The 136,969-nt window shown below is 40.5% G+C and overlaps 1 long non-coding RNA gene across 2 annotated transcripts; it reads right to left on the reverse strand.

Moving 5' to 3' along the window:
• Positions 1-54,606: 54,606 nt before the first annotated feature.
• Positions 54,607-119,609, reverse strand: LOC116653631. 2 transcript variants are annotated; one of them, XR_004307831.1, is made up of 3 exons: positions 119,406-119,609; positions 82,324-82,448; positions 54,607-55,333 (listed from the first exon to the last, which is right to left on the reverse strand). It is a non-coding gene; the product is annotated as an uncharacterized LOC116653631 (long non-coding RNA). The 2 variants fall into 2 exon arrangements; XR_004307830.1 differs by lacking the exon at positions 54,607-55,333 and adding an exon at positions 79,968-80,073 and having other exon boundaries at positions 119,406-119,607.
• Positions 119,610-136,969: the final 17,360 nt, after the last annotated feature.

The raw sequence follows: 136,969 nt of genomic DNA on the forward strand, positions 1-136,969 counted from the left end.
AGCCAACCATAGCAGGTCTGTGCTTACAAGAGGCAGTCCATGTTTCAGGATGTCCTGGGATGACCCTCCAAGCCCAGTTCTACCTTGTGAAAGAAAGTGAAATCCTTATGTGAGGCCCAGGAACCATTTAAGCTGCTCATGCTCAACAGCTAGGCTTGCTCTGGAGTTGCTGAGCAGCACTGGGAGGAAGCTTCTCAGTCACATCTTGGGCAAGGCCATACTCCAGAGATCAGTTTCTTCTGCCTGGATGATGAACACAGATCTTACTTCCTCCCTGTGCTCCAAGAAAGCGAAAGGAAAAGAAGACTGGCCACAGGCAAAGCTTTCGCCAGAGCTGTCCCCTGTTCAGGGCTGTGCCCCTGCCACACCACTCAGTGAGCAGGCAGAAACTGGTTGCACTCCGTGGACAACCCTGTGCCTTTGCTGACACAAACAGGACCAAACTTGAATAAAACGCAGCCAAAATCAGGTCGGTCTTAACTTAAATCTAAACTTCCTTTTAAGAATAAACTCAATGTTGTGCAGCTGCTCAAAACCCTTGAAAAGCTCACCCTTCTTGCTTTCATTTCCCGCTTGCTTACTGTGCTTGCCTGCCGTCTTCAAGAAAACACACTCCCTATTTAGTCTACTGCTTGCAGTTCAGGATCAAGGACTATATTTTCCTTCCACCTATTTATATATTTACAGTTTTTCTCTGTTGTTCCTGCTCTCTAGGAAGCTGGGAACATTTTTAATGGAGCTCTCAGCCCCAAAAAATATAGCCAGATAGCAGAGGGATGCTAACATGCTTTGAAATTTGGACTACCGATACATACTTAACAAGGGTTTCTGTGCTTCTTAGTTTTCTGTCATGATGAATTTAATATTCCTTTGATAGCATGACTGAATAGATAGCCGTATCCATTCCTGATTCCAACACTGGCTGTTAGGGTAAAGAGAGAAGAGGTGGAAGAGGCTGTGCAGACACAAGCAACATGGAGTAAAAAAGCACATCAAGCAACACCAGACCAGTGTACCTACTGAAATGCTGCAGAGGTCTAAAGCCTCTTTGCCAGCCTCACTTCTCTACTGATCTGTCTAGTGTTTTAAGATATACTCTTCTCGTGAGCTCCATGAGTAACATTAGCAACCTTTGCAGAAGACTGCAAAGTAAGAATCTAAGCCATCACTGCAGTCATCATAATAAAAGAAGAATTAACACGTGGTCCAGGAGGAGCCATTACACAGGATTCAGTGGCTATATATGAAAATGCCAAAGCTCTGTTTTCCCCTTCCTTCAACCTGTAAAAGCAGGCGTGAGTAATATTGTGGAAGGCTGCTAGCTTACTTCAGATATCATCTTGAGTGCTGCAAGATCCCAGTGATGCACCCCAAGCAAAGCATAATGTAATATGTATGTACTATACACATGCACAGTATCTAATTACAGTAGCACTTCTCATTAATGCCTTCAGACTCCATAGGTTATTTTCCTTAGAATACTGCTTACCAGTTCCCTTCACTGCTGTCCTCTGCTTCTGACAAGAGCTGAGAAAAGCTCCTGCTGCATGCAGAATGCTAATAGTTGCTTGAGTTATCAATCAAAACAGATGCAGACAAAAGTAATCAACATCATCAGAACATCTCTATGATGCAGCAAGGAGGTATTTCAAGCTCTGCTCAAATGAACTAGCGAGGAGTGAGCTACTGCCTAAGAATTACACTAATGTGATGTGACATTTGCTTAAAGCCAAGTCCCTCCGTTAATGAGTTTCAGAGTTCCCACAGCAAAGTCATAGCTACTGTTCAAGGATCAGAAAACCTGTGGATGGCAGGTCAGAATAATAGAAAGACTAAAGCAATAACAGTAAAATTGCAGGGAAAAGGAAATCAGGATGGGTGAAGTGTAACTCGCATTCAGAAGAATCCATAGAGAATGCATCTCTGCAGATGTAGCTGACTCAGTTGCTTATCTGGACCAGCACTTCACTTCAAGCATCTCATCTGTCCCTATGCTTCACAGCTTCGCTTGATCAGGAAGCACTCTGTGTCCTGCACTGTCTTGTTTCTGTATGCTGAAAGGGAAGACTGATATTCTCCAACATTAGTCAATTAACGAAGCCATCCTCTAAGGGGAGCCATCTAGAGAGTCTCGCATCAATCTTGACGCTGCAGATATCTTCAGGAGTCACATCTCTGACACACTGTGCAAGATTAAAACACAGTTTATTATCCCTTGTCTACCTAAACAATGTGTTTTGTTGTCTCAGATTAAAGCACTTGTCTTTTGTCAGGGGCGTGGTTCTGGTCTCATCATATGGTAACCTCCCTGCCTTGTCCCAGAACCTGTTACATTCGTGTTTATGAATTTAAAGTAAATAAATTCAGATTCCTGTTGGTAGCAGCTTGTTCTGTTCAGCAGAAGTGGTTGTCAAAACCACAGGCAGCTCCCAGGCTGACTGTTAAAAACCTCAGCAGTTGGTGAGCCCGTCTGCTGCCCAGCTCAAGCAGCCGCTCTATCTACGGCTCAGCCTCCCCTGTGACAGGGCTGAAGGAAGGACGAGCAGAAATAATGCTTGTTGAGCTCAATCCTCCTGTATCCATCACCAAGCCCCTTGCCCTGTCTTAGCATCAGCTCTCACACGTTTGACAGCTTTTTTCTAGTCAAACATGGAAATTGTTTTTTAAAGCCATTTTAAGGATTTAAACCCCTCAGCTACAAGGAAACTTATATGACTAACAAAAGGATTGTTATACATTTGGGTACTGTGGCTCTGGGGAGCTTAAATATTCAGCTAGACATTAAAGTACCTGAAATCCCCTTCCCTTTCATCATTGTTCATAATAGTTTCTAATAAGCATGTAATTGTAATTTCATTTCCTATTTCAAACTGGATTCTTTCAGTATGTAAGTAACATCATGGACATCAGTGGGGTTTCTGATGCGGTACGCATCTCTTCAGCGAGGCTATACTATTTAATAGAATGGCTTGGGTTGGAACGGACCTTAAGGATCACCAGGTTCCAACATCCCTGCCACAGGGAGGGTTTCCTCCTGCTAGATCAACTACTAGATCAGGTTGCCAGGGCCCCAACCAGCTTGGCCTTGAATATCTGCAGGGATGGGGAGTCCACAACCTCTCTGGGCAGCCTGTGCCAGCACCTCACCATCCTCTCAGTGAAAAACTTCCCCTTGACATCTAATCTAAATCTTTCTCCTTTTAGTTTGAAACCATTCCTCAACCTATCACTACCTACTAGTATTAGAAGCTGGCATTGCCTGTGACAGGGGGGTTGGAGCTTCATGATCCTTGAGGCCCTTTCCAACTCAAGCCACCAATGGAAAACAAACAAACAAAACACAAAACAAAACAAAGAACAACAACAACAAAAAAAAAAAAAAAGAAAAACAAGAAAAAAAAAGTAAAAAAACAGTACAGAAAACAGACATAGAATTTAGATACAAATGAAGAGAGGAAAAACCCACTGGCCCCACCCATCCTACTTTTGTCCTGACTTGTAGGAACAAATACCAAAAAGAGAATGCTCCTCCGGGCAGGAGATTTGGAGCCTAGCAACTGGATCTATGGTGATGTGAAAGACAGGTAAAAACAGGTCTGGATCCGGATGACAAATGTATTATATTTGAAAATAAAGCTTTTGTAAAATATATGATGTTTCTGCGTCCCACTCTGCTTACAGTGGCTCTAAACTGTAAAGAATTTCCACACGTAGAGATATCTTTACTTTTGCACTCATTTACTGGATGCAAACAGCACGCAATATGTGTAGACCGCAATAAGCTTGTCTGTCTATAGATCTCCCCAGCACAACTAAGCTAGAGCAAATGCAGATGACAAACCAACACAAGGCTTAAAGAAGCACCTTAATGTGAGGTTACAGAGTCCACGCTCTGCCTACTGGAAGGGCTCCAGCAGCCATGCTCCCCACCAGGTGCTACAGACTTGGCTGACTTGCAGGAACATGACAGATGACTTTATTTTGCCAGGGAATGCCAAGGAAACATCTTTATAGGCCCCGAGGCACGTTAAGCACTAGGACATGCCTCCAGCCAAGCAGGCGCAAGTCCTTCCAATTATACACCTCTCCATTTAGTCTTCTCTTCCCCCATGATAAAAGAACAACTGGGAAATGCCCTATCACTTCAAAGGAATAGTTGCTCTTTATTCCAGGTGCATTAATGATTAATTCATTAATTAGCTATTCACACAGTACTTTGAAGACATAAAGCTATAAGAGCTGAAGGAGGTTTGCAATTATAAGCTTTAATATAGAGGCAACACCAGTTGCAGCCTGTTTAGCACTTGCCAAATGCTTCTGCCTTAGCTTGGTGCTAAAGGGATATGTGCATTGTCCCTTATTTGTCCAGTCAGTTTGGAAGGGTACACTCACACTACAGCACGTTATTGAGTAAATAACCATCATTAAGGCAATCTGACACAACAGGGTCCAAAAGGATCCATGTTTGTGTTCTGCTGCATCCTGCTGCACAGGAAAGGCCTGAGGAAGGTTTACCTGAACATTTCCCTGACCGCTAAACTGAATGACGTGGCCTCTGACACATGGCACCTTCAGTGCCTTGATGATGAGGTCACCAACAGCACTTGTGGGAAGTGGGGCGCAATGGCCCTTTTCTGAGCAATGTTAACTGAGCAAACCCAAAGGAGTAAACACCCCAGCGAAAACTGCCCCTTATTACACCATGATCCACCTTTATGGGCAAAGCAGATTTTGGTTTTGCATAGTTCAGAATGAAATGCTAAAGAAGCCGCATTCTGAGTCTCAGTTACTCAGGCTCTACTTTAGACACATGTATGCATTTTTCAGCTCCACAACCAAGAATTTTTAAAAGTCAAAATAGGCATGACCTTTTAAAATGATTTTAAATCTCATCTATTAATCTACTTAAGCTGTAATCTCAGGTCTTGACTATCAAGCACAATCTTCAGACAAAGTGCTATTGACAGATCTCATTCAGCAGATGGCTTAAAAAAATAACTTGCATTAGGTTCCAGGAGTTCCAAAATTACTTGGGCAATTTCCGGAACCAACAGAAAAAGAGACAGAATTTGTCAGACAAATAATTTGCTGTGAATCATTCCCCTTCTTCTGCCAGAAATACGGTGCCAAATCACATGCAAGTTGTGGAAAGCCCACGCGCTGCTCGCGTTATGCTCTGATATGCAACACTGTCCATCTGACAGCTTTCCTGGGCACCAAATAAATTTAGAAATGCAGAAGAGAAAAAAGCAAAGTTACGGGAGGTGACTTCCGACAAACAAAAAAAGAGAACAGGGAAAAGCAGCTCTCCAGTGTGTGTGCCTGTTTGTAAAAGACTGTCTATGTTACTTCAATATTAGTAATACCAAAGGAGATCATAAAAACTGCTTCCCTGTTATATTTTAAATGTGGGAAGGAAGAATCCTTGATATTTTTGTTTCACACTTTTATCCCAGTTTACTCTCACAGTTACAGTGAGGAATTAAATTCTGTATATGTAAAACATATGTAGCTAAAAACATCTCAGGGTAAGGAGGCATTATTTATTGCCAGTATCAGGCAGGCTGTGTATGCGAGCCAATGGAAGCACAAAAAAAACCTCTGTAAGTAAGCAAAATCACATGTGCTGTGCTTGCTTTGTGGTTTCTGTTATTGGAATCACCAAGTTGGGCGTTGGTGTCAATCCACTGTCCCCAAGATACCGATTTTTTCCTGCTGCACATAAAAACACAACTCTAAGAGCCCTGTGGTCTTTGAAGTCAGATGCAGTTAAGCAAACTGTGCTGTGATCCTGACTGCTGATGTAGGTACCGGTATGTCTAAAAAAGGCTGCTCATTCAGCACGTATCTCTCATCCATGGCAAAAGGAACGCTGAGACCTTCTGCCCCCGCCAAGAGCACCCCGCATTCATTTTCTCCTTCCTTACAGCTGCTGCTCCTCCTCCCCAGCAGATGGCTGTTAGGAGGCTATATTTTCCTGGCTGCTACTTCTTTTTGCTACTTTGCTGTAGCTCAGTATTTATGTAAGTGGTAGACAAAAACAACAGGACCAAAACTTGCTCTCATGTCAGGGGACATTTGTGTAGGGTATCCTGGAAGCAGACATCTATAGCAGCTTCTTGACCCGGCACTCTGCTGTCAGACCATCACAGTGCATAACCCTACTGATTGTGACAAGAAAATTATGCTGAATTTTCACAGGCGCTCTGAAAGCCTGAGAGCTGAAGCTGGCCCCACCACCTTCTCCCTCAACGTGCCTCCCTTCTCCTCCTGCCCCTTAAAAAGAAAAAATGGAAATGGCTCCTTGTTGCAGAATGGCGGGAGAAAAGCAGACGACCACACCTGTCATTGACATATGATCAGCTATTCTCGTTTATTCCTTGGCTGTGTGTACCTTTATAATACGGATAATTAGCTCATACATATTGCAAAAGTGGAGCTCATCATTGGTTCCCAACTACATACCATCCCCAAGTATCTTAACAGCTTGTTGTTATCAACTGAAAGCTACTCCCTTGCTGAGTTCCCAGAACTATGGCTAGTTTCTCACCATCCCAGGGCATCCTGTTGTTCTTGCTGTCCTTGCAGGTGTTATGGCTGCTTGCTTAGCTGCACCGTGTTTACGACCCTTCTCAGCTAACTAGCTGTAAAAAACACTCTCTACAGCTCCTGTCAAAGTAAAGAGGCTCCTTAGAGAGCACAGAGCCCTCTCCTAACCACGGGAAAGCTTACATGCCAGCACTAGACAATATGCCACCTGCCCAAAAGATCAGGAATTACCCTTTTTTTCCTGTCTTAAAAATCCCCACATGCTGAAATTTAAGAAGATGCACATTCATCCTGTTTTCCTTCATATACATAATTGCCCAACTAAGGAAAGCAGACCAAGTAGAATGTGGCATGTTTATTGAAGTGTTCAAAAGCACAATCTGCACGCTTGGTTCCTGTAGATCCTTGTGGCTTTACCTTCCAAGGAAGGAATCCTTTCCCATTTACCCCAACTCAGTGTAAGTCCTCAAGTCACACAAAATGTGCTGCAGTGACTGGCATTCATGGAGAGTTATATCACTATTAACATTCACAGCCCAGCCTAAGACTAAATGGTAAACGTGGTATAGTTATTAAAACAGTATAGGAACTACGAAACATCATTAAACTAGAACAAGCATTACATTCCCTATTTTTCTGCTTTTTGTCATAAGATGTTACTTTCCTTCAAAGCCGAAAAGTTTGGTAGTTCTTTGAAGTCCTAACAGTCATTATTCTTAAAAAGCATTCTTTGCCCTTTTCTAATTACTATTTATTCATGCAAAGTCAATTAAAAAAGCCCACAGATTGCACTACCAGCATTTCTAACTTCTCTGGACAGTACAGGAAAATGGTTTGCATATCGTGTCATTCTGCTTTATTATTTGCCTGTCATCCATTGTTCAGAAATTAAGGTCTGTTAAGCACAACAATTCAGAACAGCAACAACTGTGGTTATCAGTCTTTCTGTCCTTATCACCCCACCAAAGCATTTGCAAGTTTGCTTCCCATTTTAATATGAACCATCAACTTTTATCCAACACGACATAAAACAGATCACCGACCAAAGGGGTCTGGGACTCAGGATGCCAAGAAATATCACATACAAAGTATAAAAGCTTTCAAGACACAAGGCTTGATAAGAACATCTATTATTCAGACAGACACGCACTGGGTATCCACAGGTATAGAAAGCCTCAAATGAACTCAAACGCTCCCAGAGCACCAGTCAGTAAATACAGAAAACATGACTGGAGGGAAGAGCTGGACAATTTCTTCCACCAAAACAAACATGAAGATTTACTCTAAGAAGCTTTTAAGGCACAGGAGACAAACAAGGGCTACCTCTCTGTTCAGATACAGTTAAGTGAATTGTTTTTACCAGTGGAGATGGGGAAAGCAGAACTTTCACAGCACATACACAACTGAGCTCTTCCAGAGGGGTTTTGAGGTGAGCCTGGGGCCTTGCTGCTGGTGGCTTCAGCCCCTCAAGCATCCTGAACCCTTTTGTAGGGTTCCTCTGGCCTCCTCATTTCAGGACAGGTGGGCACCTGCCATTAGAACAAAGCTCATTTAGGACACAGCTCAATTCCTCTTCCAACCAGTGCTGTTCTGGGGGCATGGGCACCTGCTGACTCTCCACAGCGCTGGCATGCCAGGCATCACTGATAAGCTCTCTCCTCCCATAGAGCAGCACAGCATGCCTATAGTCCACAGCCTGCAGCAACAAGCTGTGCTCACAGATCAGGCTCTGCACCCTGATTTTATTACCCTTTCAATGCTGTTGTTTTACTGGAGAATAATGGGGGAATTTCCTCCAGCCTGTGTGGTATTTAGGGCTTATGTGTGCTGGCAACATCAGCTGCTAGCTGAGGCTGCCTAATTTTGTGCTGCATAATGATCTTACAGCAGAAGAATGGGATCCACTCAGAATTCCTTGTAGTGCTCTTACAAATTTCATTTGCTTGTAAATTTAGGCAAGCAATGGACGCACTGGATGCCAAAGTGTTCCATGCCTCTGCCGGGCTGCTCTACAGTAAACAGCAGAGGTGCCCATTTCTGCCTGCCCAGGCTCGGTTAAAGAGAGAGAAATCAAATCTGCTCCTGCCATTATGTCTCCCAGCTCTCTGCCCAGCCATTAAACAAATGTGACTTTTACCCACAGAATAGATGCAAACCACAGGTGTAGAAGTTTCTAAAAAACAGCTTTGCAGCCATCCCTTGAATAGCCTCTCTTGCTTGTGAGCATGGCAGAGTAAATAAGCCAGCTGTTCCGATGATGATTTTTAGTTCCTTACAAAATGCATTTTGCTGGGCTGGCAAAATCCACTTGTGACTTGTCTCTGAGGTGCTTCTCCTTTCCTTCATGGTTTGTCTGTCTCTGATTGATTCCCCTTGGTCTGCAGGGTGTATATTCACACAAAAAGGAGGGGGCAATCAGTATAATACCCTTAATCAGAACTGCAAGGATGCTCAAATCTCCCTGCCACTTGTATCTGTGTTTTCACCACCACCCCTGACAACAGCAGCCCAGGAGCTGGGAGGAAATGGAAAGAGGCAGGAGGAGGCGGAAGCCACAAGTTTCCTCCTACCCCCTTTAATACCATTTTGTTTCCAACCTCATTCTTGTCCACAGATCTACAGCCCTCATGCTCATACACAGGAAGAATCTCAGTTTAACAGGGGTTCTTAGAAACCTCAGCCTGTCGATGTTACCTTGGAAAAGAGGCTAACCCACACACCTCTCCACAACATCTTTCCTAAGGTTTTCAGACTCTGACCCAGTCCTAGACATGCCTGGAAAGCTCACAATCTCAGACTCAGTTTAAAGCCTGGCTGTCCTACCCAAACAATGATCCATTCTACCAGTGCCAATACCAAGCGAGGCTTGAGTGACACAATTGTTTATCCAATAGAAGATGGGCTATGTAATTAACTTCAGACAATGCAACCTTACAAATTTACATCTGCTGTTGAAATGGCATTCATCTGAGCTGTTTTTTGAACTGGTTGTCCTACAGGAGAAAAGCTCTGCATTTCCCTACTTTGAGATATCCATTTGCTCAGCTTCAATATTTTATGCTCCCTATGGCTTTGTTATTCATGCAACATTTAATGGACGTGCACACAGTATTGTGGATCACAGCATATCAGATATTTCTGCATAAATAGCATAAATCATGATCACATGGAAGATCTCCAAAAGCAGTTTTATGATGCCATCGGTATTCCTTTCTATTCTCAGTCCTTTTGCGGTTATGATCACAGAGAAAGATCACTTTCTCTGGACAGCTGAAACAGGATTTGTTCAGTATCTTCTGTTGGGACCACTCTGGGTGGAAAGACAGGAATTTACTTAAATTATTTATTTACTACATTGTCAGCCTGGGGGCAACCAGAGTGGGATGAACCACACTGCTTCTTGGGACTGAAGGGATGAAATCCTTTCTTACAGCAGAGTTTAGATTTCTATAAGGAACTTTTTACTCTCAACACTTCATGGAGGGAAAATACAAAGCAACATTAATTCTCCCTCCTGCTTTATCTACGGGCAGACTCAAACTGCAAAGCAGAGCACAAAAAAAAAAAAAAAAAGATCATCAGAACCCTCAGATTTACTATAGATTGTGGTGGCAGACAGAAAGGAAGAAGTAAAAAAAAATCTCGTTTTGACCCCCTGACACTGATTGCTGGAATACCCTCCCCCAAAAGGGAAAACTAGCCTAGTTGACTCAGATTTTATGCACTGCAGGGACATAAAGAGTATACTCAATGAGAATATATACATTGTACTTGGCCACAGTATTTTCTGCTGTACATGACAGTATACTAATGTACTCTTGTAACAGTGAATGCTAAACATGAGGATTTTGTCACCCAAAGCAACTGCAGTAGCTAGTAACACAGCACAAGTATGAACATTGGTGCAGATCGTAACTGTGAAAAGCAATTTGCAATCTTCATCAAGGAATGAAGCACAGAAGAGCTAACTAGGGTAATTACTGGGATGTCGCAGTAACCTTCCTCTGATCTGCTCACCAAACTTTCCCAGACAGGTTTTCTATTAGAGCGCTGCCTCAGCAGGCAGTCCAGCACAGTGCTCAGCTCCTGCTCAGTCTGGTGAGCTCTGATCCTGGTTTTCTCCATGGAAAGATCTACCTAAGGATCTTTCCAGAATGACTAGGTGCATAACTCCCAGGAGCTTCCCGCTGTCCTGCTGCCCAGTGCTTTGAGCAGGCTCACGGAGAGAACAGGGCATGTGGAAGGAATCAACATGACAATGCTTACTATAACAGAGACATTCAATGGTCTTGCTACAGGGATCCCAGCACCATGTGTGTTAGGGACTGGCAACAGGAAAGACAAAAGCATCTTGAGAGAGCTCAGGAGTTCATCAACAGAGAGAGGGATAGCTATCCTAATGCGGAAGCATAAAATCCTTAGAGTTGGAAGGGACCTCTGAGGGCCATCTAGTCCAGCTCCCTGGCAATGCAGAGACACCATAGACAGGTTGGGTTGTCCAAGGCCTTATCCAGCCTTATCTTGAGGGTTTCCAGAGATGGGGCATCAAACACATCTCAAGGCAACCTATTTCAGTGTCTCACCACCCTCATAGTAGAAGATTTTTTCCTTGTATCTAAGCTAAATCAACCCTGTTTGAGCTTGAAGCTTTTTCCCCTTGTTCTATTGTCTCACTCCAATTTGTAGGAGGGAGGCAAGGTTCTTTGATATGTGTATACCCGGCGTGAGATTAAGAAGCAATGGTTCAAATGTTGGTCCAACCAGTTTATTAAAGTCTTAGCCGTTTTTAGGGAGACGGGGAAGGGAAGGTAGGCAATAGGGAAAGTAGGAAATATAAGCAAGGAGTCTTTGCAGAGAGCAAAAGAGATAGTCACCACCGTGGGTCCAGCGAGGTACACAGTAGGTCCGATGATCTCAGGAACTCGTCTGATCACCACAGGGGATGGGAGACAGCCAGGGAGCTCTGCAGCAAGCCGGTCCTGGGGGTTCTTCCGACGAGGTTTTCCCCTCAGGGAATTCTCCGTCAAAGGTGTCTTTGGGAGTTTGTCTCCAAAGTCCCCAGTTTAGCGAGGGCCTTTTATCCCCCATTTCGGTGGGGGTTCTTCTTCTTTTAAGTTTGACTCAGCATTTTCAGGAACGTATCTCGAGCAAACACTGAACTTCCAAACAAGCAGGTAAACACACTTTGTAATAGGCTTTAAAACCAGCTTTTGTGACATTCCTGGCCCACAGATAAGCCAGCAAGGAGGGGGGGGGGGGGGGGCTCTGTTGCCAGACACAAGCATTATCGCCTTCTGCAGTGGTCAGCTCCTTCGAGCAGCACCCCTGAAGAAGACTGTTCATCCTGCTTCTGCTTATCTTTGCAATCATAAGCAGAGGTACTGTGGCACAACAACACCCACCATTCACCCTCCTAGATAGTTAGCAGTCGCCAGTCAGAGTCTTATCATCAGAAAAGCCTCACGAAGCAAGCTTTGAGACAATAAAAGAAAAACAGTTTAGTCCTTTACATCTATCACCATAGACCATGCTAGAGAGTCTGCCCATTTCTATCCCTTCAGATACTGAAAGTCCACTATGAGGTCACCTCACAGCCTTCTTAGGGAAACCACGTCCTCTGACAAGCACCCACAAAAATACACCCATGAGATTATGGCAATCTGAAAAATATTAGCGATGATGCTATTCAATGCTAAAATGAAGCTTTGGCCTCTGAAGTCAAACCATAGCCATGTAACTGGGGAAACTGATGTCCCTTTCTCCCTGCAGTAAAAAATGATGTAATTAATTCAAGTGCTAATTAAAAATTAAATAATTGATAATATTATTACTAAGGAACTATTTATAGCAATGTCAAGGGGCCCAGAAAAATCTGTCAGTAATTAACTGTGATGTAGCCGTAAGCAATTTTTCTACATGCACATCTGAAACAAACAATGCCTGTTCCAAATGAAGAAACAGCACAGGAAGGAGAACACGACTGTGTTAAACAAGGAATAGGGCAACACTGCCTGCAGTTGTTCATTAGAACAACTGAGAGCAGATGAGAAATGAAGACAGCACTTGGCACCATGCAAAGCAGTGGAACAGACGAGAACTCCAGCGAGATAACAAAGAACATATTTTTTTTTAGCATCACAAATGAAATGGAAATATTAGCCGTGAATTTGAAATGAATCATAGAATGGTTTAGGTTGGAAGGAAGAAGAGACTTGAAAATTCAACTAGTTCTAATCCCCTCCCATGGGCAGGATGCCCAGGGCTCAATCCAGCCTGGCCTTGAACGCTGCCAGTGATGGGGAGCCCACAGCTTCTCTGGGCAGCCTGTCCCAGTGCCTTGCCACCCTCTGAGTGAAAATCTTCCCATGACATCTCATGTAAATCTCTCCTCTTTCAGTTTATTCTTTCACTAGCAGACCACATATGCAGCTCGTCTTCTTCCTCTTTATAAGCTACTTTTAACTACTGGAAGGCTGCAAATGAGGTCTCTCCACCAAATAAGCCCATCTCCCTCAGCCTTTCTTTGTAGGAGAGGTGCTCCAGTACTTGATCATACTTGTGGCCCTCCTCCAGACCTGCTCCAAGAAGTCCCTGTCTTTCCTGTGCTGGGGCTCCCAGACATGGATGCAGTGCTCCAGATGGGGCCTTAGAAGTGCAGAGCAGAGGGGGACAATCACCTCCCTTTCACTGCTGGCTGCTCCTCTTCTGATACAGCCAAGGACACTGTTGGCCTTCTGGGCTGCAAGCACACACTGTGGGCTCACATCCATCTTTTTGTCCACCAGGACTCCCAAGTCTTTCGCTTCTGGGCTGCGCTCAATCAGTTTTTCTCACTGATCTTCACGTACCTGGGATTGCTATGATCCAAGTCTAACACCTTGCATTTGGCCTTGATGAACCTCACTACATTCAGGTGGGCCCACTTCTCAAGCTTGTCCCAGCCCTGGGCATAAAAGCACCCTTATTCGTCACTGAAGGTTTTACCATAAGAATAATCATGAGGTGCTGGTAACCAGCCTTACTGCTTGTTTCTAAGGCAGGGGTTAACAACGTAGTCATCTGGAGGAAGAGTGTCACAGCAATGGCCTAAAGGAGATAATCAGCAGGATGGGGGTTGCTATGTCTCACAATGAGAAGCTTCACAGCAGAAGCCAAAGCAGAGAAATTCAATTAAGCCCATTGCCAGAGCGTCCAGAACCAAAGAATGCTCACTGACACCTGAAGTCCCATGCACCCCTGAGCACCTCCTCCTGTTCAAGATGGTGGGAAGCTGACTCACAAAAAAAGGCAGCAAAATAGGTACTGTTGCTTATTTCCCCTGCTCTGTCTCCAGCAGATTTTCTCCTGTTTTCTAAAATCAGAAGTCTGGTGGTTAGACCTTTTTTCCCGTCTGCACAGCTCCCTTTCTGTTATTCATGAGTGATTAAAGGAGAAATCAAAGATATTTGGAGAGGGGAGAGGTACAAGAAAATCTGTTATTGGTGATCATCATGCACAAATTACAGGAGAACTTAAAGCAGTGCTGCTCAAACTCAGGCTCCTGTCGCTATTAAAAAGAATTACTATTTAATGAGCTTCTATTTTCCTTAATGGTGTGAGATTAAGGCTGCTTGCCACCAGGTGAATACTAATAGATGATCTGTAAGCAAATGAGGCTCTCATTCTCCTGATTTTAATATATGATAGAATAAAACATGCTTTCTAATTCTCCACTTTGCTAAGCAGAAGCTTCACCGTAGAATCCTTGCTTCAGCAATGGAAAGCATTTGGGTTTACTTTGTATCCTTTAAGGTGTTATTCAAAGAAAAGAATTTTATGATAAACCAACAAGTACATAAATAAATATAAACACGAAGGTGAAATAATTAACTACACAGATAGCTCCCTTCAGTTTAAATATTCCACTGCAGTGTGCGAACTGAGGGCAAACAGAGAAATGATCCCAACTCATAGCAAATGCTGGGCTGGCAGGTGAGGTTTGATGGCGCGGCCACAGTTGCTGTGAGATGCTGTGAGAAAAGCTGGCAGGGAGATTCACAGCACATTAACTGCACCATGGGAGCTGCCTCTGCACTGCCTCCTCCTTAGCTAAGCGTGCAGCTTATTTCCCAGTGAGAGCGGAGCTTCCAATTTCTCATGTCTAGAGGATCAGCACACTGAAAGAAGTAAATCACTTGTTCCTTACGCAGTGTTCCTTCCAAGGCCTGCTGAGGGCAGGAGTCATTAACATATTGTGTGCAACTAATGTGGACTGTATTACTCTAGATTGCTCTGAAGAAGGAACTGTATCTAAGCACCGACTGAGCACAGTGTATCTCTGAAAGATGCACATGAATAAATGGGTAGGAAAGATGGAGCCGGGATGCAGAGAGGAGTCTTGCATAATCAAGAAATGGATCAGGTGGAACACCTTTTCAACGGCAGTTTGGAGAACAAATATAGCAGTGTTGCAGTAGTCAAAGACACAGAGAGAGTGAGCAAGAACTCAGGAAAAGAAAAGTGTATTAGTTGTTAGTGTGCAGAAAGTAGGCCATTACTTAATGACATTATAGAAGAAATATCTGCAGTTCTTAAAAATATACAATAAAAATAACGTATAATGATGGTTTAAAAGAGAGGCAGAGCATCAGTGCTTTTCCACAGTAAAATAATGTAGTAAGAATGGCTTGAAAGGAGAAGATTCAGAATCCTCTGTTAGCCAACAAAAGCTTGAGCTGAAGGATAAGGTACCTACAAGGGATGGTATATTTCAGTTTGGACAGAATGAATCATACATATCACAGTCATCTGGACACACGATGTAACTGGATTTATGTTTGTAAAGAGAGAAAAGAGTGAATCAAAACCAGAACCAGCTTAAGTCTCTGCAAACTGTTTGGTAGGTCTAGCAACATTTTTGCATTGTGCAAAATTCAAAGCAAAACTGCATCATCTCTTACCTATCCTGAGGTAAAATGACATTTTAGAGGGATGAATTTGTACAACCACAGCTAAATTAATAGGAATAACAGCATGTAATTATAACTTCCCTTTAACCCACCCCTTCTCCAGAGTTGTATTATTTATGTTATTGCATTATTCCAAAGTGAAAAACTAATAGTAAATTGCAGTCAGTTAAAATGCTCAGAAGCTTCTTTCAAACACACAGGTTCCAGAAACAATTACATTTTGCTTTAAAAGCAAGCACACTCCGATCTCTACTTATTATTGGTGCTCAGAGCACAGTGATCATTGGTAATTCATCATTGCTGCTGTCCCAGGTAGGTGCCTGGCAAATTGCTCTGGGCATTTTCTGTTGCAATTATGGACAGATTGCTCAAAGGTGGAGCCCAGCAAGTGGAATAGCATCATGGTATGATTTGTGCTTATGTATAAAAAAATGTAAACAGGTTTAACCCTCCCATATCTAATGATGTGTCAGGTCCTTAAACCATGCAGTACTTATCATCAAGTAGTCACACTTTTCCTTTCATAGTAATGCTGAAAGGAACCATAAAGGTGGGACCAGTTAATAATGACAATTATTGTCACTGTTAACTGCACTACACCAGCTGGTAACTTTCAGCCTTTTGCTTACAATCATCATTATTCATGTTTAATCCTACTCCATACCAATCCTTTAGCCTAGCTGACTGCTAACCTACATTTGCTACCCAATGGAAGTGGTGTGGTGTTGCAGAACGGCGGGAGAAAAGCAGATGACCACTCCTATCATTGACATATGATCAGCTAATCTCGTTTATTCCTTGTCTGCGTGTACATTTATAATACGGATAATTAGCTCATACATATTTCAAAAGTGGAGTTCATCATTGGTTCCCAACTACATACCATCCCCAAGTATCTTTGCAACTTGTTATCATCCTGAAAGTTACTCCCTTGCTGAGTTCACAAAACCATAGCTAGTTTCTCACCATCCCAGGGCATCCTGTTGTTCTTGATGTCCTTGCAGGTGATATGGCTGCTTGTTTAGCTGCACTGTGTTTACGACCCTTCTCAGCTAACCAGCTGTAAATAACACTCTCTACAGTGTGGGAATAGAGATGTTTGGTTTTTCTTGGTAAGACTGTGAGCTTAAAGCCCCCAAAATATCTCAAGTAGAGTTCAGCAGATCTTTCTTCTAACAGATTATATATAGGTAGTCATGAGTTCCAACAGAGCACAGGGACATGGATTCAGCTGGTTTGTTTAGACATGAGCCACAGTCATATATATATTTTCCATGTCCTTCAACACTGTCCTGGGGCCATTACGCCATTGAGAAGAATCAACATACTGTGGCACAAAGGCACAAGAAAAAAAAAAAAACAGTACTAAGTTAATGAGCAAGTAGAATGCATTGAGACCACAGCCTTGTTTTTTCCCTCAGAAAGTAAACCAAGAGGCTTTAAGCACAAAAGTAAGTGTGGCATTTAGATTCTAAAAACCTTTCTCCCTCTCCCCTGCAGTTTTGCATTTGTCTGAAGCTCCAGAGTTTGCCCTTCCAATTTTGTTCTGTTTCACAGTCCTTCAGAATTTCTGTAAGCAAAACTTTGCAGCACCATTCAGAGCTTCCCTTAATTTTCAGAGCTGATCAGGAGGGAAGCTGGCCCTGCAGGCATTAACTGGCAATTTGGCTTAAAATGCCTCATCTGAAGAAATTACTCCATGGATGAATGGTTACCTTGCAGGAAGAGAAAAATGCACTGAAGGACCATTGTGCTGGCATATGTTTATGACCTGCAATAAAAAAGCCCCAGAAATAATTGCTGAGCACTGCAAAAAAAAACCCTATGTTGCCAAAAAAGCAAGATGAACATCAGATATATCCCTGGTTTAGCTCCAGAGTGGGACTAGCCCAGAGTCTTTCCTCCTTCAACACTGAAATGAGTATGAAATCCTACGCAAAGAAGAGCTGGTGGGAATTAATGACAGTTACCTTCATTGGGGTTGTCAGATCTGTCCTTTCAGGGCTTAACAGGTTGAGGGAAAGGCCCATAATGTCATTACCAGCTCTGCATCTTGCCTGAGCTCTGCTCCCCAGAACTAGCTTCCCAGCAGGACTGTAGCTCAGCAACTAGTTTCACAGAGCAAAACACTGGTATGCCACAGGTACATAGGTTTGTCCTAACCCTGCTGCTACAAGTGTCTGCTGAGGAAGTTCTGCAACCTTTCTAACAAACACCTCTCAGAACATGAACTTCTGCTCATATTCCTCTTCTGCTCTCAGACTAAAAAAGAAACCACCAAAACCCACCACGCCCTGTTTCTACAGCCAATCTATCTTAAGCTTCCATTTCCTGTGCCTGCTGGAAAGGCATCTGCCAGCTCATTTTGAAGTACCAGTCAGGTGCAGAAAACTGAAATATGATCCCAGGTTTCCCCGGCACGATTAATTCTTAGCAAACCTTCTTGATTAGCTTATTTTTGTCATGTAATTAAGAACTTCAGCAAATACGCTCAGGCTATAAATGTCATCTATTTTATAAATCTTTTTTTTTTTTTAAACTGCCAAGTAACACTGAAGAGAAGCCATAGGAGTGGGTGGATGCTGGGGAGATATTGGAAAGGAAGAAGACTGACAGCTTCTGAACGGGGAGGGAAGGGAGTGGAGTGCTACAAGCAGGGAGCTGAGCAAGAGGAGGAAAGGAGAACCAGGAAAGAAAAACTGCAGAGCAGGAAAGGGTTACAGTGCAGAGAACTAGGTGGGAGAGTAAAGACATGACACAGAAAAGGAGTAAATAAGATGATGGAGTCTGGAGCACCTCTCCTTTGAAGACAGGCTGAGGGATCTGGGCTTGTTTACATTGGAGAAGAGAAGGCTCTGGTGAGACCTCACTGCAGCCTTCCAGTACTTGAGGGGAGCTTATAAGCAGGAAGGAACAGACTTTTTACATGGTCTGACAGCAACAGGACAAGGAGGAATGGCTTTAAACTAAAAGATTTAGGTTAGATGTTAGGCAGAAATTCTTTACTGAGAAGGTGGTGAGGTGCTGGAAAAGGCTGCTTGGAGTTCTTGTGGATGCTCCATCCCTGAAAGTATTCAGGGCCAAGATGGATGAGGCCCTGGGCAACTTGACCTGGTGGCTGGCAATCCTGCCCATGGCAGAGGGATTGGAACTAGGAGATCGTTAAGGTCTACTTAAGCAGTTCTGTGATTCTGTATGTTACTGGTAGTTCCACATATACTGAGCCACTGACGTATGAGGGGATGTTTCAAGCTCTGCAGGCTTACGTTAGGCACACCTGTACCTTCCATAACCATATAAAGCCATTTCTCATCTTCTCACCCCCCAAAAACTTCCCTACTCCATGTGATGCTGCTGTGGACTGCAGCTTTGCAGCACTCAAAGAAGCCTCAGTCTTAGTGCTTCTAAATGCTGCTCGGAGACAAATTATAATAAGTAGGAGAGAAAGAGAATACAGAGATCCCAGTCCCAGGGCCTTTTTCCATCCATGTACATCATTTATCTTTTTAAATAATACATTAAACCATTGAATATGGATTTAAGAAGGAGAAATGCTCTGGCTCTTTTTGGAGCAGTTTACACAATTGCCATTTTTTCTCTGACCATTTCATGGCTCTGTTTATGGCTCTTTTTACCACCTATTAAATTCAAACTTTTTAAATAAAACACTTGAGTTGCAGAGAAAGGCTTTTCATCTCCTTAATGAATACAAATGTCTCTAATCCACTTTAAGAAACTTAAAATGGAGCCTATAAACGTACTGTGGGTTTTTGATGATGTTTGTCTCCTCTATCAGTCAGGCCATGCTGCAGCGTTCCTCCACCTCATGCTTTACACCCTTCTTACTGGATAAGGATTGCTTACAGTAGGCAAGGGTTTGCAGCCCTTGTCACCTCCCTCCTGCCTCTCGGCCTACTGCAAAGCTGGATGCCAGCACATCATTTGAGGTCCATGGTTCCTAGGGCTGACTCTGACACAACCCCCCCAAGCACGCTGCCGCTTTGCCCTGCAGCGGTGCATAAGTACAGCATGTCTGCAAGAAAGCAGTTTTCATGCGACATAAGGAAAGCCAGAACAACACTTGGGTCAGTCAAACAGGAGAGATCTGTCAGCAAAACCTGAGCTAAGAGCAATAGAGAAAGAAGTTACACTTTTGCCAGAGCCCGTGAGCTGTGTGAGGGCAGTGAGATACTTGGAAACGTGGTTTTAGTCTTAACATGCATTTCATCAACCTGCCAGAGAAATCGGAGCTTTTCGTCTCATCCTTTGATTTACGACCCTCTACAGAACCAATGTGTAAATCTAGTTTCAGCTGCCTGGGAGACAAAGTCACACAATGGAGAAATGTTATATGGCCTAAGAAAGGTAGTGCATCATGAAAGCTTACATACCTAATGCCTTGCTGATTATTTGAGTACAATTTACAAATGTTCAGTAACACTAGGCCAAAGTTTACTGATTGATCCTGTCCACACGAATTCCATCCTGCTTCTTGGGAGCATGTTCACTGTGTTAGCCCTGCCTTAACACCCAGGCCACCAAGAGAGAGCAATGAGCCTTCTCTCCTTCTTGTCCTTGCTCCTTAAAGAGCCCAGGTGTCACTATCCACAAGTACCCTTTTCACATTTGCTGGCAACAACTTCCTCCTGCAGAAAATAGGACGTCTGACAGCACTTATTCTATCTGCATGTCATTCTATTACTTTCACTTCCTCCTTGCTGGTTGTGAGCTAGCTACAGCTTCTGAAGCTTGGGGTTGACCTCTGCTAAATGCTTTAAGATCTTAAAGATGATTTCTACTTGGTCTAGGAAAAAAGAAAGTACATAATCTGCACATTGGTGGTAGTTGTCTTTGCACAGCAAAATCGCAGAGCATTTCAGCTTCTTCTGTATTGGTTTCCAGCGCGCGCTAAGTGCAGTGAGAAACATCAGAAAGGAAAAAAACAATACTGACAGACCACATGGAGCCTTTCCGGGGCATTTTAGTTCAAGTCTGTGGCCAACCTGGACAGGTAAACTACGGAGAAATGCATTTGCAGCAAGACTCCCTGTTCATTATAAGACAAGAATAATGTTTCCCCATTTCTTATCACAGCTGGGAGCTGTCAGACAACGACCAGATCGGTGCACTAACAAAATAACTTCCAAATTTTAACATTAGAATTTTTCATTAAACCAACTAACAAGCAACAACAACAACAACAACAACAACAAAAACAAAGCTAAAAAACCACTCACCACCTACAAAGCAAAACCAAAAGCTATTTCATATCAATTCAGTTGGCAAATATTTCAGCAAGGTTAGTGGTGTTCTTTTGTTATAACATTTTCCTACTCTCTGTGGCTGCCAGCCCAGTGTCTTTCAGTAGCATGAAATCCTTTTGCAAGATAAGATTTTACGTGGTACCTAACTACCTCACAGCAATGGATGCACTGCAGAAAAAGATAAAGAAAAATCAGAAAACTTAATACATGAGTGATCAGGAAAAAAAAAAAAAAAAAAAAAAAAAAAAAAAAAAAAAAAAAAAAAAAACAACCCAGCATACTGCACAACATGAGTTTTTTCCTCCAGAGCAAAACGAATTTTAGAGAAGAGGTAAAGTACCACAGAAGGGCAGCATTCCCAGGAGGTTAAAAAGAACTGAAGCATGTAAAGGAAACTGTAAATGAGCTCACAGACGCATCTGTAGTAGAAAGGTGAAATTCAGCCTTTAGTCCCATGCTGAGAAAATCCCAGCCTATAGACCTCTCCTGCTCTGCCCCAGAATCCAGAGGGACAAGGCACAAGCAGGGCCGATGAATAAGACAAGGAGAGGGGAAGCACTGTATACAAAAATAAGACTTGCTTTGTGCCTTAAGAGACTCTGTATTCATTGGAGCAGCACAATCACAATCACATCTCATGACAGCAGAAGCAATAAAAGAGAAAAGATTTTGTCAGAGAGCGAAATCGGAGGTCTCTCCATCACCACTGGCCCAGTGAGAAAAATCAGATCTCTCAAATCACAATGAAATTAAACTCAGTTAAAGAAAGACCCTTGGCACTGGCACTGGTTGTGTTCTGGAAGTTATCATCAAAGAATTACCAGATTTTCAGGTACACTTTTGCTTTTTGAGGGGGAACTCTGCTATTTGCATGCCCTTCAGTTTACCTATAGCATTTACTGAGCAATTACAACAGTTAATATGATCTACTATGATGTTGTTTCAGAGCTCCAATTGCTTCTGGAGCTGGCAAAGGATTTTCCTGCTGCCTCACGCACCACTGCCACTACCCTCCTCGTGAGCAGTTACCTAGCAGAGCAATATTCCCCAGTGACACAGCGGACCCTCTCCCTGACTGCTGGCTTATGCAAGTGTTTTAAAGCTGGCTGATTGTAAATCTGGGAATGGGGAGAGAACTCCTCACCTAATAATCACCTTTGCATGTATTTTCTTCTTCAGCAGCGTGGGCACTGCTGTGCTGATAATTCCTAGCTGGCATCAATCCTGGGCTTTCAGGACACATCAGCTTCTCCTGTGCACAGGCACTGAGGCGATGACTTAAACATGTTAAATATTAAGAAGTAGCAGAGACTTCTAGAATACCATCAGCATTTTCTTAGGGGCCTAGGAGATGAGGAACTACTATCTCACCGTTAGAAAACTTTCAAAACCAAACAAATCTTCCTTAATTAAAAGGAATCCACCAAGTTATTTTCTTACAAAGCAGGGTATTGTCAATGGCCTGTCTCTACGACTCCAAACATTATAACACAGACCTCAACAAGGTCTGCTATTCCTGGTGTTGCTCATCACTCAATGAGGACTCTTACATGCTACAAGGATACAATAGATGTTTAATTGGGCTGTTTTCTAAGTCCTCTGGATATGCTGACCAGAGAGCTTGATAACTTGCAGTGAACACTTCTATTAAATGGTCCATTTGAATAACCCTCAGTAACACTTACACGCACCTTTAAAAGTACAGTGCAAAAGAAAGGTGTAACAGCTACAGCAAAACAGAAGTTGGGAAGGGTCTGTCAAAACTGATCATGTCAAAACAGAAATGATAAACTTCAAACTACTACCCTCGTTTCTGTTTATCCCACAGACTCAGAGTTTGAACTGAACCCAGAATTGCCTCCTTTGTGGCTGCTGAGTACAAATTTGCTTTGGTATGTGAGGTGCAGCAGAACTAATGTTGAGAAAAAAAACTGATCCAAGCCCCACAAATACAAACAGATGAGAAAAGCAGTAGGAGGGAATTTCTGTAGATGTTCAGAGAGGAATTACAAGTAAGAACAATTCAATAATTGCCATGGAATCTCCTGACAGTACATGGAACCAAAAGCACCAAGTAACCTCCTCAAAGTGGTGGCAGCTTACCTGCTATCCCCAGTACCACACAGCAGGAACTGCGTTACATCTATTCAGTGCTGAAAGCACAGAACTATCTCCCACAAGTTCCTGCTAAGGAGGATACTAAGCCGCCAGCCGTATTTTGGCACATTTTTTCATGAAAAAGGAATGAAAAGCTTTGCTTTATGGAGAGGATATTTTATCAGGATCGGGTTTGGATTTCCTAGGAAGGAAGAGAAAACTAGTTTTGCTAAGTAGCTCCACATGAGCCACTTGTGATGGTGATATCCACACCAAGACCACAATCTACTGTCAAAGAGAATATGATGCCTTTTGTTTCTTCTCTATTCCCCAAATAGAGTTAATTTTCAGTGCTGGCAGTGATATGAGTAAGGCCAAGAAATTGACATTTTATACCTTATTTATCATAGTTACACCAAAGCAAGAAAATATCCAAACACGGTTGAAGAAAGTTAAGAACTTTGGGAACAAGATTTAAAACTTCTACCTTTATACCTTCTACCAATGTTTGCTACATTAATTTTATCTTTTCAGAGTGGAATTTACCAAAATCAAATATTCCTAAACTAATTGAGAACTCATTACCTACAGGCAATGCGTTTATTCCTATTAGAACTAAAACAAGGAAAATAGCAAACAAAGCTTTCAATTTCTTGGAGATAGAACCACATATTGGGAGACAGTAAGCGCAGCAGTAATGACACAAATTATTGTAATTTGAGTACCTGGCTGTAATTTTCATTTTATTCCATCCTGACAGATATTAGCTTGAATTTGATTACACTTTGTGTGTGCTAAAGTGGAACTGAAAGAGCCTAAATATACAACTCCCTGAAGGAAGCACACGGCAGTGAGGATAGGGAGCAGTTTATCGTGTCTGGGAGTGTCTGTCAGCAAGGCGCACACCAGAAAAGTAACAAATGAGTCAGGGATTTTCTCTGTTCCTGACTGCACCACTAACTTCCTATGTGACTTTTTAGAAGTCATTTACAATACATGTTTTGGCTAAGAATTTTGGCACACTTGAAGTGTGCACATTTGAAGGTCCGCAAAGTTTGGACATCACTGAAAATTATTTTGTCATTACTAGAAATGACACCTAATGTAGGAGATGCAGGCAGTGATTACAAGGAAAGAAAAAGATGTCAAGTACGGCACATCTTTGTCATTACAGAGCAGTCTTTTTTGGGAATGGGGCACAGTCACTCATTTTAACTTCCAGCTTGTGAAAGAACAGTAATATTTTTTTCACATCAGATCCAGTGCTGGGAAAAAAAATAAATAAATAAATAAAAAATGGGTACGGCCAAAACTCAGAGTCTGCCTGCAGCTCTGACCTGGCATAGCAGCCCTTACTGGCCCCAAGCAGCCAGAGGCTGTGCGAGCATAAAACTGCCTTTGCAATTAGGCAGGCATTTTAGAATTGCAGAATTTTTATGTGACTACCTAGAAAATATCAAGCAGTATCTTCTACATAAATAATTCTAAACGGCTCAGTTGCCTTTTATTGTTAGAAACTTCTGTTAACTCCAGCTGAAACCTTCCTCCTGCTACAAATACCTTGTGCTTTATTACTATTGAAAAAGCTGTAAAACTGCATATCGACCACCTGAGAATCAGAAAATGTGGCCTGTATAATTCTGGCCTAAACAACCAAACACAACGAATACTCAATATGCCACTCTTGATGCTTCTCTTGACCAGGGGGCACATCTCTTTGGTGACAGCTGACCTGGCTTTGAGTATCCTGGTGAGGAGGATACCCCAGACATCACAATTATGCAGTTCAACACTAGAAAAAGAGTATCTGCAACCCCTGCATGAAATGAGGCATTTAAGGAGGAGATATAATAGAAGGTGAACAAGGGAAAAAGGAAGTGAAAATAAAAATGCATGAGAGAAACAGCCGTTTCTCCTTTCCAGTGACACAGTCTCTGCTCTTAAACCACACTGCCCCACTTTTAGGCTTTGGTTCAGTTGTGCTCTCATCTTTATTGCCTGCTGCTATTCCTTTGTGTGGGGAAGTGCTGTGCGGCACCCAGTAAGAAGTGGTGCAGTGCACCTGTATATGGAGGTAAAAAAGCAGCAATTCAAGTTTTGAGTTTAGCCACAGCTGTGTTTAGTTTAGAAGAAGGTGAGCAGAATCTGGATTTGTGATTTCAGTCTGCGGGCTTGGTTTTAGACTGCACGCAGCATCCTTGCCTGCATAGAGTACTCCAGGCTTTTATTTGCAGTGCTGAGCTGCATGCTGCTAGGCGTTTAGGGTGAGCACACCTCTGTGCTAGGCAACACGATTCCCCTGCTCAAGGCAATCTGTAATCAGCTCTTCCTCTTACAGAATGAAAAAATACTCTATAAATGCAAATGATGTTACAGCGCGTCTTTCACTTAGTCTGGTAACATGGGAAAGCACATTTTCTTACAATACATTTCATCTATGGAAAAAGCTCTATCTAAGCATCTTTTACCTTGCTGCTGACACATATTAGCATCTAAAGCAGAAAACCCCTCCATTATTAATTTTTAAATAATGAAAACACTATTTTTCCTCAAATCTGTCATCTACTATAGAACTTAATCATTTTCGGTCCCAGTATGGCAGTGCCTGATGCAGCGAAACAAGGTTTGGAAAGGATCTGTCACCCAGGGAAAAATTGTTTCCTTTTCATTGGGACCCACAGCATAGGAAAAAAATTTAAAAAAATTACAACAGCATATGTCCTTCAATGCATTTTATTGAAAGCTAAATGCTAGAAATGAACATAAACCAAATCCTGGAAAGTTTTCAGCTTCCCATTAAAGTTCTGCCTTGGAAGAATTGCTAGGGCAGGCTGCTGGATACGGGTAGAGCAGGCACACTGCTAGGAGGGACACATCTTTTATGCTTTGCCTGTTCACAGAGTGGTTGCTAGCTATTTATCTGTGGATAAAATTCAAGCATCCATGTAGATACAGATTGTTTTGCAGGAAGTTCCCTGTCACGTTCATGCATACTCTTACAAACCTGAAAACTAACCACACATTCTCAGTATTGGAGAAGGGAAGAGGGAACCTCTGAGACCGCAGGGAACATCTGCAATTCCACTGCCTGTCATCACAGTGCAACTTTGAGGGGAGCACAGAGAACATAACTACCACTGCCCATTGTGCCAGAGGCCAAAAGAATAACCACAGATAGCCCATCTCATTTCACTCAGGTCACCTTTCTCAGTCCATGAAATGGGGGTGATATTTCCCATATTTACCTCAGACCAAGTTCTTGAGGTGGACATACAAACTCTCTGGTTCTATCCTGGAATATTCTTGTGTGCTGAACACATGGCCATACAATCTTCCATACAATGCAGGTTAGAAGCAATGGTATAAGCACAGGTTTTTTGTAACAGTTAAAACTACTGAGAATCTGAATTTCTGTTGTTTGATTCCCTGTTTGTGACTCATTACTAATCTTGCTGCTTGGAAATATAGGAGTTATTAAATTTCATAGGCAATAGATAGCCATGCCAAAATTATAAACACACCATCACTTAAAATATACTTAGAGAACTATAAATCACAGTAACAAATCACAATAACAATAGTGATCCCTCAATGACTGCTTTCCACTCCCCAGCAGCTTTGCTTATATCTTGTAGCATCGCATACAGTAACGTTCACTGGATTCATATACCTTACTTGATATACTTTCTATTCATCAGTCATACTATGTACTGGAACAAGTTTCACACTACTTAGATGGAGCACACAAAAGTTTCCTTACTCCTGACTTAAAACAGCAACACATCCTGATGCTGTTAATATGCAGACAAATATAGACATTTTGTAATTTTCTATGCTGATGGTAAAATAGAAAGAAAACAATTTTGTTTATGGATGGAGAAAACATGTCCACAAGGACACCTTTACACAAAAGAACAGTGATGCCTCACTGTTCTTTTAGGAGCCCTTTACCAATACTTTGCATTCCCTCAATTACTCAGCTAGGCTCTGTTAAAAACCAAACATCTAACTACTGAAATATTTGGCATTAGATTTGGCAATACCAAATTTTAATCATCTCTTCCTCTATTCCCCTTAATTTTAACTATCTTCTTGTTTATCTCAATAAATTGACAGTTCTTTTTTCCAATCACGTGTCATCTCTCCAGCATTAGCGTGCTCTGCTTTCTTCTTAGTCTAAAGCCAGATTTTTTACTTCCCCTGTTACTAATTACTCCTAAACTCTCTCCTGCTGAACATTTTTTCTTCAACAGGATCCAGCTTAACACTCTGCAGAAGCTACTGGGTGCCATAACTAAGATGAGGCTGCATTTTGTCTCCCAGAGATGCAAAATGCCTTCTCAGATTTCTGGTCTGACCTTTAAGAGAGAGTTTGCTAGAAGATAAAAGCATGGGCTGTGAATTACATGCAAATTTACACATGAGATGAATTGCCTCATCTGTACAATATGGCTTCCCAGTTGGTTTGGCAGCAGCCTGAAAATGCTAACTAAGAAAAGCATCTGGATGTCTTCTTAATATCATCACTAAAAGCACTTATCTGCACATGGAGGACTTGGGGGCTTCATTTCTGCAGGGCTGACCACACTCACTGCAGGCTGGTTCATCCACAGAAATGAATTTCAGTTCCTATAGTATGGAGAAGGGTGGTACTGCATGTTCCCCCTCCTCTCAGGCAAGTTCATTATCTACCCAAAGCCACCATGAACTAGTATGTACAAAACTCAAAGCGTGGCCAACCTTTTTGTGTGCTCGGGCCAAGATGAGTGAAGAGGAATTGTCTTGGGCCATGTAAATGTTATGTCACCCCAAAAATAATGCCTCGTATTTATTTCCATAGAAATCACAACACATACAGTGAGAACAGTAACTGTACTTGACAGAGCAAACTCTCAGCTACAAAACACTGTTTAGCAACACAGTCACCACCATGTGCATTTTTGTCTTTGACAAACAAGTGCCTGCATGCTGTGCTCCCTGTACCAGGGGAGGTGACCCATTGTCATTGTCACCACTGCTTAAACACACCACCCACTCAGGGTGTGCACATCCACTGTTTGGTATCCATGAACATTTACAAGTGTTGATTAATATCAATGGATGCCATTTTTTTCTGCATGGAGGAATTCAGTGCCACAGCTTTGCCTCATAAACATTCTGTATCACATGCCATTCTGTCAGAACACCTCTCTGCTGTCATCTGTCACACAGCAACAAAATGTAGTGGGGATGTTGGTGCAAAGTCCAGCCTCCTCTGCCATACTACCAACATCTGCCTCTGATGTTGTGGACCAAGAAAAAAAAAATAAAATAATAACAATAATAAAAAAAAAAAGGAGGTATTACTTGAAGCCCTTGTAAGCATATGTAATATAGCTAACATATATAAGTCACAAAGGTCATTTTAATTCTGATATATTGATTAAAACAACACACAAAAAAAGGAGAGAGCAACAACATCATAAAACTAGGGAGATACGTACATAAACAAATATATGTATAGGTGAAGATGCCTCGAATAATGGATTGCCATTCTCTCTTCTCTCTTTAATAACTTCGAGCTTTCATCTTCTCTGTGCTTAAACTGAAGTTTCCCCATCTTTTACGGCAGGTTGACAAATAGCATTCTCTCGGCTCTTGTGAGAGAAAGAAAACATATCAAAGATCCAAACTTCATTGTGGACAAGTCTCTCCACACGCATCTGCTCTATGTTACTGCCAACCACAGACACATCCAGATCTTACTACAGCTGCTCCTCTGTACCTGAAAAATTCTCAGTCTACTCTTCTCATCCATGATAGATTGGCATACTAGATACACTGCCCTACCTGATGATAAATATGATATTAAACTTTCAGAATAGCAACGTTTGTGTGCACTTAAAGCAACTGCTGTAGAAAAACATCATAAATTTTGCCAGCTAAGAAGGAGACTGCGAGAAATGAGAACATTACGCTGTAGTTTCAGGAGAGCTGATTGTCACCCATCAGTTTGGGAACATGGCAGACAAATTAGTTGAGAACACCTACAGAGAAAAAAGCATTGGAGAGGGCTTACTGCTGGAGTCAGACTCAACCATACAGAGGCAACAGCCCTTGCCAGTTAGATTAAGTCAGCAGTGGCAGTGAAAACAATACAGTCAGGGTACCATGAGCACTGCTCCAGCTGTATGGCCACTATAGGTAGGGGTTTAAAATGCAGCCCATGGAAAATTACAATATTACACACACATTCCTAGCAGATACAGGAAAAAAAAAATAAAATAAAATAAAAAAATTGCAACCACTGTGTTTCCATGTAGCACACTGGAATTTTCTGCTGGATGTCCTGTAAACTCTGCGTGAAATATGATGTTTTGTGACACTATGTCCTAGTGCTCCAAATGACCAATAGATATGAGAACTTACTTTTGCCAGAGATCCTGGTTACAAAATCTCTGTTTCTCAATACAAAAGCCCTAGATTCTCTGAGCATACAGCTACATATGCTGTTAACATTTCTGCTGCACCAGGAGAACCACAAGCCATTGAACTGATGCCAATCATGAGCTCTGGGGTCTCTGTGCTACCCCAATTTGCTTATTTGCATGAACCTTTGGAATTTTGCCATGTATAGAGCTGAGGCTATGCTTTGCAAGCCTGATAAAGCCTCAGCTTCTTCTGTTTGTTTACATGCTTGTAAATACAACTTTGTATTGTGCAGCTGCTGATCACGCTGTCAGATTTAGCAACAGCAATAAAGGCAGGTGCCTTCCTGAACTGATAACATCAATTTTAAATAGTTGTATTACATCAGCAAATATTAGTACATCATCATCTTCAGTTTTACCTGTATTTAATACAGGAGAGAGCACTAAGAAAGTGCTGTGCTCAAGTGTTGATTACAGAATTCCTGTTCAACACAACACAGTGCTGCACAAACAACCTGCACCAGCCATCATTTCCCATGAGAGGCACTGCATCATGAAAACTCAAACATCCAGAATTATGTAAAAAAAGAAAGGGAATCTTCTGGCTGGTGCTCATCAATAGTGATGACAAAAAAGAGGTTGGATTTGGTTTTGCATGGACTTGAGAGCTAATCTGAGTTATAATGACTGGTAATCAACACCTGAATTTGTGTCGGCAGAACTCAGTGGTATAAAAGGCTTCTCTATCCACGATCTACAATGTGGATGAAAAGTAAAACAGGAAGAGAGTGAAGGCATTCAAGGCCAGGCTGGATGTGGCTCTGGGCAGCCTGGTCTGGTGACTGGCAAACCTGCACAAAGCAGGGGGGGGTTGAAACTAGACGATCCTTACAGTTCTTTTCAACCCAGGCTATTCTATAATTCTATGAATTCATTCCAGTTATTATGTGATGGATTTTACCTTCACTTGATACATGCCGTAAAGAAATGTGATGTGCCTAAGAGATGTTTGTTTACGGAGGCTGAAAGTCCCATTACCCCAAGCCCCACATTTCTAGTTCTTGCATCACAGTAAGAGGCACTAAGAGCACTAGTTTAGAGAATCTCACGCTTGCTTTTGAAGATGCATTAGTAGCTCTGAAATAGTTGAAAGCTAGTTTTTGAAAGAGGGCATAATTTGTGCCACAATAATACATTTAGCTGGGAAGACAACACCTGTGAGCTGCTCATGACCATCAAAGCACTCCCACAGCAGCTGGGACACAATTCCCATCCCTTATCCAGCAAGGAGCACAGCGGCTCAGTGCATTTCCCCTGTACCTCATACAAAACTCACTGAATTCACCCAAGATCTCTAATACTATGCAATTTAAATAAGGCAAAACTGGAGCCAATCCATAGTTAGTTCACGCATGCTGCTATGCATGTACTGCTTCTGGTTTGAAGCAGGTGCCTCCTTTTTTTGATTCGCCAAATTATTCCATCAGCAAAGCAGTTGAGCTCCCTATCTGTAGGGAGGCTACAAAGAGGATCAAGCTAGATAGCTCTTTCAGGGCTCTGTTTCCTGATACATCAATTAAGAACAGCAAGCACTGCCTTACTGCAGGATGGAAGGCTTGATATGGGCACAGCCAGTATACAAAGCAGGCTGAGATCAATGCTACCAACTTTGTGCTTGCTGCCAGCACTGACTGGGATGCTGCCTCAGCAAGCATAACCACTGGCACATAAGCTACAACCTGCCAAGCTATGGCAGCATGAAGTCTGTTGTGAGCTCCTCAGATATGAGGAACTACAGAAACAGCAAACAGTGTGTCCATATTAGGCATGAGAGGCTTACATCTTTGGTGTTCAGAAAGACATCTCCCTTATAGGCACAATGAAAACAATACAGGGAGAAGCCGCCACAAACGGCTGACTAAATGTAGGGCTACACATAAATGGACACATGGCTACCAAGCTCCTGGCCCTCAGCTGCTGCTGCACTTCCATGCCTGATGACACTGATTTACACCAACCAAAGTGCTGGCATTACTGGAAAAAAAACTAAGAAAGATAATTAAATGGAGGTCCAAGTTTCCCCTCTCCCCCACTTACTTCTTTGGGTTGATAACACCAAGTTTCATTTATTTGTTTGGGAAGGACCACATTAAGGTTCTGGGGTGTTTTTGCTGCAGTTTGAAGGTTTCCTCTATCTGCCACAAGTCCTGGTGCCACGTAACACCCAATGCCATGAGGAACTTACTTACCTGCCAAGCTGTCAGGCAGCATTCTCTGTGCATTGCACTAAACACACACAAAAGAAGGAAAAGGGAAGGCTCTGCCATCTATCTTGGGCACTTCACAGACACTGGCAAATTGTAGCAATCATCAGCTCCCTCCCAATTGGTATTCAGGGCCTGTCACCTCTCCCAAGCCTCTGAGGCTGGGTGCAATCTGCTATTTAGACACCACAGAAGAGTGTGTTTCTCTGGCCATTATGGCAAGCTCTCGAGGCAAAGGGAGAGTCGGCTCATGAATACCAACATCACTCTCTCATATTGACCTGTCTGCGTTCCCATAACCCGAGAAGAAAAAACCCTACCCTCCGGGCATCTATTCACTGTGTCACGTTTTCCTTTTGAAAGATTTTCAAGGTAAGACATCCAATTTACTGCCATTTCTTTCACTGCAACCTGATAAGAGCTGATAAAATTAAAAGGCGCAAAGACTCTCATGAAATATTCCTATTCCTCAGTGCACACAGGAGTAGTTAAGGCAAGGACAAACAATTCTTAGCAAAAGCATCACATCTGGGGGGTGATGCTATGGTGTTTCAGGAGGCCGGGAGAGAAGGGAAGCTGCATTTAATAGAACAGCCATCCCTCAGACAATAAAGGGCTCTACAGGAATCTGGTCAAAGCCACCTGCACCTGATTCACAATGCTCTGTCATTCTAAATTTAGGCAGACGGTACTTTTTTTCCTTCAAAGGCATGAAAGCAATTGGTAAAGCACTAGCTGTCACAATAGTCCTAGGAAAAATGCATTATCTCCACCTTACACAGAAGGGGACCAGTGATAATAAAAGGTTCAAACAAATAGCAAGTGCTTAAGGCCAGAATTTTGAATCTATAAGCTTTTGCCCTCAAAAGCAGTCACTTCTTCACTTACATACGAACACCCCATCTCCTTCCACACCCAGGGACTCTGACATAGGATGTTCTTACCACGTTCACTTTGATATTCAGAAGCTGGAAACACTGAGCATTAGGCAGAAAGCATCTCTCAACGCAGAGCATTTTCCACCCTTATTTGCAACTGTTAGAAGATGAACACCTTCACCAAATTGGACTTGGAGTTCCACACCCAAGCACTCAATCAAATTCTTGATGCTTTCTGAAGCTAAGTCATCACATTCAGAGGACTGCAGTTCTGAAATCTGGGATATCCGTGCTTCCTTCACAGTTTCCCCTTGCAGTCCAACAGCTCTGTGTGCACTGTTGGCTTTGCAGCACACAGTTCCTGCACTAAAATCAAGCAGGGCACTACCCACAGAGAGGAGCTGCATGATTTCTCCTTCATCTCTGGGAGTGAAGGATTTGTGTCCCCAGAGCTTAGTACACCTACAGGAGGCCAGAGATGGGACTCAGCCAAGCCATGCTGGTCAGCTTGGCACTTCTAGGACTGGGAACCACTCTGCATGGAGCTGGTTCTAGATCCAAGTCACAAGATAACTGCAAGGCTTAAAAATATCTTGAGCTTCCTATCAACCTGGCTTCTTACAGCTTCTGCTCAATAAGATCATACTCATTGGATATTAGGCGAATACCAGAGTCTCATTAGTCCTCAACAGTCTCTCAGTCCTCACTAGGTGAATTCCAGAGGTCTTTATTCCAGGGATATTATTTATGGGGTTTTGCTGCTGCTGAATTTGCATGGAAAACTGTGTGAAAATTAAATGCATTGGTGGTGTTAATAAGGGGGTAACTTCGGATCTCCTGCAACAGGGCAGGATTTGGTACCAGTTTTGCTGCAGACACAAAATAGATTTTATGCAAACCTCTTTAAACCAGCTTTGTTAAGATGAAAGGCAGCCTTTCAGCTCTACTTTGCACATGGCTTCTGGTGAGACCTTCCTGCTACATGACCCCGGTTTAAGCACTCCCAAGCAGTTTGGCCAGCAGTCCAAGTAAAGGAGCAGTTATGAATCCGAATGTTGGCTTGTTTCTTCAAAGTTTGCATGTGGGACATTGATTCAGGTCCATCTCCAATTAGAGGACAGTACACGATATATCCTTCTATCGAGATCAGTGGTAAAGGCTAAATGAATCTTTCAGCTCATCAGAGCCTTGATGAAGTGCAAGGAGGAGAGGAGCACTTCCAAAATGGATAAGATGGGCATTGGGCTGCATGAGACCAGCCTGGTGCAGCTTCCCAAAGGCATCCTCCTGTTCCCAAGAAACCTAGGCTGTGCTCCTGCCTCTTAAATTGTATCCTTCACTGCACTTTGCTTATTAATTCTTCAGTAAATGGAAAAAGTTTTCTCTCCCTTTGATGGCTGAAGTACTTTATGGTTCATGAAGCAGCCCTAGGTTTGGCAGTCTCTATTTAGAATAAGCTCGGTCCTAAATGAAAGAGACTGCGCTATCCTGGACCTGGAGGTTACAGGAGGATAACAAAGTACTGGCTGCTTGAACCATATGAACTGGAGAAAATATTTTCAGATTATTTCCTATGAAGAATAACATAACACCAGGTATTTGAATTGATGAAAGAGCTTTGATGTTGTTATAAACTGATTGGATTGTTTCTGGAAGAAACTCCTGGACATAAGCACCTCAATTGCAGATATTTAGTTTGATGCCTCTAAGATGCAAAGTTTAATATTTTGCTGTTTAAAAGCATTTCTTGCTTAGGAAGCAAGAGTAAATTTTGTTCAAAAAGGGCAACGATTTCATATTATGAAAATACTTAAACCACTCTGACATGGCTTTATAATAATTTAATATAAATTTAAAGTTAGCAGAATGAAAGAGCTAATTTCAGACTTTCACCAATGCGTACCAAGTAATTGTGTTGTCCAACTAAACTTCTACTTTTCTTTCAAGTAACTGACTTATGCTTTCTTCTCTTTCCACCAAGCGTGAGGACTACCGCTAGCTGAAACCAGTTTTCATCAGGTCCTCCATCCATGGAAATGGATTGATGAGGAATGAGTATAGGGCCAATTCATCATCTGGAGTAAAACGCAGTATTTCTGCTGAAGTACAAGCATAAGCACAGCCTCTGTCTTGCAAGGTTTCTGAAGTGGAAGTATCCTCACACAGGGCGATAGCAGCCCTAAGACACAGTGAACATTTGCTGTAGAGATTTACAGCAGGAGAAGACATTCTGGTTTTATCTGCTACAGAGATTCAGTTAAGCCATTTTTCAGTGGCAATTCAGCTTGATAATTATCATGTGCTTTGCACATGCCTACATGAAAAATAAAAGTGGCTTTTATTTGCAAGTCCTTGATCAAGCCTGCAGTAAGTCCTAAATCTTGATGAACAGCTACAGTTATTATCTTCTATTTTAAAAATATTTTGATTGATTTTACTATTCTAAAGAACAAAACTGTAAATTATTTCTGCTGGTTTCATAGCTCTTGCTTTTAATCAGTATGAAACAAACAAGCCCTGAAACAGATAGAGAGGAAAAAAAACTACCCAGCATAACCAGGCTCCCTCTGTTACTGGAATGTTCTGCCTGGAGAAAGCACTCCCTGTTGTCAGATTTCTTGAAATCAATGTTTTTATGAAACACCACTTCTCCACTGCTGCTCATTCAAATTCTTTCTGGGTACTGTATCTGTCACAGTAGCAGTGAGCAGCCCTGGTCAACAAAGCACATAGCACAGGTCCCTGGGTAAGACTGTACGTGCATGGGGCCTCCCTGGAAGCGCAGAGTGGTCCCAAGGTATGGCATGCTGGCACAGCTGGGCTCGGCGCTGGCAGCTGTTACATGCTGAAAATACCCCATGAGCACGGACCCTGTTCACAGATGGAAAAAGAAAAAACAACAACCACCACCACCACCACGAAAACCAGTCCCCTACTCATTACTGAAGTTCTCAATTGGTTCTGGTGCTCCCCGGTTCATAGGGCCTTTCAAAGAACTATAAGACTTCAAATCTACTTAATCTTGGTTTCTGCAGAAAGGATTACAGGAGTCTTGTGAAAGGAGGCAACAAGACAAAGCTTGCAGGGAGAGAAGCTAGGCTTGTCTTCCTGTTCTATGGCTTAACTGAGGAGCTGTGAACTGAAAATGAAGTCCTCAGAAGGCTGGGAAGCCCTCACGTGGCTGGGACTGGTTCTGAGGCAGCACACCAACACGCACTCTGTATGCAGGAGGCAAATGGAAATCCAGCCAGGCCCTGAGAAGAGATGCAAGGGGAAGAGCTGTCTGGCCCACATCAGCTAATGGAAAGAGTCTGAAGGAAGAGCTTCTTTGCCTTGGCGCTCTGTGTGGCTGTGCAATCTGTTAGCAGGCACGCATGTGCCAAAACACTCTGTTAACATCATTCAAACTGGATAAACACTGCCTGAAATATTAAGTTTTGTGGAAGATTACTGTCTTAGGCACTTAGGCTAGAGCCAGAGAGGAAGAGAACAAAGTTCCCCAGGCAGCAGAATCGAAAGTGAGCTTGGCATTCTCACTATAACAAATAAACATGCCTACTGAGGACTGGCTCCTGCCATTAAAATTGCAGGCATGCCCTGGGTTCATCTTTAATTGCTTGTTGCTTCCTGAAGATTCCTTGCGTAAGACAAGTACCAATCTGTGTTGCTGTGTGAATCATAATTCACTGTACCATTTATCCTCTTCAGTTCGTTCTTGTAAATCCACACACCCTTGCTTTTACCTCTTTACCTATAGCGGTGTCAGGGCTTCTTATTTTGTAGGGTTAAAAATCAAGTTTTGGACTTCTGAATTCACAGCAATCATTAGTAGCATAGCAGCAAAAAAATGAAATATAGCTAATTTTATGTATTCAGAGACAGAAATTCATTTTGCTTCCTTCATGGGATTAGTTGATCAAAGGCCCAAGCATCAGTCTTTGAAAAATATCTTAATTTGCAATAATTTGAAAATAAAATGGAGCTGTAGAAACTGCATCATGAAGTTCCCAGTGAATAGAAACTTATTACGCTATTTCATCCCTCACCAAATACTGATTTCTACCCAGTGCAGGCTGAGGAGCCACATATTTTTCCCCACATGTGACACATTACCTCCTTTTGGATCAGGAAGCAATGTGAGAAGCCAGTGACATGAGAGATCAGTTAACAGTTACCCCCGACCTGGAACAAGGACTAACACAAAGGCAACACCTCTGTGAAACCTCCCTTCACAATAACATGAGGCCAGCCTGCAAGCATTTGATTTATTTTCCTTCTAGGGAATAGGGCAGCAGCCCCTGCCAAAGCTGCTAATGTTCATCCACGCTGCAGACTCTCTAAAGATTAGCTTTCAGCTCCCATTGCCTGTGCAATCTGTCCTTGTTGCCACCTCCTCCCTGGCTCCAGCTTTGAGCCTCTTGCACACACGTACAGGCTCAGCATTCTCACCTGCTGCTCTGCTCTGCCCAGCCCTTTTCTTGGAGCCAGCAGGGAGAAGTTAAGCCCCGTTGCCTCTGGCTCTGCAGCAAGAGCTGTCCCCATTCAGCAACTGATGATGAGATTTTGACTGTTTGGGACTGGCAGCTGGACTCTCACAAAACTTCCCCTTCAAATCTTTTGCATGTGAAACCTGAAAAGGGGTTTCACTTCTACCTACAGGCAATCCCGTAGTTTTCTGGGCAAGGCCAAGGACACCACAAGCTTCTTAGAAGAGCTCATGAGCTAAATCCTGAGCGTCCATGTTTCTGGGGATGGGCAAACTTTCTCTCTTGCCCCTTCACTGCCCCCATGTCCGCATTTTGCTACAAGCTGAGGAAGGTAGCCCAGGTGCCAGCAGTTGCCCTATCCTTCCTCTGACCCAGCGACAGAGATGCAGAGGCAGCCACCTTGACTCGTTTACACAGCAACACCTTCCCTCTGCCTTTCTAGAAAAGAGAAGTGCATGTTCCTGCAGCTCTGCCCCTCTTTAGTCCAGGCCGTGCTGCAGGGAGCAGGGCTGGAGGCCATAGAGCCATTCCCCACTGTCACAGGCATGCACACACCCACTTGAGACACAGTGCAGATAAGCAGAGGACAACCAGCCATGCTTTTCACACTTGGACCTGCACACTGTGCCCCATGATGGTAATTAAAAGCAGTAGGTGACACCTTCTTTCTGCTCTCACCAGAAGTGCACATGGCCCCACAGCCTTCATGCAGGGCTTGCAGCCCAGGCCACAGCATTGCCCAAGCCCCATTTCAACACCAAATTTTTATCTGATTCAGTTCTGCAGTTTTACAGTGAATATCTCCAAAGAGGAAGGAAGCTAGGTGGAAAAAGCAACGAATTAGAATAAGCACAAAACATGGGAAGTGGAGGTAGAAGGCAATGAACAGCATGGGCAGCTGGGGCACAGAGCCAGCCTGCTGGACATGGTGCTGGTAGGCACAGGAGGAGAGCACTGCTAAAGGCAAACAGCATGGCTGGGCACCTGTGAGCTGCCCAGGAACACACCTGCAGAAAATGACCTCTTCTCCCACCCCAGTTCTCCATTGAACCTGGGAGCAACACTGCCTGCATGCTGATTCTGTCATTGCAAGTCCTGTCTATTTTGTCAAGCCAAGCTCTGTCAACCTGGTAGCTCTTATTTTGGCTTCCTAAATGGACCTGAGGACTTGGCTTATGTATGCACATATTCCAGCAATCCAACACCCTGTTCCAGTCTCAGGATTAGAACTCACGCAGTCAGCATCTGGGACTACAAGTGACAGAAAGAAAACCACTACCAAATGCTAGAAATAGAGAGGAACAGTGTTAAACAACAGTTAAGGGCAGAATACACCTACTATAAATGCCTGCTGACAGAGGAATAGTTATAGAACCATAGATTCTTTTGAGTTAGAAAGGTCCCTTGAAGGTCATCTAGTCCAACTCCCCTGCTATGAACAGGGACATCTACAGCTCCATCAGGTTACTCAGAGCCTGGTCCAGCCTGACCTTTAATGTCTTCAAGGATGGGGCTTTCACCACCCCTCTGGGCAACCTATGCCACTGCCTTGACACCCTTACAGTAAAAAACTTGTTCCTTCTCGCCAGTCCCCTTCCTCCTTGTAGCCTCCCTTCAGATAACAAAATGCTGCTCTCAGGTCTCCCTGGCGCCGTATTCTCTTTCCCAGGCTGAACACCCCCAGCTCTCTCAGCCTGTCCTCACAGGGGAAGTGTACCATCCCTTTGATCATTTCTGTGGCTGTCCTCTGGACATGCTCCCCAGCTCTCCCTCACTGAGGACTCCACATCTGGATGTAGTATGTCAGGTCAGATCTCACCAGCAAAGAGTAGAAGGGCAGGATCATCTCCCTCCTCCTTCTGGTTATGCTTGTTTTATTCCCCCATGCAGCCCTGTTTGCACACAGGAAACATTAGGCTCCTGCTCTGGACATTTCACTTGATGCTCAGTCAGTGAAAACCCTGTCTTTTGAGAAACAATTAATATTTACCTAACTGTTGTCATGTTTAGCCATTATTGTACACTGCTCTGTAGCATTTATGCAATGATGGCAACAACGATGGAAATAAAAGTTCAAATTTGTTATCCAGGGTCACAGTGACGTGCCTGAAAGGGAGGAAATAAGCATGATGTTCCTACAGGGAAAACAGCTCCAAAGACTTCAGTCAAAAAAGTCTTCCTTGACCCTGTGCCTCCAAGATGCTGGGATTTGTCTGGATACTGCTCTGTGTCTCACCGAGCTGCACTAAAGCAGATCTCACGTGGCTCTGCCCATATGTTAACTCCAGACCTCTAGACAGCTTTTCAGCAAACAACATGGTTCACTAACAAATTTGATAGTGCCAGGGCATTTGCAAACCTACCCGCAGCTATATAACAAATAGCCGCTCTGCTTCCAGAAAGACGAAACCAGCCTGTGACTGCAATTTTAATGCAATTAGGTTGATTGCAGCTTTGCTGGACATTTTGCTAAAATGTCTCTGATAATCAGCGAGGAACTGACTTGTGACAAGTGCCAGTATCATTCACTTAGGATTGATAGTCTGTCTTCATCAACAAGGCAGGTAACTTTCTGCACTCAGATTCTGCCACCTGTGGTACTTATTAATTCTCAGAGTGGACCCAAAAGCCAAACCTGTTCCAGTCCATCTGGAAAGGTACCACCACCACATCCTTAAGGAAGCAGTAGCCTGGCTACAAGCCAGACTCTTCTAATGAGCCCATACGATGCACCCACTAAATAAGCTACCTAATTAGACAAATCACCAAACTAAAGCTCTTGCTGCTCAACATCACACATGTACTCCGTCTTTTTCAATCTATACTGGGCATATTTCTATAATATGCAAAATACATTTAGTTTCAAAATACAAGCAGAAAAACTCTGAAGTAGACCAGACCTTTGAAAGAGGTGTTAAGCAAGAAGAGAGCAAGCCCTTGGTAGGGCCCTTGGGAGGCTCTCCTCAGCAAGTGCTTTGCAGAATGCCCTTGCGTTGCTTGGCTACTGCTGTACTCAGAAGCAAATAAATAAATAAAAATTGAACAATGTAGAGGGTTCCTTGTTGGTCCACCTGCTTCCTTTCAGATACTGCTGCCTAGAGCTCTGAGCTAGCTAATTACTTCGGACAGTCAGATCCAGTTGTCACTTGTTTCATGGTTTTCTCATCGATGCCTGGTGATTTGTACCTGTCAGCTACATAGCTCCCGCAGGTGCAGCTGTGCTGGGTGCCTAACTGGGCCTGGAACAACAACAGTGATTCCAGCAGCTCGTTTCAGGGACTCTATGGCCTTGCTTTTATTGGATCAGCTTCTGCTCAAGCTTTTACTCACTGATTTGAGTAAGCACCCTGTTCCCAGTGTGAAAAAATCTCAAATGCTGACTTGGCAAAACACTTTTCTGGTTAAGAAGAGCTATCAATAGCCCCACTATTTCAGTCCTGCGGTCTTCAGCAGAAGAGAAAATACACCTTAACATTAAGTGTTGCATTAGCTAAGTTCACGATGGGTTTTTAGGATTAAAGATGAAGTATTTCCTTATTTTCATCAGAAGTCTAAGCCAAGGTTTGAGTAAAAATTTCCAGCGATTACTGAGTAGTGGTCAAATACCCCCCTGTTCTTTAGCACTTCTTGCCATCACAGCACACAATGTTATTCTTAAACAACCATAAATGCAATTTCATTGCACTGAAGATGTCCACCTGGCCTCAAAACCATAATGTAGGAAGGGAAAAATGTAGCAACAGTCATGCATAGTTCTCAAATATCTGTCACGAAAAGCCCACAGGTTTTACATCATGGGTTTTCTCATTCCCACAAGAAGCTCATAACCAGAGTATTTTACTCATTTTCTCTGATTTTATACTGCTTTTAGCCTTTATTAATTTATAACATTTCCATCATATCACTAAAACCTTGAAAGAACATCAGAACAAACAACACTGAAATTCCAAACTACTAACCCCACTGCAGGAAACAGGTTTTAAGCTAAGATGAATTATTTTGTGACTTGCAACAAAACTTATTAAGAATGGGAAAACAGCATACTGGTCAGTATAATTGCCCAACATTCTTGAGTTATACCCAGAGAATCCTTAGAAAAGCTGAAATTGTCCTCAATTTCACAGCAATCCCTCAGCTTCAATAGAGTCAGCACCATAACTCTTCTCCTTTCCCTCCCAAATATCTTTATGCAATGAGGGCAGATTTACCTGCTCCGCTTTTGCTTCTATTTTCCTAACTGGTAAGATGAGTAAGGGAATATTTCTGGCACTGCCTCAGCAGTAGGCATATTAGTGTGACAAAGGATTCCCTGAATAGGGAAGCTAAAGCATTACTGCCAGCCTTAGGAACACTGAAAGGAACCCATGATGGTTAACACCAGTATCTCCCTCTCCACCTGACAGTTTCCCCTCTTTTGATAATTTTGCAAGAACCATTCCTTTGCACAAAACCTGTTCCTTTACAGAATAGGTAACACAAAACTCGTCGTGTTTCAGGAGGGATGTTCTGTCTCCTCCCTCTTGCTGCTATTATTCCAGATGTTGAAAATCTGGTACCCAGGAGTAGCAAAACAAATGCCTCTGGCACAGCAATGAATTTCTCCAAAGCTAAGGAGAATATGTGTGCAGTAAATATTTGGATTGTTACTTTCAGGAGCTTTGAGAGGATGCACCAGGTACAACACAAACTAGGAGCCTTGAGACTGCTCATACTCTAAAGCCTTCTAAAAACATGGATTTTTTTTTCTCCTGTTGTCAATCCACAAGATAGCTGTAAAGAAGTTAATTTGGCTACTGAAAAATACAGGCGGAATGATTTTGAAATCTGATATATATTTCCCTTTGAAAGACCTTCTCTATCTAGCAGTGGCATCTATGGTGACAAGCTAAGAAATGTTGCAGCAGCAACATCATTTGTAGGTTAGATTATTTCAAGCAAGCATTTGAGAGCATTAAGAGATTACTGCTCACAGAGAGAGAGACCTCACCTATGTGCGGCTCTGTTTTAGCCAAGTCCTTCTCACTTAAAATCTGCCAATACAGGGATTTTGCTAGGGCATGATCTCCTTGACAGGGGAAATTACTGATGAAGGTCTCTACTGCAAAAGATGAGTGTTTGGGCCAAATTGAATCCTAACTGTAAGTTTAAAATTATATGTTGTTTGCAGGTTAAACAGTGCACATGTTACTCTTTAAACTTCACTGAAGTTGTGTGTGTCAGCTCCTAGTTTGGCAGATAAAGCTATAGTAACATCACTGGATCTCCTTGAGAGAAGCAGTCACAGAAACAGCCCAAATCCTCCATTAGTCTGCAAATGGATTTGCTTGGAAGACTAAGAACCACGTCAGCATTGTGACTACTTTTAGGTACCATCGACTGGAGTCTCTTGAAACCTTTCCTTCAGTTCTCAATGTTTCTGAGGCACAGAGCTACACAGATACTAAATTAAGTGTTTACCTATTGACAGGCTTGGGGGGGGTGGGGAGGAGCACCTATTTTTCTAATGAGGTCACAAACATTCAGCAATTTTTGGAAGACGTCTTAAGAATGCAACTGTGATTTCTTTCCATGTAATAATGCATATTCTTAGCTAGTAAAAAGCCACAGGGTACCATCGAGTTCTGTCATATAACTTTTAGAATACAGTTTCATTTAACAGATGCTTTTTCCATGAGACTCCCTGTGAACGCTGCATGAAACCTAAGTGACAATGATGTATCCAACACAGATCCATTATCACATTTTCTCTGCCAACTACTGGATCTCTAATCACAATTTTTAAACATCTGTGCCTCAGTTTAGTGTAACTAAAAAAGCGATGGTGATGATAACAACTAAAGCTGGAAGCATACACTTTGCAAGATTCTGTTGCACTCAGCCTTATCCAGTTTACTCACCACAAACCTCAATTTCTACTGCCTAGTCAGAATTCAATTCAGAATTCTCTTTATAAAGAGAATCATAGTGTTGATTATCCATTGGCATCCAACTGGTCCATACTAAGAATTTCCTACTCAAAGTCAGATTATACTGATTTGGGACCAACTTTTATCACGACTTTGATCCAGCTTCTGACTGGCTCTCTAAGGTACAAGCCTTGTAATCTCTAGATATGACTGGCCTTTAATATGAACACCATAAGCCACTCATCCTCAAGACAAGGCCGACAGAAAAGAAATACAAGGGCCATGCCCCAGGATCAATTTAATGTAAGGAAAGCACAAATGCTTACGGCTTCTATAGCTCATCATTCAAACCTCTGTTCAAGTGAGACATGTTGATTAGAACTATTTGTATAAGAGCTTCTTAAAATCAAATGATCTTAATTCAACAGCATTCTCAACCTGCTCAGGTCTTTGTTTGGTTTCCCTGTGAGTGAAGTGTTTATTCACATAATATCACAGAACAACCTCATGTGGAAGGCTTCATTGAGACCAACCTCCGATTTCACACAGGACTGCTCAAAAACAAGCCCAATGTCTGAGAGCGCTGTCAAAACACTCTTCCAGCTCCAGCAGCTTGGGGCCTTTAGCACTGCCCTCGTGAGCTATTCCATCACCCTCTGGTGATGAACCTTTCCTTAACACCCAACTTGACCCTGCCTGACATAGATTCATGCCAGTCTTTCAAGATAACCTAATTCTCTCTCCCACCTTCATTGCAGAAAAACAACAAATATAAAATCCTCATGTTATTTATCTCTTCTGGAATTTTCAGATGTATTGTCAGTCCCATTGCCATCTTAATAATTTACATGACATCATTGTAATTGAGCAGCTAACTTGTACGTAAAGCTTTCTGAAGGCACTGAAGTCTCAAAGCCTATTCATTACACAGGCAACACAGCATTCTGAGAGCTGGGATGAGAATGGAGACAGCCCTCCCTCAAAGGAAATCAGCATGACAGAAATGATACAACCAGCAGAGTCAAATTAAAAGGGAAAAGAAACAATCAATAGCCAACCTCAAAACATCCTAGATTCCAGTCATTGCCTTGATCATTCTGATATATACTATTCTTCTTCAAATTAGGATGACACAGAAAAGCCCACTTAGAATAGATCTATTCCACTTCCATATCCTTGCAAAACCAAATGTCTGTGATGGTTACTATGGCACTGCAGAATTAATATGACCAAACACAATTGCTTGAATTTATCCCGCTATATAACTTTGTATACCAATTTATTTTTTTCTTTAAAAACTTAATCCTTGTGTGACTGCTTGGCAAATATTTCAGCTATAGACCTCACAGATAAAACTTCAGTAGAGGACTGATGGGGTGTCAAGCATTGCACTTTTTCCAAGCTAGAACATTAAGCTGTCAACAGAAAGAGTGACCCAAGAGTTAGAAAGATCTTTAGTGGTGCAACTTCCTCTGCAAATGAGTTCTCTCAAGGATAGCTCAGGTGCTCGCACAGCCTGTGAGGTTTGTTCTACATTATGAGCTGTAAATCATTTACCGTCCCTGAAATCTTGATACAGTTGCTAGGCAGAAGCGGATAGTTTATAAAACATCCATGTCACCAGGATATCTATGTTTAGCCATTTGGGAAAAAACAAAACAAGAAAAAACGCCCTCTCCACTCCCATTTAAAAAATAATAACAACAAAAATCAAACAACATGTTGAGCAAACAGGGTGAAATGCAAAGAGAAAGAAGAAAAAAGAAAATGTATTTAATGATGGACATTTCTCTGCAAAATAATAATGCCTAGTGAATTTTTGAGGATCTTTGTAGTAACACACACAGTACAAAATAGGAGACATCTGAATTGGTTAAAAAAAAATAAAATAAAATTTAAAAAAAATAATTCCAAATTCCCTGTCTGTTCATCTGGGAAAGATAGAAAGATACAGGTGGCACAGCAGATGACTTCCTTCTCCTCATTTAAATAGATAATATAAATAGATATAGATAAATAGATAATTTATTCTTTTTTCTCATCTCATACCTTTGCCTTCAGTTAATTCCCCTTTTTATTTTCCTGTCTAGCAAAGTTCCTGGCTTTTTTTTTTTTTTTTTTTCCTAAAGGAGCAGGCTAACCAATTTATTTCGCAATAGGCTATATTCTGCAGTATACCTAGAAGCCGATGCTGTACTGCATTCAACTGCTTGCACTTTGAAAAATGACAGAACACAGACCTGAAAATTTGTAGCCTCCTTTTACTTGGCTGCTGGATTACAGCTCATCACACACTGGCAAGATATGGATGCTGCTTTTAGGAATAATACAACACAAAATTAGACTGAGAATCTGAGTGAGAAGCTGACTGGTTTCCCTGGCTTCACACTGCTTAGTCTTTGCTTCCTCTCAATTCTGAGATGCACATACTTTCATTCAATGAATTCTGTCTTATTTATCTTCCTCTCTCCCTTCTATTGTTGTTATGAGTGCCAAGAGCAGCAATATTAAACTTCAGGACTCAGAAATTAGATGTCTCTCTCAATACACCATCTTTTTCACTTCCCAGCTTTTCACACCACTCCCTTACAATGGCACACTTCACAGCTTTTTCATTTTCATTTCATTCTACTGGATGTGTTCTTAAGAGAAAAATAATTATTTTATGTCAAACACGACCGGAAAGGGGATGGCCTGCAATAATACTCTCCGTCCCCAAAGCATGAAAATAAACTGTAAATATGCCTTTAGTTACTTTACCCCCAAAAAAATTATGTATCCTTACTTCTCCATTGACTGATAACAAAGCATTTCATGAGTCCTTACCCTGTGAGTTTTATCTGACTGTGAAGTCATACACGAGTCTTAGCAATTTGAGATATTTAGGTCCAGAGTCAAAACATTTCAGCTCGATAAAGCTGTATCTGATGCACTGCACACCTGTCAGAGATATTTCGCCCACGAGGTTGGCCAGTCTTGCACATAAGTTAACAGGTTCTTTTTATGTACAAGGCAAGAAAAGACACTATCAAAGAACTGGTTTCTTGCAGTCTCTCCCCATCGCCCCCCATCTGCAGTCTTGATTAAACTGGCACATTCAAAGTAGCACACCTCATATTAGCAGATATTTCCTACAAGCCATTTTTTTTCCTTTCATCTTCTTCCAAATTTTCCTCGGGTGCAGAGACTGCTGAACTGCTATTAGTGCTACTTCTGTCTGGAAAAGAGGAAGAAAAGTTGATTCTGATTCCAGCTGGGATAAACCTTTTGGCTTGCTGGACTTCCCATGCAAATCTAATCCATTAGAGAATGCATTTATATTGTGTTTTGATCATCAGCTAATTTCGATTCTTACAGTTTGTTGATCAAGCTATGATTAAGTACTTGTCTGTGACAAAATCCAATCTTTAATGGTGCAATATTGTAAAGAATCTATTCAAAACACTTAACATTTCTAACTTTGCATGACACTGACTTTGAAAATGTAATAAATAGTGGAGGACCAAAGTGACCAGCGAGCAGAAAACTTGTCCTGTTGAGAACAAAAGCCTTATTTGACACACACTGTGAATACGTTTATAAAGATCAACTCAAGCTACAATTATTTCTCCATTTTAAATCTGGTGTCCCGTCGAGAGATTAATGAAAATGGATACAATGGAGAAAAGTAATGGATGGAATACGAACGGCTCAAAGCTTCACTAAAAATCTTCAAATGACACCAAATCTTTTTTGTAGGACAAACCGAACAAGCCTGAGAACACACCACTGAGCTGCAACTTTATTTTTTCACCAAAGTGCGTTCTGATTAAAATAAGATAACCTCTTTAAAAGGGCTCTATTTTGAAAGAAAACAAATCATTGTGGTAATTCAGGGAGTGATCTCTAACAGTTTTAATGCAACAAGCATTATGACAAGAAAATGTTCTAGAACTTACCTAATTGCTGTTTTATTTTACTTTATAAGTAACAACTTATATATATATAAACTTATATATATATATATATATAATGAAGTGAATAATGCATTTTCTCATATTCATAGAAAGCGAGGCTAAAGGCTTTCTTGATTCTTTTTCACCTAAGAAATCTCACAGAGATGTGAAACATTTACATCTGTTCTGCCCCTAGCAATAGGTTTGCTAATAGAAAACCATAATTCTTCTCCAGTTCCACAACCAGGAGGAGAGATCTGGTCTACTAAACATGTTATCTTACTTCAAGTACTGTTGATGATGTATTGATCCAAGTAAGCTTTAACAAAACCTGTGTGCAGTGAAAATTCACATCTACTTAGGCAGAAACCAGTCAAAGAAACAGGTATGCTCTTGGAGATGATGCCTTTCTGGTATCACGACATACAGATACATTATTCTTTCTTTGGTGTAGTGTCCACCATGATAAATTTGGTCATACTAATCTAATAGAACTTCATGTATACATACACACGGGCTTCTTACTCATGTTAACATTGCACATACTACCAGATCCACAGAAACCCTGTGCCACGTGGGTCTCATAACCCACACATCCAAGTTTTAAATTCTCTGTTATGAATCTGTACGCATCTTGCCTGCAGCTAAACTAATTTTAAAGCAGAAAAGTATTTTATCCACAGTCTCCTAATGTGACTACCACCAGTCCTGACCAAGCTGACTCAGTAAATAATTCAAGGTAGATACAATAAAGGTGAGAGAACCAAGAAAGGTAGATCATGCAAGGCCATTACATTATTTTCCCATTTGGAACTGCGGCTTAATTGTAAGCTGCTACTTAGCAATCGGAGAGAGGTGGGATTGCATTTTCCACCTCTACTCAGTTTGCCCAGTTTCTTTTACTAAAATATTTGGTTTTGAGGAAAATGTGCTTTCTGCAACTAAACAATTTTACTCAAAAGAGTGCCTAGAGACTATTTCACAAGCTCAGGTAACAGTGACAGATTTCAGTCTACTGTGGTTAAAATGTTTCACTTCAAACACATTTTTAGACAGAATGCCAATATCTGTCATAATCAACCTCAAGCACTTGCTGAGTAGCCTTCTTGTCTTGGCTAGTCCTCCTGAGGCTTAGGTTAGACAGCTCTCTCTAGAAAGATTTGCCATTTAAATGCATCAAGCCTTCCAATTTGGAGCAGTAGCTACTGTAAGAGAAAATAGAGACAATAAGTAAATAAATTCAGTGGATGTAATCACATCACTGCAAGGCAATCAGTGTTTGCTTGCCTATTGGTTTAAAGCCACGCAATTGCAAAGCAACAAAGCTTAAGTTATCAGCCCATTTATATGCCTAAGAACAAAATGCAGTTCAAAAGAGATAGAGCAGACCAATTAATTAATTCATTTCACCATCTTGATGTAGGCAAACCTTGTGTCTCCACTGTTTTCTTATTTTATGCTTCATCACATTTTTATTTTACACTACACATTGTTTACAGGCAAGGTTACATTACAAAACCTAGAAGAATTACTTCAAATTTATCTCACTGCACAAGAGCGGGATATTTTTCTGTCTTCTCAGTTATTAGCATCTTGCCTATAAAAATACTTTACATATTAAACAGGCCAGAGATGTGAAGACATGAATGATTTCCTAAGTCAAATAACAGAGTGCACAGATGAATATGTAAGTATATCTTCTTTAATCTCTTGGCCCTTTGAAATAGATAATCACCAATGAAAAGATGAAGGAAGTCTTCACTTTTGACACAGAGCTTTGAGGAAAACACTGGATCCCTTTATATACAGCGGTATGACTGCTTTAACAACAGAATGCTGCCTGGCTGATCTGAGGTTACTCTCTTCTTTTTATAGCTGTCCAGGGGAAGACACCATAAAATGCCTCCACAGGCCTAACTCCATGATGTAGATTTTGACAGAGATGCTGTTTAGAGCCATGGAAGTAAAAGCTCCATGAAACGCAAAGGAAACACAATGTAAAATAAATCTAAATGGGCCCCAACACAGTAAAAAAACAAAAGCTTTTCAGAAAACTGAGCTGTCTTTTCTGTCCTTTCTGATAATTTGTACTTCCATTTTATTATATAATTTTGCTGATCGAGCTCTCTTAAAATAAGACAGTTGAGTAAAGCAGTTTCCTATCCCCTATAGATGAAACAATAAAACACGGAGATGACTAAGCATGAGTCACTCATCTTTACAGTAGGTATGGTATTTGGCCAGTAAGTTTTACTGGGGTACGTTGGAATTTATTGCTTATCAGATAAGGAGTTTCTTCATATGAACATTTTGAGGCTGTATTAGCCATCCCAAAGGAATCAGTAACACAGTACACCCATATACACAGTACTGAAGTTTCCCAGGTAGCCAATTGAAAATATAGTTAAAGAAAACATGGCAATTCGTGAAACTCTTTATGTGAAGCTGTTCTTAATCTTGAGATACTTGTCCTAACTTGGATGGTTTTGACACGTCTGCAATTCTATCACTAAACATGACTTTAAAAGCTGCAAAGGAAAATAACCAAATAGATTAAAGAACTAGAGGTCCAAATTTGTTACCATGACACTAATAAGGCAGCATTATAAATAAAATCTTATAATGCTAAGCATTGCACGAGGAGACCAAAACACAACTCTCATCAAAACGTATGCTTTGTGTGACCTCAGCAGAAGCGTACTTGTCACTTCGGTGGAAGATGCTGCTCTGCAGACAGCAGATTCCAAGCCTAATTATTAGATGACTGGATTTTCAAAGGTGGTAAAAAAAAGTTAATTTGAGGAACTGATGAAATACTTGCATCAAACTGTTGTGAGAAGATGCAGAAGGAGAGATACGAAAGTCACTCATAAAATCGCAACACCAGATCATCCTGAGTCATCTATAAGTGCTCAAAAGGTTCTCAAAAGCAAACTGCTAGAATGAAGAACAAGCAATAAAACTAAGAGCACCTGCAAATGAAGATCTTAGAGAACTGGTGGAGGATAAACCTTTTTTGGGCTCAATTTAAACCCAATGCAGTCACTTCTTTGATTTTGCCAGACTGTACAGTCTTCTAAGCACCAGAAAAAGTCTCCTTGTCAGCTTCTACTTTTGGCAGGTTGCCTGTCCCCACTTCTCATCATTCTCCACTGTGCTGCAGACTCTCTTGTTGCTGGGCTCCTGTGCCTGGTTGCCACTGTGCTATGGATGCTGCTGCACTCCCATTAAGATCAGAAGCATTTCCTCCTTACTAGCAGCAAACTCACGTAGAGAGATGTGAAGGTAGGGAGACTTAACCAAATAGCTAATTACCAGAACTCTGCCCCACCTGTTTTATTTGCCACAGTGCTCAACATCAACTGCTATGACCCCAGGTCTTCTTGGAGAGATCAAAATGCAGAGATGAACCGTGCATATCGGCAACAGTATATCACAGCAGTTACATGCCTGCTTCCTGGGATAGTTCTTGGGTCCCCAACACCTGACTTAGCTCCTTTACATCATAATTGAATAACCATTAGGGGAAAAAAAGGACCATTATTCAAAACCAGTCTGTCTGATCACTGAAACTTCTTTCGATTCACCAGCAGTGGAACTGTTCCAGGTTTCCATCAAACACCATATTGGTAGGGAATATGGATTTCATACAGCAACTGCAATCCAGTGCTGACACTGAACTTTTAGGAGAAAATGCTGTTCATGAAAACTTTTAACTCGGGTGCCCTCTAGAAACAAAGCTTAACCAACCACTTGTCTATCATCTCTGCCTAGCCCCTGCTGTTCCTCGGATGTTGTGAAGACCCATAAATGAACAGCTTCACGCAGCAGCTGAGGGCTAGGCACAAATGCTTTAGTCCTTGGAGCTTATTTGGCAGACATTAGCTGCCAATTAGCATGTGCATATATTAGGAGCAGCTGCAGAGCTGCTGTCTCTCTGGTGGGGCTTGGAGTATTGCTGGGGAGAAGGCTGATAAAGCAGAGACAGCAAAATCTGAAAGCAAACTGGCTACAAGACTGTTCTGAATGAGCAGCAATAGTATGTGCTGACTGACGCTACTGAATAAGGCTGCCTGCTGTACTCCATAACCCAAATGTTACCCAGCTTTTCTACTTTAAAACCCCACCTTTGAGGGAGTAGTGCTGTAATACTGTTGTCCCAGGGCACAAGAAAGGCTTTATTCACAGGAGGATGCAATGTATTATTACAGAAATAGGAAAGAATGAATAGTCCATTTTCACTGTATCTTATCTCAGGTCGAAGAAGGTCCTTAAAGCCTTTGCTGTTGCCTAGTTATTCTTTTCCTTTCTTAACATTGTTTCCAGTGCTTAGAATGCCATGTTAATTTACTTTTTCTCCCTTTCCTAGAAACAGGGCTTTGGCCTAAAGTTTACAAAATATTGTATTCTAGCCACCTAACTACTAAATAAATGGCCAAATTTAGAATACAATTACTTTTATCCATTACTTTTATAACATCCGCAAGACACATAACAAAGATTCCTGAGGGCTCTTCCAGCCTTAACTCTTTTGTTTTTATGGCTGTAACATATAATCTTTATAATTCAAGAACAGAGATATCAACGGCTGAGGAAAGAACAAATGCTGGCAGACAAAGTCATCGGTTTTGCCACTCCTATTTGGAGCCATGAACACTTGCTGAGGGAATTCCCCAGCAATGCAAGACAAAAAGAAAAACATAATAAATCAGCAATAAGAAAGAAGTCGGTTACTCATTTTTCTTTTACATTCAGTCCTTGGGATTTTCCCATTTATCTCACCTTTTGAAGCCAAAGCACCTCAAAGAAATGTATTTTTGTAGAGGTGGTTGGCAGAATGGATGACTCAGTTGAAATAAGCTCAGAATCACACAGTGGTTTTCAGTTCCCCACTATATCAGTACAAATTTATTGGAGGACCATTGAGCATGTGGTGACCAGAAGCAGAACACTGATGACCACAACCATCGCATTCCCTAGTGATGGCACTGCTTTTTGAGCAGATTGCTGCATGAGTGCTGCTCACACCAAACACTGAAAAACACCCTCAGCTCTGGTACGCACACAGAAAGTTTGTAACCTCTGGTGCAGGGCAAGCAATGAGAATTTGCTACGCACCAGGAGTTTTGATGAGGGAAAATGCAGCACCTCTTTTTTTCCTCCGGATTAAACTGGAAAAAAACCCCAAAACAAAAAAACAACCCATAGCTCTTCCACTGTTGTTTTTCTCTTAGAGGACTCATTAAAACTGATTGCTCTGGCTGATTTACAGGAACTCAGGTTAAAACAGTAAAGATTTAAAATGCTTACTGAGAAGATAATGCAATTTGCTTTGCCAGTTATAACATTGCAGGTGGGCACAGCTCTAAGCCTGAACATTCCACAGAAAATATCCCCAAAACATCATGTTAATAGACAATAGAAAACAGTCAGAACTGTTTCCAAAGAAAGGATAATTCCTGGAGGCGGAATATTTGCTAGTGAAATGAACGAAATTAACTTTTTAAATTAACACTGTGTGACTTACTCCAATTATACAGAGTAACCCCTTCACCTCCTGTTACGATTTGTTTGCTACTCATAAGAAGAACAAACAAGAGTAACCCTCTACCCTGACTGGTAATTTTGTTGCTCAAATAATAATAATTAAAAAAAAAAAAAAAAAAAAAAAAAAAAAAGCCAAAAAAGCCATACAATCTGAGATTCTATTCCATTCCTTAAATGAACACAGATGTGCACCATTCCATCCTTTCCATACTGACAATACTTCATTCTAAGTCAAAACCATACACCAACAAATACCCTAAGAAAAGCCCTCCTTGCTATTGTTAAGTCAACAATCTAACAAGCAGCATGTATCAGCTGCAAATGCCTAATGGGAAGGAGGCAGAGAATACCTGACCTTCTTGGCTGAAGCTGTGTAGGTCAGCTGCGTTTTCAACACCTGACAGTTACCTTCACTTTGTTTAGGGAATAATACTCTCTGCTTTCAAGCACTGCAATTCTATCTTTCCCATTGGGATCAGCTAGCCTAGTGGAAATACAAGGGAAGTACGTAAGTAAGCCCCTTTTCCTTAATATCTCACACCAACCACTTTCCCAAGTTGTGTTGTGCGAAAAGTACTCCTGAATGCTTTTGATTCCTTATGTTGTTTCTCTGCAGTTCAGACCAGGCTGGCACAATACTCCTTTTCTTTACATGCTGTATGAAATTGCCCACAGCTAAGAAGATGCCCATGCACTATTCTAGTCCTTTATTACCTTTCTAGGAAGAAAGCTTCAAAGTTGTTCCTTGTGTGGAAAAATACAGATCATGGCCTGAACATCTAAGTAGCCCATGAGAATGGGCTTAAGTCCACTGAGGAACACAAGCAAACTGCCTGTAGTTTATGCACATAGCTAGAAAAAACTTGCTGGCAAGTAACCTCTCTGCAGCTAAAACCAAGGCTCCCTGCTTTCTGTGAATGACCTTGCTTATCCTGATAGAAAATGCTTTATCATCTCTCACTGTTACCTATGGCCATAATACTAAGGAAGCAGACATCTTGCTGGCCTGTCACCACCCATATATGCTGGGGCAGAGACTCTACTGGCTAGTTGCACCTACTGAGTGGTTGCACCTACCTCCCTGTTAAACTGATAGATATTAACTTTCTTGTCATGTACTTTCTACTTGACTGGTATCACAGAATCACAGAATTACCCGGGTTGGAAGGGACCTCAAGGATCATGAAGTTCCAACCCCCCTGCCTGGCAGGGCCACCAAACTTTCACATTTACTAGATCAGGTTGCCCAGGGCCCCGTCCAACCTGGTCTTGAACACCTTCAAGGACAGGGCATCCACAACCTCCCTGGGCAGCCTGTTCCAGGATCTCACCACTCTCCTTGTAAAGAACTTCCCCCTAACATCCAACCTAAATCTTCCCTCTTTCAACTTAAATCCATTTCTCTTTGTCCTGGTATTATCAGCCCTTTCAAAGAGTTTACTCCCCTCCTGGATATAGGTTCCCTTCAGGTACTGAAAGGCTGCAATGAGGTCACCCCGTAGCCTTCTTTCCTCCAGGCTGAACAAGCCCAGCTCCCTCAGCCTGTCTTCATAAGGGAGGTGCTCCAGTCCCCTAATCATCTTCATAACCTTATGAAGAACCACTGGTGCTTTCACATTACATTCCCAGATCTAGTTTTGTTCCAATTTAAGCATATTACTTTCTGTATAATAACTTAGATACGAGAAAAGTTTATTCCTCTTGTATGCTCTGGTGGCGCAAGTGGTATGAATGCTGCTTGCAACACTGAAGGCCCGGGTTTGAATCCCCCCTGTGGCGCAAGTGGTAGAAGTGCCGCTCTGCAGCACAGAGGCTCGAATCCCGGGAGTTGGACTCGATGATCTCTAAGGTCCCTTCCAACCTGCACACAGTATAATCTGCAAGGTTCACTAAAGATAGAGAACCTGATAGCTCTATATGTTAAGATTGCAATCTCAAAATTAACTCTCAGTCTCAGTCGGATATATGTAGGTAAATCCCATACATTTCTTTTCTAAGCTTCCTAAGGAGGAAGAGTGACACTATAGCGTGTTCAAAAAATCATCCAGATGAAAAAGTGCAACACCTCGTAGAGACTAGATGTGTATCTGTAGAGACAGACTGTCTCTACAGATAATACAAGCTGGAGACTCCATGTAAGTATGGATCATACAAACCCTACTTTTCTTTCTACAAGTTGGCAACGAAATAACTTCTACAGAGTTCTTAAAAATTCACTGTGTTGGACATAAACAGTGAATATTTGGAAAAGCAGATAAACCTCACAAGAACTTCCCTGATAAATAGGCTTTATTTTGCTACATATGTAACAAGTTGGCAAATCGTACTGCATATCCAGTCTCTATGGAAAAATGCACGGTGCAATCCTAAGTACTAGAATGACAGCATTAAAAGAAATGTATTAATCCTTTCAGCCCATGTATGAATACTCTTATTTTTAAGTGTATTACTGACATAACACTGTTTTATGATAGTTGGTGAAACAGGAAAAGATAAGCAAACCCAACTTCTAAACTACAGTTCTCCAAATGATGTAGAGGATCTCTCTACTCCAGCTAGATGTACCCTGGATCTCTGCTCCAGCTAAGGGACGGTAAGGTAGAAAGTAACCCAAAAGGTATTTAATGTCACCTGGAGACGGGAACAGAGCTGTGATGCCAGAGTTTAAATCATATGCTCCTTTGACTACTAATATCAGTAACATTTATATCACTGCAGCCTGCTGTCATGCCAGGTGACACATGCTCTAATTGCACTGGCAGTTTAAGTGATCTGCAAAGGGCAAGAACCATAATTCATTTCACCTGTATGTATAATAGAGTAAATATGGTAGCCATAAAATTAATAGGAATAAAAACAGCAGTTAACTTGCACTCCACATTGGTCTTAAGTGTCTCAATTTATAGCAAGCGTTAATTCAATTTATGAAATTTAAGGTGGATTACTTTTAAGCCACAGATTTCTGTCAGAGTGAGCCTTGATCTGCCCTTGACGGATGACAGTGACAGACAGTTGGCATTTCAGGACAGTCTGTGCAGCACTTCCAGGCTGTAGGAGGGGAAGAAAAGAGGAAAGAAAAAAAAAGCAATTATGATCACCAGAGACACAAAGCATCTTCTACCTTCATCCATATTCTGGGAGCACTGCCCCTGCAACCTTCACCTTCCACATTATTAACCATTTATTTTAGAACAGAACAGAAACTAACGCAGAAGCTGCCCATCTGAGGCAGACTGGAAAGGTCAGGTTGGAACCACCAGGTTGCAGCATGGCAATGTAAAAGAACTCAATGGCCCTTAAAATGTATTGGGTTGATTTGGGAATGAAGTGTGCCTACCTCTGGGAGACATTCATTTTACTAACGACTGTGGGTAGCATATGTCTAAATAAATAAGTAAGCAAGCCCTCTCTCTCTTAAAACTTTGGTAGTGTTCCCATTATAATTTCTAAGTGATATTTGTGTTCAAAACAACACATTAATCATAAGAGACGTGACCTTTAGAAAGATAACATTCTCACTCTATGTTTTTTTGTTTTTACCTTGGGACGAGATACTGCATCAGTTCAGACAGTTCACATTTAACAGAAATGGAAGAAATGATAGAGTCATTTAAATCATACCAGCTATCATTTTATGTAAGGAAAAATATAGTCATATGAAATTGTTTCTATGGTGCTTGGTGGCATATTGTTTTATGATACCTGTTTCTATTAGATAACATTTTCAAATGCTGGTTTTGCAGCTAACCAATAGCATCTTTTGAATAAAGAATACTTAGACTTATAGACATTGAAAAGAAAGTAGAAACTCCAGCTGAAGTCAGAATAGTTGAAATGAGAAAAAATAATTGTATAAAAACAAAAATAACTTTCATGCTTTATATGAGATTTATATAAAGTTTGCTGTTTTACTGCCCTTGAAAATCTCCATCGCAGAGGTCATTTAAATGAAAGTCATAATGAAAATGGCTGTAGAAATTTACACTTTCTTACACTTCTGCACATGCAAGATCAAATCTATAATTCATCAAAACTGATAAGAGAGGAGCTCAAAACGGAAACATCAAAGTTTATCACTAAGAATCATCCAAGCTTATAGTACAAGGGGCTTGGCTTTATACCCTGGATTTGCAAATCTCACCCCCTGTTATATAATTACAACCTGTCGGAAATGAAATTGCTTGTCATGAAGTATTGCACAACCCCATAAATAATTAGTGTTTCCATTTTCCAAAACAAATTGATAAAACCAATATTTAGGTTACTTCTTTCAGCCCAAGAAACTCCATCACACTTGTGATGTTAATTCGATTATCCACAGTTGGAATGATAAAAACAAGAGAATTTCAAGCTCAATCCCCTGGCGAGCATGAAGGGCAGACTGGATTTAGATAAGTTCAGAGTATGCACAAATGCCTTTTAAAATCCAACAAATATTGCCAGGTTTTTCTAGTTTTTGTTTCATTTTATTTTTTAATCATTCATTCACCTATTCAAAGTAACTATTCTTCTATTTCACTAAAGGGAAAGACACCGTCTGGGACACGGGATAGGACTATCTACCCCTATATTCTGGCAATCCTAAGTCAAGGGTTATTTGCAATAAAAAGCATTCTGCATTCTGGCGATATAAAAAAGCATTCCATAGAAGACACAGCTGAGTAGAAACCTCAGTGATCAAGTCATTCTGCAAGCAAACCTTGTCCTCGCACGTGAACACAAGTTCGATGGTAGACATCCATCAGCACATCACGGTCCCACATCAACCTAGTTTAAGGTCAGACATTTCTGCAGAGAAATGTGCATTCACTTCACATGAATTAAAAATAAAAGCAAATCTAAGCAGATGGAGGTATGGACTCAGGAAGAATTCAGCAAATACTATTTTACAATACATGCAGAATCCTTAAGTGATTCCTGTGAAACTTAAAGCCTGAGATCCTGGCAGGATTGCTAGTGAAGTCAAGCAAGCAAGCAAAATTGACTGCTTGCTAGAAATACCTTTCAATGAAAATGGATCCAGTGTAATGTATCATCATCATAGTATCATAGTCTCGTACGTGTTGGAAGGGACCTTAGAGATCATTGAGTCCAACCCCTGGGATTCGAGCCTCCTGTGTAGCAGAGCGGCACTTCTACCACTTGCGCCACAGGGGGATTCGAACCTGGGCCCTGGTGTTGCAAAGTGGCATTCCTACCACTGCGCCACCAGGGCACACAGTGTCTTCTTTAGTTGCTGATAAGATTTGTCTAACTATAAGATGAATGTGGGTGTGTACCGAGCCTGAAGACTCAGAGTTAGCTTTGATTACATGGAAAGTTGCAGCTGTCTGGGATATATTTTCCCCAAAGGCTTCTTGGAAACTAAGAAGTTTTCTCAGTGCCCAGCCACTGTCCCAGAAGAATGATGATATGGTGAAGAGAGAGTCAGGAGAAGAAATATCTTCAAAATGATTCCTTGTGCAGAGAAGCCCTGTTTGGGTGTAACAGAGGATGTAGGGTATTTCAAGTCCAGTATACGCTGCAAGACATTTTCATTATTTAATAACAGTCCCCTTGGTGTGTCATTGCAGCCAGCCTTGAAGATTAAGGTATCAGCAGATTTATGAAGAACAGCTTTTAAACAGTTCCCAAGAGGACTCTGGCACTGCTGGTCTGGCTGTCATATTCTGCTGTGCACAATGTGGGAGCCGATGCCATTTATCTTTTCCCATCTTCATGCGTGAGGCAGTATCAGGATCATGGAAGACCTAACCCACTTCTAATAAACAGCCTGGGAGCAGGAACATCAGCTCACATGGCTGCTGGCTGCAGGCAGCCGTGTCTCTCAGCTTGCCTCTTCCTCCAAGCCAGGAGGTTCTGGCTTGGCTGGTGGGAGGCTGCACTGGGCAGTTGGGTTCCATCTGTAGTATGGTAACTTCGGGAGAATGTTTCTTCTAAGCATCCCCAGTGGAAAAAACTTACGTAACTTTTTAAAGCATTTTAAGCTTTCCTTGTGAAGAAAACCTGAATTTACCCATAGTTTACTTTTCAGAAGAAATGTGGAGGAAATTTTGTCAGACATTTACACATAAACACATGAGCACATATTTCCATGACTGCAGTTCTCAATATGCTGGACTGCTCTCTCAGCTGACACAAACAAATAAAGTTCCAATTTTTCAGTGTAAACAGTGACTGCATGGGGAACAAGACCAGACTAAGCCAACTGAGATTTGTTTCAGACATGTTCCAAAGCTCCAAATGAAATATATTAGATGTGTTGGAACTCGCCTTCATATTAAGCATCAGGTAAACATTTTGAGTATGCAAGTGTGTGTTTAAACTCAGGTCCATTTGAAAAAGAGAGCACATAGACTAAGTATTTTCTTCAAACACCCAAACCAGATGTATTTTCAGCTTAAAGTTCTACAGCAAATATTTCACACAGCTTAAATTCAAATCAATTTGCAAACTCAGATGACATTAACCTGTAATTTCAGCAAAGCAAACTCCAGAAATTGTGCCTTGTCTTATTAGACAGCTGAGTTTTATCCCTTAAAATATTCAGAAAGACAACCCTCACATTAGCATTTAACACAACACCCAAGTATGTTAATTGCGAGTAAGACCCTAATTCCTCATGTGAAAATAAATCAAAGCTCTCATACAAAAACCATGGTATGGAAAAAGAAAGAATCAAAGATTTATCTTTCATCAATTTGCTTTAAGATTATGTATGATTATAAGAGCTGTGTGGGGTATGTTTGAAAGGAAGCGAGAAATATGCTGATACATACATCAGAGACTGTATTTTGTTTGTTGGCCCCAGATAGGCAGTGCCTTATTTTAACTCTTCTGAATTCATTTCTTAGTCAATGTATTTATGGCATAGAAGTAAGCAGAAGAGTTTTCTTATACAGCAGTGTTAAATGTTGTAGAGATGCACAGAGAAGGTCTACCAGTTTCTAGTCATATGTTTCTCTGTATGACCATTTATCATAACAAACCGGTACATTTCTGCTCTACTGGAAGCAGAACAGAGATTCCTGTTATTTTTAATCAATAACAGGGTGTGAAATTCTGGTCAAATAACAAAGTTGCCTAGATAATTGTGTCACTATGCTATTATTAGTACACAGCATCACATTTCAATCTTCCATACTGAACATTCTCAAGAGCAATGATGAGGAACTCATTCAGCAATAGAAGTAAAAACAAGAGGTCAAAGCAATGTCCACACTGTAGTTCAGCCCATGGAGGTCAATCCCTTCGGATCCCTTTTTCACTTTCAATGCTCAGAGAAGAGAACTTTGCCCTTACTTTTCCAACAGAAGACACAGAACAAACTCTGGAATCTTCTACAAGAAAGCTTACCTCATCTACCTGTGTGGAGAAAAGATGAAGGAACAAACTACAAATATTAATGACTACCAAGTGTTCTTAGGGAAGATGTTTTATGGTGTTGAGTGGAGTGTTTACCTGCCTAGATAGGTTACACCAGGCTAAAATGGAATTGCTCATTCATAATCTGAAAAAGGTGACACAGGAACCTCTGCTTGTGATTTAGTGATCTCTAAAAGCAAGGAAGATGAGCTAAGCTGCATGTAGGTATTTTTTATTAATTATGTCTACCTGATCAGACTGGATTTCCCCTCAATCCCTGCCCCTCAGGTGGCTTTGGATACTTGACTGCCAGGTATGCCACGTGGCGTATCTGGATGTTGTTCATGGTGGAGTTCCGTGCCTTTGGAAAATGGGAATGAAGCAATGTTGTGCTGAAGCCACACCAAACCTCTTTTCCCAGCTCTTCTACATTTTTAGAGAACTTGCAATAAGTTAAAAGAGCATGAGAAGAAGATTGTAGCATCGGATTCAACAGCAGTTCAGATGCAGCAGCAATGATCTACATGTACCATGCCACCTAACTCACCCCTTTATCGCTGATATTAGCTTTCAGAAAGAGTAATGAAATACCCCAGCTTCCAAACACTGGAAAGGAGTATAAAATCCAGTGAGCCGTGAGAACCAAAGCACCCTCAAGGGGACCCAGCAGTTCTAAATGAGATTTTAATGTTAATAAGTGCTGACTGACCTTTTCCATTAACTTGCTCATAAGTCTCCAGCAGACAATGGAGTACCAATAGTGCACTAGCAATAGATTAAGTGGACAAACTCATCCCTCAGAAGAAGTTAACAATGCCCAGTTAAAAATGCAATTGGTTTCCAGAAAGACAATTTGGATTGATATTTTTAGGTCTCCATCAGCCCAGATCTGAATGACAGCTGAAACTCCAGCCTGTGGCTGAGAGGTTGTTTCCATGGGAATTATTCAGCAGTCTGTTAAGAGGTTATGACAGTAATCTGGCACTTTGAAGACATAGGTTAATACCCCTGTTTGTAACACAACCAGTGAAGTCTGGTAAGGTGATTTCACCCAACAGTGCCTATATGTCCACCACCAATAAAATGGGAGTATCATCCCTTAGTTCTTGGGATAAAATCAAGATAAACACACTAGGCAAGACATACCAACGCAGTAAGACCAACTAATATATATATTGCATACAATGCATCATTTGATAACACACCAGCCACAGCCTCCTTCCTGGCTGATACCAGCTGCTTTCATGTATACCAGCTTAGTTCTGCATACGCCTTGGCAAACAAGTCCTAAATGTGGTGCTTGGAGTCCAAGATGCACATTCAACCTGGCAGTCAACTTTTCCTTTGGGAATTCTGTCGCAACGAGTTACTTGAGAATGTTTTTAGTTGAAATACAAGATCCCCACACCAAAGCCATTACATTTTGAAGCTAATATAAGCAAGAGATCGACTTTAATATTACCTCAAAGTATAATCATTTAAGTCAACAAAAACTAAATTAATTCCATATTTACTGAGTCTGCAGACGGGACAAGTTAGTTACAAACAGACAGGAAAACAGGGTTACAAACAAAAGGAATCAAGTCTGCAGTGCTTATGAGTGGCTCATTCATTATAAGCAGCCTCTCCTTGAAACAGTTCTCATCATTTGGTGCAAGGCAATAGGCTAAAATGGATTTCACTGAATTAAATCATTAATGAGACAGAGAATAATCTATTATTTCTTGAGACACTGAAAAGGATTAAGAATAAGGCTGGCCTGCATAGATTCTCTCAGCCAGCTGAAGTCCTCTAAATTCACTGAAATAAAACTTGTTGGAATCCAAAGCCAGGCAAGATCTGGATAATAGCATAAGGAAAAGAATAGGGAGGGGAGAATTCATTGTGAATTAGGCATTCCCCATTCTCTCACTGCCAGACAATCCTCAGTGAACTTTCACTTCTTTGGATTTTGTCTAGAAATTTTCATAAAGGTTTTCTTAGGATCATAATTTTATTCAGGCATAAATTGCTGAACCTGAAAAGAGCTGAGTAGAGACACTAATGGAGATCTATTTTATCTACTTCTCCACCTAAGTCTAGGGAGCAGGCATAGCCCCACTCATCTCAGTGAATGCTAAAACATTTTAAATATTTGTGATTTCATTTATGATGTACCCAAAACTACCAAAGAATCACATACTCTATCTTTTAAATACTGTTGTTTATCTTCTCTGTCCTGCATGATGAATAGCTATGACTCCTCCCTTCTGTGAAAGCAATGCTGGCAACCACTTTCAACACAACATTATGTCTTCAGATAGTACAGTCAGCTACTTTTAAAAGTAAAATGTGATAAGGACCTACACCAGAGTCCATATAGAAACTATGCGTACTATAACTGGTACAGCAAAATATCTAGCTGCTGGAAATGCCTGACATATTCACAGAACTGTTGAGGTCAGCAGAGACCTCTGCGGATCATCTAGAACAACCTTCTCTAGTAGGAGCATGGCATCCTACAACAGGGTGCCCAGGATTCTGTCCAGTGAGGTTCTGAGCAATTCTAAGCATGGAGACCCTTCAACCTCTCTGGGCAACCTCTACCAGTATTCAATCATCCCTCCATAGAAAAAGTGTGTTCTTATGTTTAAACAGAATTTCTTATGTAACTATATCCTGAGATTAAAAATAAATATATATATAATATCCCGAAATTAGGATCACCTTACTCTGAATCTTTTCATTTGTATATTCTAGAAAGTCTTGCTTTAAGGATGCAGACAATATATAAGCCTGCTAAGGCACAGGTAGCATCTGCAACATAATGACACAAGACGACTGAAATCTTAGGATTCTAGTCTTAGTGTACAAGATATTTGAGATATTGCTTAATGTTTTTAGTGGGTCAACACAGGAACCACAGAGGGCGAACTGATTTGTTCTGTGCTACAGAGCAGTCCCAAATATCACAGTATCACAATATCGCAGTCTTGTGCGAGTTGGAAGGGACCTTAGAGATCACCGAGTCCAACCCCCGGGATTCGAGCCTCATGTGTAGCAGAGTGGCACTTCTACCACTTGCGCCACAGGGGGGATTTGAACCCGGGCCTGCAGTGTTGCAAAGTGGCGTCCTTAACCACTGCGCCACCGGAGGCACACAGGGAGATATAGGGAGGCATTTATTTTGAGAGAGAAAAATAAATTGCTGACGAGGCAAATTAGGTTTGGTTGGAGTCTAAATCTGCTAGTATACAAGAAAAATTACAAGGTCTTCAAGCTATGATTGTTCTTGTAAACCTCTGGAAAGAGTAATGTGATGGCCAGAAATGGTACAACTCAATGCACTAGAAAACAATTGCATCACTTTTAAACATGCTTAGGATTCTCCACCTTATACGATAAATCAGTTGTACTCCATAGCAAAAAAAAAAAAACAAAACAAAAAAAACAAAACATCAAGAATCAACTTTTCTTTGGGAAACAACAATAAATTTCCCAAGGGTAAGTAAGAAAAGGTAAATCATTGGCTTTTTCTAAGAGACATTGGATCTGAATGAAGAAGCATTAGAAAAATGGTGCCCTAGAAAAAAACAGTGGCATCAGTTCTGCTAAACAATTGCACAAATAATTCACCTTTCTCATATTAAGTGCATGGATAATCCCCCTCTTTCCTGACTTCACTGTGTAGAAGGGCTTACAAGCTGTCTCACTACGTACAGACCATCATAACCTATAACAGCAACATATCTGCACACTTAGAAGAAAGAGATGGTGGCTTTTTGTCATCTTCGCATGATGCAAAAGCTTCACTTAACTAACAGAACTGTATGTTTCTCATATTTTCCCTTTAGGACACCATAAAAAAAGAATGTAAAACAATCCAACACCAGCAGAAGTCTGCCTTCAGTAATCCTTCGCTTTCCCATAAAATGAATAGAGATGCGCTTGGGCATAAAAAAAACAAACCTTAACCACACTGAAATGCCTTGGGAGGAGACCAGACGCTGCAGTCATTTAAAACCCCATGACCTCTTCTGAGTGCTCTGTTATCTTGGATGCCTGTTCTATTTCAGCTAATATCTGCCTTTGTGATATCACACTCCGAAAAATCATTTTATCTGATTAGAAAACACATAGCACCATAAACTTCCCTGAAATCTAAGTAATTCATCATTACTGTGTCATCATCAAGAATTTTTCCTAAAAGCAGGATTTTTCTTTGCTCAATGTTCTCCCATTTCCTTCTCCTCACCAAGAGTCTCAGAATTTTTAAAGCCATGTCACTCATTCCCCCATATCCCATCCCCACCTTTCGTTGCATATGCAATCAAGAATGTTGCATTTTAACTTATCTCTTCATTTTTACAAAAAATACCATATGTGTTTGATCTTTTCCATAGCAGTTTGTTTCTCCTAACCTCGTCCCCCCCCCCCCCCCCAACCCTTCCCCCCTTCATTTTGGTGTGCTGATGTCTTTCTCATGAACTCAGTGCAATTTTCCAGACATTGCCATACTGAAGGCAAGTCAACATGAACAATCAATTCCTACTCTAAAGCACTCATCAATAGTACTACTCAAAATCTCTGGTCATTTGTGGTGTTCTATCACGTAGAAGCTTGTTTCAACATCCACTCCACTCTTCTTTAACCAGTAACCCTCCACCCATGCAGCTAGTTTACATACCACACCAATAGGACAGTTAATATCTGGATTACATTTTCTAAAGCAGTTTTGCTTCCTTTTTTTGAGTTGACTATCTTGTATTCTAATCCTTCTATCATTGTCACTAATGTTTATAACCATCTATTTTAAAAATCAACAAGATTCTTTCTGCAAACTCTCACATCTTAAGGTTTTGTTCAATTCACCTATCACGCAATGATGCACAACCAACTGGCCCAACTGATTACACGATAACGATCGTAACACGAGGGCTGCCCCTAAAGTAATACCTCCTACTTTATTGCATCTGAAGCAGATATTGGTGGTATTGCAGTAGAGGTAGAATTGTCCCGACAATATTCCAATTATGTGTGGTTGCCACATGGCAGATTGCAGCAGAGGGGCAGTCTGACACGGAAGTGCTTCTGAAGCAACTGTGTGTCACTGAATTCCTCATGCAGAAAAAACTGGCACTTGGTGGCATTCATCAATGCTTGCTGAACATTGGAGTCCAAATGGTGGGTGTGAGCACAATGAGGCAGTGGGTGTTGTTTTTCAGCAGTGGCAACAGTGGGTCATCTCTGCTGGTGCAGATTTTGTAAGCACAGCATGCAGGCTGGTTGCTGGTGAAAATGCACAGCTAATGGTGAACACTATGATGAAGAATTGCATTTTGTAGCTGAGAACTTGCTTGATCAAATAGTGTTATTATACTCTTCATATCTGCTTCACTTTCCATGAAAATAAATTGAAAGCATCACTTTCAGAGATGCCTATATAATACCTGGTGGTCTCCAAATAGACCAATGGACATAATCATTCAAACTCCAATATATGAGACCCTTAGATATACTTGAGCTTCTTGTTATAGCAGATCCCATGGCAGACAGGTTCCTTTTTTGCAGAGATTTGTTCTATTTTTTCTTCAGTCTGCCACAGGCAAAAGCTTTTAAAGAAGGATGACTACAGAGTAGCCTAGCTGGAAATATGATCTGTGTTGCATCTAAAAACATTATGAAATGCTGTGGTGCAGATTACAGACATGCCACCAATTTAAGCATTTTCTTGGACCACAGACTATTTCATTTTCAGAGTCAGGGTTAATTTTGGATGGAATGCTGTTCATGGTCCATTATCAGTATTGTACAAGAACTTAACTAAGTTGCTGTTGCAGGGACAGCTGCCCCTGTTAACCATTAAGTTAATAAACACCACTGTAGATGTAATGTTTCATTTTGGTTTAACTGCTAACTTATGACTCATACAACTGTTAAGGTACAGTTAAAATCACACAGGTTTAACTTCTGTCCAAAAAGAAAAGAAAAAAAATCCCACACAAAAAACAACCCTCCCCCCAAATCAACTACAAGTCAGAGGGTCTAAGAAAAACAAACAAGCAATCATCCACAAAATGAACAAACAAATATACAAGAAACCACTAAAACTCACAGACACTCCCTCAAAAACTACAGATGCTTGCATTACAGCAGTATTAAATGTATCTATTTCAGTATTTCTCTGACATTCGTGTTTTTTTCTGGGATTTTCAATGTAAAACGGAAAGGAGACAAAATATATTCACCTGATCTTCATGAGACTTTCCTTTAGTAGACGAAAAGCCTTACTCAGGCTATTAGTCTTTTTTCAGTTTGGCTGCCATGGCAAATGCCCTTCTGTGCTCCCAGTAGCCTTCAGCTTGTTTTTCTTGGTTAGATAAATAATGCACTTGCAGCTGTCCCATAAAGATATATGCTCTTCTGTGTGTTTCCCTTTTATTTCATACTGTACTTCTGATACTAGGGAACTCATTCCTTTGGGCTCACTGTATGTCACTGTATGTCACTGTAGGACATACATACAGAGAAGATCTGAAAATTACATTTGGGGTTATTGTCAGGCAGCAGATGGGCAGGTTTGCTTCCAGGATAGAAGCTGTTTTGTGAAGAACAGAGCAATTTGGCTTAGAGGTTGAGTGCTTCAATAATCAGGGATGATGACAGTCCCTGTAAAGCTAGAGTTGGTAGATTCACCGAATTTCAACCCTCTGCTGAGATCCCTTTGCATATCATCTAAAACTCAGTTCCCTTTCAAAGCCTTGTCAAGTTTCATAGTTTCATAGTTTCGTGCGGGTTGGAAGGGACCTTAGAGATCATCGAGTCCAGCCCCCGGGATTCGAGCCTCTGTGTAGCAGAGCGGCACTTCTACCACTTGCGCCACAGGGGGGATTCGAACTCCGGGCCCCAGTGTTGCAAGGCGTGTTGCAAGGCGGCGTCTTTAACCACTGCGCCACCGGGGCACACACAAGTTAGTGGGTCAAGCTAAGCATACATCTCTAACCAGGATGTGGAAACAAACGCAGAGCATATTTTACTTTGAAAAACAGTAGAAATACAATGCCAGCACAGATAGATCCCCAAATCTTTATGAGTATTACTGCCTGATTTAGTAAGAGTCCTCTAGCTGTGCAGATATGAAGTTGAATTTCCAGGACATTAACTGTTAGAGCAAAACTCACCTGACTTTTTTGAGACCAAAAATGCAGGGTATCCCACTGCTGATTCAATGAGAACACTTTCCAGAGCAGCTTCATCACCTAAGTAACAGAGTAGGATAAAAATCCCATGGTGGGTTTGTATTAGGTTTTGACAAATTATTTCTGTGTCACCACCATCCTTCAGGCACATTCTATTAACATCAGCACCTTATCAACAATCAACAAAAGCTTCACTCTATTACTAGTTACGTTGGCCCCAATACAGCTTAGAGTTCTGCCAGCACACATAAAGGCTCAACAAATCTACCTTCCCTGACTGGCTATCATAAGCAATGATAACATACCATAGAAAATGAACACCATAAGAAAATTTCCAAGTTTCACAGCAACGATATTTCTCTCTTCTTATAATTATTTTTAATTAATGTTACTGTTTTCTTTGGATCATCATATCCATTCTAGAGAGTGAGATTTCTGTCTGCGATACCCAAGTCAAGAATAATTCTACCATATAAAGGTGCTTCATTATGCTTGAACATGTTTCTTTAGCCAAAACAAGTAGTAGTAACATCCCCAAGATATTCTGCAAGAAAAAGGGTTAACCTGTGCACAGTTTCTCCCTCACACCAGAAAACACTTCTTCACCTCAAAATTTGAAGTAGTAAGAAGAGCTGATTGCAGGATTGTTTTTAAACTTAAGGCACCAAGAAATTTACAGTTGCGAGCAATAAGCAATTTCCCATCTATAGCATAGAAAGCTCTCTGTTTATTTTTCTTTCTTCAGGTAGTTTTGTAATTATGAGACCCCTGCTCATGATTTAACGTGACATTTCTCAAGTGTTTTACAGAGAATTTAATTTGCGCACTGGAGAGGATTTGTAAAGATCATGGAAGCACAAAATATCAGATCAGTGGGTTATTAAGAGATGATGTGAAGGTCAAAACCCTTCGCTACCCTTTGGATCAAATAACCATGAAAGCATTTTCCTCAATTGCAAGCAAAAACATCTTGTGACCACGATCAGATTTAAGAGTGCAAAATCCAAAAGCACAACTTGCCTTCATCCCATCTTATAATCTTGAGAAATAGCCACCGCAGTCACTACAAGTGCTATCACAGAACAAGTTTTAGGGTAACCTGAGTAACAAGACAGTACATACACACAGGAAGTACCTAGAATGTGGGTAAGAAACAGTCTTAATTCTTTCCAGATAAACCAGTGGGAATTTTGACACCAACTTCAGTAGAGGCACGATTTCTTGAAAAGCACATAACAACACGTCTATCAGCATGCAGCCTCATGGCTGCAGCTGACAGACTGTTAGGCATGAAGACACATGCTGGGTAGAACCACTCTGCTGTTAGCAGCGAGTCCCTGGAGTGCCGCTCACTGGCTGCTCCAGAGCAGAGTGGCTGCAGGTCATACAAGGAATTCTGTTCCTTCCACTAACATTTCTTATAACTGCTTCAACTGAGAATAAAAGTATTGAGAAGACTGCTAATAATTTTGTAGTCAATTTCTCTAATGAATCTACTAGCAGAACATTACTGTGTGTTTGAGAATGCAAATCACAACACCTCAAGCTTGGCAATAAGAAACCCAGACACAGAACAGCACTGGCAGACTACAAACAGATCTATCTAAATTCCTGCATCAGTGTTGATCATGGCACAAGTATGTATATATATACAAATACAGTATGAATCTATCACTACAGTCTCCCAGTGACTTCTTTTTTCTTAGGACTGAACAACAATTCTGGCACCAAACAGCCTTGAATGTCGGGATATTAAATATTCACAGCAATGTTTGTAATGTGGGAAGCTAATTTTTCCTGAGCTATGCTTGGGAAATCAGCTATACTTTGAAACCTGCCAATGAATGAATATTTAGATTGTCCTAAGGCAACCCTTGGACTGCAGCGTGCTCCTTTGTTATCAGTTTCTAAATGAAAGCTCCTCTCTACAGAGAACACCAGAGAAAAACATTTCCCATCAGGCCAAATATGAGCTTTTACCAGTAATAAATGTTTGCTTATATGGCTTGCACTTCTTAAGTCACCAGTTATTTGTAGGACAATGGGCAGAGGTGGGTGTAAGCACAGTCTGAATGTAAATGAAAATTTCATATACAAAAAGCATTAGTGAAATAAGTCTGAATTCTGAAAGTAGAATTAGTTTGGACATAACTGCCCAAGGATAACTCTTTCCTATTTTCTGTTAAATGTGCTTATGAGACATAACACCTGTCCACCTGCATAGGCTAGTAAAATGTGGAATGATTTTATCACTGTACCTGTGAAGCTGAGGAAATGCATATTGTACTAAACAAGCAGATATCAATCCAAATACTTCATCTTTGTCTGAGCTGTGGGTGGGAGTCATCCGTTTTTGTGAAACATTTTTATAGCATTTTTACAGTTTCACCTAAACACCAAAAAGCAATTACACTCTTTGGAAAACAAAGGAAACACCATCATGGGATAAGAACTGAAAGCAAAAGAAGGGGTAAAGAAGGGGAACTTCAAAGAAATCCCTCTGGCAGTTCAAAGATTAGGGACTAATCTAGGGAAATTATGTAGAATGCACTTTCTGCTAGCGCAGCCATACATTCTTCATAAAGTTTTTGCTTTAAATTCATTACACTATCGGAACTAATCCTATCTTGAGTTTTCTTGACAGGTAAGCAGATATTTATTGCTGTTTTGCAAGTTGTTCCAGCTAGTAAAAACACTTTTAAAAGTTACTTTTTGAAATAACTAAGCTCTCAGATGCAGATTAAAAGAAGGGATATAGCTAATTTTGAAGTGACACTCTAAGGATCAGCTCCAGAAGTTTGGATGGATAATACCTCTGCTGCTCCACAAATATAGGTTGGCATTTCACCAAATGTTCCAGATTTAAGCTTCGTACATCATCATCAGGAATGAGGTGTGATGAGCTAAAAACCTCAGGCTTTTCTGAAGGGAGAAGATTCCAACCTTTCTTATAGGAGGTGCAAGACACAGAGAGAACCTTTCTGTCCCTGTCCTTCATTTCTCAGGCTTACAGAACTCTGACACAGAACAATCTCTGTCATTCTCGAGACTACTAATGATGTCCTTTGCATCTGAGATGAGCCATTGCTTTGTGTTCACGTAAATATTGTGACGTCCATATGAAACACTCATAATTAACAAAAAATTACGTATGAGTTACCCTTCAAATTGAGCTTAGCTTCTCTAGGTTAGACTCCCAATGCCCTGAGGAAAACTGTAGTTTGCCAGATTACATAAATCCCTAGCGATACCACACTACTTAACTTAAAATATCAAATGAATACTTGTGCCCTCCTGATTTCCATGTAAACTTTGTAATTGACCTTTTTTAATTTTTTTTTTAAATTTGTTCTTCTAGAGTGAATATTAAAAGCTGAATCCTAAAAAAACTCATGAATATCCTAGACAAGGGAAATTTAGTGTTCCCTAGAGATATGTAGGCACATCAGCACATCAGACCTACATCTCAAATTCAAAATGATAATAAAGATTAGCAAGATCAATATTCACTAGTAAATGTGAAGCACCACCTGAATGCTCAGTAGCATCCCTAGCATTGCCACAGAGATGAGCTGCATCCCTAGCATTGCCATAAAGATGAGCTATATTCTGGATTTGGAGGTGCTGGTGCAGTTAGAAATAGGTCCCCCCTCTCAAATCCAACTACAACTCAAGGCAGCTTTCACTATGTACTCAGAAAACAGTCTCTGAACTGAACATTTCCTCCTATCTCTCAACAAGAAACAAAAGTAGATTTTTTTGTGTCTGCTTCCAAATCCAGTGACATTCTAATGGGAGGCATGTCAGAATAACTGATTAGGATAAAGACCCATAAATCACAACTAACCTGGTTGAATCAGCTCTTCCCTGCAGGTCTGTACAGAGACAGAATTCTTTCTGCTTCTCAGAGAGCCAGCCCAGGAGGCATATCATATCAGTTTTAAAAATCCATGCTGAAATGTGAGTCAGAATAATGACAGTGGGATGATTATCACTGTAATATTAGAAATGCAGCCTTCCCTCCCTCCTCACTGTAAGAGAAATGGTTATCTTTCTGTTATGGTTATCAAAGATTTTAAGCCATATACCTGATAGCATTCCACTTGGCAATAACTCAGTAAATAAGCAGACCGATTAGTATGTGTTCAATGGGAAAATTATAGCTGTAAAATGTTTTTTGCCATTTTGAAACAGATCTACCTTGAATTAATTGTTTGTACTTGCAGTTAGTGGGTAAGCAAATGCTAGAAGACATTCAAGGTCTGATGAGATGGATCCCAAAGTGCTAAAGGTGCTGGATGACATCCCTGTGAGGCCACTTCCAATTGCTTTTTTAAAAGGTCATAATCCAGGGAGTCTCCTGAGGACTGGAAGAAATCTTTGTCACTTCTATCTTCAAGAAGGGGAAGGAGGAAGATCTGGGGAACTGTGGGGTTGTCAGCTTCAAGGTTAAGGTGAGTTGCAGTATTCAGCATGGATTAGTGAAGAGGAAATCATAATATCTTATTTACGTGATAACCATCTACAATAAGATGATTGGCTCAGAGGCTGAGAGAATGTTATGAAATTGAACAGAATTCTTACATCTAGAGAGGAGTAATCTCATCCACCAGCACCAGCGTGGGCTGACCAGATGGTGGGCAGTTTTGTAGAGAAGGTCCTGGTGGACACCGGGATGAATACGAACCAGAAACATGCCTTTGTAACAAAGGCAGCCAGCAGCATCTGGGGTTGCATTATGTAGAGTATTGCCATGGGGTCACCTTCCCCTCTGCTCAGTTCTGCTCAAGCATATCTATAGTGTTGCATGCAGTTCTGGGCTCCCCAAAACAAAAAGGACATTGAATTAAAGAACTGAGTCCAGTGAAGGGCCATGAAGATTTCTAAGTCTAGAAATACTTGTCATATGAAGAGAAGGCTCAGGACAGAACTTATCAGTACATGTAAATACTGAAAACACAGAAAGAAGACAGCCAGAGAACAGGAGAAAAGGCAATGGCATACACTCCAATACAGGTCATTTCATTTTAGTACAAGAAGAACATTGTTGTTTTTTTGTACTTCATACGTGGCTTAAAACTCCAGTAAGTTTGTCGGGGGGGGGGGTGGCTTTAGCCATAGAGATGTTCAAAACTGGATGGCTGACCCAGTTGTTCTGAGCAGTGGAGTTGGAGTACGAAAGCTCCAGAAGCGCCTTCCATCCTCAGCTCGGCTGTGACTATGCACTTAACAGCCAGTGGGAGATTGATGAAGGAGAGAAATAGGATGATAAAGAACAGACTCTGTGACCCTGACTCTGTGCATAATTCCACTGTAATCAATGAAGATACTAGAAATCAGTGGTGCTGCTCATGACAAATGAGAGTGGCTTTATTTTTTCAAGAATTATACTCAAGCATCCTTAAGATCTGTAAAGCCCCAAGCAGCAGAAAGTGCTTAAAAGCAATGTGGTAAGGTGTTTTGTTGTTGTTGTTGTTTCGTTGTTTGTTTTTTAAATGACATTGGGGCTGATCAGCAAATTATATTTTATCCCCAAAAGACAGTATGTTGCAAATTACGGAGCTGAATTTGATCTCTGATATTAACTGTTGGGCAAGGATGTTTAGACTCTCACAATCTGTCTCTCTCTCACTACAGTAGTCTTTAGAATGCAAACAACCGATGATGAACATTTGCTGATAAACTCTCAGAAAGACTTTTTTTTTTTTCTCTCTCTCTCTCTCTTTCTCTCATTTGCTGTGCTTTATCTGAAAGGTGAAGTTTTCCTCAAAGGCAGGCAATGCATGAAACTTCAGTAAGGGGAATCAAACTGCAACCCTTCTGCATCCACAACTGAGCCGTTAAATTAACAAGAAAAGCAAGATGTCTTATTTCTTTCAGAGTGTCATAGAAATGAAGGGATAGAAGAGGAAATACTCTGTCAAGTACTCAACGGAAAGCATGTTTTGTTTAGAATTGGTTGTAGCAGAATAGCCAGATCTGCAAGAAAATAGAATTGAAACCACACCTTTAAATGTATGTGCCTTCAGAGTAATCATAACAATGATACAGCAATGGCAAATAAATAAATAAATATAGAAATAATAATCCAAAGAGCTCTTTAACCATAAGATGCAATCCAAAATGAAAATCAAATTAATGCTAATTTATGTTTGCTTTAATGATCTCTTTTACCCAGAGACAATCAGTGATGACTGTGACATTAAAGTACCAATGATCATGATACCAATGAAAATATCCCAGTGTGAAAATACGGATGGGAGATTAATTCCTTCAGCATTTGCCTTTGACAACAGCATCAATGGGGCAGGCTCCTCAGAGCAGTAAGCCTAGTCTGTTGCTGTGCACTCCATCTCAATAAATACCACCACCCTTAACAGCCAGACAGTTCCTGAGCAAAGCTAAGAGGACTCTATATGCTGTTTCCAAAGTCAGTAGAAAAATCTATGTCAGCTTCAGAGGCAAGAGGCATTAGTCACAAGGCACAAAATACAGTGAAATTAAGTCAGCCAGGAGCTCTAGCAGACCATTTCACTCCATTTGCCCTCATTTAAAGATTAGGGAAATAAAATAAACCAAGATGTTCAAGATGCTATAAATAGAACTAAATAAATAAATAAAAGGTAAATTCTGAATCCAAAGGTAAAATAAAAAGGTTCTATTCTATAAAAATACTACCATGACAACTTCTGCATATGTGTGATCTAAAACAGAGATGCCACCGGAAGACTGAAGGTGACTCCAAAAATGCAACAGCTTACCAGAAGACAAAGCAGCCGAAGGATGGCTACTTAATCTCAGTGAGTGAAAACAGATATTTTAAATACACCCTCTCCTCGTTTTATCAAGGGCTTCCATAGATGATGCAGTTACTGCATAAACCCCCAAACAAAGAAGAAAAGAAGTAAAGAAAACCAACATCAGTTAGATTTCAGTGAGAGGGGGAAAAGAGGTCTAAATCAAGTTGCTGCCCAGTATTACTTTTAGCCTCTACAGATCTGGGATAAAGTCTGTCAACCTGCAGTGTCTACTTTTCTCTGACTCCTTATCCAAGACAAACAGTACACCCTTCACTGTCCTTGAGCCTGCTGTACTGAATACAGTCTTGGGGCCACAGTCTCCAACAACAGACTAGCAGAGGGTAAGCGCAACAGAACTCTCATCTCCCCTGTAGTTTGCAGATATCACTGCAGAAATCTCTATTTGCGCAAACCCTCTCCGCTATGGAATGTCACTTCTTGAGCGCTCAAGAACAGCATCTGGTTTCTCTCTGCATCATGGCTGCTATTAAATGTACTGGTTTCATCGTTGGCTAGAAAAAAAAAATACAGCACAGCTGCATAATGAAGACTACCAAGTATTAAATTCATGGGGATTAAGTAATATGTGAATTCCAGAAGATAATTTAAGAAACTACAAGAAGCGTTCTCCAAACTAATAATTACACATTAAGAGAGCTCACAAGACATTCATCTATACTGAGTGCAAATAAAGTACAGAATGGACAAACACACACAGCCACCTGAAGCATGACTATCTCCTTTGCACTAAAACTGGCACTTAGCTGTATGGGTTGCTAAATTATAAAGAAACTGTAGTTAAAACAGCTCTGTGCATCCTAGAAATAAGTTATACAACCCATATCTCAGTTTTCAGCTGGTGCGCTGCACTACTGATTTTTTTTTTAAACACAGCTCATTCCCAGAAACTTCAAAGTCGCAGATACTCATACATGTGATTTCAAAATACTTATTTTTTCAAGCACTTCATAGGGAGAGAGAGTCTTCAGAGAAGAGGATTCAACAGAATAGAGCAGTTGGGAGAAGCTGGTGGCTTATCCTCCAAGGAGAGGAGATGGAACACTGACAGATAATCATCTTCTGTATTAGGAAAACAGATATAATGACATAAGGTTGTTTATTTATACTACAAAATTTAACGGTAAGAAATTAGGGGTAATTTCTAACCCCAACAAATGCTTTAGTTCACAACTCCAATTTGTTGGCATGATATCAGGTGGCATTTATTTTCTCGAGATTCTGAGCAAAATGAATTCTGGGTGGCCATAATACATTCGTGAGATCACAAGATTGGACTTGTGATCTTGTTTACAGTAATTAATTAGATTTGTGTATCAGTGTTATGCTCTTGCCTATTGCAAAAATATCTCCTTATTTCATACTCAGACTATGTAGAATGTTCAGAGCTAAACATTTTGGGCCAATTTGTAGGTTTTGACTGTAATAATCTGCTCTTTTTCAGATTAGATTGCTCGTCAGCAAATGCATTTAGAAATGAAGTGACATGAAGGGGCCTTAAACTGCATCAGTTTGCTCAGCATATTCCTTAATCCAGGAAATTCCTTCTGCAAACACTTCTACATGAAGCTGTTTCCTTATCTTCTCTCTGCTTTCCAGTTAGTATGGAATTGTATAGAGAAATTTCCCTGTGACATAAGGCCAATTAAAGCATTGAGCCAGTACCAGCACATACAGTCAGGTAGGTTTTCAGTCTTCAATAGTCCTTCACAGAATAAATACAGCCATTATTTTCACTCCTGTTTGCATCAAAGCTTGTTTAGATCACCCAGTATCTACCAAGTGCTAAAGGATCACAGGTACAAATTTATACAAGGTTAACAAAATAAGCAGTCAGGAAAGGAGAGCAATGAATAAAATGAAACTTGAATATGCACCCATAATATTTCAGAAAAGAATTTAAGATGGATACTTGAATAAACAAGCAGGAAAATGTGACCATTCAGAAGTAGACACGTGTCACTATTTAATCAGTGAAATGTCACTGTTGTTAATCAGACTTAGCTTTGGCTACCCAATGGAAACTGCATGTTTTCCATCCCTCTTCACATTCTGAAAACATCAAATAAGTATCTACTATTTAAGTGGATTTTTGTTCCTTTGCTTCCAGGACACAGCTTAGTGCCTGAAATGTACAATTGCTATACTATACTTCCTATAAGAAACCCTGTGCTCTACACTAGTGGCTTATTTGTTTTCCTTACAATTTAAACATCACTTGGCTCTATCGCCTGGTATTTCACAGGGGAGAGCATTAAGACAGCATGCTTTATCTCAAAGAATTTCACGCTTCACTGGTATATTTCTGGTTGAAGGTGTTAGATATCCATTTAATAAATATTTTAGCCAGGAAGAGTACCACTGCTGTTTTAGAGTCTGGTATTTTCTTTTCTTAACACATGGTTAGGAAACCGCAACATCCATTCCTTTCAGCCAGCCTTCTCCAGGCGTAGAACAACTCCAATGGCACTGAAATTTCAATTTCAGCAGAGATGGGAAGTGTACCTGAGAGACTAAAAAGTGCTGAGGGCAGCAGAGCAAATTTATCATCAAAAGCACTCATAGCATGGGATGCCAGGCAAACTTTGTGTTAGCCACATGGCTGCTGGAGCAGCGCAGCTTGCTTTATTAACAGCATGCAGCAAGAATCAGCATGTCAGCATTTTTCTGTTTCTTTTTTACTTCCTAGCCTGCAGGGGAGCCTTTAAATCGATCAGTAAGCGAGGTTCTCTCGGTGACGAAACTCAAGAAGTAAACTGTATCATTTATAGTAGGACAGTGGAGCTTAAGCAAAGAAATAGGACATCCTTAGTCTGACCTAAAGTCACAGTCGACCAAAACCTTCAAATTGAGAATAGTGGTGACATAAGCAAAGGCCACAGAAGTAACTCGAGGCTAGAAACAGGTGGCACCAGGTCCTTCAAGGCAATGTCTACATTCCAAGCTCGCTCATTTACAGACCATAACAACAAATGTGCCTCAATAATTTATCTACTAAAATTAGCTTGCCTAAACTGTAGCCACTGGGAATTACTTCTGCAACAAATTATTTATCATGGTCTGTCGATAGAGCTGTGCTGTCCTCATAGTATTATACAGTAAAGTTTATCATAAAATTCAGTGATGTTCTGCACTAGGCAATGTTTACACATACCTCATTGTTTGTCTGTCATGCATGAAAAAACCCTGGGTGAATTTAATGTATTGCATATGGTTCAACTAAACAAGCTTAATACTCTAATTAGTACTGTGAGAACTGCTAGTGTTTGTGCTAAGACTGACTGCTTACACCAATTACTGATTTCCCCCTGTGAAAACTAGCAACAGTAAGAATAGTAAGAATGAATGAGAAATAGAAAGAATTGCTTTGCTGGCAGTAAAAATATCCCCACAGCCCGTGCTGATGTCTCCCAACAGTTCATGATCTGTGATATTGCTGCTTCAAGATTCAACACAATTTTCATGTGGAATGTAACCATGCTCTTTGTTCTGAAAATATATTAAAAACAAACTAACAAAAAAACCAACCAAGAATAAAACCCACAAAACAAACTTATACAAAAAACACTGCTCAATACACAGATAAAATAGCACCTCTGTTGCTGGTATCAAGAGAGAGTGTTCCCGTGTGAGGGAATATACTCACAACTTCAATTTCTCCACACAGAAAACGTGTATTCTGGTGATAAATCCAGTGTTTGAACTCAGCCCATATACTGTCTCACTGATGTTTCACAGGTCAGCGCAACAAAAAATGTTTGGCTGCTTTGATCCTAGAGAAAGCATGTCAGAGCCGAAAAAGAAGCCTTGATAAGCGTGAGCCTAGAGAGACCCAGTGATTTGAATTTGAAACATCAACTGCTAGTCGTGCAAAACCGACAGTGTTAAAAGTGGACCTATATATCATCTGAAGAAAGAACATTTGTGTTTGGAATGAGGGCCACCACTTCTGAATATGGACACAGACTGTTCTTTCCCTTATTCTCTTCCCCACAAATTAGTCTCTTTTCTATACTGCTCTTACTGCAGCATAATACCAGAATCAGAAACAACAAAACAGAGCAGTATGCAAACCATTGCTATTTGTTACACAAAGAACGATTGTGCTGTTTGGGTTTGACTATTCAAAGATAATAGGCAGCCAACTCTGAAGTGAAGCTCTATGACTGAAATCTAAGTCATCTCTACCGAATGTGTAGTTGCTGCTTAGAAACCCGTGGGCCTTCAGGTAGTACACAGAGAGAATGGCTTTAGACAACAAATACACAACAAAGAACTTCAGTGTTTCCTACAGCACTGCTAAGCACTACTAAATGGGGATGCATGCAAAAACCCCAGACTGGATCATAATTAATTGTGCACTAACTTAAATACTCCAGAAGGGAGAAATGTGTACCAATTCCCCTCTGGTCCATTAGGAAATCAAACCCACACAAAAAAAAAAACCAAAAAAAAAACCCTATATATTTAGAGTATACAACAAATACATACTCCTTTATTTCAGAAGAACATCACATCACCTTATAATTTCTGATTCTTCTTTGGGATCATGTCATTGGACAAACACGTTACACAAAATAATCTATTGCCTCGAAGATCTTTATAAACTGGAAAAAGGCATTGCAAAGCAGGATTTTCATCACAAAATGGCCAGTACATTAGCTACTACTGTTTCTCTACAAATACACAAACAGAAACCTCACTGCGCTGTCCCTTAGGGCTACCAGCATTTCCTATGTAGATCTATAGGAACAAGCATTAATCTAATTTGCAACACGTCTTTCTGTGGTCACATACAAGACAACACTTTTCTAGAGAGCTGCATGTTATGTTAATTCTGGAAGCATTAACTCTAATCCTAATTTTGAGAAAACCCAAGCTCTTCATCAGCATTTGCCGGAGTCCTATCCAGGTGAGCACAAAGTACTGTTACAAGCTTAGTTCAAGAAGCGCAAAGACAGTATAGACTTGGGCAGAGATATGTGCAAAGGCTGTTGACCAAATTCAATATGACTGTTTTACTAGCTGGGATTTTTATTTTAGTTTTTAGCAGCTTTAGCCATTTCGACATTGAAAGAGATGAATGAATGCACTGATCAATAAAAGAAGAGCAAGCAGCAAAAGGAAGGATGCAGTCACTGAAAACCAGATTATGTTTTGTTTCCATACAGTACAGGACTAAACTGTCCCCTCTTAAAACTTCAACCACATTAGTCTACCAGCTTGCAAGCATTCCCTGACCTTTTCACTCTACATTCAGTGGCAGAAAACATTTCTATAGAAATAAAGACAGAGGAAACTGGAGCCACAGACTGAGCCTGCCTCTTATCAGTGGTCTTTGACTGAAAAGCAAGTACCATTAAGAAGATTCATTATGCCCTAATTATTCATTCCCAGTGACATATTACCTGCCTCCCTAATCCTAATGAGGACTAATGAGGCAGAATATTTGGCTTTCATGTATACTTTTCTGTTCATGGAAGCTGTCCTGCCTCTTTTCTGAGAGATGCTGTCATTTGTTTTGACAATAATGACTATAAGTCTGTGCAGGTCAGAACAATATAACATCCAGATTTTGATCTCATACACATAGCCTTTTGTCAGTGCCTAAGTTAGTGCTCTCTCTCCAGTATCTCAGCATAACTTATCTTACAAGAGATGGACAAAGAAAGTTGTCCTTATTTAGGTACAGGAAGGGAAAACTATGAAGGAATTGCTCCTTCTGGAGAGGATGTCAGGAGAACTGTTAAGGTGAATGTTCATGTATGTTTAGCAACTTGTTATGCATTGATAAAAACCCAGGTGTCACCTGACGCCACTGATTTCAAAAGAGAATTCTGCTTAAAAACCGAGGTCACAACATGGGCACAAATTTTTGATAGCTGTGTCACAATTGCCTCCCCTCCCTTAAAACAGGTCATCAAAAACTGAAGCTACCACTCAGCCTCAGCTCTTCAATTATGTTCTCTCACAACCTCTCTGGCATAAGAGTCTTTCTACAAAGAGAGAAAAAAAACCCAGCACATTAAACTGTCAGTCTTACCTACTTCCAATTACCTTCCCTAAAAACACGACCCAGAAATTAAACCAGATTAGGTGCACATAATAACTCTGATGGGGAGAGCATGCAGAGCAGGTGATTTTATGTTTGGCTTTGCTTTCTGTGATACTCAGTTTAGGGACTGAGTGTTGCCCACAGACAGCCGTGCTGTTCTCAGACCTACACCTGAAGGAAGACAACCATCAGTTAGTCAGCTCCCCCATACAACAAGACATCAGTCTCATTCTGGTATAGACAAAGACTCTGTTTAAGCCTGACTTACCCCTGAACACAGAGGAGATGTATGAATTTGCATAAGTCACAGGGTCTCTCTGCAGAACAGCTTCCAGAATGGTAGCAGAAGCATCATGTCACCATGTAAATTCACTGTATAAAATGGTAAGACAGATGAAGATAGCAGAGAATATCTGGTTATATAGAGAGTTTGAAGTAAGCACTTCTATTTTTAAGACTGCCACTTTGATTTCTGTCCTCAGGAATGCCCCATGGAAAGATCATTAGATGCTCAGTGTCAACATCAGCAGGATCTGATTTATTCTACAGCACTAGAGGTAAAAAGAAGAAAAATTAGGGGTTGAGAATTAATGCTTCCTCTTCACAAGCATTTTCCCAGCTCCAGTTTCTTATAACACAAGTAATCCCTGATCTTATGTTCCAAACGCCGAAACCTCCACAGAAGCATTAAACTCACACTTTTCAAGGGTCTTTTCCAGAACCCTTTTTGTTTGTACTGTAGGAAAAAGGTCATGGGGAATATGTCATTGTTCTAGAGATCACAGTATTTTACCTATCCTGAAAAAAATTCAGAGGCTGAAAGCAACCAAGAAGTGTCAGCAAGAAGGCTGAAACTTGTTGGATTGTAAGCAGATCTTTAGTGGCCATGGAAGCTAAGTGAAATGGGTCCCTTGTTGCTTTCCATTTTAAGCGAAGGGTCACTACACTTCTAGCAATTTCTTGAAGGGGGAAGGTGATAAAGAAAAAAAGCAATGCAGCAGCGCTGCTTGTGTGTACACATGTGGCTCTGATCGAACCAGTTCAGCATGAGCATCACAGCTCCCACAGGATGTTAATTCTCTGCCCCTTCAGCTATGCCTGTGGGTTGCAGCTAGGACCATACTGCTCCACACAACTTCCAACTTAATAGCTGTGACATCCACATTCAAAAATCCTTGGCTATATCTCCCTATCTCCCAACTAAGAGGAACACGTAGTAGAGATTTGCCTCTGTAGTTTATATGTAAAGTACAGGAGAGCTTCTCTTGTGAGAAAGACACACCAGAAAGAAACACCAGAAGCAGCAATCATCATACCAACCTCACTTCTACTCCAAGGCTTGGTAGAGCCAACTAGTAAACTGGCAAGAAGTATTTGATGATTCTCATGAAGTATGAGTGGCGCAGGTATTATCAAGCACCAATGAGCAAATTTCAGGAAGGTCAGCTTGTTTGACCTCCCATGCTGCCAGGGGAGAATGATCTCTTAGTTATCACCTTCTTGCTTTGAAAATCAGCAAATATTAAAAATAAACGTGGTTAAAAACCTGCCTGCACATCAGAAGATTTTTTACTTGAGAACTGCTGATATATTTGAATCACTTCATCAATCTCAATTACCAAACCTCACTCACAGCTGCTAACAAACCTCTGATGGAATTAATAGTGGCAAATGATAGAACTAGTATTATAGTACGCTCTTAGCTGTACTGAATGTGGATAGAAATTACATTTGAGGGAATTAGATTATAGCTCTACAAACAATTAAAATCTCATCATACAGCAATTCTTACAAGCACTGAACCATTTTCTGATGGAGTTCCTTTTCTAACCTGTGCATTGTTAAGACCACACAGTTTGCTCCTCTGCTAGGTGTACCCAGCCATCCAGAGCTCCAGCAGCTGTTAACTACATTTATGAAAAGGCACCAAAAACTGACCTGCTTAGTGAGATAGTATGTGTCTACCAGGCTGATACCAGAACTAGAAAACATGTGGCAAGCAATTGCAGATTTAGTGGAAGTTTCTTCCCCATGTCTCTGGCCAGAGATTTTCCTGTCCCTTGAAGCCCCATCAAGGAATCTCACTGGCTGAAGAAAGCTGTAAAGGATCTAACCCAGGTCATTTTGCTAAAGTCTGAAGTCACTGGTAAGACTCAATGTCATTTTATTCCAATTCGTTTTGGATATCATTTTACAACCATATAGTGTACACACAGGGATGAAGTACTTTGAAGAGCTCAGACACAAGCATGACTCCAAAGAAAAACCATTATCTTAATTGTGGCCTCAATGCTAACAAAGACAAGAAGTTCAGCACACCAATTTTTGCTCTTATTTATGCATTTGTGTCAAAAAATCTTTTGTGAGGCCGCAGAGTTTTTCCCCCAGGTGCTCTTTCAGCATTTTTTTTTCCTCCTTAAAAAAGCTCATCGAAAAAACCTAATGCAAAATTACCACTTGTTTGATTAAGAAAAGACAACGTGTGGGAGCACACTCTGTTTTTAAATAGAGCACACTCTGTTTTTAAATAGAGCTCAGTTTGCTTGTTTTGTGCCTAGAGGGGAATAAAAATGAAAGCAAGTAAACAAATAAGAGTTAGAAGAACTATTTTTCATCACTTACCATTAGCCAGGCTGACGAGGTGCTTCCAGCCACACTTTCCCCATCCACCTTTTGCCACCCATGTATCTTGTGGGATTAGTGATCTAGCAGGAGACGCTTTGAACTTATGCATGCACCTCTTTCATCTGTGGTTTTAAAGAAGAAAAAACACACACAATATTAAACAAAACAAAAGGCTTTTGCAACAAGTCTACTTTGCTTTTATCCCCTTGAGGAGCTGAAACTCTCTCTAAGTAAAAAATAAAGAAATAATTATACATGTGAAACATCTTTTAACTGACTCTTGGGATGAAAGAATTGAATCTGCTTTGAGAAAAGACAAGGAGCACATCAGGATCTGAAGAAATTAGAAACAACAGAAGGAATAAGACTTCATACGAAGTATTACTTATGTGAGAAAGAAAAAACACGTGAGATAAAATCAAAAGGAAACAACTAACACAGCAAGCATGGGAATTGCTAGCAAAGCTTAGGGGACGGCACTCTATTCCCGCACGGTCTGTGTGCTCTGGAGCAAATGGCCACAGAGACTGCTCTGTGTGTGGTTATACTCAGAATGCCACTGCAGCTTGTACTTATATGATACAGGGAATTATAAGTGGACTCCTTACAGAAACTCCCATGCAAAGGAAGTTTATACATATTTTTTTTTGTCCCTCTGAATATTCAGGCCATACTGAAGTTACTCAAAGAGATATTCAAGTGCAACACTAATGAGAATGCAGGAACATCACATAACTTGAATAAGTTAGTCTGGTAACTACAGATTACTTAGGTTAACATACAGATTATAAAGCTTCATTCCTCAGTTATAAACACAGAATGTGATGAAAGCAAACTCCCATGCCTCAAAAGAGTACATGAAGGTTGAAGAGAAAGAATGAGTGGGAACACAGATACTATTTAACTGTCAGATATCTGAGTCTAATTCTGATTTACTGAATGACGTAATGGATAACTTGCCAAACTCTAAAATCAAACTCAAGAACAGGATTAATAAATTCTCACATTCATTGATGAAAAAAATGAAATTTTACTACGATACCTTCTGTATGTGTTGGCATTTTGGGAAAATAACCACATAAGCAGGAAGCAAAGCTGCAGGAACAGCTTCACTCTCTGTTAGCAGGGTGAGCTTAAAGTTAATTTCAAGTGGAATTGGACTGGATTACAAAACTCATTCAGAAATGTGATTTTTTTAATTTTTTTTTTCTGCTTGTGATTAAGAAGCCTTGAATTCTTTTATTATTATTATTATTATTATTGTTTTTTAATTTCTTGATTTTCACTCTGACATTACAATAATAGACAGTGGATATGCTGAAAAATTAGTTGAAAGCAAAGAAGGGCTTCAGTAGCACTAAAATTGATAAGCCTACAGGAACATTTTCACTAGTGGAAAGTGTCATTTTTGGAGTGATAAATCTTTTCTATAATTATTATTAAAGAGCTACTTGCATCTATAGTATCTCTCCTTGCTAAGTTGAGGATTGCCAAAGAGTGGGCCCTTTAACAATAAGCTGAGAAACAGAACTGGAAGAACCTTGATTCTAATTCTGATTTTACTTTCAGAGTCCTGAATGACTTCGGGCAAGGAATTTTCCATCTTTTTAGGCCTCAGAAATGAAATTAATAGTACCTATTCTCTTAGTTAAGTACCTCTGTATCACTTAGCTTTCAAGATGACATTTCATTATTACCACTATTCTCAGTTTCCAATATGAGTTTCAAAACCGAGGCTGAGATGACATTTCAGTAGCAAACTAATTTTGTAACAGATTTTACTAAAACATTTAATCTAAGAAGTACATGACACAGATGAAAGCATATGGTGGAACAAATTGATAGCAAATATACAGACTGGAAATTATATTTGGACAAACCAGTATCCATTTTTGTATTTACTTTCAGCAAGCATTTCAATAACTATTTTATTAGTTCAAATATGTATGAAATGTGAACTTTGAATTCATACATTCAGTTATTCACTCTAAGTATTCAATTGTATAAGTAACTGAAATATAACCCATTCTAATAAATGGACATAAGGCATCGAATCTGAGGGAAGAAAGCTGGACTATGAGTTGCATGTAATTCCATATGAAAGAGTGGTCAGTACGAGCACACTGATTTTGGAAACAGAGAAGTCCAAAAATTATTTATTATTTTCTTGTAATTTCAGTAAATTGATAATGAGAAATCCTTACACACCAAGAAGGAGTGACAGAAATTAATCAGAACATCACACACTCAAAATGGCTAAACTCTTATCTGACATTCATTATTTACTAGTCTAAAAGACTACAACTTAATATTCTATGAGGAAACAGTTAGTTTACCAGACTGGCTTTAATTACTCACACATCTTAATTGCTGTGAATTATATTACATTGTTTTGAATAAGCCAACCTCAAGAAAACAATCCCAGTCACTTGAGAAGGTAAGCTATCTATTTTATTCTACTTGCCACAGAACTACTCTTATTTCATTTTCAATATCTGCTATTATGTTCCACCTACAAGGGAAAAATAACAAAATGATATTATGCTTTCTTGTCCTTTCACTACCTTGGATTAGATATAAAAGCAATGAGATAGTTGATTGTTGAACATGGGACAGTGGGGATAGTGGGAAGGAAGAAACTTTTGTTGGGAGCAGATAATACCATTATGCCATGTAAACAATACCATCTACACTTGGAGTCTTTCTGTGTTGCTTAGCTTTTAGAAAATAATTTGTGGATTACGATCAGAAACATGTGATGTGCAGACATTCCTGGAATACAGGTAGTATAGAAGTGTCTGAGATTGTACAAAAAACACCAGAAAGAACCCCTGCATTCATGGAGTTCACGCTCTTGACTCATGGTGTAAAAGTGTTGGTAAGATGTCTTGGTTTCTATCAGAGGCTGGGATCAGGGTTTGAAAGGAGACATTAGTTACTGTCAGCAATGTGTAGAGAAGATCTATGGCAAAAGCAGCCTCCAGCAAAACCTACAGTGGAACAGCAAGCAAAATGATCTCACTCCAACCTCCACATGCCATTTCACTCCTCTGCCTTTAATTTGGTCTTCATAGGTCACTCACCCTTTGGATGCTCCTTGCTCCCATCTTCTAGTTCCTCACAGCCATAGCTCTAAGACTGTCACTCAGCCTAGAAGCATGAGTGCCATTTCATTAAGAGATAGCACTACATTAAACCACACAAAAATCCCAAAGTCACATTACTTATTAGTATTTTAATGACTTGCATGCCTATACTGCACTCCTACGGTAGAGCCTTAGGGTAGCTCCAAGCAAGCTGAAAAAAACCACTGAGCTCCTGTACTGGACCGTACCCAGGCTCATTAACCTTGCCTCTGAGCAGGGTTAATTAGATCACACTAAGCCTCTAGCTAACACAGGGACTGTTCTGCATTGTGCCATTCACACGTGCCCCTGTGATTCAGCCGCATCAGCAAGTGTGGGAATGCAATTTCATAATGTTCCAAAAGTGATTAATTTTGCCTCATAGGGTCATTCTTTCTTCCTACTGACAGGATAACTAGACAGCATTTCTGGGTCTTCTCACTGTAGATAAAGGAGAAAAAGTTACTCCAACATACACACATACCTACATATCTCCATTCTGCTGACTGAGTCAGGCCAGAGGGACAGCCTCCTGCTCAGCACTAACTTGTGTGAAAGTGCTGGCGAGGAAGCAATATAATTACCAAGGTTTCCACACTGTTCAATATATTGGAAGTCAGGGCTCCATAAGGTAGCTTTTACTGTAATGCAGTTCATGGTCTGGAAATGACCTAGTCCCCTCTCTCAGTCACATTATGCGTTTGAACAAATGTTCTTGTAATCTGAACTGGTTGTATGCCTGATACTCTGCTTTACCAGTAATGAGGTTGCTTGCATGTTTATGTCTCTCTAACACAGTTCTGCGCTGCACCACACAGGTACGTACAGCCTTCAATCATCAGTTACTTAAATCAAGACATGAGATTTGTGTGCTTTCCTTGGGACAATATATACGCATCTCCATCAGTACCAAGAAACTGCAGTTGTAGTAAGTTGTATTTGAACCTATTTTTTGTAAATGAATTTTTAATCTTATCTTCACGCTCACTATCATTCTTTGGGTTTGTAAAAACAGCAAAAACGTCAGACAATTGTGACTTTCCCCTCCAAATCTGTATTATTATTCTGTTTGAAACTGAAGAACAACATCCAATTCCTGGTTTAGTAGAACGCCCTTATAACCCTCCAGTATTCAAACAACAAAACAAGTTTAAGTTGTCAAAGTAAACTAACTGCACTGTGGTGACAGGTTTATACATGGGACTTGTTGCTATTGTTCCTCTTGGACTTTGATATGCATGTTTACTGTAGTCCCATTAAAAGCAGTAAGGAAGATTCTGGCAGGAAAATATTTGAGAAATCTTTTAAGACTTAATTCTTTTTAAATCATTTATCCTCAGTGGATTTCAGGTCCCATAGTTCACTTTACTCATGCTGCATTTTTCACTGAACAGCCTGCTCTGGCAGGTTGCTCACAATGGGATGACAGCATCTCAGCTTGATCTCCTGAGAGGAGAGAAGGAGAAGGCTGCATAGCAATTGTCAGATAGACGAGTACATGAAATATTACAAGCATCCACATGGGTGCTGTGTGGGATACAGGAACATAGGGAATGAGAAAAGCACCTCTTTGGATTAGCTATTTTGTTTTGTTTGAGCCAAGAGAATTATTTAACTCAAGAGAGTTAATTACAGTTAGCAGTATTGATATGCAATTCCAACCTCGGAGAGCAGAATAAATCCACTCACTGCATGTGTGTATGTACATTCATAGACACTTACTGACTGCTATCTGAGAAAATTACTGTAACATTTGCATTTGTTTTTTTTTTTTCTCCGCTGTAAGGAAAAAACAGATTTAAAAAGAAAAAGAAAAAAGAAAAAAAGAAAAAAGTCTTTTTCCTTCCACAATAATCTCACAGGCTTGGAAAGAAAACTTAATTGTTGCACTTTGATAGATGACACCCAGATTTTTTCAAGCTTTATTCTGTGAGTAAATTTTCCTGCAGCAAATTTCCTTATAATTACAGTCCTGATTAAAGCAAGCATTTCCAGAGTCCTGATAGCTTTGCAAATCATACTGACTGGCTTCTCTTACAGCTAACAGGAACTCACTTCGTAATGAAGTTTTACTATGCAACGTGACTAAGCAATAATGTAATTAACATTTATCTGAAGATACCCCTCATTCTTTTAACTAATGTATGTATATATCCACCCCCTCTTTTTATGCTGGTTATTTCATAGAATCAGAGAATGGTCTGTAAGAAGTTATCCTTTTATATCATTGCCTCAAAGCTCACTGGTCTCAATTGTAAAGGGCCACAATGATCATCTGGTTTCAACTCCCCTGCTATGTGCAGCATCACCAACCGCCAGGCCAGGCTGCCCAGAGCCACATCCAGCCTGGCCTTGTATGCCTCCAGCAATGTGAGCATCCACATCCTCCTCGGGCAACCTGTTCCAGAGCCCTCTGAATGAAAAACCTGAACCTCCCCTGTCTCAGATCAAAACCATTCTCTCTTGTCTTATCATTGTCAACCTATGTAAACTGTAGTCACCCCTCCTGTTTATGCACTCCTGTCAAATATATGAAGGCCACAAAGAGTTCTCCCTGGAGCCTTATTGGAACAAAAACATGACAAATACCCCACCCAAAAGGAACCTGGTAATTTTTGCACTGCACTGGGAAGAAGTAATGTTTGAAGGTACTTAGAAGTGAACTCTAACACAGCAATAGGCATGGTGCTCAAAACCCAGCCCAGCACTTGAGCCAGGATACTCTCACAGTTGAGTAACACTGCAAGGATTTTTTTTAAATTATTATTATTATTTTGCTTATTTCACACTAGCTTTTAACAGGGTACAAAGTTTAAGTAAATCTGTCATGGGTTACTTATATTTACCTATGCCTGTGACAGGGGGGAGCCACACCGTATGGCCCCCCTGGGGCCCGGAAAGGAGGGGGAAAAGGGGAATGGGATAAAAACAGCAGCAATCTATGGAGGAAAAACTTATTTTACTAAATATGATATCAAAATACAAGATAACACAATATAATATAATTGAGGCTAATAAATCGAACAAAACAGAGAGAGTTCCCAAAAACCAAGAGGCCTACTGTGGCGACACGGCTGGAACGTTTCCCACTCTCTGAGAAGTTCGAGAGAAGAAGAACGCTCCAGCCTGGGAACATGACTATATAGCATCCTGGTCCCGTGACTTATTACTGACTGTGTTGTTCTCTGGAATATGTAGTCTTCTTCTGTGGACTGCACATTCAATAGAAGTATCCATACTTTACATGATGTTATGATGTGGAATACTGATAGCAAAATTACAAAATTACAAAACCACGACATTATTCTACAGTATTTGGGATCTGTGAGTTTCCACGGTAGGAAGCCATTGATTTTTTGTCCAAATCCTGTCTCCAAAGCTGCTCACCTCATCCCTTGTTTAACGCCACTGCAGATGGTTCCTCCCAGTGAAGCACCATGATTTGCCTCCAGCCTTTTGCAATTCCGCTTCCTTCAGTTGATTCCACCAATTGCTCAAAATTATCATACTCTCAGAATACTCAAGGCCTTTCCCTAGAGCTTATTACCATCTCCAGATTTATTAAGTGCATTCTTTATTTCATTATTCAAGTTACTAACAAAAATACCAAGTAGTGCTAGACTTGGGATGAAAAAAGCAATAAAAAACTTCGTTGCTCTCCTACCTGTATATGTTAATGCTGTAAGCTAACATCTGTCACAGTGTTAGGAGACGTGATGGAAACACAACGTAATGTAAAGCTTATTTCACTTCTTAAAAAACAAAAAGCTGCAACAGCATCTGCAAAAATGAGTCAGTCTTCCAGATACAAAACTGTTGCTTTCAATTATTATAAATCTTGTCTAAACAATATGGCATGCAATCCAACCTCTGTATTACTATTAACTACACGGGGAGGAGCCTTTCATACACTTTCATTTTCAGTGCTGGATCCTTCCCTCAGCATCACTTGGAAGATGCTCGCTAACCACTAACTAAAACCGCTTGACATCTTTCTTCTTACTGACAGATATTAGAGCCTAACTCGTCAACAAAATTAGACAGAATATCTATGATAATAGAAAGGCTATAGGAAAGCTGTCTAGAAAAGCTGAATGATGAAGAAGTTGCAAAATTGAATTATTCTATCACCCAATGCCAAAATTTTGGGGAGACGAAGAAAACGGAGAACAAACCACAGCAATCTTCTGTACGAAAAACATAGAGAATAAAAAAAGCGGTGAGGAAAGTTAAGTCTTAAAATTCTTCAGATTTTCTAGGCAATTGAGGACAAAGCCCTCCTTTCTCCCTACAGTAATCCTGCTTTGTGTATATTATGTATATATGACAATTCAATATTCACGGCTTAACTGAACCATTTTCAGTCTACAGGTACGTGTAAGAGTGTTAGACTATTAGAGCAGAGACTCATCAAACAAAACAGGGATTAATATCCTTCCTTGAGATTTGACACTTCTGAAATCCTTTATTACTGAAAAATGGGAGAATTTATTATTCATATGGAAAGCTATGATATACGCTACTGCTATCATTCATTTTCTGATAGCATTAAGAAGAGCACTGCATTGTTTGCATGAGGTTCAAGGTTAATGCTACATAACAGACTCTCCCTATGTTGTTTTTTTCTGTGTGAAGAGATAGGAAGGCTGCAAACTGCTTACTGAAAGGCAATTGCTTCATATATGCAGTTCCTATTTTATTGCAAAATTTTGGCGATGGACTCCCAGAGCATTAGTCCTGACTCTCAGATCATGAGTCCAGCACAGTGCTCAAGTTAAGCCAGACCCCTAGAAATAACAGCTAGCTGCCACAGGTATTTCTCTTGACAAAAGGTAATACATATATACACACATATATTTGTACATAAAAAACAAAAGGTGTGCATAGCCAGGACCAGCATCAGATTTTTAAATGCATCCATTCTGATCAGACCTCTTCTACTAGCCCCTGCACATTTTTGCTGTGCTCACCAGTGCTTGGAAACAGCCTGAGTTATATTAAACAGAAAAAACATCTCTTAATCCCAACAGTGCTTCATATTCCAGAAACATATTACTGCCTTTATAAGAGCTGTGTCATAATGGGACCACCACTTAAAAAACCCTGGTTTATTCTGGGGGCCTGGAGACTTGTGTGCAAACCAAATACATCTGTCAATTGTCAGTGCAGACCCAAGCGACACATTCGCAGATGACCTTGTTACTTACGGCGGAAAAGCAATGGGACCGCACTGCCATGCCAACATTTTTCAACATGCAGAATGACAACTGTCACTTGGTGCCTGGTGTCCCATCAACTCACAGTGTTTCCAGTCACCTCTTTTTCTGCTCCCTCATGCATAGAAACAGCACATCTGCAATGTAAGCCAAGAGGTACTCTGGGTATTTCTTGAAGTGACAAAAATATCCACCCCTTCAGTGCCGCCCCACTTAAGATTTAGTTAAAAACTCTTGCTCTGTTATTTGTAAGAGTACACTGATGAAACCGACCCATTTTCACTTAGTTACCTTCTGGTGATATGTTAATTTGGAGGCATTTCTGCAGTCCTTACTGCAAATCCCACGTCTTGCACAGAAGCTGCTAATCCTATACTCAAGATTGGTCTGCAGCACTTAGAAGTGACTCCTGATCCATAGGGCTACTTTCTGATTTTTTTGTCTTGACACCTTCATCAGCTGTACTCCTCCCCCCCAGAAAATCCCACACACTTGGTCCAAGTTCACATTCACTACCCTGTTTGTTGCTGCACCCACAGACAGTCATCCAGTAATCAGTTCTATTTAGGAGGAGGGGTCCCCAGAGGGGACAGGTTGCCCAAGGAGGTTGTGGATGCCCCATCTCTGCAGGCATTCAAGGCCAGGCTAGATGTGGCTCTGGACAGCCTGGCCTGGTGGTTGGCGACCCTGCACATAGCAAGGGGTCAAGGGGTTGGAACTGGATGAGCATTGTGGCCCTTTCCAACCCAGGTCATTGTATGATTCTATGAATACATGAAATTAAAACAGGAAACAGTTGAACTGACAGCATTTGAGCTCACTGGGGGAAGGAAAAAAACAGTGCCTGAATAATGTGAGAAAATGTGAAATCTCTTATTTCTGAGATCCCTTGCATCTACTGAGGTAAAGCGTATAAGGGCAGGCTTGAATTATCTGTGATTTTTAGAATAGCCTTTGAGATTCCGATGTTTCAGTTGATAATTAAGTTCCCAACTTAAGCTACCCTCTATTTGTACTAATAGATTAAATAGATTAAATAGATAAAAACACGATTTCACAGTCAGGTTAGCTTCCAAAGCATTCCATTAATACTATTTAGGTTCATGGTACCTAATGTTCTGTGTGGACCTCTATAGAATTATTTCATGAATATGCTTTTATTTCATTGTTATTATTCATTACTATTATTACAGTTATTTCATTCAATATCGTATTGAATATTATGAAGTCATAAAAAGCATTACATATTGTCAGTTTTCTGCTTTGAATAGGTGTGTTTGGAGATTAACTAAGGAATTTCAAATTAAAGTATCTCTTTTGACAATAACAGAAATCCCACACAATAATCTATGCTCTAAATTAACATAAAACAGAATAAAAACAAAACAACAAAAAAAAAAACAACTCCAAAAACTTCCATTAAAAGAAGACCCATCCTTATTGGACTTTTTGAGAGAGTCTGAAAAAGAGGGTTATTGCCCAACTGTTAAAAATTTGCATCATCTCCTGGAAAACAAAACACGCAATTCACTGTGCCATCCTCAGTTCCATTTGGTGCAATGGAAGCAGAGAAGAAAAGAGATCTCATTAAACGCACCCCTTGGTTTCAGCAGATGGGAGTGCTTAATATCATTTCAGTCCTGATCTCACTTGTTCCTGCACAGCAGATGCAATATATAATTTACCATAGATGATGGCATTTGAGATAATTCAAAAATCACTGATAAGATGAAATTATATCAAGCTAGATACAGCCATCTGCTAGGATTTCAAGGATTCACCCGACAGTCACTTCTTTCGTTATTTGAGCCTCTTGAAACACGGGACTTTGTACATATACTCTTGAAAGAGTGACATCTAAAACATCTATCTCAGGGATACACATCTGTGTTTTGTTCTGTTCTTGAAAGAGAGATGTAGCCACGTGTACGAGGCATTCAGAGATGCTGGAAGTTCCTTTTCCATGGAAAAATAGGTCAACCATGTATTTAAAGCTCATACAAGACTGACCAGAAGGAATAGGGATTAAAACTAAAGACCTTCAAACACCAGTCATTGAGATGGAAAAAAAAAAACACATAAAAGAACAACTGGGAATCGTCTACTGTTCAAAAACTGTGTTCTTACAAGGCAGAATTTTTCTTTACCTACACTTTTTGTGCAGTATCTATAAAGTCTGTGGATTCCTGATAGTCTTTTTTTCCCCATCATATTACAAAACTTCAAAACAGACGTGCTAAACAACAAAACAAACATGAAAAAGGGATGAATGGGAAACAGAGATGCTATTACCATCATCTTACAGTATGTACAAAGTAAGGTATAGACATATAGACTGACTAGCCCATCATGGCAGAGAAAATCAATGACAAAAAAGAGAACCAAGCCCAACTCTCCAGTTCCAGAAGGCCTCACACTGTTGCAAGGAGTATCACAGTCCTACTATTAGCAGGCTTTTGAATGGGGACATCTGGCATCCCTCTTCCTGGCTGTGCTTTCATTGTCAATGGACAACACAGTGTGGGCTACTGTACAGTGCAATTATTGAGAGCTTCTTAAAATGCATTACATGTACTAGACCTTTATATAATTCTATAAGTTAAATATTATATTTTCCTTCATGACCACTACAAATTCCTTGGTCACTTTAACAAATGAGATAGTCCTAAACATGAAAGGGCCTCTCTCCAGAATATCAAACAGGTTGCTACAACCTCATGACACAAAACACTCATACTTGAACATAAAGATTTGATGAGAAGAAAATAAACACTAAATAAAGAAAGCAGAGATCTACCAACTGAGATGCAGAGATTCAAAGACACCCCCCTTTTGCCTTCTACATCCTGCTTTATAGTCAGCAAACTTCAGTGCAGAGGATTCAGTCAGTTGTCGTGACTGCAGCAAAACCTTTTAAGTCCTTTCTGAGTTTAATCAGCACAATTTCCAAGAAGACAGAAATTTATAATACAGGTAAAAAGTATATATTATCAGTAGTGAATGACTGTGTCCAGTTTTCTGCATTACATCTCTACAAAGGAGCTGAAAAACTGAACAGTGCTTATAAAGCCATCTTACAAATCACTTAATCACTGTAAAAAGTGTCATTAAAAGTTACAGGTTAATGACTACTCACATTTCCTAGTTGCTATCATGTGGAAAAGGTCTCTGGCTCTAAGGACTGGCAGGGTAACCAGATCCAATGGCTGGAAAGCAGTCAACCACAAAAACAGGGTAAAGGAATTAACGAATGGAATTATTCAGCAAGCAGTGCAAGGGATTCCCTGTGAAATGAAGGCCTTAGCTTCTGAATATTTCTCTAAAACCCTTGGTTTTCCCACTAAGCTCAGTGTGGAATTGGGTGAAAAAAACACAAGTGTTAACCACAGCACTTGCTGCTCACAGTTCAACAGAAACATTTCCATCTTATCTGCAAAAAGTGTTCGGTGGTTACATGATTATGAACTGAAATTAATAAATTGTTAAGGTGATTTACCCGAAGCGTACTTAAACTGTCATCTGAAATGAAGGCTGAAACACATCATCTTATCGTTCTGTCAGATTTAGGGGATGTAACATAAATGACACCGAGATGCCAGCAGCAGCATTCCAGCCTATTGGTTTGTTGAGGAAAAAATAAACAATATTTTTAAAACAGAGCTTTAATTACAGCATACCTAATGAATATTAACACAGTCCATATTTAATTTTTCATCACTTCAGCACATACAAATGCTGATACATTCACAGACCAAGAACTCAAAGTCATAATTATGTAAGAAGTCCATAGCATATATCTCCTGTCTGAAATGTTCAGTTGTTGGTGCATGAAATGAGCTCAGTAGCTGAGCCCACATACCATCACATTCCAGATATTCACTAGCTTTTGTTTCCTTCTTTGCAATTGTAATTTATAGGGGAAAATAAATAAACAAACAGATTTTTAATTAAACAAGGAAACAATTAATTAAACAGTTAAACTAAGGAAAACTAAAACATGCCGACCACTGAATGTACTGGCCCAAATATCTTTGGGCTCGATCCACAGGATAAGAATATGATATGTATGTGTGTGTGTATGTATATATATATATATACATACATATAATAATGTGAGACTCTCTGAATTCCATCTTGATTCAACAGCCATCTTAATGCATTACAGAAGAACAGAATACAACTAGGAATTCTATTTTTTGTTCACCTAATATCCGACTGGAAATAAAGTTGGCTGAAACAGCTACAAGAATTCTAGCAAAGATCTAGAAATTCCAGTCCTGCTGCTATGATTCCTGATACTAGCACTGCTATGTAGCTAAGCTCTAAAATTCAGATTGTACAAGATACTCAGAGGGCACTCTAATATGTACACAGCTAGTCTCCTTCTCAAATGTCATTCCAAACCTGAGGGAGGAAGAAAAACTCCAGTCACTCTCAGCTCACATACCTCCTTCCATTCCAGACTGATGTGTTCCCTATGGACCTTCTTGTTCTTACGTAGACCTACCTTCGATGCTTTTAGAAGGGATTAGTTCCATCAACCTCAGAAATTATGTTAAATGTGTTTTTGTATTAATTTAATTAATAATTATTTTATTATTCCCATTATTTGGTAGAGTTTGAATTGCTTCTTAGTGTGGAAAACAAGTAAACATTCAAAGATCAGGCAAACCTTGTCACTAGTATCTTTTGTCTATGAAATTGATCTGGTAAGTGAGGCAGTAAGGTTTAGTTGAAATATCAAGAACCTTAAAGTGCTGTTAAATTTTACATGAAAGCAATTTAAATGGCAATTGTTATATAGATTCATCAGTCTTTGCTGCTGACGGGTAGTACTAAATAGAAGCCATAGTGTCAAATGCTTCAGAAACACAATCAAGAAAATACAAAACACTTTTTTTTTTTTTTTTTTTTTTTTTACAGTTGTAGTCTCTCACTAACTTTTAATTATGTAATATTCTGTGAATGCAAAGGCATACCACCAGCTTATTTTTGAACCGGCATGGTCTATCTGTATAGAGTCACAATTCAAACCAACAGCTCTTCTGCTTGAAGAGTTTCGGCATACACATAAGATCCCAATTTCACAGTACTTTCAAAAATGAAGTTTGAATACTGCAGAGCGTTCTCAAATATACAACAAAAATGTCTTCCCACCATAAACAAGGTCACTGTACTTTACACCATACTTTTACTCAGAGCATGCAGTACTAGCATTGCTCTATCACTTTTGGAAGAAGTAGTTTAAGAACTTATAAACGAGCACTGGAAGAATTCATGCACTCATCTGCCTGTTTAATTATATCTCCCAGCTAGAAAGGCTGCCTGCGTAGACATACATTTTGCAGTACTGTTAGATAAATGTTTAAATAGCTGCTGCAGTTCAAAGATGCATGCAATAATTTCAACCCGTAGCTTCAGAGACATACAGCCAGGAACGCCACCTTCACACATTTTAGAATGTTCCTGATAGTAAATAAGATCTTCCACATATGGTTTGTGTATGTAACCTGAATTTCAGTCTTCCCTGAGCAGGAGAAGCATTTTAAGATGTCAAATCCTAATTAAAAAGTAAAATGCACCTTCCTCTGCATTCAGCCACTGGCAGATGTTGCAGGATTAAGTGGACCAAGATAGTGCTTCAGTTTTAAAGCTATGGATAAAGATGTTATAACTGTTTTCCTAAACATCTGCCATCCAGCCTTTGGGAAACAAAAACATTTACGGACAGGTCACAGTGTTAACCAATTCAACACCAAGGCTTGGGTCAAAATTGCAGAAATCCAGCCTTACTTTAAGCATCCCTGTACTTCATAATGCATTTAGTTCAGGCCCCCTGTTTTTCAATTATACAATCTAGAAGACAGTTTTCAAGTAGAGCAGAAAGCTTAAATTTACCCGCAGAGGATCATTTTAAAAATAAAATACTGAATTTATTAGCCTCCTAAATACATAGAGGCAAGTTTTCATTATCATTAGCACTAGCAGCCTTAAAGGAAGTTGCTGATGCACACCATTTAAGTTCCAGGAGAAAGACCTTCTGAAAGAGGTGGCCTATTTTGCAACACACCTAAAAAACATTTTTCAAGCATCTGCTTGGATGGATTTGCAGCGTAATAGTAAATACATCCATATATACTTCATCCACCGTACCTCCCTTTTATTGTAGGATTACAAATTAAAGTACATACAAACTGGCTAGCATCTTCCAAAACAAACTTCTGAAACTCGAGAGAGCAAAAATTAAGTTGACTGCAGTTTGATTTTACAACTTTCATTGGATTCCTATAAAGTCATGTAATATACTCATGCTATAGCATGCATTGGACTTAACCTCCTCATCTTCTCAGGTTCCTTTTACAGCATGGGCCCATCTCGCTCCAACGCTGCAACACATCTCACAGTGACTTGGAAAACTGGCTTCCAGCTTGTTTTCTAAATCTTTCATGCACTGTTTTTCCCCACTGGTTGTTGCTACTCCTGACAAAAACATTTTTTAAATTATTTCCATCCTTTTAAGAAGTTTCACATTCTATAAGCATTTATACAAACTCAATCTCACAGAATCACAGAATTGTAGGGGTTGGAAGGGACCTCTAAGAGGTCATCGAGTCCAACCCCCCTGCCAAAACAGGCTCCCTACACCACATCGCACAGCTCAGCGTCCAGGCAGGTCTTGAATATCTCCAGAGAAGGAGACTCCACCACCCCCCTGGGCAGCCTGTTCCAGTGCTCCGTCACCCTCATTGTAAAGAAGTTCTTCCGCACATTCATGCGGAACTTCCTATGCTGAAGTTTCATCCCATTACCCCTAGTCCTATCCCCACGCACTACTGAAAAGAGACCAGCCTCACCACTATGGCTCCCACACCTCAGGTATTTATAAACCTGGATCAAGTCCCCTCTCAGCCTTCTTTTCTCAAGGCTAAACAGACCCAGTTCACTTAGTCTCTCCTCATAGGGGAGATGCTCCAGGACCTTCACCATCTTAGTGTCCCTCCACTGGACTCTTTCCAAGAGATCCCTGTCTTTTTTGTACTGGGGAGCCCAGAACTGGACACAATATTCCAGATGAGGTCTCACCAGGGCAGAGTAGAGGGGGAGGATAACCTCCTTCAACCTGCAAGATGCTCTTTTTAATACACCCCAGTATGCCATTGGCTTTTTTGGCTACAAGGGCACACTGCTGGCTCATGGTCAATCTGTCGTCCACCAGGATGCCCAGGTCCCTCTCAGCAGAGCTCCTCTCCAGCAGGTCTTCCCCCAGCCTGTGGACTCCCCTCAGGATCGCCTCTCTCAAAGCAACACACAAACATGAACAAAATATGCAGCAGCTTAAGATCTCAGGGCCCAGGAAGGGCCAGAACAGCTTGCATTTACCTTTTTGACCTATCTCATTGCTGAGGGATGGAGCAGAGCATTCGGGACTCACCAGAATTGCCTCACATGAAACCAATTTCATCAGAGGAGCAATCTGTTCCCTGCCAGGACCCAGCCCGGCAGCAGACAAGGTAGCAGCTCTGCAGCCCTAGAAGGCTCATTCTAAGTGGGCCTCAGCTGCAACACCTCAGCTTAATGAGCAGCAGAGCAGCAAGCCCCAGGGCAGCACTGTGCCCTGAAAACATGCAAGTGGAGGGAAAACGTCATAACCACTAACATCAGCTATGGTGATTCTGACCACATGCTGGAAACCAGCCTAACCTCTGTTGTGATGCAACGCTTGCACTCGATCACATCTCACAGAACTAATGGCTGGCTTCCAGCCCACTCATATGTACCTCTGCTGCTTCTCAATTTTCTTGCTTTTCTGCAGATGTTTCCACAAAAGCACACCAGACTTAGAATGAGACATTGGTGACCTTTCTTCCTATTGCTTTTGCTCTCTTTACCTACCAGTCGATCTGCATTCATTTCCAGTCTCCCTACATGTATCTTTCTAGCATCCAGCTCGAAGAGCTGTGGCTTCTGAAGCAATGCTGAGTTTCCTCACCACCTTGAGAAGTGCGGTGTTCTACTTCAGTTCAGCAAAAGGGAGTGGGGAAACACTTTCCATGCAAACAATAGTGCATTTCTGAACTGAAAATAGCACAGGCAGTCTAAACTCATTTCCTTACATCTGGAGTTCAAATCACTTGACATCTGGAAAGTTAGCATACAAGGTAGTCAACTTCATGTTGCATGGATAAGACCTCTTCTTGTTCTGAAAAGCTGGTGTTCTAGCAATTTCACTGTCTAGTAATGTGTTTGATGAATAAATCACAAACACAAAACCTAATTAGGAATTCCACTATAACCCGGCTCATTCTGGTTCAGACTTCTTGTAGTAACAGAAATTTGCAAACTATTGTCGAATGTTTATAGACATTGAAGAGCAAATGATTACCCTGACTCATTCCCAAGTACAGAAGATTCATTTCGTATAAAACCGTATCTCTTGCTCATTGTGGAGGAATAACAGGATCAATAGCATCACACCAGGCACAAGAGACTTGGGAATTTATTTGGCATGGCCTCCAGCTATTGCATTTCATGGGCTACGACTAAGAACTCTAACTTGGACTGCTGTATTTGCAATACATGGCACTGGTGTCACCGCGTATTCTAATTCCCTCGCATCTACAACTTAGAGTCTGTGTCCCTGGAGCCTACTAAGGTAACAGCCAAGGAAATTCTCCTCCCTGCACAGTTCTCTATGTTCAAACCAGAACTTAACTGTAAGTTTGCATAGCCAGAAGTTCTTTGATTTCTGAGGAACAAGGACAATTAGCCCTGTAGAAACTGCTGCTCCTCAGATGACAGAAAACATTTTGATTCTGCAGAGGATACCAGTGTAAGCTACAACACAGGATTTCAACAAAGCACAGAGTTTTTAACAATCAGCAGAGTAGTCAAATCAGGTACCTCTCCTATCCATTTATCAAAGTAAGTGAATTTTCATTTAACATCAGACAACACATGAATATTGAGGTAAAAAAATAATTCTGTATCCAATTCATGTTAACGAAGTGGAACAAAATATCACAGCAGATGCATGGGTGTTCTGAAAATTATTTTTTGTGGTTGTTTTTTTTCCATTGCATCTCCACAGCTGAAAACACACAAAGCCTTGGAAATCACTGGCTTGCAGCAGTAACTCAGCCACAATTGCAAGATTTCCTTTTGGACCGTTCAATGCATGCTGCAGGAGAGCAAGTGCAGGCTGTAATGATGAGTGCTGGAAGACGCGGTACTGGTAGGCCTCACTGAGCAGAGAGGAAAAGGTCTGTGTGAAAGCCTGATTTTTTCTAGTCCTAAAAGCCAATGAGACCAAAGGGCATTCAGCTTGGGCTCACAGTAAACAAGTCCTCCAAGTGACAGATAGCAAGTCGGTATTGTTTTCAGAGACCTACAGCCTGCAGTGGTGTACAGCCATCATATGCGTAGGGTTCAGCAAGAAAGCTATACGCACTGCCTCCACCGTTCACATTGCATGAATGGGCCTGACAGCCCGGGTTCCGTAGCTCTGGGGTCCCTGAGCTTGTATCCACTGCTTCAGAGACTGCTTTCTATTTACAAGCATTTGTTCAAGCATTTCCACATTAAAATGCACTCAATGGGCTAATTTGGTAAGGAAATAATCAAAAACCTGTTCCAAAGTCTATCATTTCCAGTGACTCAAAAGCACCTTCAGTGAAAAAGTTTAAACTTAACAAAACAACACTGGCACTTTCTTCAAGGAGTTCCACATCAGGAAGCTTATGCTGCATCAATTCTTTCTCAGCCTTTGCTGAGACCAGTCCACACAGAATTAGTGGACATGAACACATTTTCAGTGACAGCAAAATTGCTGTTGCCTCTCGTATCTTTTAGCTAGTGGCCACATAAAAGGGGAGGAAAGAGCTGAAAGCAGCAGATTTTACTCTTTTATAGAAGGATACAATAAAAACAATGTCAAATTTGGTCATACATAAAGACAAAAAAGACTGCGATCTGTAGGCAGAGTTGTAGAAATATCACAGAGGAGGTAAACACCTCATGATTTTTCTTTATATTAAGAATTATTGTGTACAATGCTATCAGAACTCTTTCCTACTGCCATAATCTCTATCCCAATACAAATCTCGAGACCATCCCTGGAAAGAGTTCTGAAGCAAGGAACTGACTACTGAAACAAGAAGACCTCTTACTGGATGGCAGCATTAACTGCATTCCATATTATAGCTCTCCCCTTCCTCCCCATTAACTAGTAAATAAACTGCAAGGCGACTAAGGACAGCCTTCATTTGTTCAATTTTTCTCTAGGAAAACAGTGTATCTCTCTACAAATATCAGAGAGCTTTTTTCCCCCACAAACTGTCTAAACATTTATCACTTCAGAATTACAAACCCATATATATATGGAAACATCCTGAACAAAAAGAACCGTTTCTAACAGACTAGGACTGTGATCTAGCAGCTTGTAACTCTAATTTTCGTTACACCTGCCCCTAACAGAGGAACTGTTCATTTAAAGGTCCTTCCCACAGAGAACTCCTCATCATGAAGAGGAAATAATGCACAGAGTCCACAAGCAGATTGACTTAAAAAGCAATGACTGCACCATTTAATTTTGAAATAAGCAAGTAATAAAGAGAATATTTTTAATCAACTTTTTGAACCATTCAGAATAACCATAAAGAAAATTCCTAACTTGTTTTTAATTTGTACTGCTCAGAGTGGACCAATTCCCAATCCCCCCCCCCCCCCCCCCCCCTTTTTTTTTTTCTTTTTGTGTGTGTGTGTGTGCGTGACCATTTTAAAGGCTAGCTTGGTTTAGAAGTACTGAAGTACCTTCAGTCTCAGCAATGACTCATATACCATCATTTCTTCCTACCTATTTCAGAGATTCCAAGTATTCTTGCTTTTGCGTTCTGCCTGTAGCTATAATCCTTCCTTTGGTTTCCTACTCCTGGCATTCTTGCCTCTAATCACCTTTTCTTCTCCTTACTCTGCCTCTTCCTTCAGCTTGAAAGTTGTTCAGAAGCACCAGAATTGCAACTGTGCAAAACAGATGGCTGAGACTTAACACACTGTTATAAAAACAGTAGGCTTATTCTCTATTAAATGTTGTTGACTCCCACACTCCAGTGGAAGTCCTTGGTGAATATATCCACAACAGAGCAAAAATTACTTAGCACCAGACTTAAATATACAGGAAACAGCATGGAAACAGCCTTACAATGTGGCTAAAGAACCAGGATAGATTGTACAGACCGTACACACATAACCTACTTTCTATTAGATTCCTCTTCCTTTTCAATTTTCCCTATAATGTTTTCCAGAACAAAAACTGCAACTCTAGAATGAATCAATATTGTGCTCCATTTTAACAAGAAAAATGTATTTCTGTTTCTCAAGGGCTTTCCCTTTGGTCTTCTAGCCTAGATGTTAATTCCTTCTCAACAGAAAATCTTCTGCAGTAGAACAGAAATTGGTGTATGTGCTGATTGGTATGACTACCTAATTGCTTGTTAGGAGTGCTTTGAAATGCTAACACACAGATTGAGCTCTGCCTAAGAAGGGTTAATCCACATAATGTAGTTTTCCCTGTCTACATTCCAGTCTATAGTTTGTACACTTCTTAAAGTATTAATGTGGCATTATTTTATGGTAGAACTGGAGACAGCAAAAGCAGGATAAAGCAACCACTATAAAATACCAAAAGAAACATCAAGGAAATTTCAAAACAAAGAACATAAAAACCGGAAGATAATAAGTACAAGCATCTGTCTGTCTTTTCCACTGCCACACCAACAGTATGATTAAGTTGTCTGCATGAAAGGAAATCAAAACACCTCCAGAGCGTATCGCTACACATTATTACTACTAGTCAGAGAACACGCAGTCCTGCAAAATGTTGCGCATTCAAACGCTGTTAGACAGACATCCTGAATGAGTTGGGACCATTCTGCAAATTTTGAGAGCAGAAGAGGACAGGGCATGCAGACAGATCAGTGCCAGAGGAGTACCCAATTACTCGGGGAAATTTGCAAGGAAGATTTTTTTCTAGCAGAATAAATATTCAGGTAACTCACATAAATTATCTCTTACAGGATGATTAAGCAGTAAAGATAACTGCATAGGCACTATAAAACAATGAGCAAGAAACAATAACAACAACAAAAATGAACCTACGCTCCCAGACAAGACGGTGTCTCAAGGAAGGCAAAAATGAGGAATTAGAAGCTGAGATAAAGGGCGTGCATTAGGGCATTTACGATCAGACTTCAATTTCTCTACAGCTCTTTCAACATTTGCACAGCTCAGAAGGCATTTTTCTACAGGGATAACTGCATACAAAGCAGCCTGTTATTTTTGCCCATCTGTATTATATCTAAAACTAAAGCCTCAGTTTAAACAGAAGTCAGTTAATAGAAATGAAGTATGAGAGTTGCCTTAGGAGCGTATCTCTCCTGCTTTTCTGACATAATGCACATGTGGACCTGTCTAGCTAATAGCAGAGGTGAACATGGGTGAAAGCAGCTCCTTACTGATAATTGGAGTACAAGGGTCACTAATTATGGAGAACTTGGTGGCATATATAAAGACACAGAAACACAATGTGGACCTAATGACTTCTATTCAACTGTGCAATATTTAATCCACTATCCAACTGCAGATGTAGAATAGGAACAAGTCTCTATTTTAAGATAGGATGAATACTGCATAGAAGACAATTATAAAGCAACATAATCAATAAAACGAGAAAACTCATTTTTCCCCTTTGTTTTTCCACTCCTGCTTGGGCAGAAAAAATGCTGCTTTACTTCTGAAATTAAACCATATTTTCTATGTTGATGAGAAGTTGGTATTCCTATTGCTGCTAGTAGTAACGTATTAAGCTTTTATGACTTATAACAATTGTATTTTTTCCTCACATTTGTGATTTTTGCTGGCTGTGGCACATCTGAGTCAACTCCACAGTGAAAGCATTCAGCTTCAACTCCTCTTTGGTGGAGGAGGAATAAAGAAGATCTGGAAGTATAGAATGGCATAGTAAAGAAGAACAACCTTAAGGAAGTATTAAACTAGATCTTTGGCAATAAGGCCAATTACTGGCATTGCATCCTTGACAGGAGCCAAGTCTGAGCATTCTGGTCTGTTTCTCTGTTGGGCAAGCTTGCCAGCGTGGAGAATGATGGAAGATCAGCCTCAAGAGTCTGGTCCATCTGTTTGCATAGGCTGTTCTAGGAATTTGGCAGCCTCAACAGAGAAGTTTTGGGATAAATGTTACCATGCAAATAAAATACACAGCTACTTTATTTGACAACACCAAAACAAAAGAAAACAAAAAAGCATGAGAAGCTCTGAAGAAAAAGCTTTTGTATTCCTGACTACAGGATGGCTTGCATTTCCTCCCTAGACTTTAGAGTGCTGGTGTTGACATCACTGATTTGATATTAATCACTGGGACCTTGCTTAGACAAGGCTCTCCGTTACTAACTTCACTGGAAGAAACAGCACCAAACTGCAGCTTTTAATTTTTTATTTTAGAACAATCAGTACAAACATCCTTTGCTGCTGATCCATGAATGGATATTTTGCACAATTGAACCTTCCTACGTTTTCATCAGTAAAGGGTGAAGGATTTGGATCTTTCTCATAGAAAATATTTTGTGGGGTGGAAATAGGAGAAATTGATTCATTGGCTGCTCTAAAATTCAGAGTGTCTTCCCACACATTCCTTTCTTCGTGATATAGGTAATTAATAAGCATTGCAGGCAATGCTGAGGCAAATTTATAACCTGGAATGCAAGATTATGAAAACTTACCCTGAGTGAATGATTTAGGTCGTATGTATCAATGCATCACAGAAACTGTAAACTGGCAAAATAACTACAACACGGCACAAACAACACGCATCATTCAGGAATCAACTTCGGGCTATTATTAGAATGTGAAAACCAAGTAAGTTTAACACCACGTTTATCCACCATACAGGGAGGAGCTTCTAACTTGAGCTATATGCTATAATGCTTCCAGAAAGAAGGCATTTAGAAACATGGATTTATTTGTTGTGATCAAGGAACAGTAATATATCAGCTTGCGCTGATTTTAAGAGGGTGAGATCCCTCACTACATATATACATTTAAACGAAATACTGGTTAACGGTGAAATAGCTTGCTACTTCTTCTCTATGTGAATTATTTATCTTAATGCCAAGAGCCTATCTTTACTGTTATGGACTTGTTTTGTATTTTGTCTGGTATACTCTAAATATAATTATGCAGTCTCTGGTTTATTTTTAAGTAAAAACTAATTTAAAAATATATCAAATGCGTGAAGTGTCTTTCAGCTGATTGTAAGTGAAATTGCTCGCCACACAATGCTTCCAAATAAGAAACTCGACAGGAGAAAATTACTTTTACTCTGGAGAATTTTTAAGCCCGTTTCCTTCCATCCAGTCAGATCCAGGCTCCAGAATTCATTCTGTGCTAAACCCCTGTCTTTGAAATGTATTTTTTTTCCCACTTGCAAGTGACTGGTACCACCTTTATTTCAAAGTAACGGAAACAGAGATGTCAAGGTCATGCTTCTCCAGTTTGCTGAAGCAACTTAATACCATGACTATCTAGGCCAGCTGCCAGCAGAACTGGACTTTAAATATCTTATAAGAGCATCACTGCATATCTGGTTTAATTCTGTCCCACAATTTAAAAGTCTAATGCAGGAAAAAGGACATGAAAGAATTTCTCATTCAATCAACTTCACCTTGTTCATATGCAGAAGAGCATCACATTGCTTTAAAAAAAGATACGGGAAATAAAGCTAACAAAAAAGGGCTTTTATGCCTTTTGAAAAGAGGAAAATGGAGCAGTAATGGATCGTGAATGGTTTGGTCAATATATTACAGAGCTGAAATAATAAGCAAGAAAGGAAGACTTCTGGGAAGGAGTCTCCCTGCTTGAAGAATGTGCCCTGACCTGCAAATGGCAAAGCATTTAGATGGTGTTTGAGTTTGAAGATGAAACTGGATGATACGGACTATGAAGCAAAGAACAAACAAACAAGAAAGCAAAACCTGTTTAGATGCCTTATTGCCTTAAACAATACCAGCAATGGCAATATGCCTGTTGATAAATTGACCTTGATATATCTGCTGGCTACCAAAGTCATTTCAGTTCATTTCAGAGCTCAGTTGAAGAGCTTTTCAAAACTACAGCAAAATAAGTGGATGGAGAACAAGAACACCCTCATGTAGTCCATTACCATCTTTCAGCTTGATTACTCTCGCAGAATATATTAATCACATGCCTACAGCCATTGTGAAATGAACAATTAGGTTATGAAAATAAACAGTCAAGTGATGGCTTACCTCAATTAGTCTTGAGTTTTCCCAGACTCTAACACTTAGGGTCATGAATTAATTGCCTGTAGCTATTCTTTTACAGGTTCACCTTAGCTAAAGAATTCTAGGGTACTAAACTACGTATCAAAGGCCCTAAGGATTTTGTGTCCACATATAACTCAGAGGGGAAAAAACAAATGAAAAGAAACCAGCAAAAGGAAGAAAGAAAGAAAGAAACCACCGCTGTAAATACCTAAGATCCAATTCCCATTGGAAAAATACCCATGCCATAATCAGTAGAAAATCCACACTGCTGACCTTCATCAAACAAACCCAAATGTTTGTCCCATAAGCAACAGAGTACTGAAACAAAAGCAGCAATGGTTTCACTCTACATTTTAAATGAAAGCAAGTAAGACCAAAAAAAAGCAGTGTATGGTATGGCCATGCTAAACATTTAACAGAATAAGAAAGGCTGCTTAAAGAACACTGCTTAAAGAAATGTGCTGCTTAAAGAACACTGCAGTATGCATCAAGCAGAAAGTTATTTTATATATGAAGCTTGGAAGCACATGAATGCACAAAAAAAAAAAAAAAAAAAAAAAGGTGATCTAGAAATGACTGTGAGAAATATCAGTGGTGAAGACAGGAGAGGAAAAAGACATATTCAAGCTGAAAAAAGAGGACTTGGTAATTTTTTTATGATTTGAATTTGAAGAACAGTGGAAATGAAGTGAGTCTGGGGAATCGGAACTATAGAAAATGCAAATCACAAATGATGAATGAAACATTTGTCTGGAAATCCTTACTCCAGAACACATTTCAGATTGATAATACTGTATGCAGATTATCTAGCCAATTGACAGATAACAGCTCTGTGTTCTCTCTGCAAATCACCATCAATGAGTAACATAGAGATTGCCCAAACCTACGGACATCTGGAAGTGCACTTAACATTAAACAACTTTCTCAAGAAACAAACTCTTGGTTTTTGATTATGTTTAATAAGGGTACATACCATAAACAGCAGATGAAGGGAATACAGCAACTATAGATTCCTAGATCTCCATTTGCATAAGTGTATGGAGAGACCATTGCTGAACAGTGTTCTGCAAAACTGCATGAGCAACGTTCTGGAAATATAAATGCCACAGGTAGGTGATATATAGTGTAAAACTGTCAAGTCAGCAGTAACTGAGACTTTATAGATCTCAGTTAAACTAACATATGTTCCTAGAGGGAGAATAAAGTTAATTCGCAGGGTTACTATTGACATAAAAATGAGAAATTCCTGGGTGTAGCCAGAGAGCCCTTCAAGCAGCAGAATGCAGCTATTGATCGTCTCTCCTCTTAAATATGTATTTTGAATAGAACCCATTTCAAATAAACTTTTAGGTTCCTGCAGTAGGAAGAACTAAACTGATAACATTAAAGTCCAGTAAAATATAAAAAAAATCTGGTCAGTTCAGCAGCAGGAACTCAGTTACAATCGCAGTCAGCACCATACACACTCATACTAGCAAGCTCCAGTGAAAGTGCTTTCAACAATTACAAGTGAGCACTGGTTCATTTGCGTAATGTGTTGACATCATCCAAAATAGGCTGTAACAACTCCTCATAAAGCTTTTCATTTTCCAAGTCTGACAACTCAGAAGTATTACTTTTTGGGAGCAAAATAGCTACATTTTAACTGCATCTCAAGGTCCAGGAAAGGACATTTCCACTTGTGTTAGAAGAACTTGATAACACCCTGCTTTCTGTAAAACCGTATGTTTGCCATGAATTTTGATAACACCAAACTCCTCACCATCCCTTCCCCCAGCAAAGAGGCAGTGAAGCCTCTGCCATTAAAAGATTGCACGGAAATAGTGCTTCTCCATCCCCTCGTTCATACAAACTAAATACGCCATGGAGATATACACTGAGATAAGAGAGCGCCATACTGGAAAGTTAAAGCTCTTTCATATTAATTAATGCCAGGAGAAGCATCCCCCCAGCTATACTTGTCTGCCCTCTATGGTAAATCCTGAATTCCATGATAGCACTAAAATCTCCATCTAGAACAACGCCTTCAATCTGCATGGGAATTTCCCTGATGATACGCATCACTGGAAGCTGTCCCCTAAATAGAATTTCAACCTAGGAGTCATCCTCTTCATTTCCAAAAATTATCATTAACCTGAAAATTCTGCAAATTGTCTCCAAGCCACTGAAGATCTCATTAGACAAATCTTTTGCAACAAACACTTGCCTATCCAAAGTAGTCCCCCAGCGTTATGATTTGAGTGTGCTGTGGGGAAATTCTCATCAGTGAAGGATGGAAACTCTCATCCATTCACCAAAGTAAATGTTATCAAAGGGGTAATTTGTAATTCTTCAGTCTTAGACTTAATTAATAAATCACATTGCAAATAAAATCTAATTTCACTACCTTGGCATGGCAATTTCTCTACAGTGTTGTGTCAGTAAAGGAAGTTTGAGTATGTACAGTTTTTGGTGCAATGGCTAACTGTTTAACTGCATAATAACTTGCTTAGTCAGATGGAACTTCAATTTTCAAGCTTCACTTGTATATACCAGCAAGCTAATCCCTGCTATCGACCTTATTTTCCATGAATCCCAAGTTAACCCTTCCACTCTTTACTCTTACGCTTCTGCAGGCAATTTTTTTCACCGCAGGATAAAGCAAAACTGAAAGAAATTATTCTACACAATCCACAGGACTTGTTATATTGTGAACACTTTGCTTACCAAACCTTCAGTCACTATGAAGTCTCGTAGGTGTTCTAGTCATACCAGAACTAGGAACGTAGCATACTCCTTTTTAACTGAAGTCAGTCTGTTAAAAGAGGTTGCACTCAGAGCATGAAAAGCCCACTTAGAAACACAGGTGGCGTCAGCAGTGCAAAGCATCTCCTAAGCTATTCAATATATTCATCAGGAGCCAAGTTATTTTGTTTCAGAAATACATATTTCACACTGTGCAGAGAAAAGAGGTATTAAAATTTAAACTGTTTTAGAGGAATGCAAAGACTATAGAAAACTCAGATACAGAGGCTTATGAAGGATCAAAATTTTACACTGGGATCAGTGTTGTTTCTCTTAGGTTTTTTTGTGTTTTTTTTTTTCACTGGAAATATTGCTAAAATACAGAGTAGCTGAATGCAAAGTCAAAACTGTGATCCAACCTTGATGCATCATAATCTGAACATGAATATAATTACACAGGCATCCACATAACTGCAGAAAATGAGAGATTTGGGCAAAATTCACCCTAGAAATGAATTCAGAGCATACCATCTATCGCCACAGTAATCTCCCAAGGACAACAGGTATCCCCAGTAGGACTACAGTTACCAGAACCCACCCTTAGAAAATAGTTTTGCTAGACAGGGGTGTACAGCTTTGCTCTTGTACTAAGGAACAGGCAATGTTAATGTGCAGCCACAAAAGAGAATGAACTTATTGTTACTTCAGTTATTATGGTCAAAGGCACAACAAATCCTAAAGCTTTCAAGGCCTCCAGAAGACATTTTACAAAGATTCATTTACCATTTCTCAAGTTAGCCTCAAGACCTTTGGGTAACTCACATCTACAGACACAGATGATAATCAGATGACAGATGTCAACTACCAGGCAGCGCCACCACTTTGATCCTTGGCGTTGATGAAGGATATTTCCTTGCCCAAGAGCATTTCATTCACAACTCTCCCAGCTTTAAGACTGGAGAAAAGGTAAAAATCAAGGACACATATTTTGATGAAGTGCTTCTGCTAAGGTGCTATCTTCAACAAAAATACTGACTTTTGGAATTACATGAGATTATTTTCTTCTCAAATTACATCATTAACATTTAAAGTTTGTGGAGATGAGGACAAGTTAACAGACAGAAACATTTTTAAAAAATACTTGCACAAAAGTGGTTTTGTCTGTGGGGTTTTTTTTGTATCTGTGTGTGTGTGTTTGATGGCTGCTTAAGTTGTGTTAGAAATGAAAGCACAGCACAACATAAGGATCTGTGAGTTTGTGCTTCATTTGCATCTCAAGGCTCTGTTTGTTTTTTTCCCACCATAAGACAAAAGCCCCAGTTTTAAATGCTGTGGTCTCTAGAAGAGTTTATCTTTTCTTTCTTTCAGATCCACTGTTTCCATAGGGCTGAGTGAATAAAATAAACAAGCTCTTGGGGGAAATACTCTATTCCTTTGTGAGGCGTTAAACAAGTGGGCATTCACCTGAAACGTTTGCCACCTTAGGGAATCAGACACATAATTCCTAAAGGGTTTTCCCTGCCGAGTCAGAAACCTTTTGATAAAGGATTTCCAACTGTTAGTTAATCTGGATGCTATCCACAAAGCATCCTTACAATTATGGTTACAAAAAGCCAGCTAGTCTGACAGCCTGTCCCAGAAATAGTTACAATAATGAACAACCAAAAACCATTCAGCCGGATTGATTAATGCATGTTTACTGCAAATACACACTGCCATTTCAAGAAATTGCTAATTACAGACATAAAGCTATGTCTGCTAAAAGAGGGGGAGTGCAGCATGATGGCTCATGTTTAAGACAACTTTTTTTTACATATCATCAGTTTTACATTGTTGTTGGACTACCATAGGCAAAAGACACAAAACTACGGGTTATCTTACTGCAGTCTTTTCACCTCTTTCCCATTCTCCACAATAAAAAACCACTGTTGGTCCTTAATAGTACCTTTAGGTCACTGCAATGCCACTGCAGAGCAAAAAGGTGCAGTTGCACTCACACAAGTACACTGTCATGAAAAGATTAGTAGACAGTCACAAAAGCAGAGTTGGCTTCACCTGCATAAACCCTAAAGTGACTAATTTTCGCTGGTGTTTTTTCTTCAATTAAAAACAAAAAAACAAAACAAAACAAACAAAACAAAACAAAACAAAAAACCAACAACAACAACAACAAAAAACAGCCCAAAGTCATCAGATGCAATTATACTCAAATACATATTGGTCATGTGTGAGATGATATCTTTTAAATCAGAAGCATGTCATCAGTTATTGGAGAATTCACAGCTGTGAGAGATGTGTATCTTCCATACAGAACAAAATGAAAGAGGAAAGCAGAAAGGAACTTGGTTCTGTTAAACCCACAGCTCGCTTGGTTTCTGTCTGCTGCTGTCCCCTTCCCACCTGAGGTGTACCTGTTTCTACTCTTACCCCATGAGCTGCCACCTCTGTCCAGAAGGAAACTCCATCGGAGATCTCAGCCATCCAATTTGGATACATTCACCTGAATGTATGTAAGACAGTTTTTTTCAGTTTTGTCATCAGGCCAAACATAGGCATAGCCGTGACAGTAGATCAGCCTCCTGCCAGATTTTCAGTCTCTTGCAAAATTCAAGCGATTCTCAATTAAATGGCTATAAGAACCAATATAGCAGAAAAATGTATTTCACCCTGTCTTATTTAAGCAATAAAATAAATCAATTATAGTTAAATTAGTCCAGAAATTTAGGCTGAGGATTATCCCTAACACAGTTGTTGTTCTCAAACTGCATGCCAAATGCCAAAATGCATCCAAAGCCATCTGATATTATGGAGGATTACTTGATAGTTGCGTGTACCAGGTAGAGAATTTACCCATAAATATTTAGTGAACCATTAAGACTCAAAGATTTCTTTCAGAAAGAAGGAATCAGAGTAGGAAAATCAGCCAGTCACAACAAGCAACATATAGAGAATAGTAGGAACTCATATTTTGTTCAAGCCAATCCCTCAGTTTAGGCAACAACATTAGCAAATACAATAACTGCAACACCAAGACCCAGTACCCCAGGCCAGACTCATTCAGCAGATAATTTCTCAGCCATTGCTAATGCTGAGAAAGAGGCTGCTTTAAATTTAACTTATATTTTTCTTATAGGTTTGAACACTTCCATCACAAAATTCAGTCTATATTAATACTCCATACTAATGATATTCCCTTTTCTGTCAGAAAAGCAGTGTTTTTCATTGGGAAGAAGTATAATGCTCAGTCTTAAATGAGTTCTTTCCTAGAAAAATGACTACGTTTCACTAAAGTGAACTTTGACTCATAGTAACTAGGAACAGAGGGCTACATTCATTTATTTACAACTGTCTGTTGCTGAATAAGAAACAAATAAAAATATAAATAAACAGAAATGAATCCTCCTTTGACTTGCTTCTCAGAAATTCTGCACTACAAACACACCCATTTTGTAGTATTTAATTACTTCCCCCTTGCATTTGGAATTTTAAACTTCCAAATGATTAATCCCTTCCCTTCTCCCCAGTATATCACCACAGTCACATCAGGAAGTGTTAGAAGACAGATCTGTTGGGAGGCAGACCCTTCTGCCTATGACATCCCTTCTCTGCTGTTAGGTTATTCTGATTCCAGCACAGCGTTGCATGCACCTGAATCTGCACGGTTCCAAGTTACTGTAAGTGACAGCATATATGATTTGATAAGACACTCATGTGAGCTAATGAAACTATTCTGGTTCTGCATATATTAAAATATGCATGCGTTGAATAACTAAGTCCACACAGTCTCAAGCCAGTAAATCTTTATCACCTAAATGATTCTGCTGTGTAATTCCACCAGCTTCATAATACTCACTGTCAGACACCTGCCTGTCACCCAATTTTGGTCCATCTCTCAGTGGAAAACATTTCCCCAGCACACGTAAGTACTTGGTTTTAAAGAAATAACTCATTCAGATTATGCCAGGCCAACTCTGGGGTATCCTTTCTCAGAAAGCAACGTTCATTATTATTAATAGGAAGATGTTTTGAAGAAAATTATGTAAAGCAACATGAACTCCAAAAAAAATGGCCTTAATGTTCTCTATTTGCTGAACAACTGGTACTCATTGGTCAGTAACAAATTGTTTTTTGCCATCTACATGGACCAGATGCTTCACTCAACTATTCTTGAAGACTTGCTTTTAGCACTCTTTACTATTCCCTGTATTTGTTCCCACACAAGTGCCGAGATCACTACTCTGAAGTCTAGTGATGAAACTAGAAATCTGAAAACAGGGAGACCCTTCAAGATGCAGCACAGACCAGCAGCAGGGCTCATCCTACCCACAGGGCTGAGTAAGCAGGAAAGAAAAATGGATAACTGTCTAAATAGTGTATGGTGTTGACTTGCGGAATCAAACTCTGTAATCCAGAGATGGGTTATAAAGCAGGTATGTTTATTCCAGTGTTGCGCAGCGCCGGGTGCAAGGGGGATAGCTCCTCCAAACTTGCACACTGACTTGTAAAACCGTGATACAGATATAGGTACACCTCATGCATAGTCAATGATTTCCCGTAATTCTGATACACATTCTTTATCATGCAGACCCCCTCTTGTTATCGCCCATCTCATCAGGGAGATGCAACTCCTCTTTTGATATTTACAACACCTAATCCCCTCCTCGCCAGGTGTCTCAGGGAGTTCTCACTCCTTGTCTGCATCCTTCCTGCTCTCCCAGACCCACTGTCTCCATTCCTTGTTATTCTAACTAACTAAATCATTTTCTGTAAACTACCTTTAACTATCCCCCTTGTAGCCCCCCTTTATTCTGAATTCCAGCAGAGCATCTGTTTCCTGCTTCACTGTTCAGTGTTCTTAGCTGGCACTACTGCTGGTGAGTTTTCTAGAGAAGTAAAGATTAGTCCACAGAGGTCAAACAACCTTTGATTGGCAATAACGTGAAGCCTTCTACAAGAATGGAAAACAAGGCAAATTTCCTCTCCCAACTTCCTTGCACATGCAGTGAATGATATTTCAATGCTAACACTTGGAAGCAAATATTTTGAGATGAAGTCAAAATTAAGTGTTAAACTAAGTTGCTGAAGCATCTGTTTACTGAATTCATCAGGGTATCTATATAAAAACACTAAAGCTGAGAACTACTGGCCTGCTTTAGATAATTTAAAAGCGAGGGGTATGAGGCCTTTCAAAAACTCATACACGTCCCTTGTCCGATTAAGTAGGAAAATGAGCGGTGGCTTCAACAGTTAGACCCACAGCAAAGTATTTTTATTTACTTCGGCCACATTCAACTTGACAAACTTAAGATCAATCTAATCATAAAAACAACTTCCCAAACTTCCACGTTGATATTTTTTTAACTACGTATATTGAAGTGCAGTCGTTCATAACGTCAAGACTGTATTGAGCTTCTGGGGAGTTACAAGGCATCAAAACAATCTCAGAAGAACATCTGTTTTGCACAAGTCATTTGTTCAGCATCTTATTAATACATCAAGAGCTCTTCTCAGCAGTATAAATCCCTGCTCTTTGGAGACCACATGATACTGTAAGAAAACAGTAGGAGAAAATTCCAAGACTTACAATAAAGAAAGCACTTACCCTACACCTGTGACTGCAGAGGTCTTTCTGCTCTGTTGTGCTCCAGTAATGGGTGTAATGGTTTTATTTGCATAAAACCCAGATCCCATTATACTGTAGTTGCTGCTTTCTTACTCTTTTAAAATAACACTAGCTTCCTGAACTATCAAGTCTGGGGCTGGTTAAAAAAAACCTACACAAACATTTGTTATCTTTTTATGAGGTGATTTATTTGCATAATACATTTAGAGTGGAAACCAAAAAATATTCAGAGTAAAAAACATTTCTGCCTGCAGATGTGAATTTATTGGACTGTCTAACTAAGGAAAGATGCATTTCTGCTGCTGTTAATGTACTCTACCAACAGGCCTTCTCTAAATGACAAAAAAATTAAAATGAGTCACCTTCAGAAGGTAATACACAGGAAAGCAACTGCAAGAAATCTTTTTCTTGAGGGCAATTTTCATATGGTTTTATTATTAAAAGAAAAAATCGTTTTCTTTCTAATCTTCTTTATTCATCTACTCACAATGCACTTCAGCCAAACACTGCTGGGGTGTCCAGCTGAGCAATAGTAAGTGCTGGGGCTGGTGCATGTTATATCCTCATAAAGCCTACACTGCTACACTTAAAGACTAGAAGAAATATATTATTTACTGCCATATCCCTTACATACATTATGTTAGTGAAGCATAAAGCATTAGAAGCTATAGAGCATACGGCAATTTAAGATTCTTTGAGAAGTTCCTCATCTTATATCAAAAGACATCAAATACACAAAGTACCCGATGAAAGCACCATCATCCTTTTGAGCCCATGGGCATTTGTGGCAATTTCTCCCAGTCTCATTCACATAGACTTTTCTGGAAAGGTTTTAAAGTTAAAACTACAAATCTTCATTACTACTACATTTGACAATATTGTTTAATTGGAAGTCATGTAGCACTTCACCTCATCGAACTGAGGTAAGGAAATGTCTAGTGAGAGGAAGTCGAATGACAACTCTTGCTCTGCTGCAATTCAAAAAGAGCAGGGCAGGTCTTAGGCCGAAGACCACTTAACTCCCTCATGATCCACTGCCGCAGAAAGGAAGAAACCTTGCTGCAATCACTGCAATCCTGAGCAAGTTCAACATATAAGCTTCACTATGGTGCTCTAGTAAGAATAAAGGACAAGACAAAATCCTGTTTTAAGTCAGTATCCTGATGAATGTACAGGCTACTGTTACCAGGTATTGTCTTCTCACAGCGAGTAACACACCTCTATCCTCTCCAGTTCTTCATCTGTTTGCTGACAGAGGCTGTCCTACAGCATACTAAGTTTTCCATAAAAATTCATAGGTAGCAGTAGATACAACCATGGCTTTTATATCATGCTGTTGAACTTCATGGACTGAAGTTTTTTATTACTGCCTGCAAAAAGTGGAGTTTTCTCAAGCTTCAGGGATCAAACTGGACTCTGATTCAAATTATTTTTTAGCTAAGACTTCGGCCTGCAACATCTTCACTGTTAAGGATGTTGTTAAAAAGCAGAGAAAATAGAGATTATGAGCCTCAGAGGAATGTAAGCGCTCACGGTAGCAAGCTGGACTGAGTAAACATGAAATTTAGTGTTTACTGTCATAGACAGAGCTAAGGCTTTATCTGCCCTGTGAAAGTACTGAAGCAAACCTTCAATAAAATTGAACAGTAGCAGAGATACAAGGACACTGCAGCTCTCATTGACTAGAAGTAACAAAATAAAGGGCAGTATCTCAAAGTCGATGTCTTTTACTGATAGGTCTTAAAATCTCAGGGCTCTTACAGAGTCAGTATGAAGTTATTTCAGGAAGCCCGAGGCTGTTTCATGAGTAAGATATTCTAATTGCAGAGAGGCTAAGGCCTGTCATCAGGGTGGGCACTGGCATCTTGGCAAGCATTTGCTCAGGTAGAAGAAGGGAGACAGCTTGTCCTGTGGTGAGGGCAGACAGGATGACAGGAGCTTTGGGTTGCAGCCAGAGCTACTGTCATGGCTGAAGCAACAAAACTACACATGACAGAAGAAAACTGCTTTTCCTTCCCTCAGCAAGGATACCAGCCTGCTGACTTCCCTACATCCTAGTACACAGGAGTAAGTTGCTGTTCTGTGTGCTGGGGTGCCATCATACACAGCTGTGGCACAACTCTGTGCAACACGACACAAACAAACATAAAAGCTCCCCCATGCTTGTGCCCACTTCTGGCCCCTAAGCTACCACCCTCCTGACCTTTCATCCCCTCCAGATGAACAAACCAATGCTAAACATAAGCTCCAGTTCTTTCCATACACTGAAATCCTAAAGGTGAAGAATTCCATTAACCTCAGCACTGTTCCTTATTATGCACTTTTAAAGTGGCAGATTTGTTCTACTCAGGCAGCAAGCATGGGGCCCTTGCTGCCTGATGCCCTGGTAGGCAGGGTGGATGCCTCCTGATATCACAGAGTAGAGAGGCTGCCCACCTGCTACAGCTCACTGGACTAAAACATTCAGACACAAGGTTTTAACAGGTCAAACCACAGCTCTCCATTTTGTTTTGTTTCTCAATACTTTCCTTCACTGTTATGATTTAATAGCCTGATTCCTAGAACTCTGAAACACAAGCCAAAGGAAATCTACATTTTATGAACAACAACTATCTGTATTTTTATTGTCAAAATCATTTAAAAACAATGTGCTACTCAGCTTTCAGTTTATATATTAATTCTGCTTCGCAGTGCACACTGTAAGAGTTGTACTGCATAACTGTTCTCTGCAAAGCATCTTTAATTGTAGCTCTGCTATGATTTGCCACATAACAATAGGGATGGGCCATACCTTTACAAGGAGTCTTACACTTTTAGTGCTTGAGAATACCATACGCGAGCACTGGAAACTTACTGTTTGCTGGTGAGCTCTTCAGATTTATGTTCTTCCTTACTAGAATTCCAAAACGTGTTAAGTGAAAGCATGTTACCAAGTCCCTGTTCAGTAGCACTGATTGTAGTCACATGGGCAAAAAAAGTAAACTCAAATGTCCTACCTTGTTTTGAGCGAAAGGCTGAAGTTTTACATAAACTTACTCCTCCACATACCCCCTTGAAAAGAATATCTTGTGTTAACCTTGCTTTCCGTGTCTGCTGGGCTTACATTATGTTAGCATCAGGCTTTGGTTTGATTAGTTCGGCAACATTATTGCTGCTCGTTCAAGCAGGGATCCTAATACAAGTCTAATCCCCAAGTCCAGTTCTTCAGCCCAGCAACAACATAATCATCTGAGATTGGGTTCAAGCCAGCCTGTAGTCAGTGTTAAGTTTAGAAACAGTAACAAGAAGACTTTGGGCAATAAATATCATATAGTCAAGTCAAAATAAGAGCTTTGGTGTGACTTTCCCCATTTTATTCCAGAAATCAGTTTATTTGGCTTTTCCCGAGCCACCGAGCACAAACTTGGCCTGAAAGAAAGCTGGAACCCCTTGGAGACAACAACAAAGGTCTTCCCTGGCTACCTCAGCAGCAGAGGCTTGACATACTCAATGCAGACACACGACACATAAGGAAATCTGTCAAAAATAACTTATGAAAGAATTATCCAATGACTACTTGTAGGAACAAAAGTAAACTAAGAATTCAGTGTCATTTAAGAGCCACTTGAAGGAACTACTACCGTTTGCAAATTGGCTCCAACGTGAGAGAAACAAGCACAATACAGTCGTCTTTCTAATCTCAGTAAGTAAGAATGCACATGAATACGCAATCAAAGTTATCACAACTATTTACACAAAGATGACCACAAATTCTAATCCTTCAACCACCCTTTCCTATACCTAACATTGTTAGTTATGGCTTATACACATCAAGGAAGATACAAACATAAATTCTAACTTCTTTCAGTAACCACCATGTAGCAAAGTTCAGATAAACCAGTATGTATTCTTTAAAGTCAAAACCTTGACAGGCTCCCTGAGAGTTTCCTATTATGAGTCCTATTCAACTCGCATTCTTCAAGTATTGCCCTTGTAAGTATGCTTCTTTATCAGCAGCAGCATAGACATTAAGACTGGTGCTGATAGCTCCTACCAGACCATTTGCAAAGAGATCAAAAAGACACTAAATTATTCTCTTTCTTGTACAGCCTAGTCAAAGTATACTGCAATTATTACAACTGTTTACTTTTCAAAAGAGGAATGAGTAAGAGGAAATCAGATTGGCTCTATTTCTTCCTTTACTCTTGATTCAGTATTTCTATGATTTATTAACTTTCCATTTTTTTCCTATTTTTTTTTTCCACAGTGAGAAAATAGGTATCTATAAATACTCTATTAAACTCACAGATTTGTGTTATGTCTAGGATAAAGCAATAGCAGATCTAAATACTGTCCCTTGCATTACATGAAATTTAGTCTACCTTGCCCTTTTACTTATCAATAATCACACAACAGAATTGTCCAAAATCACACGTGCAAGGAGACTGTCATCCTCCCATCAGCACGGATACAGGTACATAGCTAGAAAAACTGATCATACAGAACAAAAACTGCATTTAACAGATAGATACTCCCAGATCTGTTGGAAAAAAACATAATTGTAACAGAAAGCCAGCATGGCCTATTCCCAACAATACAACCACAGGTTTTATTTGATGCTTATCCTAATCAGAAGAACAACCTAAAAATATCCCAGGTCACCTCCTTCTAGTACAGAGGGAAAAACAGCAAGTACAGCAACAGAGAACCAGCCCTCCAGGCTTCTCTAACTGCACTTGTCATAGAGCGGTTATTGTTGCATAGCATTCAGGAAATGTGGGCTGCATTGTGTTTTGGGGCCAGCAAAGATGACGTCACAGCCTTTATTCTTACAGCTGCTTCACACAGGACCTTTCTTCTCTTCCTGCAGCTGATTCTACCACCCACCTCACACTAAAGCTGGCACTCAGTCCCCACAGATACAAAGGACACACTCGATGGAAATCATGACATCAGGCAAACAGCTGCATACATACAATGTTCTGGGCAATCATCAAGAGCATAAGGTGCGGGTACCTAAATGAAAAGATAGACATTTGTCAACCAGAATGCTCCTTACCCTTAAATTTCTTGAATTTTTCCTTCCTTGCTTACTGCTTGTCACTAAGCACATCCACTTACATACATTCTTTTTCTCCCATCTAAGAGATGCTCTGTTCCTTCTGCCATCGCCTAGCCCTCTCCATTCCTAATGCTGCAATCATTTCCATGGCAACTAATTTGGATGTCACAGATAGAAAGCCATGCATGTTCAGGAGGTGAAAATGAGCCACACCAAGACAAACTGTGAGGCAGTTAAAATCACGCAGCCATGCACCAGGAAATGCAGGAAAAATAAAAATCAACCAATTTTGTCAGATCAACTTGTTACATCATCAATTAAGTTCTCCATAATACGGGATAGTATTTTGTCAGCTGAACTGTGCTGTAGGCAGTGCAGCTACAATGTGAAACAAGTTGCATATGGAGCTGCCTTCCCACTGCAGGTTTAAATGAACACAGAAAACCTCCCTCTAAAAATCAACAGTGCTGAAGGAAACGGACTGAAATAACCAGAAGCCTTGGAAATGCTCCAAACTTGATACAAAATAGGCACCTTTTTATTCACTCTGCTTTTCAGCTATGTGATCTATGCTGGTATCTCCTTGCCTTAAGGAAATCATACATTATTTCACTCTGGGTCTATATTGCACTGTGGCTGCTGGACTGTGCACTAAATATTCTCCTTCCTCGGGAGAAGGCCAGGAAGCATCTCTGGAATTAAAGCTGCGTGTGTTCCCATTTCCAAAGTGATCCCATGTTCCTGGGAAACTCGACAAGCCGAGCATTTGTGTCCTCTGTTGCATAAGAATGAATTTACACAAACAAATCAAGCCTTAACCTTGCAGTTAGAAGGAAACCGCACTTTGCTGTTGACCGTAAGTACTGCTGATGTAGTGAACAGGAATATATGCTTGATGGAAGATTGAGGATTTTCAAATTCGAAGATTTTAGTACAACTCTCAAATAACAACCAGAACTGAAATGGTTCATAAGAAAAACCTTCTGCATCCTTCTTATGCAGCAGGCAGCTTAGAAACGCCTTCCCAGTGGCTTAACATGGCTAAGTCACTCCTACAGCATTAAGCTGGCAGTTTTCATTATCCTTAGAACATGCTTTTGGCATACAGCCTAATTAGGCTCTTGTGGACCACTTACCATGAGATTATTTTGAATCACAGAATCAGCAGGGAAAAAGACTAGGTAGACATGAGATTAAGATCAGACCAGAATCAGCATGAGAGAACTAAAGCCCGAATTAGTCATATGAACCTAATTCCTGATATTGGTGGCTTCCTAAATTTATTATGAGATCAGCATTCACTTACTGCAACCTATGAGAGTCAGCCTAAGTAGGATACAAGAACCAAAGGGGAAGCCAGAAAACATTAAGTTCTGCTGTAGTTTTTCTTCTCATTCCTGCTTGTCTGCTGACAACCAAGGAAGCAGAGCTAAATGCACAGGCTTTGTGCGTTAAATCTGCACATTTGTTCAGTGTGACAATGTGCCAAAAGGAAAAACACTAACCCAGCAATGAAAAAGGGAAGAAGTGGCCAGGAAGGCCAAATGCCTCCAGGTGCACATCTGCTCAGGAGCACACAGGCCCTGTTAGGGCTGGGCTGAGTGAGCAGCATGCTGCAAAAAACAAACATACAAAAAAACTAAAGCAAAAAAAAAACCAAAACCAACAGAAACAAGCAATCCCCTAAAGAAACTAAAAACTGAACAACATGCACAACTCAAAGTCTGAGGCAACCAAAACAAAAATCCAGCTTGTTTCATTCAACTCAGCTAAGTCACCTCCAACGTGGTAACGTCAGTAATCAGTACAGTCTGAACCCGAATCCACTATTAATCTCTTGAGGCCAAGTGTAACTCTGCATCATGAAGGCATAGAAGGTTGTACTGCACTCTGAGAGAAGCATTTCCCAGCTCCCACCACCAAAACGTGTTTAGCACTGCTGTAATTTCCCCTCACAAACCTGACACACAAGAAAGCTGCCGCTCAGCAGAACAGTGGTGACATCAAGACACCGCATTTGACAGAACATATCACCCAAGTGAATCCATTCAACTCCAAATCTAACAGCTCTGTTAAAAGCACAAAGACAAATATAATAAAAGGCTGAACTGTCCCTCATGACATCCTTATAACAAAGCTGAGGAAGTATGGGATAGATGAGTGGACGGTGAAGTGGGTCGAGAACTGGCTGTCTGGCAGAGTCCAGAGGGCTGTCATTGGCGGTGCGGTGTCTGGCTGGCAGCCTGTAACTAGCGGCATCCCCCAGGGGTCTGTGCTGGGTCTGGTCTTGTTCAACATCTTCATCAACGACCTTGATGAGGGGATAGTGACCACCCTCAGCGAGTTTGCTGATGACACGAAGTTGGGAGGATTGGCTGACACGCCTGAAGGCTGTGCTGCCATTCAGTTAGACCTGGACAGGCTGGAGAGCTGGGCAGTAAGAAACCAGATGAGGCTTAACAAAAGCAAGTGTAGAGTCTTGCACCTGGGTAGAAATAATTGCATGCACCAGTACAGGCTGGGGGAAGACCTGCTGGAGAGGAGCTCTGCAGAGAGGGACCTGGGCGTCCTGGTGGACGACAGATTAACCATGAGCCAGCAGTGTGCCCTTGTAGCCAAAAAAGCCAATGGCATATTGGGGTGTATTAAAAAGAGTTTGTCCAGCAGGTCAAAGGAGGTGATCCTCTTCCTCTACTCTGCCCTGGTGAGACCTCATCTGGAATACTGTGTCCAGTTCTGGGCTCCCCAGTACAAAAAAGACAGGGATCTCTTGGAAAGAGTCCAGTTGAGGGCCACTAAGATGGTGAAGGGCCTGGAGCATCTCCCCTATGAGGAGAGACTTAGGGAACTGGGTCTGTTTAGCCTTGAGAAATGAAGGCTGAGAGGGGACTTGATCCAGGTTTATAAATACCTGAGGTGTGGGAGCCATAGTGGTGAGGCTGGTCTCTTTTCAGTAGTGTGTGGGGACAGGACTAAGGGTAATGGGCTGAAGTTTCAGCATAGGAAGTTCCGCATGAATGTGCGGAAGAACTTCTTTACAATGAAGGTGACAGAGCACTGGAACAGGCTGCCCAGGGAGGTGGTGGAGTCTCCTTCTCTGGAGATATTCAAGACCCGCCTGGACGCCTACCTGTGTGACATGGTGTAGGGAACCTGCTTTGGCAGGGAGGTTGGACTCGATGGTCTCTTAGAGGTCCCTTCCAACCCCTACAATTCTGTGATTCTGTGATTCTGTGATTCTGTGATTCTGTGAACAGAGGCTAATTGAGAGTCATGAGTCACAGAGAGGAGGATTTGGAAGCTTAAATTGGAAAACTGTATGGAGAAATATACAAGTTTTCATTTTTTTCCTCAAACTTAGGGGCCTAATTTCCATCGTGGGACATGGAAGAATATGCTGATACAAATAAAAGTGGTGTAAACACATAAACTACAGTGCAAAGGAACTCACTCTATGGGAAGCACAGGCACACAACACGCATTTAAATACAGCAGCAATTAACGCCTAGGATGGAAAGGAAAAACAAGTCTGGCAGCAAACTGATTCACTCAGTACTGAGAAGGAAGACAGCAAGTCTTTAATCACTAAGTAGCTATAACTAAAACTCATTATCTGACTTCATTGGTAAAGGAATGGAAAAAATTTTCCTCTTGTTCCTCTTAGTGAAAGCACCAGATCAGAGAGCATCAAAACAACAGCTTTAAACAGTTTGCTTCCAAAGCTTGAGCTGAAATAAATTGGCCAAGTATTTCAGCTAACAGAAGAACTGGTTTTAAAATATTATTTGATTTCAGAAATATTGAATCCGAGTCTCCTTTTTTTAAATATAATTAAATGTGCTATTAATTTAACATTAAAGAAATTCAACTTGAGCTGCTGAAATAATGAAGCATCTGACAGAAAATAACTGCTAAAATGTGCTGCAATCAGTGAAAACTCAAACCAAGAGGAGATCATCCTGCAAGTCTGGTCTTCAGTTTCATCAAAACTCTACTTTTTGAATTAGTGGCTTTCAAATAAGGGCGTTCTGGGTTATGCTTTCAAATTCTGATTATAAAGTAAAAAAAATAACCTGAGGAAAGTCAGAATCTGAGGTAACTGCCTTTCTTTCAAACACAGGGCCTAGTAAAGGCTATTTGGTCCACGTCTGCTGCAAAGGGCTGTACTACTGATGGCATTTTGAGATGGTGACAGAGCCTGTTGTAGTTTATAGCAGAGAAATCTCACTGCAGAGCCTCCCTCACCCATTGTTTCGTCACCTCTCTAATTGTCATCCAGACTATGTCATCTAAGTAAATAAAGGCATAAATGATTACGAATTCACCGTTTCTCCTTATGTATGAAATGGATATGCAATTAAATTCCAAGAGTAATTTTAATATTAACTCCTCAGAATGTTTCAGGAGACCAAAAAAAAAAAAAAAAAGCATTGCTTGCAGAACACACTTCTCCAACACCTTTGAATTTTTGCCACTAATGTGTATCACATCAAGAAATTTCAAAGCCTTGCTTTGACTGCCTGGCTGATCACACTGTCTTTCATTGATATCATCCTCTCAAGAACATCTCAACAGCTGATACAGTGTACCCCAGTGGCGCAGTGGTTAAGGACACCGCCTTGCAACACTGGGGCCCGGAGTTCGAATCCCCCCTGTGGCGCAAGTGGTAGAAGTGCCGCTCTGCTACACAGAGGCTCGAATCCCGGGGGCTGGACTCGATGACTATGATACTATGATACTGAAAGCAAAACACTGGGAACAATGTTTCTTTATTTGTGTCCTTATCCTCCTTTGCTTGGCAAGAAGAGATTCAAGAGTCTTCAGGTGATGGTTGTGAGCAAGGTGGACCTAAAGGATGGATGTGAAATGTTTACAGTAGTTTGGAGAGCGGCCATTTGTGTAGTTGTACCTTGGTGCGTTCTGCTGCTAAGCATGCCAGCTTAAAAAAAAAAAAAAAGAAAGAAACAAGCCTTGTCCAGTAAAGGGAAATGCCAGAACTTTCTGAGAAGATGAAATAACAAAATGGTCAACTTTTAGATGTATATCATAAAAAACATGCATTGATTTAAATCTATCGGTTTATTGACAATACCTAAATGGAATTGTTTATCTCCTGCAAACTAGTACAAAGGAAAAAATTATGATGGCTATTCAATTACTCTGCTCCTGGCCACAGGACACCAAGTGCCTATTTTCTGTCTGTTACCTGTAACTCAGGTGAGATCCAAACATTGCATCCATTAAAAGAATCAAGTTATTTTAAAATATCTAATTATTTTCAATTGAAGACCGTCTTAATGATCTTGATGAGCCTGTCCCCAAGTACCAGATACAACCCCTGTCCTATGTTCCCTTCACATCACGTATTTGAAAGAAAAAATAAATACATAAAAGAAAAAAGACTGAAAAGACAATAATCAGAGACAGCAGTTTCTCTATAACCTTCCATTTAGGCACATTTCTGAATAGTGGAAGGCATGTGTATTCTGTCCCCTATCACACACATATAACTTGAAGAAGTCCAGTGGGACTTCTTCACACTGGTTGCTCATGAAGTAACAGCTATTTATTTGCATAGAAGCTGCAACAGGTACAAAGAGCAAAATAATACTACTTGATAGAACAAATTCTCAGCTATAAAACACCATTTTCAACTAAGTCACCATCATTAACTATGCATTTTTAACAGCAGTGAACAAGAGCCTGCATGGTGCACTCTCCAAAACCTGCACCAGCAGAGGTGACCCACTGCTATTCATCACTGCTGAAATGCACGACCCGCCACCTCGCTGTGATCAAACCTGCTGTTTGGTTTCAGTCAGTGTTCAGCAAACACTGATGACTGTCTATAGAGACATACTTGGTTAGTGGATAACTATGTGAGCCTAGGCTAACGCCTATGTGCTGTGGTGCATGCTATACTGACGGTAGTCATCCACTGACTATAGTGACAGAGTCATCAAGAATAGGGAGATGCTGTAGAATTAAAAAGTTACAATTTAGGGTGAGGTAAAAAGTTTCTTGCTGCCAACCAGAGTAGAACCTTAGGTGCATGATTGCCTTGTGCCATCCACATACTACCAATTGATTATGGAGTCACTGCACATGATTCACTCCTCCATCCAAACAGACACATGCTTTGTATTATTTAAGAGTTATATGTTTTCTAATAAACTGTTACCACTTTCATTAAGTGCCAGAGTCCATTTCTTTCTCTCCCAACAACTGACAATAGTCACTTTTTACACACAGACAAATTTAGTTCCACAGCTACAAATTTAGTTCCATACCTTGGCTTCATCCACACTTCCATGACAGATACCATTCTGACAGACAGCCCCTCTACTCTCATCTGTCACACAGCAACAAAATGTATTGGAATGTTGTCAGGAAAGTTCAACTCGTACTGCTGTACCACGAACATCTGCCTCTGATATCATGGGTCACCATTAGAATATAAGAGGTATTCCTTTCAGAGCAGCCTTGGTAGATCATGCTGAAAACATGAAAACAGTTTGGTTGGTACATAACCTAAGTGCACACGGACATTCTGCTCTATGGGAGACCTTGGTTTAGCATCTAACACCTCGTTCATCTTCTTTGGGTCATTATTTCCCATACTCTCAACCAAACACATAATAGCCCCAATCGTAACCATACTCTGCATTTTCTTCTTGTTATTTCTGTGGCCTCAACAGCAGTGAGAATAACCTCTTGTACAAACATACATTATTTGTATTCAGTGTGCTTAAAATAGCCTCCTGACCAGTCAATAAATCATACCTGACAGAGAGAAGAAAAAATAAACTTAGAAGAAACCCACAGAAATATCACACCTTCCTCTTTAAAGGTAGACAGTGTGCCTGGTTGAGTTTGATGCTTCCAAGCAGGACAATTAATATGTAAAACCAGAGTGGCTGAGCCAAGTGAAAGGTCAGATGTCCTTGAAAGAAGATGATGAAAGAGGATGAGGAAAAAAAAAGGGGGAGGGGGGCGGGGGAAAAGGGGAAGCCAGGTCAAAGCCAGCAAAATATCACTGGAAAACAGCATGCAGTGCAATGTGCAGAAGCTGAAGCCTGACAGCAGGCACAGGAGCAGCCTAAGCAGCACAAGACAGGGGACCATCCTGGCAGTTGCGTTCTGAGACTTACTGTGGGCAATTTCAGCACAGCAGAAAGAGATTTGCTTTGATCTAATTAAAAAACAGCTTAAGAACAATTCTAGTGGCCTTGAGCAATCCTAGTACCACAAGCTAGAAGTCTAACAATATTGTCTCACGCTAGATCGTTTAACAGGACTGTTATCATCTCTCTTCTGAATGAACAGGTGGAACAGAACATTTCAGCTTTTGAAACAGGCCAAGTTCTTCAGCTGATGCTTTAACTGTATCACAGAATAAATATGATCACATCAGAAGTCATTGGACAGTCTAATGAGACTTCTACATTAGCCATCTAGAAAGAAAGATTCAACTGGTCATTGGCTGATAATTTATCTGTTATAAAGGCACAGTTTTTAGATACTTTATAGCTTGATGAAGACAGTGCTTTTGGCTGAGCTTCCAGCTACTCACTGTCCTGCAAAGTCTTGAGATATACTACCGTTTGATTGGTACTGGACAAAAGGTGGCTTCTCGCAACAACTAAGTTATAAGATGGCATTCCTGTGGAACAAGATGGAAAAATATAGTAAAGCTCTAAGCTACTCAAAAGGCATAAAAATTATAGAACTAGCCAAAACAGACCACAGGGGCACAAACTGACTTCCCATAAAGTCCTAAAGCAAGGCCTGGAGACAACACTTCACCTGAAACCAGGTATGAGGTTTTTTTTTCTTTTCATTGAGAAAGAATTTAAAAAAAAAAATAAAAATCAATCATCCAACCTGAAAAAACAAAAGTAATTATTACTTGAAATTTGATGGTGAGCCAATAAACAGATATGCAAGTGGCATTTAGAGCCCCATGTTTAATTACATATTCTAATGCATCAAGATAAAAAATATCTGCCAATTCACTTATGTCATGGAGTTCTCTCTGGAGCTCACTCCGGGACAGTGGGAACAAACCCAGGGGAGCAGGAACAAAAGTGCCCCCCTTTCTCTAGTGGCACTGTATGGCGCGGCGTGGCGTGGCCCGGCCACGTGCGTTTCAGGAGAGGGGAAGGGAAGGGAGATTGTGATTGGGTCTAAAAAAAAAAAAAAGAAGGAGGAAAAAGGTGATCTGAGAACGAACGGCAGTTTAATAACCTAATAACGCTAAACAACAACAAGAGAGTTTCAACAAAGAGAATACCAAGTCCCCAATCTCACCTATGGAGCTGTGGAAGGCGGGAAGCTCCAACCACGTTGTCTCCTCGCAGGGAGCCAGGCCAGCAACCACTTCCCCACTTCCCCTCCGGTGCCACTCCCCACATGCCCATTTAAGGCAGTCCACAGAAAAAAAACTTGTCCCCTTTACTCCCATTATTAGGCATGGTGTTCTGATGTGGAATACCAACACCAACCAAATTACAAAACCATAACAACTTAGAATAGCAGTTACTACAAAATACCTCAAAACATTAAAACCTTCCAGATTCAAGAACATGAAACTCACAACCAAGACATTTTTTCCCCCTAGAAATACAAAAAACTTTTATCTGATATTTCAGACTCTTCCATACATATTTTCCTACATTTATTTTACTTCTATTTCTATACCTACTAGCATATAGTCTATTCTACTGCATTGTCTTCAATACTTGTGTACATGCTCCCAAATTCAATTTATCTGAAGAGCCGTAGTTCGGATACCTATCTCCCTTTAATAAAAATACACATTTTTACAGATACACATTAAGCAGAAGTTTATTATCACATAATTATCACAGGAAAAATTGTTCTAATAAGAGCATGATAGCCCTCCTATGCTATAAGCCCAGGCTGGTATTACTCTTATAGTACAGTAGTTTGTATTAATGTGATGTTTCTCTCCAAACAAGAGATGTCCCCACTTGTCTCTGGATGCCCTTAATGTAATGCATGCAAGCTTATATGGGCAAGAAGGAAAAGACTTCAGCCCAACACACACACATGAAAAGTCCTTCTCTGTCTTGTTGTATTTGATATACAGGAGCAGTAGCCAGATTGCTGCACCCTCCTAGAGGAGGCAAAGCGCAATTAGATCTTGCATGCGAATTGTGGATCCTGCAGCTTATTAGAGTGATGTCTGTTCTCATTTGGCATCTGATGCCATTTTGTTGTTATGTTATATTATTATTAAGGTTTTTGAGTGGTGAAGGAGCAATCAGTTCAAGATTTATCACTGTCTGAACAGCAGCTGTTAGTCATAAAGACAGCATATCCATCCCAGAATTTCAACAACTTACATGCATTGATGCAGGGTCAAGTAACTGAAGAAATTTTAGGCACTTTCTGAACAGTACCTATACTACCATCATAATATTTTCATGTCAAATTCCTTATTAGAAAGTGTTTGAACACTCTGGAATTACACAGACTCCTTCCTACATACTGCAATCACAACTTAATCAAAAAATGTGCTAGTATAATCCTGGCAATAAACACTTGCCAAGCAAAACAGCTACTCAGGGGGATACTGTGTGTACCATTATTATCTGTCTCCAGCACATCTGCTCCTCCACTAATCCACAACCTCATCATCACAATTCTTTTGTCTTAAAGGATATGTGAAGTTTGGAGATGACCTCCTCCAAAACACACCACAAATAGTAGTGTCATGGTTTTGTAATTTTGTAATTTTGCTATCAGTATTCCACATCATAACATCATGTAAAGTATGGATACTTCTATTGAATGTGCAGTCCACAGAAGAAGACTACATATCCCAGAGAACAACAGGGGTAATGATAAGTCATGGGACCAGGACACTATATAATCTCGTTCCCAGGCTGGAGTGCCCTCCTTCTTCTCTCGAACTTCTCGGAGAGTGGAAAGCGTTCCAGCCGTGTCGCCTAGAGTTCACAGTAGGCCTCTCAGTTTTCGGGGACTCTCTCTCTCTGTTTGTTCGATTTGTTAGCCTCAATTATATTGTGTTATCTTGTATTTTGATATCATATTTAGTAAAATAAGTTTTTCCTCCTTAGATTGCTGCTGTTTTTATCCCATTCCCCTTTTCCCCCTCCTTTCCGGGCCCCGGGGGGGGGGGAGGGGGGCACGGGGTGGCTTCCCCTGTCACGGGCATAGGTAAATCTAAGTAACCCGTAACAAGTAGTTATGAGCCACATGCAGTTTTCTTTGGCAGAACAGGCTGAGTCACAAGTTGCAAAACCCTGAACTGCAATAACAACTGCCCGACCTTGCTTAAGTCTGTATATGCCTAAAACATGCTACATTCTGCCTTTTTCAGCTTTCAGGTTCCCTACATGCATTCTCTAAAGCAAGTAACTAGCTATTTGAGACCCTGTAGAGAAGACAGGGCAATGACATGGATGACTTCTGGGGGCTGCAGATACTAGGTGTTGTAAGGCTGCTGGGGGAAACAGCACCCCAACAAACCTGGAAATGATCCAAGTAGGGCTGCTGCTCTGCATGGACCACTGGGGTGTGTCTCCCTCCCGAGGTCCTACAAAAGAGAGAATTCTACTCAACATTCCACAGGATAGAAACAGAGGAATAAGGAGATACATAAAGAACTCCTGAAAAAGGACAGTAAGACTAGAAACGGAGATTATACATCAACTACGCAAGTATGGAACAAGAAGAATTCAGGGAGGAAGGATACATGATGTCAAATAGCACTGCTAATCTGAAGGTCCTTCTCCTTTCTGACTTATCTATTTTTACAAATATATTTCTATTAGTTGGTGAGCTCATAGCAAAGGTCACCAAAAAATTGTGTGACTTGCAAGCAATGACATAGTGCCTGCTGCTTTACGTAAACTGAAGGTTAATTCGCATAGAGGTGAAGCAGTGTGACACTGTTAATATGTGGTATTTTTTAATTGTACCCCTAAGTGCACAAACAAGATGACCTCCACAAACATCAAAATTAGTTGTAGTATATGTAGGATTTTTAGAGACTTTCATAATCTGCTTCATTTTTATTTTTTCCCCTTCAGCAAGGGTAAGTCAATAAATTACTGTCTCATAATTAAAGAGACAAAGTGCACTAAGCCAGAGCAAGTGAGGAAAAGGAAGCAGAATAGCAGAATTAACTGAGAGCTCATGGCCAACAGTAAACATGAAGTTTCTTTCTGTATTTAACACAAGCAGCTGAATAGGACATTGCAGGAGCTGCTGACAGCCCCAAAGCATCCTACCAACAAATTCTTCCATATGGATGCTTTGCTCTTACTGCTGCAGAACTCCATGGTATGGCACTCACTGATTCAGGACATCCTGAACCCAGTGAGTACATGGAAGTATGTGGTTCACGCCTGGGTAGTAGCTTCTTACACTATCTCATTTCTCCAAATGAAAGTATGCATGTACCAAAATCTCTTTGAACCAAACCAGTAGGAGGGAACTTGGAGACAAGCAGGGAGTGATCTGCAAAACTGCACCGCTGATCAGGAACAAAGCAGAGAGGCAGCGCCTCAGGCTGAACAAGTATGCAGTCTGAACACACCTGAAAAGCTCACACAAAGCCCAGGATAGTACCGGAACTCTGTCTGCCAGCATCTTGTGCCTTCTGCAGCCGCAGCCTGCTTTCTCAGCAATGTCAAAGTATATTGGGATGTCCTGGCCAGCCCTCTTTGTTGTTATATCTTCAACAGCACAACAGGAACAGAAGCTTCAATGCCCTTCATTCTCTCTCTTTCCTCCCTATGTTTTTGTTAATAACGTCACTGTTACAGGATGAGATACCAGTTCTCAAGCTGTTGTTTCTAACTCTGTTGGAGCGTGGTATAACCCCAGCAGCTCCAGCACAGGGCACCGTGCAATGCCAAACTGCACACCGCAGAGGAGCAACGGGGCGGCCCGACTGAGCGAAACAAGGGCTCGAAATGTTTTCCCAGCGGGTATGCAGCTACTCTGCCACTAAATGTAACACATACGCCCATTCAAGTCATTCGGGAAACCAAGTGACTGCTGAAACAATGGCAGCTCGCTGAGATGGATCACAGCCATTTAAATCACTTCGCAATTTCATCACCAGCCCTATCCTGTCATTTACAGTTACTCTGTTTCCCATTATTATTCCTTAAACGAGCAGCTGAGCACTTGAGAAGACCTGCAGAGTGGCTTCCGAGGTGAAATTACACAGCAGAAGCAGAAAGGGCAGCAACAGCCCCGCTGAGCCCCTCAACCCCCAGGGTCACAGTGGTCAATACCTGGCTTATTATGGGCTGCTTATTATCAGCAGAAGCAACAAATCCACAATCAGACTTGAAAGACTGGGAAACTATCTTGCTGAAGGATCAATGGCTTGCACTCCTGGCTCTGAAAGGGAAATGCTTGCATATAATTGAATGAAGAAATAGCAAAAAGACATCTGCCACAGTGTTATGGTTTTGTAATTTGGTTGGTGTTGGGCATGTGGGGAGCAGCACCAGAGGGGAGGTCGGGAAAGAGATGGGATTTCTGGCTCAGCTCCCTGAGAGGAGACAGCGTGGTCGGAACCTCCTACCTCCCACAGGCCGTCGGTGAGATTGGGATTTGGTTTTCTCCTTGTTAAAACTCTCTCGTTGTTGTTTAGTGTTACTGGGTTTATTAAACTGCCGTTCATTCTCAGATCATCCTTTCTTCATTTTTTTCCCCCCTCCTAGACCCATTCGCGGTCTCCCTTCCCTTCCCCTCTCCCAGAGCGCATATGGCTGGGCTACGGCGCGCTGTTAGAGAAGGGAGGTACTTTCGTTCCTGCTCCCTCTGGGTTTGTTCCCCTGTCACAGAGTGAGCTCTAGAGGGAACTCCATGACACACAGTAAAGTAAGAAGGGGGGAAAAAAGCATTTGAAGAAAAGCAACACACTGTCAGTATATTTCACTTTTAGTTCACTCCATTTTTTACCCATCTGTTGACAAATGTTTGATATAAATGATAAAATACACACTGCACTATGACATCTTTTTCTACCAGCTCTTCCATCAGCAGCATCCGGATGAATCTTGTCAATTTTGGATTTACAGTGACACCAAACGTATCTGTGGGAAAATCATAGCCATTATGCTAACCAATCACGTCAAAGTATTGAATAATCTATCCAGAGGTCAGAAGCACTCATTTGGACATTAAGGTAATATTAAGTGTTGAATCAGTTATGCCTTCATATTTGCGGTTTCCCTCTGGCACAGAGGCCATCCTCAGAATAACATGCGGGTACTGTTAAAGAAGCAGAAGTGACAGAGACACACGATTTTATAATTAACATATCTCCCCAAAATCTGGATAGTAATTCAACTATTCTATACTCCCTTTGCTATCTCAATCCTGCCTAGAGTAACAGCATATCCATTTCTAGTGGTATCTGTCAGCTCTCATCATTCACTCAGAAGAACCTGCTGGTTTCCTGCAGCTTTACCTCAAACCAAGGATATGATGCCCTTCTAAAGAATTGAGTCATAGTAACTGCAGTTTGAAGGCCTTATTGTCCATTAGCATTTTGCTGTAAAAATGTGTCTATGAGAATTCAGAAGCTTAACTGAAAACATTTCTGAGGTCCCCTAATATGTGGAAGCAAAAAAAGAATTATGTTTCTAGATTATGAATATGAATCCGGTGACTGATGCAAGCTTCTGATGCAGTAATGCCTGTGGTTTAGAGCCTACTGCAGTGGTATTACACAAATGCCAGCAAGACTTGGAAAGACAGTCTTCATTCTGCAGGTTCTGAAGCCTAAGCTTAAAGAAATCTGTCCCTAGGGCACAATGACAGTCAATGGTGAAAACCAGATTAAAATTCAACACTCTCAGTTAGTGCCCTGCTTAATCTACCACTTTGTAAGAAAGACACATGAGACCGCTCCACCAAATCTGTGCAGTGGGACTGGCTGATTCAACACAGAAGCCTTTGCTTTGGGGATAATTGCAGAACTGCTTTGTTTTGTCTTCCTATGTAAATCTGCCATATGGGCCTCTGTAACGGTAATGAGAGAAAAAGTTGAGTTTGATAATTCTTAGTTTTAGAAAGAGATTAAAGTCTGGCAGCTGGCAAGTATGGAGCAAGGAAATTCAATCTAGCATGACCAGCTGCACTGTGGAAGTAGGATGAGCCAAAACAGACACTCTGCAAGCAGGGAAAGCTTGCTCAGGAATTGCCAGAAGTGCTCAGGTACAGAATGTCACATAAGATTAAGAAAAAGGAACAGAAAAATTCAAGAGGCCTTTCCAAGTTGGAAACAGGCTGAGATACAAAGATAACAGTAATGGCTCACATAAAGAAAATGAGGAGACATAAAAGATCATCTTCGTCACTTCGGATAGCCGTTAGAAATTACACCCTGTAATTTTAGTCTCTAACCAACCTTCATAACAGCATATGCTGGACAGTGCTCAGCGTAGCCTTGAGTGGTCATATCTAAGAGTTCCAGAAAGAAAGCAGGACTTGTACAAGTGAAGATGCAACACATCAGCAAATAGTAAAGGCGGAAGGCCAACTTCAAGGACAAAATTAAGAGCGGAATACGTACAAGATTTGGGATCACCGTGATAACAGTACAATACCTTTTTCAATATCTGTACATAAAGGATATGTATATATTTAATATCTTGAAAAGCAAACATAAGCATATACAGACATAGAAACTGCTTTTGCTTCAATTTATTCTATTATCACATAGACCTGACTCCTGTATAGTCAATCCTAAATTATGGCACATTGAAAAAAGTAAAATTACATTTTGACCCTTTGAATAATTAGCCAAATCCTGAATTCACTTGTGTTGGGCCACATAATACACAAATGTAGAGCAATACCACCGTGCCCCACAGACAACAACATATTATCAAGACACACAGAAAACAGTAGTTCTTTGTCCATAGCCAACCAAACCAGTAAATTATGACCGAAACATAACAAGAGCTCCTAACCACAAGCAGAACATAGTGTGGAATAAGCATCAGTATTTCTATAAAATAAGATAGATTATTACAGATAGAAGATTTTTTTCTTTCATACTTCTTAACTGTTAACTGGGAATTTATATTCTACTCTGTTTTTACTGCAAGGACTAAGACAACACTCACTACCATGCAGCTTGGGCAGTGGGCACCCCTACGCTTTCAGAATTCCAGACAGTGAAAGGTATGAAGCTGGGGGTCATCCTACCAGGAAATTAGGCTTACAACACCTACTGCTGCTTTAAACAACAGACAATTATTTAATATTAATTTACATTAAATGAAATGATTGCTGGAACTGGAAGTGTGGAAGTACCTCAGAGAAGGCTGCTCCGACAAAGCTCATGCTTAAACTTTCAGATGAACTCTGCCACCCAAAAACAGGAGGATAAATCAAGTGTGTATGCCAAATGTGTACATAAACTCAATAACATTTAAGTGTATACAGCTATATACAAACGTAGATCCCACATTCATGGAGAGAGACGTCAAAAATGTTCTATGAAACATGCAGAAGTCATTCCCCTCTCACCTTCACTTTTTAAAAGTAAGTCTCAAAAAAGGAGATATAATATTCACAAACGCATTTCCAGTGGCTACTGATGACAGAATCTGACCCTCTCTTCTTTCATCTAAGCCAGCCCTGAGACTGTTTCTAATGGTGTGCTTTGCTAAATTTCACTTAGTGATGTAATACCAGCTTTCCACCTATGATCCAAACTGCTAACTGCTTGTCCAAATGGAAAACAGAATTTTAGGCAACGGAAGGTTAAGGCAAGAATGCATTCTAGCCTCAAACAACCACATCAAAACAATTAAAAAAAAAAAAAAAAAAGCCATCAAAGGTGACAAGATAAGTCCTTGGCTGTTCTCTAGATGTGGTAACCAGAAATTCTGACAGTTCACCCAACTTGCGAAGCTAGGTAAAAAGTGATTCCTACTTTCCCATGGGTGGTCCAGAAAGAAAAAAGAGCTCCCTGATGATTTTAATACATTCCATGTCCCTTAAAGGAACTGGGCATCTGGTTGAAACCAAGAAACTTGCGGTCCCCTGGCACTCCTTTGGGACCAGTAAGGTGTTGAGTATTGTCCCTCACTGTAGAATAAGCCTTGTCCTGAAACATGCATTTTTTCTTTAGGGAATCTGATACCTATGCAAGCACACATAGAAGCTTAATGAGTAACACAACTCTAAACTAACAACTGTCTCTAATTTTCCTCACTAGGATTGACAAAGTGAGCTGAAAACTTTCTTTGATGAAATTATCAGTAATTGTTCTATCTACTGCTCTTTGTGGATGAGTTTGATTTCGTTGCAGAATAATCCATTATATTTATGGAAAGACTGGTTCATTAAACAGCTAAGGAAGTGACAGTAGGATCTTCTTGCCTGTTAAACTGATCCATGGAAAACACTGTTGTCAAAACACCACAGCAATTATAAAAAGAGAACAACAAAGGAGAGGAAATTCTAAGAATTCTAACAGCCTTCAGGAACAAAGCAACATTCTGCTTCTCTTAAACACTGGCCCAGGAACGACCCCCTCAGGCTCAGATGCCAATGGATTCTAATTGATCTGCTTGTAAGTAAAACGCTGAGAAAACAGAAGAATACTCTACACTTGGGATGTACCTGCTGGAATTTGAATTGCTTCCCTAATGAATATATATATACTTCAAAAACAGAGAGATGATAAAAGCCACTATTTGAAAACTTCCTAAAATGTAGGTGAAGATATTTCTCAATACAAGTGAGTTTGCTCAATCAAGTTTTTGAAGACAAAACGTTCTCATTTTAGGAACTGTGCTGGTTTGTGGGAAACATTCAGATGCAAACTCAGTCTGGATGACACTCCTGAATTGCAAGCCTAAGGCTATGTGCCAGTACTCCAGCTCCATTGGTATACCATTCTCCACTGTTCTGCAGTTATTCAGATACAGCTGTTGTATAGATGAAAACACAAAGAACCTTCTGCTTTGTCGCAGTGCTATAATGGGATGATAATAGCAGAGTGGCAAAGTCTTTGGCTACAGCAAATAAGAACAAGCCCAAATGCAGCAGCCATAAATACAGAAATAAAGGAAAAAAGCTGCTTACCTTTGGAAGGCCTCAGATAGACAGGAATCTCCAGCAAAAAACCCTCACCTCCACTGTCAACCCTTAAATGAGGGCTGGGAAGGGGTGGAGGGTGCATCCTGGCTCCAGTCCTTCCAGTCACTCAGCTCCATTACGTGCACCTGAGTTCCCCTGGGTTGGCCCTGCCTTCCCACCAGGTGCTCCAACTCTGCTTCGGGCCATGACTTAGCATTTCCACTGTGCTTGCCTTGTCTCATAGAATCACAGAATCATCAGATTGGAAAAGACCCACAGGATCACCCAGTCCAACCAACCAGTCATCACCAATAGTTCTGTTCATAATCACAAGACACGCACAAAACAGTGTTAGTCAGAGGGATCACATTACTCAAAGGGGTTTCCCTACCTATTGGATTTTGGAAGCACTGGTAGCAATTTCTCTGCAAGTGTTTTGTAACCCGTCT

This window comes from Coturnix japonica, chromosome 6, assembly GCF_001577835.2.
Source record: "Coturnix japonica isolate 7356 chromosome 6, Coturnix japonica 2.1, whole genome shotgun sequence".
Taxonomy (NCBI): domain Eukaryota; kingdom Metazoa; phylum Chordata; class Aves; order Galliformes; family Phasianidae; genus Coturnix; species Coturnix japonica.